This window comes from Zootoca vivipara, chromosome 6 (assembly GCF_963506605.1).
Source record: "Zootoca vivipara chromosome 6, rZooViv1.1, whole genome shotgun sequence".
Taxonomy (NCBI): Eukaryota; Metazoa; Chordata; class Lepidosauria; order Squamata; family Lacertidae; genus Zootoca; species Zootoca vivipara.
The window spans coordinates 70,346,804-70,490,982 of NC_083281.1; positions in this window are offsets into that span (position 1 = coordinate 70,346,804).

A 144,179-nucleotide genomic window follows, 5' to 3' on the forward strand; every position below is an offset into this window, starting at 1 on the left:
GTGCACTTTCCCATAGAAAGTAATGCAAAATGGATTAATCTGTTCCAGACTTTTAAAAACAACCCCTAAAACAAAAATTTAACATGAATTTTACTATCTAACAAGACCATTGATCCATAAAATGAAAGCAATAAACAATGTACTGCAGTCACACAATCAATCAATCAGTAGCTGAACTGGGTTCCACACAGTCACAAAAACAAACAAAAAGCCACAAAAACACAAAATAAAAAGCAAAAAACAGACAGACCGCAGCGTAACACTCAAAACAGAAGTTTTGCACTCAAATCAGAGCATGTTCGGCTTCCGAAAAAAGTTCGCAAACCGGAACACTTACTTTCAGGCCGGCAGTGTTTGGGTTCCAAGTTGTTTGAGTACCAAGGCATTTGAGAACCAAGGTACCACTGTAGGCCCTATTGTAACTGGTTGTGTGACGAGGCTTACTAGAAATCCCACCTTCAATAATTCACAACAGACACAATATTTTAGGTTTGGTTTTTGGCATTAATTTTGGCCACAACTTTATTTAAATACAATTTAATTCGAGTGTTGGCTTAGGCTTTTGGTTAACTATCCATCCTTCACTAAGAAGGACCATCTACATCTGTCCATTTAGGATAGGACTCAATTCATCTGTCCACTTGGGACAGGACTCCAATCATCTGTTCCATTGGGACAGGACTCACATCACCTGCCCTCTTGGGGGCAGGACTCACTTCATCTGTCCACTTGGGACAGGACTCACACAACTGTCCACTTGGACAGTACCAGCTCCGACTTCCCCAAGGGTAAAGGGAAGTCAAGTGAACACCCCTGGGAGAGGAGGTAGCTGTGGCCAGACATTCTCCCCTCTCTTCCAAGAATGTTCCCCAAGGCTCGTACTCTTATAAATTGGCCCCTCCAGCCCCACCTATGGCGGGGATGTAAGGACGAGAGCGTAAGCCCCGGGATTCCTTTAACGGAATACTTCTATGTGGAGCAACAAAAGGAGTGGGGGGGGATGCCACACCCATCTTCCAACCGATTCAATAACCAAAAGCCGAACCACCAACCTAACAAGTTGTGATGATTTGCTAAGCAGTAGGTGAAAACCAAGAGGCAAAGGCAATCAGCCAATTGGGAAAATTCCTACTGGGCCCCTGAATACAGGCGACCCCTTGAAAGGCAAAGCAATGTCAGGCTAAAACCTGTAAAAGAAAGCGGCGGGTGGGAGGGAGATTCAAACGCCAAGGCAAGAGTGACCCAAAATGAAAGGGATTTTGTTTAAATGGGGGCCCCTCCGCCAATCCCATTGCACACATTTAAATATCCACACCCCCATTACTCAGCAACTGAAGGGGCCTAGGCCCCAGCAAAACCCTTATTAGATTTCTTCCCAGCCCTTCCACAATCTGCTTTATATTTAATGATATAAAGCGCTGTTTTGTATGGAGTTGGTAGCCACATCTATATTTTCTAGGTCTGTCTTCTCATTCATCTAAGACGGCGACTGTTTCTAGAACAACTACTTTGTATTCTACGGCAACAAGATAATCCCACCCCCCATTGTTGGATATACCTAATTTATTACATATGGGGATCTGGCCTAGAATTTTATTTTGTTACCATTGTGCAGAGCCTTCATTTTGGCTTAAAGACATTAAGTCATTTCCCTCCTCCTTTTGTACATTTGCCATAGCTTTAGAAATTCAGCCGCTACGCACTTTTCATGTGCTTTGCATATGAAAGCTGGAGATGGTGATGGAATGCTGGGATATATTTATTTGTTTTTAAAAGCGGGGTTTTTTAATTAGGAACATACAGGCGAATTCAAATAACACTGTACATCACTCGTCACCTGTATCCTTCATTTTATTGCTCCTAATGATTTTTTAATACGTGTGCAGCTTTCGTGGGGGTGGGAGGGAGAAATATAGAGAGAAGTCCCAAGGCTTTTCATTTGAAAGGGGGACTTTTAGAGGGTACACAGATTGCATCAATGCAGCTTAATGCTGACATACAGCCGCACTGAAAGAGACCTCCAGGAAGATTCCCAGCATTTCAGGGAGTGCTGCTGGTAAATCAGGAGGTGACAGTCTCGGGATCAATACTGAACTATTGTCCCAATATTGTGTTAGGAGTTGACTCAACTATGTTACTGGAGACGCCAGCCTGGGATACCTGCACGCTATAAATTTCAAGTCAATTTTATCTGGGGCTTAACTCATCTCGCAGCACAAAAGTAAGAAGATGTAAACCATGCAGCCTGGCCTAAATTCCAGACTGGATAATTACAACCCGTATCAAAAGTTCCTCCTATCCTATAACTTTCAACATGTCACCAAAAATAGCTCAAGGCATGCAACCTGCAGAGTTGATGGATTTCATGGGGCAGAAAATCAGTAAACATAGTTGCTGATGGGGAGATTTGTCGTTCCTATAGGATGGCTGCTGATGGGTCAAGCAATAGCTATGGTGGCATTCATTCATTCATTCATTCATTCATTCATTCATTCATTCCTGGCTCTTGTGCCTTCAACAAACTGCTCAAGGCTGGAGTGCAGGGGCGCCGACTTGCCCCCCTCCCCATTGGGGCCAGGGGCTGTGGCACATGGAGGGTGCCTGGTGGAAGGGGATGTCAGCCCCCCTCAGTGTTGGGAGGGGCTGGTCTCCCTGCTTTAAAATATTGAGGGGGCTGAAGCCCCTTGAGCCCCATATACCCAGCGCCGCTGCTGGAGTGGGTCACCCTTTTTGCAGCCCTAGGGCCAAACAACTTTCCAGGGCCCCAAGTATACAGAGAAAAGAATGCAATGCTTAGCTTCTTCACACTCTCTCATATTCTCCATTCAGGCAAGCAAGAAGCATTCTCAGAGCTCCAGGCACATCCTAGACACACAAGGAGGATGCAAAGTAGGGCTGGCAAGTGGGGTGGCTCAAGAGTTGGGTGGCCTGGGGAGTGTCCTGAGGGCCAGAAAAATAGTACTGGAGGGCCATATTTGCCCCACTCCGGGCCTGAAGTTCCATACGCCCAACTAAAGGCCATGGGACACAAGGACAGGCTGTCATTACATGATAGTTACATTTGTTTTAAGCATCTTATTGATTTTATCTTTGTTTGTAATGATGATTTGATGTCTCTTCCTTTTGAATATTGATGTATTTTAGCCATGTCATCTGTACAATTGAACTCATTACTTGCATAAAGTGTGCTAAGTTCTAACCCAGATCTGCCAGTGGAGTCAAAGGGTTAACCTTCCACTAAAAACCCAAGTTCCTGCCTACCTTAAAAAAGGAAAAGAAAGGTTTACTTTCAAGCAATAGGGGGCTGGCCTTCCTTGCTTGAGAAGGGGCTCCGTAGCCAGAAATCTATTTACCCTGTCATGGTCAGCTGTGCAGCCCACTAATCAAGTCTTGACTTGGTAGCATCCTGACACAGAGACAGCTGCCTCTGTTCTGCATCCTGCCCTCTTACAAAGGATCACTGCCAAGCACTGGAGGTGTGTTGGGCAGCGGTTAGGGGAGAGAATACTTAGCTGGAAAGGGGGGGATTGGGTGCACTTTTGCCTAATGCACACAGTTTTGCAAGGCGTTTCCCCTAATGTAACACTGCAACCAGGCCAAAACAAGAAAGGAATCACTACTCAGGTTTGGAGCACACTCTTTTCGTTAGCTGGAGGAAAGTAATTTCATCACATATAGCTTTAGAAACTGTAGCCATCCAGTAAAAAGTACTGCAGTAAAAACTTTCTAAGCCAGAACGAGAACTTAGAAGGTAACAACCTTCCACATCCCACCAACCCCAGCCCAGTATGGCCAATGTTCAGGGATGATGGGGATTGTAGTTCAACAACATCTGGAGGGTCACAGGTTCCTCAGACATCTTCTGTAAGGAAGACATCCTTCTGTAAGGAAGTGCCATTTTTTGTTTATGCTTAGATGATTGGGAATAAGCAGCTTATGGGCAGCAAGAGTTTTATTGCTGCATGTATCCTAGTATGTTCTAGACTGCTCTAAGGCACCCTACTTGGGACTGACCCTAAAAGCAGTACAGAAACTTCAACTGGAACAGAATGCAGCTGCCCATCTATTGGCAGGTAGGGTTGATCATTCTAATGCAAGGACGGGGAAGAGCTGTAGCTCAGTGGTAGAGCATCTGTTTTGCATGCAAAAGGTCCCAAGTTCAACCCCCAACAGCATCTCCAGAAAGGGTTGGAAGAGATCCCAATCTCAAACCCTAGAGGGATGCTGCCAGTCCAGGATAGGCAATGCTGAAGTAGATGGACCAATGGTCTGACTCAGCAGAAGGCAGTTTCCAGTGGCCTGATGTTTACATTTCTCCCCTACCCCACATAACATCCTACCTTATCCCAGTAATGCCCAGGAAATATGTCCCCGGATACTCCAGCCATTCCCTACACCCTCACAGCTCCTGATTACATCTTCACCCCAAGCTCTATGAATGGCTCCGCCCCCTCATGATCTTCATCCATTGTTCACTTCTTCTTTTTGGGGGAGAAAAAAAAGGAATATTGGACCTTAATCTGAAGTTCTGTACATCATTCAAATGCAGGTGCCCAGCATGACAGAGAGAACACAATGCCCTAAAGTTTAAGACTGGTTTCTGAATACAGTCCCTGGCGTCTGCTATTGATCTTTTGCTATTTTAATGCATTTTTACTGACCGACATGTCCTGTGGTAAAGAATATTGCCTAAATTAGTTATCTGATTGGTTCTTTTGATTAATGATGGGACCGTGCTTCATTACACATGACAACATGATCAGAATAATCACCGCAGCCATAGAGGCTGGGAATGGCATTTCTCCCCCCAGACCATCATTTTTAAAGTTCATTTATAAAATTATTTAATGTATACATCCCAAGTCGTAATTTATTTACATGACACTTCCTTCGATGGGAACTGTTGTAGTGTGTCACAAATGGCTAAGAAAACAAGGTAAACTAGATGTACAGATCAATGTCTTCTGGCTCAAGGGGGAAAAAAACATAATCAAGATTCAGGAGCTGACCTTGTCCAAACTCCAACTTGTCACACAACAAACAGCGAAGTGCCCAGCAAATCATTAGGATCAGCAGGGATGTGTTCAAAGGGAAATTTTTAAGATATCAATTCTTGCCTGTGGTTTTACTTAAACTTCAAAGCCTGTGCACAGTCGGAGATGCCATGCTCACTGCCAGGCTCCTCCACATGATGAGAATGCCGTGTTTTGCATAACTTTGCCTGTGGCCAAACAAATATATATATATGCTGCATCAGATAAGGGGTGGTTGTGATCCAGACATCCCTGCAGCCTTATTTGGCCATTCAGGCTCACACAGCTATAATTGTGTGAGGCGGGAAAGAAGGCCCATCCACCCTGAGCATCCTTAAGTTTCAGCTCATAGTGACAGCCAATGTTCACAGGAACTCTCCCATCAGCAGACTTGCCCCCCATGTCTGGTTAGCACTGGGGAGGGGCTCATTTGAGGTAGAAGATTCACTCAGGGTAAACATGCACGACCCTCCTCTCCTGACTCACATCACAATGGTAGCATGAGAATAAATACCCATATATTGCCTTCATCAGTCACAATGTGAGATGGCCAACTATGCCAATTTCACTCTTAAGTTCTGTTCTCCACATTCCTGCATCAGTTTACGATTCCTTTCTTTCCCTTAAAGTCCTCATGAAAATTCACAAGCATCTTAGTGCAAATTTCTCCCAGTAGAAACATTTTTAGATGCCCTTTTCCCTAACACACACAGCTTTGTGAGTTGTTTCCCCTAGTAGTTGTGTATATCGTGCCTTCCCTCAAAGAGGGCACGTGTTGCGGTGAGGCCTGGAAACCGACACCCTGAGTTGTGGGTGGGTAAGATCGGTCAGCCACAACACCCAGTTGGTAGGTCCCTCGATGTTGGGTTTAATCTGACCAATGTGGCGCAGTCCAAACGGATTGAGGGACCTATATATATCCATTCGCATGGCCCATAGCTTCCTCTTTTGGTGCATGCATTCGGAACACCCGCCCACCTATCCCTACTTTTAGGGATTTGTTGCGCTTGACCTTGCTATGCCGTGGTGTGTCATCTGTCGTTGGGACAGGAGCATGGCAGGAATTTTCCCCACTTGGCTGATTGGCTGTTGCCATTTGGGTTTTGCCTGCCATGTAGCAAATCATCACAACTTGTAAGGTTGTGGATAGGCACTGGTTCAGGTGATAGGGATGGGAGAACGCTCTCACCATCCCTATGTGAAGGGTATTCCGTTAAAGGAATCCAGGGACTCAAATGGTTTGGTCAACCCTTGTGAGGGGGTTGTGCCTGTGCCTAAGTCCAGGGGGACATCTGGGTGGTGGACATAGCCTGTTCCTGGCTTTCCGCCTATCCAGGTGTTCATCCTTGGCTGAACTATGCTGGTGCCCTGGGTCAGCGCTACCTACAAGGGTGCAGGGAGCTAGTCGAACCAGAGCCTATGCAACCACTCACTTTCTGTAATCAATAAAGTTGTGCTCTAAATTCTGCCAAAAACCAAACCAAAATTTGAGTCATGTGTGAATTTGTTTAGGGGGGGGGAGGTTTGTGGGTCTGAACACACAAATTATTTTCATCTACATTTGCATTTATATGCACACTTTACACTTGTGTACACATTTTTTCCGCACACGTTATTTGTCTGGATAGCTGCCTTGCAAAATTTGGATAAGTGTGACTTTTGAAGGACAGCTGTGTTTCAGTTTGCACCATTTTTAAGAATTCAAAATATCTCAGTTTACAGGTCACAGACAAACCAGGATTGGGCTGAGTAGCCTATACTTCAAGCTCACATGCTTTCCCCTCTTCCTGCTCCCCGGTTCTTTCATTCATTTCTCAGTTCACAGGAACTTTGCTTGCTGTTGCATCCAATGTTCACAGGAACCATGTTATGCTCATGGTTTGAACAAGGTTTCAAGTTCTGGTTGGGAAGGCATCATTTTTTTGCCGCCATTGACTACGAGGACTATCTGAAAGGTTATATTTTCCTATACAAACCTGCCCAAGGCAGTTCCTAACCCCCCGCCCTGCCCCAGGTCATAGTGTGACACTCATTACTGTACCACACTGGCTCTCCAATAGACCAGCCTCCATTGGAGCCCTGTAGGCCCTCCAAACAACATAGGTATTGATCAATTACTCAACCATATTGCATGCGGCTGGACAAACATATGGCCGGACCACATGACACTTTCCAAAACAAGGATTCTCAGTGCTCTGTTTCCCCCCCTCTCTCTCCAGCCCCTGCCCCATTAACAGGGTCTTGAGATTCCTGATTGCTTTTTAGTTGGTCATTCCGGGATTGATCAGTTTGAATTTATAAGGACAAACGCGCCGTGTTATGTCGGGTTGATGAACGATTCAAAAATGCTAAATGGCAATTCCACACTTAATGTTTTGAAGAGCGCTTAAATGGTGTCATGCGCAGAATAAATGACAGCTTTCATTTTCCTTCTTCAAAATTCTCCACCAGCCTGTTTACGTGATGTTGACAGATATTTTAGCGTTTGCCAGAGAAATAATGTGAAGGGTTGGACAAGCGCCATAAAGCGGTTTCCTTTCTGTGGCAAGTGGGGAAACAAGTACATCTGTATAGTACACATAGACATTTATACTGATTCCCAAACAAATCTTGTTTGTTTGCTGCTAGAGTTTCAAGCATTTACATCTCTATCTATCTATTGATCGATCCATCCCAACCCTAACAGTCCCAGCTTAACAGCGTGGTTTTAACCATGCCTACTCAGAAATAAGCCCCATTAAATTCAATGGGGCTTCTTCTCAGGTATCAAGCCAAATCTTTATTGTTGCAGTCAATGATCAGGATGATGATGGTAATTTTTTCACTTATAAAAGGCAAATGTCAGAAGGCAAAATTTCCTGGACAACAGGATTAACACTGAGTTTGTATTCCCTACTATATTCAATACTGAAAATGTTTGCAACGTAAGTGTATTGAGTTGGGTCCAGAAGTGACCTTCTATTCTGCATGTCTTCAGGTCATTGAAGGGCTATTTCACACCTCTTGCTAAAGTGTTGCAAGTGAACTGAAATCCAACAATGTTCCTTTGCTTGCGCCAATGCTTGTACAACCTCTCCGATAAGGACTTTCATTGGAACGATTACTTGTGATGCTGTCTGAACTCCTGCACAGCCATTGCTGGGACATCACCCACTTCTGTTTCTCTGCTGCTCGTGGTTCTTTGGATCCAGTCCAACGCAGATATTTCACCAGCAGGAACCTGCCTTACACTGAGGCCATGGGCTTTCAGTGTTTCAAGGTCTCAGACAGGAATCTTTCCCAGCCCTACCTGGAGGTACCAAGGACTGACCCTGGACTTGAGGCCTGCAATGCATCTACTCTACAACTGACTTCAGGTCCTGTCCCTCACCATCTCATATTAAAAGGATCCAGAAGCAGACGACTCACTTCTACAGGTAGGGGCCGCCACCAGCCTACATGGCTTCAAAAGAGGAACAGACGGATTCAGAGAGAAGAGGGCTTTCAGTAGCTGCTACCCAATACTCTGCCTCCGCAGCTGGAAGCAGCAGTGCTTCTGAATACCAGTTGCTGGAAACCACAGGAGGGGAGAGTTGCTCTTGTACTCAAATCCTGATTTCTGGTTTCCCACAGGCATCAGGTTGGCTACTATAAGAACAAGATGCTGGACTAGATGGGCCACTAGCCTGATCCAACAGGCTATTCTTTTGTGCTGATGTTCCGATGCAGAATTTCTCAGGTTCAATCTGTAGCATCTGCAGCTATAATTGGGGATGTCCCCTGCCTGAAACCTTGGAGAGTCACTACTGGTCATTCTAAAGACCATGGGTAGGCAAACTAAGTCCTGGGGCCTGGATGCGGCCCAATCGCCTTCTAAATCCGGCCCGCGTATGGTCTGGGAATAATAATAATAATAATTATTATTTATTTATTTATACCCCACCCTCCCCAGTCAAAACCAGGCTCACACCAATAATAAAATTACAATAAGACATAAAAGAAAAGAAAACAATTAATTAAAATACAATATTAAAATTTAAAATGCAGCCTCATTTTAAGTAGTCCATAAATCCAAACCATGAGGGAGGAAAACACAGGGGTCAGACTGAATCCAACCCAAAGGCCAGGCGGAACAACTCTGTCTTGCAGGCCCTGCGGAAAGATGACAAATCCCGCAGGGCCCTGGTCTCCTGTGAAAGAGCGTTCCACTAAGTTGGGGCCAATACTGAAAAGGCCCTGGCCCTAGTTGAGGCCCTAGTTGAATCAGCGTGATTTTACATGAGTAGAATGTCTGCTTTTATTTAAAATGCATCTCAGGGTTATTTGTGGGGCATAAGAATTCATTCATTTATTCCCCCCCCCAAAAAAAATATAGTCTGGCCCCTCACAAGGTCTGAGGGATAGTTGACCGGCCCCCTGCTGAAAAAGTTTGCTGACCCCTGTTCTAGACAGTGCTGAACTAGTTGGGCTATTAGTTGACTCAGCATGAAGCAGCTTCCTGTGCCACTAAAGCAATAGATGTCAGGGATGAATTCAACTAAGCCGACCCAAGAGCGCCATGTTTTAGTGCATGGCGGAGGGTCGCTTTTAAATGCTTATTATTTTAATGATGTTAGATCAGTCCATTCTGGAGAAGTGTGTTAGATATGTAAGATAATTGACTTCATATGGATCTTTAATGTGGCTTTGAGGATCTATCTGTATAATGCATTATATATATATATATATATATATATATATATATATATATATTCCAAAGGCAGAGGCATCTGTATTAATTTATCATAGTGTGTTTTTCTTTTTTTCTGTTTCTTCAAAAATAAAATGGCGTGATTTAAGTGCATGGGGCTATTTACTTCTATTTTTAAAGTCTTGTGTAATATGATACAGTATACTGGAATGCATACTTATGTCTCCCCCTTTTCACCAAACAGCTATGCTAAAGCAAATAAAATCAAAGCCATACATCCCCATTCGGTGGCTTTTTTTTTTTCAAACTGTAAGTGATGGCAGGAAACCGTTGCAGCCACCCTCCCCCTGACAACGGCAGAAGTAGAAAAAATTAGAAAACAAATCCCCTTTTAAATAAAACGAAGTAAAAAAAAAGGCCCCACATCGCTGGGAGGAAATGCTAATTGAAACTACCTTGCTAATGCTAGCTAGTCACAGGAAGGAAACATTAAGTTATTATTTTTAATAATGTTTACAAGTATATCCAGCCATTTCCAGCCGGTGAAAAATGTTAGCCTTGGCAAAATGTGGCAGAGCTACTTTTCACTGGTGATGTTGCTCATCTTCTCTCTGATAGCAATCATTAATTTTATTTTTTAACCCAGTCTTCAAATGAAGACGGATGAGTGGGGGAGTTTTAAATGCAAGCTGCTTATGTTCAGAAAAATGGCTGCTGGGTTACAAATTGTGGCGCCTGATTGGAGTCCAGTTGCTGAGGGAGGGGGGGGGAACTGGCGAGCAAACTGACAGGCACTGGGAGGAGAGCAAGTCAAGGGAGGGTTGCAGTTACCAGTTCATGTGGTGTGTGTGTGTGTGTGTGCGTGTGTACATACATATGAAGTGGAGGGGGGGGGACTTAGAGGAGAAGCCCTTCATTCATTGTCTAATTGCTATGGAGTCTTACAGATACTATTATTGTTAATTGCACTTAATAATTTTACCCGTGCATTTTAACATTTATTTCTCATTAACACCCCTCTTAGTGTTGGCGATCAAAATGCCTGTTATACATCACTTTGCAAGCAACAGAGAACTGCACGTCTTCCCTTTGAAAAAGAAAAATCCCCATTTTCATTTCCCCCATAATGCTCTACTTGGATTGTGCGTACTCCTATGTTATTTTTGGCTGGACATATGGCAACCCTAAAATATATGCACCTTTAAGGCTTGCTTTTCCTGACTCAGGCTGCCATCTTAATCCCGCTAACATGGAAGTAAACTGCATTGAATTTGGTTTGATTATGAGCTTATTTGTCTATCTTTTGAATTCCCCTTTCTTCCAAGCAGCGCAAGGTTGGTGTGCACGGTTCTCTCCTTCCTCTCCATTTTTCTTTCCCTGTGAGGTAGGTTAGGCCAAGAGGCAGGGGCTGGCCCGACACTCTAAGCACTGGCTCTCTTACCTTTCAGCAGACATTGTTAGGACTGCGCTGACATTCAGAAAACCCATACGGGGAAGAAGAAGAGAAACCAAGGTTGTGGAGAGAAGGGATTGATCACCCTGGCCCCAAAATCCGCTTTCCACTGCATTTCATTCTGCTGCAGAGTCTGGTAGCAATGCGCTGCCTTGTGGGGACTAGATGTCCTACATTTATTTTTTTATTTTTAACAAACAAACAAACAAACGCCTGCACAGGAGCAACAAACATCTATTTAGTTACGCCGAGCTTTTAAATGATTTCAGCTTTTAAACAACGGTGTTTCCAACGAGTCACGTTTCCAAATTGTGTGACTCTTCCCCTGTTTCTCTTCCTGTTCCTTGTGCTGATTCTCTTAAGCTGCTGATGTTTGAGCACCATTTCCGTCCTTTTTCCAGTCTCAGTTCTGATTTCTCCTGTCTGGATCTAAAGGGTTGTCACGTAGAAGGTAGAGAGCAAGCATTTCCCCCCCTGCTGCTCTAGAATGGAAGACCCGTACCACTGGATTTAAATGACAAGTTAGGAGTTCCCAACCAAGCATTAGGAAGAACTGTATGGGGGTTGGGGCTGGCTCTGGAGAACATATGTTCAGGCAGAGAGAGCCCGCCCCCTGTTCGCCGCCACTGGAAGGGGGAAGTGATGACGCCTATTGGCATGGTGAAGGCTTCCCCCCAATACCCCACTCTTGTTGCCGCAAAGGGGGTGAGGTCTCCACCTCACGCGCCTCCCTCTAGGGAAATCGCCAAAGAATTCTGCCCAAGGCCTGACACCGCCAAAGTTGTGACGTATTGCTGCGGGAAAGGCGAAACCTGCCAATGCAAGAAAATTCCTTTCCGGCCCTTTGACAGCGGCCTTGACGTAGCAGCGCCTGTGAACCTGTAAAGAAAAGGCTAACCTGCAAAAGAACATGAATGAGGGGGTGGAGGGTGGGAGAAGCTCTGGAACCAACTGGTGCTTGGAGGTAAGATTCAAATTATCTTGTGTGAGCCGGACAGTCCCTCCCCTCACCTGGCCATCCCGTGGCAACACCTCCCCAGGCAGAATTGGACGCTGGGCTTGGGTAGGCGGAGACCCCTGGCATCCTACCTTGGAAGGTGATGCCAGCCCCGAACTACAAGGGAGTCACCTCTGGGATCAGGGGGCTGCGTGCGTCCATGCAAAAGTCGCCCCCCATTGATGTGTGGAGCGGTCATTCTGATGGCAAGAGCTGCTTGACAGTGGAGTGGAGTGGACTCCTTCAGAAAGTGGTGGACTTTACTTCCTTGGAGGTTTTCAAACATAGGTTGGTTGGCCGTATGTCAGGGAGCCTTTAGCTGTGCTTCCTGCATTACAGCGGGTTAGACAAGTTTACCCAGAGCAAGTTTGCCCTCTGGAACCTTAATAATCTTCTTCCTCTGAATTCCTTCCTACCTGTCAGTATTGTCCTTCAACTACATGATGTGGTGCTGGACCCAGTTCTCCAGGTGAGCCTTCCCAGCACTGAACAAAGTGATACAGCTACTTCTCAGGTTTTGCAACCCTGAAAGAAATAACCCCACAAGCTCTCTCAATGTATCATAAACTGTAGAGGTATAATGTACAGCCTCCCAGCACCGGCTCAGATCTTCAGCCTCTTGAGTGTGGTTGTTATAACCTCCCACTCCACTCCACTCCTAAATTGCTCTATGGAGATGATCTATTAAAGAATAACAATAAAGCTTAAATGTTTAAATAACCTTTGAAATTATTGACAAATTGGCCCCGGTGGAATGCTTGGGAGCCTAATGTAGAACCAGAGATCAATGGTAACGCTGTGGAGACAGGTTTCAGATGGCGGCAGGAGGAACATATGTATAATCTTTGTATTCCAGAAAGCCAGGCATTTGGCAACCTACATCGTTACAAGGCATGCAGTGCTTCAGGCGATCAAGTTGACCAGGTCCTATCCCTGTGGTTCTCTCAATATTTTTTTAAAAAAGCTTACATGAACCCAGGAGCAGAATTTTTAAAACCTGGTCCTTTCAAGTTTAATTGATGTCACGATGTTGTTATGAATTGATCTTTATCAGCTACTTTCCCTTCCATTGGTCAAGGTTATCCTCCTTTTCTATTTTAGACAGTTCTTCAATAGCTGAGTATTTGGTGGTCTCCAGCTCTTCAAAGGTGGGCCACTTGTTTTCACTTTATGTATATTAATCTGCATAGAATCTGGGAAGGTATAAAGCAGGCATCCCCAAACTGCAGCCCTCCAGATGTTTTGGCCTACAACTCCCATGATTCCTAGCTAACAGGACCAGTGGTCGGGGAAGATGGGAATTGTAGTCCAAAACATCTGGAGGGCCGAAGTTTGGGGATGCCTGGTGTAAAGTCAGCTAGATTTCTTCTAGGGGTTTCAGTGATGACTTTAAGGATTTAAGAACATAAGAAGAGCCTGCTGGATCAGGCCACAGGCCCATCTCATCCAGCCATAGCTGCCAAGTTTTCCCTTTTCTCGCGAGGAAGCCTATTCAGCATAAGGGGAAATCCCTTTAAAAGAGGGATAACTTGGCAGCTATGCATCCAGCATCCTGTTCTCAAAGTAGCCAAGCAGATGTCTGTGGGAAGCCAGCAAGCAGGATTCAGGCACAAGAGTCCTCTCCCATCTGGCTGTTTCCAGCAAGTGGTAATTCAGAAGCTTTGCTCCTTCCAACTCTGGAGGCATAGCACAGCCATCATGGTATTGATAACCCCATCCTCCATGAATTTGTCTAATCCATAGCTGCCAAGTTATCCCTTTTTTAAAGGGATTTTCCCTTATGCTGAATAGGCTTCCTCGCGAGAAAAGGGGAAACTTGGCAGCTATGGTCTAATCCAAGTTGGTGGCCATCACTGCCCCCTGTGGCAGGGCATTTTTATTCCCTAAGCATCTTCTCAAATTTGAATGGGAGCTAACAAACTTCACACAGATGAGCAACAAACGAGCTCATTTTCACCTCACTTTGCCTCAAACACAATGCATTACGTTGGAGTCAACTCACCAATTCAGCCACTTATAATCAAGGGATACTCATGGTCATGTGTGAACTTGCCCTTAAAACTCTTAGTTGGACATTTCGAATGAGAGTTGATACTTGGTTGTTCATTGACTCTGTTGCTTGATTTGTATTTAACTGTGGTAACTGTGGTATGCACAAATATTATGTATTGATTAGACCTTTGTGTAGAAGCTGTGTGTAACATGCATAGGCTTTGCTTACACCCTACAAATGCACAAGGCCTGATTAAATATGTGAATATTTAATCTACAGCTGGGATGGGGTTGGTTTATGTGTGTGTGTGGGGGGGGGGGTTAGGAACGGAGCCCCCATGCAATATGAGTGTGGCCTGTATGTACAATGTTGCAGCCTGTTCTAGATGGGTTGGGGCTCTTCTCTCTGCCTCACTTCCTCATCTGTGAAATGGGAATTGTACATCCAACCTCCAATCTGTTGTAAGAACAAATGGAATAAGGACTTTGTGGCTGTTCTTTTGCTGTGGGACTAGAGTGGAAATGATCAAAGCTCACTTATCTGTCCCATGTCTGAAATGGAAATCAATCTAGCAAATAAAACTGGTTTTCACTGTTGTTGTTGCTGATTGTGATGTTCTGCTCAGTCTGCAAACAACATGTACTTGATTGCAGTCATCCCCATTTGCATTGTTTTTTCTTTGCATTAAATGAATGGGTTGGAATAACACCATGACAAAATACCTTACACAATTTACTTAATGAATTATGTAAGTTAGGTAATTTTGCCACAGAGATGAACACAGTTTTTGACAAAATATGAACTTCAGTAGAAGGGAGAGGACACTGCAGGTGATGAAGACAAAGTGGAATAGTTCCCTTATTGCATCCCTAAAGATAGATGATTGATAGATAGATGATAGACAGATAGAGTCTAGACAAATATGTCACACACAGAGCAACATTATAGGAGAAATGTGCCTTACTTTTGTTATTTAGAGCAATAGATGGAGAGTGAAAGGCTGACAACTCATTCTTATTTAATGGCAGAACTTAGTCTCCACTAACTTACCCCGACATGCTGAGCACATCTTCAGAAAGGTCAGCTCGAGGAATGATCTGAGAATCTTTTCCACATTCCCTGCTCTGTATAAGGCTCCTGACCTTTCAGTGATCCTAATTTTTCCCCTCCTTTTCCTTCTTACAGTCATGCCTATTATTTATTGAAGCTGAATGGGTATTTTCTTCTGTTTTCTGTTCTCCTCTTCCTCTTCTCCTGCCCTTCACCCTAAGGTCCCAGGGCAGCTTATGAAATTGAAGCACAATATTAAAAACCGTTTTAAATAACTTACAATCACAAAAATAAGGTGTTAAATGAGATGCACAAATGCTCTCATATCTCCCTTTACTCTTCTCTTTTCCAGGCTCAACATACCCAATATCCTCACCCTTTCCTTATAAGGCTTGGATTCCAAACTCTTTATCATCTGGTCGCCCTCCTCTGCACATCTTCCAGCTTGTCAATATCCTTCTTAAACTGTGGTGTCCACAAGTGAACACAATATTACATGTTTGGTGTGATAGTGGTACTATTACCTCTCTTGATCTGGATACTATACTTCTGTTGATACAGCCTAGAATATTGTTAGCTTTTTTTTGCTTTTTTTTTTGAACATAATTTTTATTGATTTTACAGATTACAAAAGATGGTACATACATGAACACCTTTTCCACCTTCTTCCCACCCCCCTCCATGGGTCCTCCCCTGCCACAGAAGTATCCCACGCAGGTGGACAGTCAGAGGTGGTCCATTTTATGATTGGATTTTTGTCCTCCTCCCCCTCCCCTGCCCCCGAAGCCCCCCCCCCTGCCACCAGGAAGCTCCAGTAAACCAGGGCAGTACGCAGGAGGTCATCCATCCAACCATCTATTATCATACCAAAAAAAGAATAAAAAAGAGAAAAAGAGAAAAAAGAAAAGAAAAAAGTGACAAAAAAGAAAAAAAGACAAAAAAAAATCTTTCTTGCATTCATAATTGTTAAACCATATTTTGTGGGCTTCCCCACCCTCCCCCCTTCCCCGGTTTTCCTCCCTTATTTAACATCTTCAACAGTTTCATATTTATAAAATACACCTTTATACCTTATACCACTTTTAAACTAACTATTATCATTCTCACCTAATATCCAATCACTGAAAAATCAAACTCCCATTTTTTCTTCCCGTGCCTAATTTTTACCCCCTCTATAGGCCTCCATATTTTCACCTTTTTCCAAAATCAATTCACTTTTAAAACTATAACTATTCCCAATCTAACCTTACACCCCCGAGTACCGGCTCCACCCCACCAATCCAGTAAGTTCCGTAGTCAGCAGTCCAGTTATAATCCTATTAATCCATCCTTACAATCACCACTTCACTTTCCCTTCACCCCACCCCTTGTTTACAGTCTTTTGCCATCCAGGCCTCCATACCAGACCCCTGAGCTTCTTCTCTTCTCTGCTTAATTTTTCCCTCTTCCCTGTGGGCATTCTGGAGTTCCAGTAGATCCAATCGTGCCCTTAGGGGGGAGGCACTCCATCCGGCTTTTTGTAGAATAAAATCATCATTTTTTTCCTGGTGGGCTTCATTTAGTGTTATATTATCACAGTCCTCATCTTCCTCTTTTCCTTCCAAATCACAGTCCCCATCATTGTCATTCTCTCTCTCGTCTTCTTCAGTTTCAATAGCTTCATCCTCTATGAAATCATATTCTGCCATCACCATCCGGAATTGTTGCTGTAACTCTCGCTGTTGTGTCTCCTCTTGACATAGTTCTATTCTTACTTCCCACATTAAGGTCAAAACAGTCCGCTGGAACTCAGGCGAGTACCTTTTTGTTGACATAGTTCAATCCTGTCAAGGTCAAAACTTGTCACATGGGGTGGAATATGATCACAGTTTATTTTCTCAACTCCATTTTAACAAGCTGGCTGCATTCTTCAAGTCTTTTTTTAAAAAAATAAAGTTCGAACTCACATTTCAAAAGCATATAAACCAAAAAGGAATTTCCAAAAAATTCAGAAATAAAGATAGAAATAAAATTTGACTTATAAATCCTGATCAGCTCACTGGGTTGTCTGGGCTGCCGGCTCCCGAGGAAAAGAAAGGTCTTTCTTGGTCTTAACCCTTTTCTGCAGGGCTCTCACAACCACAGTCTCTCTCCCCATTTAGGGGAGATTCTCTTTGATGCCTTTGAGGGATCCTTTTAAGTTAAGATCTTCTGTTTACGGCTTCGGGTTTCTGTTTACTGTCTCTTATGTTACCGTGGGGGGGGTGGCTTCCTCTTTTCCCCCTTTCTCCCAGGTCCAAATTATTGCCTTAATTTAAATTCCAAACAATCCAAATTACTCACAGTCTCTTCTTTTGCTGAATATTCTTGGAAGAATTGGCCGCCTCCACTTTCCAGACACGCAGCTTCGCGCTCTCAGAGCAGCAGTGTCAGCCTGTCCGCTGCGGTTCACCTCCTCGCTCTCGGGGGCTTAAACAAAGCCGATCCGGGGAGGAGAGAGCCCGCTTTTGGCGCCGCCAGGCAAAATCCGTCCCCAAAAAGCTCGATTTGGGGCTTTTAAGGAGGTTTCGCTTCGCTGGAGCGATTCCCTCCACCTCTGAAGCGCCGAGGTCCGCTCCGCTGAACGGACCCCCGTCTGATCAAGATGGCGCGGTCAACCGGAAGCCGTTAGCTTTTTTTTGCTGCTGCTGCTGCTGCTGCTGCTGCTGCATCACACTGCTGACTCGTGTTAAGCTTGTGGTCTACTAAAACCCCTAGAATACTGGGAACTGTAGTTGTTAAGGCTGCTGGGCATTGTTCAGATAATGCTTTCCTCCTCACAGAACTAAAATTTCCAGTGCTCCCTGGCAAGATGGATTGCTTGTTAAACCACTTTGGGAATCGTAGCTCTTTGAGGGGAATGGGGGTCTGCTAACAACTCTCACCCCCCCCTTCACAAACTACAGTTCCCAAGATTCTTTGGAGAAAAGCACGGCTGTTAAAGTGGCATGATACTGGTGGTTTCATTTGGGAAATCCTTCATTGGAGGTTTTTCAGCAGAGGTTGGATGCCATCTGGATTCCTGCATCACAAGGGGTTGAGCTAGATGACCCCTTGGACCCCCTTCCAACTCTACAATTCTGTGCTTCTATGTGTGGTGTGGCTGTGGCCTGCCTTTTCCAAGAGCACCCAGTTAACCTACATCTGAGCAAATATTGAATTCAAAAAGGCTTCTGTTTGACCATTTGATGCCTATCTGTCTACAGAGATCCAAGGGTTTCCGGTTGGTGGGACTTTTAGTGTGCCCCAAGCATGCAAAAACATTGATGTCATGCTCTCTTCCTGGACTTCTCATAAGCAGAGAACTGTCCATTAATCACTGTATCATCTATGTTCTTGATGAAAATTATTTAAGACCTAGATATGGGACAAGTGCTCCAAAGGAGAGATATTTTAAAAAGGGAGATAAACAACAGAAGTGATGGCAACATAAAACCGGGTAAGGATCTGTTCTTTCAAGTAAATAACATTTTCTACAGCCTCTATTTCCTGGAGCAGCGTTTGTGACATACACATTGCTGCCATAGTAACAAGAGGGGGTACTGGCTTTGACTGGTAAAAGTGGATTCTCCCCACCCACCCTTTAGAGAGACCAGAGTTCCACTTAAGACATATTCCCAGTGAAGGGAATCTCAGCAAGCTGGTCTGGAAATGCTCTGTCCAAATCAGCTTTATCAAACAGGTTGCTCTATACATAGTTCTGGAAACCAAGCCTTATGAAGAATAAGTTGAGAGAGTTGAGTATGCTTGGCCTGGAGAGGAGGAGGGTGAGAGGTGACATGATAGCCACCTTCAAGTATCAGAAGGGCTATAACATGGATGGTGGCGCAAGCTTGTTTTCTGCTGCTCCAGAGCGGAGGACTTGAAGCAGTGGATTCAAATGACTAGAAGGGAGATACTGTCTAAACCTTAGGAAGAACTTCCTGATGGCAAGAGCTGTTCGATAGTGGAACATATGAGCTCAGAAGGTGGTGGACTCTGATTCCTTGGAGGCTTTTCAACAGAGGTTGGATCTGTCAGGGATTCCTGCATTGTAGGGGGTTGAACTAAATGAACCTTGGGGTACCTTCCAACTCTATAATTATATGATCCTTGGTAGCCCAAGATCATACGTTGCACTGACGGTGTCACCTACTATAAGGAAGTCAAGAGGATGGTTGCCTTTTTTGCTTGGGAATCTATTGTGTGAACATTCTCCCATGTGCTGTATGACAGCTCTAAAGCCATAGCAAGAACTTCCCTGTTTTTCAGGGAATTTGATAAGTATTCTTCACTAGAACAAGTTTGAGGAACCTCCAGCCCACAGGGTTTTTTTAGGAACATCAGGCCCTAAATAGCTCAAGAGACTATTTTGGCCATGCCACACCAACCAGCCCTATATCTGATGCCAGGTGTGGTGTCAGGTATGTGGAAATTAAAGACCTGGCTGAGCCCGAAGGGGGTATGCAGGCCCTGCCAATTGGCAGAACCTGAGATGCCCTTTGTACAATGCTCCACAAGACCCGAAGATCAGGGGAAAGGCAGGTCTTTTCGAGCCCCTTGCAAAGCACTCCAAAATGGTCTATCGGGGAGAATTTTGCTGTGGGTTTCAAAATACAGTTCTGCATCTGGGTTATGAATACAAAAATGAACTATATTAGGGGAAATTGCCTTCCGAAAAGGTGTCAATTAGGCAAAATTATATAGAGATATGTGCCTGTTAGGAGAAATCCACACTGAAGTGCTGATGAATTTTCAAGAGGACCTTTTAAACAACAACAACCACCACCACCACATGTGGAAATGTGGAGAATTGAACTGAAGATTGGAAAAACAAGAAACTGAGATTAACCAAAATTTGCTTGTCATAGAGCATCCTGGTCATGGCAGAAGGGGAAATGCTCACATTATGTCCTGGAAGTTTTCCCAAGTGAAACAAAACATTGTCTGTGTCTCTTGTGCATGATGTTTACTCATGACCCTCTTATTTGGGACCGAAACAAAATGGCCACTACCGCAAGCCCCCTTCCCTCAGCTGAACACCATCTTCAGCCAGAGGAGGCAGCTTTAGTCTCCCTGCTGCTCTCATCTGTCTGAACGTAAAGAGTCATGGCACAGAATTACTGTGCCGAAACCCTGGAAACAGTTAACTTGGGACCACTAGCTTTGTACTAGGCAGAAATTTAAATGTGGCTCCTTTCCCCTCTCAAGTGCCCACGCTGTCCCCTGGAGCGCCCCCTCTGAACTTTCCCCCCTGCGGGTCTCTCCCCTCCTCTGTTTGCCTCCCTCCCTTGCTTGCTCTCTTTCCCTTTTCTTTTTCTTATTGACATTCCAGCCCTTGAAGCAAGGTCTCCACTCCTTTTTCTCATTTCAAGATCTTGTTTTGGGAGAGCTGTAACACCTGTCCACTGATCGGCTGCCAGTCTGCATCTGTGCCCAGCTGACAAGGCTGTCTGCTTTGACTAATGATGTGATTGATGGACAAAATAAGGAAGAACACACAGAAAAAACATTTCTGTCTGGTCTGGTGTGTCAGCAAGCCTTCATCAAGTGGCTGCTGAAGGTATATTTTGCTGCATGCCTCATTACACAGTAATGGCATTCCCAGGCAAGGCTGTTTCTTTTCATGACACAAGACAGCAGGCAGCTTTATGGACTCTGGGCCTACCGCGCCTGGAGGAGAGAGAGCCACTAAAGAGTGGTCATTTCCAAAACCACCTCAAGTTGCTTTTTTTCGTTGTCATGAATTTAATATGAATCAACACAATGCGAAATGAGCGCGAGGAATTTTAGTGACTAGTCATTTTTTAGGGCTGCTGTCTCAACTGCCATCAAGGAGAGAGGGGAAGGGGGAGAGAAGAAAAACACAACATTTTCTTCTACCAAACCTGTTTCAAAAAGAAGTCATCTGTCAATTTTATTGCATTAAAAAAAAAAAGTACACAGGGGCATATATAGTCCAGGCAAATGACTGCTCTGCTGCTAAACATAGTGGAAGATTCCTCATACCTGAAGCAGGGGGTAGAGAAAGGAAAGGAGGAGGGGTGGAAATCTAAATATCAAGCAGACGTATTTAACAAATGGGATTCGAAGGGGCCTCCATTTTGAATGTACAGCTGCAGGTGAGTTGGGATGGATTTACTTAAAAGACGTCCTTCGAATATGAGTTTTCAATGCGTTTTCTAGGTTTTCTACAGTTGCATTTTTAAATAGTTTCAAGGTTTACATTGTAAATTGCTTTGGGTCACTTTTGTGTGCAAGGTGAGATGATGAGGAGGAGGATGATGCTGATGATGAGGATGATGATAATAATAATAATAATAATAGGCTGCAAGGTTAAAGCAGACAAAGGCAGGGCATGTGGGTAGAAGGAGATGCAGGCGGATGGAATAAAGTGGTGTCTGTATTGAGACGCGACAACTTCAAAAGTCTAAGGGGACAACCACCCAGGTGAAGGGTGGACGATCTAAAACTAACAGCAGGGCTTGTGTGGATGCAAGAAGCAAAACAACAGAAAGCAATGGAGAGAACCTGAAGAGGAGTAGCAAAAGACCCTTTGACACTTATGCAAGTTGTGTGATGCAGTTCTCTAACCAAACAGTGGAAAGTGTGCCGTACATAAAAAAGAAGATATTTGTGAATATAACATACAAAAAAAAAAGCATTAGATCTGTGGAAATTGCTTACAAAAATGTGCTTACAATGAGTAATTTGCACTAAAATGCTGGTGAATTTCATGAGAAATTTGTTTACAAAAGTTCACAATTTGCTGAACAAATGTGGAGAACAGAAATTAAGATGGGAAAAATGAGAACTAAAACTGACATATCCGTCCATCCCTAATTACCAGTTCTGTCATTAGTTCATAGACACTTAAACCTTGTCAGTTTAGGGGCAGGGCCTTCCAGAGCTGATTTGGTTGCATAAAAACAGGATTCTTGCATCCTATAGTCTTGATGTAAAATGTTTAAAACCATGGTGCCTCTCACAGAGGAAGTCTTTGCTGTATGGCCAAACAATGTTGGTACATGAAACATATACTGTATGTAGTACGGTAAGGGAACCTGGATGTAATACACTTGTCACATGATAGCAAAGTCACCCATCACTAGTCTTGACAGCAAAATGGAATGTGTTGGTTCAGAGGCCACAGCCTTTGAAGGACCAACTGGGAAAGAAACCATAGGAGGAGAGGCTGTGGCCTTCACATCATGCTTATGAAGCTTCCCAAAGCATCTGTTTAGGTAAGGTTGGAAACCTAATGATGGGCTAATGGATCTTGGTCTGGTCTAGCAAATCGACCCCTGCTTATTATAACAAACATGAGTAGGGGGCTCCTTGGGGCACTCTCTGCCCCTGCCCCCAGGGTCATCATGAGTGAAGGTCACTATATGAGCTACCCTGATCTTCCTGCATTGAGTGGGAAGATCTGAACTATCTAGATGATGCAGGGTTCCTGGTCACACTGTGGCTTCTAAATAGGTAAAGGTAAAAGTAAGGTAAAGGACCCCTGGATGGTTAAGTCCAGTCAAAGGTGACTATGGGGTTGCAGTGTTCATCTCGCTTTCATGCCGAGGGAGCCAGCGTTTGTCCACAGACAGCTTTCTGGGTCATGTGGCCAGCATGACTAAACCGCTTCTGGCACAATGGAACACTGTGACGGAAACCAGAGTGCACGGGAACAATTTTTCCCTTCCCACCGCAGCGGTACCTATTTATCTACTTGCACTGACGTGCTTTCAAACTGCTAGGTTGGCAGAAGCTGGGGCAGAGCAATGGGAGCTCACCCCATCTTGCGGATTAGAACTGCTGACCTTCTGATCAGCAAGCCCAAGAGGCTCAATGGTTTAGACCAGAGCGCCACCTGTGTCCCTTGGCTTCTAAATGCATTCAGCTAAGACAGGCATCCCCAAACTCGGCCCTCCAGACATTTGGGACTACAATTCCCATCATCCCTGTTAGCTAGGGGTGATGGGAGTTGTAGTCCCGAAACATCTGGAGGGCCGAGTTTGGGGATGCCTGAGCTAAGTGTACCCAAGGAGCACCTTTCAGAGGTACCCAATCATTGTGGGAAGATTTGAGGTGGCTGGTGAATGTGGGGACATGGGGCACAGTGGACACCACCCACATCCCCTCCTAATTTCTAATTTCTTTTTTGGTCAACTGTTTTAACTTTTTCAATGTAGGTTTCTCTATGTCACATATTTTTATATCCCTTTCCCCCTCAAAGTTTGTCTTCTCCGGGGTTCCATTATGAAATTGCTTGCACCTGGACATACTGATTTCTTATGAGACCCCCCCCCCCGCTTAAATTCCTTAACCCTCGTGGGTTCATCAGCCTACCCCACCCCCATTGCCATATTAAGCCTTTTGCCAGGGGTTATTGTGAATAATACATAATTGTAACAAGTCGTGATTAGACAAGGAACCTGCTGTATGTAATAAATACTACACAATAAATTAGAAAATGTATATGAGTTTTTTACTCCCACTTAATGCAGGAGGAATGTAAATTCTTGTTATGACAAATGTAAGAGATAATCTTTTAAAGTGCATTTCATTTGCTCTAATAGTAAGAGCCACTTTATCGATGCCTAAGAGTAAAGAGGGGGTGGGGATGAATATGGGATAATTTAAAGCAAATAAATAGCATGATTAAATTCAAGGCTGGTGCTTACTTACAGACACAACCCCTGTTCTCCCTACATGTGAGTTTAAAAAGAGTAATAACAATAATAATGGAAACACCATTTTTGATTTACGAATAAAAGGCTCCCCACGTAGATATGAATAAGTAATGGAAGTTGTTAAAGGCTGTTAACCTCCCTCCCTGACTACAGATACCTCGGGAGGACAATTCCTGAATAGAAAGGAGGGGAAGGAGTTTGAGGGTGGGTCGGGATTGGGGGGGGGGAGGAAAACTCTTGATTGAAAAGTTTAAGCGCAATAATTATTTTCTCTACCAGCTGCAGCTGGGAAGTTGCAAAACTATCTCGCACCTGTGAATTTGCTGTTATACTCTCTGCTGAGAACCCCACAAGGGTGAGTGTGGGAAGAGGGTATTTTATCAGTCACTAGTAAGTTTTGAAGCCCTGCCAACCTTGAAGTCAATCCAAGAGCCAAGGTTTCCTTTAACGTTTCTCTTTGAATTATTCAAGGATGCCATAGATTTGCTGCAAATCAGAATTCAGTTAGGTTATGGATTATTTTTAAAGGGTTATTTCTTTATTATTTAACAAAGACCAGTTATCGTGTCAGGGAGTTGTTTTTGCTCTTAGCAATTTGGACACTGAAAAGTTAAAAATAGGGCTAAAATAAAATTCAAAGGAAGAACGTGCAAAGTGAAGTTAAAATACAGTACGATGCAATACATTGTGTCCAGTATCAATTCTACTCAGAGCAGACCCACTGAAATTGATGGGCACAACTAACTGAGATGGATGCAACCCTGTAAAACGAAGATATTTTAACTCCGATTTAGCATATTAAATGTGTCCTGTGATCTGGTGGGCATGGGTTTCTGGATATTTGCAAGCAGAGGATGTCACAGACAGGGCCGGCCCTAAGGCAAGGCTGGGTGGTGCAATGCGCCAGGGGGGCGCCATGCTGCTGCGCCCACGGCAGCCCCACTGTGCGCTGTGTTCACCCGCCAACCGCACTGGGAAACGGGGGGGGGGGGCGCCGGAGGGATCTTCGCACCATGGCGCCAGAGGGCCAGATATGCTTAAGACGGCCCTGGTCACAGAGTGATTTTGTATGCTGTTACTGGTAAATGTTAAATAATTATTTATTATGCCCATTAATTTCAGTGGGTATAGAACTTAGAGTGTCAGGTTAGAATCTGGAAGACAAGTGTTGCAATTCCCACTCAGCCATGAAACTCATTGGCTGACCTTGGGCCAATCACCACCTTCCAGCCTAACCTTCCTTACAGGGTTGTTGAGAGATTAATATGGGGTGGGGGTGGGGAAAGGCATGTGCACCACCAAGAGCTCCTTGAACGAAATGTGGGTGTAAATAGCAATTTTAAAAGTTCCAATCCATATAGGACGATTTCCTATCAGTGCAAGGAATTATGAATTTCCATGATGTAAAAGACTGGGCTACGGTTTTCTAAGCCACCACAAAACTCTTAATAAAGTTTCAGATGTAAGAAAACTGTTCCTCTTTCATCACTAGTGTTGAATGAAAGTACAGTGGTTGGATGCACTTCAAATATGAGATGATCCTTAAAATAAGATTGTTGGTACTTTACAGTGATCCTGGGCATGCCTGTTCAGATGTAAATCCTGTTGAGTTCAGTGGGACTTACTCCTTGGTAAAAGTGCACACAATCTTAGAGAAATTGATTAACCATTTAACAACCACAGAAGTTCCAGACAGGAGTCTTTATAACAAGGTGGCTTCCTGATCCATGTGACTGGAGAAGTCAGAAATGGTGCTGCAAGTCAATCCCAATCTCTCATATGTATCCAAGGTAAACAATGAGGAACCTGTAACCTTCAGAAGTTGTTGGATTCCACCTCCCATCAGCCCTGGCCAGTGGGCCAGTGGTCACAGATGTTTGGGGTTGTAACCCCACAACACCTGGAGTTCTTCAGGCCTTCTATCCCTCACCTAGGTATTAATGACACAGGTGGTTTGGGAAAGACTTTGTCCTTCTGTAACGTAACAGTGGCTCTGTTCATGGATCAGCCTCTGAACCATCCACCAAATATCAGAAACTTCCGGAACCTTTCAGCACTTCTACCATGCCAACCTCTTCCAGCAGTACCAGGCTTCTTCTAATTTCAGAGAAGAGCACGGAAGTTGTTGTGAAGGAATGTAGCTTCTCCATTGTCTGCCACGGTTCCCAGAAGCCATAAGCTGTTGTGGCTGGGCTGGGAGGTCCATAGGTGCTTGTAGTGATCGGTTCTGATACCCGTTGCTACTACATTGATTCTGACTTCTAAACATCTGGTGGCTGAATCACATATATTGGAGGGCGATGGTTAGGGCCGGCTCTACATAGACCACCGGTGGCGCAGTGCGAGGGCGGGGCGGGGGGCGGAGCGATCTCCGCCCCTCAGCACCAGGGCGCACGATCTGCTCAAGACGGCCCTGGCGATGGTTCCTGTTCAGATGCCCACCTCAGGGGTTGATGGGCCACAGTGACCCCTGCCAGTGATCAGTGATGAGGTTTATGTCATAACGGGACCCCTACATAGGTCAACCCAAACTATTCATCAGTGAGTAAATGTGTTGGTTGATTGCTGGGTATGTACCCAATGCCTATGCAAAATCTGCTTCCATCTGCAATCAACAAGGTTGTGGCCTAATCTGAACCCACTGCACCTGGACCCACAACACAGACTATTGTGTGATCCAGACCAGAGTTTTGACCATCACATAAATGTGTAGAGATTACCTCCCCCCCCCCCCCCCGGCACATACTCTATTATCTATCTATTCTGCAGTTTCAATATTTCCTGCACTATGAACGCAACACTTTGGGATGCTTCCTAGTTGCTCTCCATCTTTCTGAGCCCTGCGAGGACAAAATATATTTTCTTTTCATTTTGGACCTTTAGAAATTATCATCGAACCCATCTGTTTAGAATGTACTAGACATAAAATGTGGGTGAGGGAAATTATTTGGAAAGGCCACATACTCGCTCAACTTCCTGGCAGGTTGTCTCAAGAAGAGCGACTTCAGAAGCCACTGGGAAAAGAGAGAATGTTGCTGCTAGAATATCATTTTTATCAGCTCCTTGCTTGGAGCCATGGCAAAACAGGTCTGCAGCTTTGTTGATGCTGGCACATGAACTGAAAGGGAGGTCTAACCTTAGGTTATTTTCTTTAATCTCAGAGGAATCAGCCACCCGTTAACATGCCCATCCATATATATTGCAGGATACATTCTTTTTCCTAATCAGATTTCCGAGTCTTCCTTGATTTTGATTAATTTTCCTTTTCTTCAGCCCCTTAATATTTTGCTTTCTCCGATGGCTCTTACATCCTGCCCTGGCTTCTCCTTGCAAGCTCCATATGGATTAGAGTTTGCGATTCCAATGGATATATTTGCTTGTTTTCTCTGTGTTTCTGAGAGAAATCCAACTTCTTAAGATCACAAATTGTTCACTTGGCTCTCTGATTCTATTAAAGTGACATTTTTTTAAATTAAAAAAAATGGGTTTTTTCCCCCTATTAAGACTTGCGTGGAACTTTTCTCTGAATGCTGAGTTTATACATAATACATCTGAGGAGCTAGTGGCCAGGGCTGAGATCCTAACCCCATTCACTTGGGTGCAAGCCCATTGAATTCAATAGGACTTACTCCTGAGTAGGAATTGGTTTTTGGCCTTGCATAGGGCACTGCTTAAATTTGAAAGACCAACGTCTGCCCCTGCAGAACAGGTATGTAGAATGCCTAGTAAAACTTTTTACAGTAGGTCATGCACAGCCCTGCAAAAAGAAGACTCTCTCCCCCTTCTCATCTCTAGTCTTTGTCTTCCACCAATCTGAGCAGGCGCAGCGGATTGAGACTTCTGTAGGTGTGCACACGCATTGCCTTACTGAGTTCATAATTTACAAATGGGGTAGAGTCCTTCCCACAGAAATGGATGAATGCCCCCCCTTTAACTTCAGCTGAATTATGTTCTGTACTCAAAAACACTCTGCACTATGTCTTGGACCCATCATATATCACATGCTGTAGAAAGGGAACAGGGCACATGAACAAATGCTATATAGCATATTGCAAAGCACAAGATTAAGTTCAATCTATAATAGGGCCTGGGATGCCTGTTTTTCAATAAAAGGAGAAAGATGGGATAATGGGAGTTTTTATAGCTGGTGGGAGTGCCTATGCCCTGTGACATATCTTCTATATTTCCATTTCACTTTAAATCTGCATTACTACTAAGATTGCTAATTAACATGTGCAGCATGGAGAAATTAGAGAGGGAAAGGTTGTTTTCTCCTGCTCCAGAGAAGCGGACACGGAGCAATGGATTCAAACTACAAGAAAGAAGATTCCACCTAAACATTAGGAAGAACTTCCTGACAGTAAGAGCTGTTCGGCAGTGGAATTTGCTGCCAAGGAGTGTGGTGGAGTCTCCTTCTTTGGAGGTCTTTAAGCAGAGGCTTGACAGGCATATGTCAAGAATGCGTTGATGGTATTTCCTGCTTGGCAGGGGGTTGGACTGGATGGCCCTTGTGGTCTCTTCCAACTCTATGATTCTATGAAATGTTCTTTGCTCTCTCTCATCTAACACTTGAGCTCATGGGCATCCAATGAATCTAAATTTTGGACGAGTAATGGCAGTTTTTTAAAAAAGACGTCAGTATTCACGCTGTGCATAGTTGAACTGTGGAACTCACTCTCACAAGAGACAGGGTTGGCCACGAATTTACATGGCTTAAAAAGAGGATTAGGCAGATTCATGGAGCAGAGGGGCTTTCAATTGTTACTAGTCATGATGGCTATGGTCAACCTCGACAGCTGGAGGCAGCAATGCTTCTGAATCCTAGTTGCTGGAAAGCAGAAGAAGGTTAAGTGCTCTTGTGCTTGGATCCTGCTTGCAGGTTTCCCCCATGCATCTGGTTGGCCGCTGTGAGAACAGGATGCTGGACTAGATGAGCCACTGGCCTGATCCAGCAGGGAGCAGGGTCCACAATTTCCACTGGGGGTAAGGGAGGTCGCCATTCTTTCTGAAATTGCTGGTGGTGTTGGGGAGGGAAGGACTTCAGTTTAGCTTGACTATTATCATTAAGCAAGGTCAGTTCTGCTTTTTTTTATGCTCCTGCATGTGAGTCCATCACTGGCTGCAGCTGGTGCTTGTTTTCAAACACTATCTATTTGTATGTGTATCTTTTATCACCATTTCCCCCCCCCCTTCTCTTTTTCTGACTTTCTTGGGAAAAGAATGGCTTGCAGTCACAGGTCAGCTAGGAAGGAGCCAGATACAATTTGCACTCCCCCAGGCTGCCCCGCCCTTCACCCTTCACTCTCACACAGATGAGATAGTTCATCTCGTCTTTTAGTGACTGTACTTTTGAAATATCTCATCACTCAAGTAATTCCGTGGAGGGTTCTCTTTAAAAACAAAACAAGCAGGAGGAAAAACATCTCAGCAGAAGCTAACTTCCCTGTTTCAAAGCTATAACAAATCTGTTGGCAAATGGGTTTTCCTTTTCATTAAGCAAGAGCCCAATTAGCCCAGTGCTTATCATTTTGAACCTTGGATTGTGTTTGATGAGAAAGAGTAGTTGGTTCTTGATCACAGAAGTCCATAAGGTGTGCGTGTGCATGTCTTCAAATTCTTGAATCAGTTCGTTTTATACTGTCCCTGTTGAACTGGCAGCAATTAGTTCTAGACACCCTATTCTCCATCTAAGCCCGGCTGCTTGGGTGACAAATATGTCAAATTAATACATCACCAGGTATGAAAGCACCCGTTAGAATTTGACTGAGGTACTTCCAGCCTGAGAAAGGGAACGATTTATCAATGCAAACTTAATAACATCTATTTGAATCTAACTAAAAATCAATATTTCATTACCAAATTGTTAGTGAGAATGAAGAAAAATTGCGGAAGTCGGGCGCTCTGGTGGAAGAGAAGCATCAGGAGTTCAATGCAGAGACGGGATGATTCATGAGGCCGGGCCGCGAGAAGGGTGAAGGAGGACGAATGCAGGAAACTTGGAGGGCCCCTTTCTCTTATGACCTTGGTGGCAAAGGGGGGGGGGAGAGAATGCAAGAAAATGAAAGTGACTGTCAACTCCCAACAGGGATGGATCATGCTATAAATCAAGCAAAGCCGAGAGAGAGAGAGAGAGAGAGAGAGAGAGAGAGAGAGAGAGAGAGAGAGAGAGAGAGAGAGAGAGAAGAGGAGTGTAGTAGGGTGGGGTGGGGGTCTATGTTAGGGTGCATGCATGGTGGGGGGAGTCAGCATTGAATAAGGGAGGGAAACTGTTGGTTGAATTTAACTCTTTGAACCAACGCGTATCTTTTTATTTATGCATCAGGGGGAGTTTGCAGAGCACCTCCTCCGTTTCCAGAACAGAGTTTACATTAAGGAGAGAAAAAACTGTGTCAGGGTCAGATAGATGGTGAAGCATTGCTTTCTATTGGCTGAGATTTAAAGTACAGATCCAATAAGCATTTCCTTCAGCCCCGGAAAAGAGAAAAATGAGAGAATGAAGTTTGTCTGACACATAACTAAATCAGGAGATGGGGGGGGGGCAATTCTTGAGACAGACACCCTCCCCCCCATTTCTCTCTCTATATGTGATTTGCACAAAAACCCCATATATTTAAAGACATTAATACTGCTATTATTAAAACTATATTGATCTAAACAGAAAGGCAGAGCCATTTGTTTAAGCTTTAACTACACGTGGCATTTAAATGTTTTGAGGCTGTTGGGGGTTTCTTTTCTTTTCTTTCTTTTTTAAAAAATTAACTTTCGCTCTTTTGCTTTGGGGTTATTATTTTTTTGTATCTGTTCCCTGACAACATGGTACTTTGCTGAATAAAAAATACAGAGCACAATGGAGAAAATTTGTAACTGTCCTTTAACAATAGATAGCGGAGAGCCAGGTCTCAGATATGAATATCACACCTCTCCACATTAAATTAAAATTTATTCTTGGGAGTAGATTGTTTGCAAAATTGTGACACAGAGCACTGGCTGCGCCTATCCATCAGGCATCTCTCTTTGCACTTGCCCTGTCTCTTCTGATTGAGTCTTTTTTATCCTTTCTAATCCATCAGCATAAAAAGAACTTGTGTTTCTTTCACGAGGCAAATGAAAGGGCATCCATTTCAATAGCCAGCCCTGGAAAGTGACCCTCATTCATTTACAACTAGAATGGATGGCTTTTTCTGGAGCGATGAGGCCTAGTGCAACTAGGTTGCCTGATGGCAGATGCTACTATTACTAATACAATCGCTGGAAACTCAGTGGGCGCAGGAAATGTGGGCCAGCTGTAGCAGTTGTTCTGAAGCGGCATCTGTCCAGTGGAGGCTGGTCCATTAGGGCAAATGGGCCACCGGGCCACCAAGCATAAGCAAGCTCTCAGCCAGCTCCCACCAGAATTGGGTCTGCCTATTACTGTCTCTGCCTCTGCCTGCCATTGACTCTGGCTTTGGCGCCACCTACTGTCCGCCTCCCTGACTTCCGCCCTACCAAATGCGATGCACACCAGCTCCCTCTGGGTCTTCCCCCATAGCTGCCAAGTTATCCCTTTTTTTTAAGGGAAATTCCCTTATGCTGAATAGGCTTCCTCATGAGAAAAGGGAAAACTTGGCAGCTATGAGTCTTCCCCTGATTAAGCAATTTCAAGAATTCCCTTTGAATTTCTCCAGAAGCAAAAGTAAATTTGGAGGACTCTGCTTTGCTGAGAGGATTTCGAGCGTCTCTAGCATTCTGGCTAAACTGCAGAAATTTCTCATGGGGGCGAAGGCAGTCTATGCATCCTAAAGTTTTGCTTAAAGTGACATTCTAAGGTTAATTTAGAGACTTGTGTTAAAGAGAGACATTTGAAGGATTTGAAAGGAAACAAATGTTTTTGATAAAAGCCAACAACATTTCTCAGTTGGATTCTATCACATGACAAACTCTTTCCTTTTGATCTTCTTTGACTCCCACTATTTCAACGGGAGAATGGTAAGAATGTCCTTAATTCTCTCATTGAAATCAGCTGATCTAAAAAGCACTTAACTTGGTGTTGTTTGTTTGTTTATCATGAGCGGTAAATATATGACCTTGCTTACTGGACAATAGCCATTTCAAGCTATCATAGATGGATGGGGAAGAATAGGCTTTTTCTTATGAAATGACTGGGCTATCAAGTGATAAACTAATTAGCACATTACCATATTGACATTAACCGATGTGGGAATTTATTTGCTAACATAATTTACCATTATTTATTTATTTCAGAAAAAATTGTTAGACCACTTGAGCATTAATCTTTTTTTAAAAAAAAAACCTCAAAGCGTTTTATAAAAAAAGATAAAACAATAAAATTATCAATAAGAAAAATTAAGAACAATAACTTAAAACTTTGGACAAGTAAAAATGAAAATAGACGAAAATTCACACCAACTTCCTAAACACCTGGGCAGACTTTTCTAAACAAAGATGTTTTTGAGAGATGCTGAAAAGGGCACAGTGAAGGAGCCTGCCTGTTGTCAATAGGCAACAGTAGCCTAGAGGGTGCATATTGGGTAAGGCAATCTCACAGGTAAACTATCAGAATATTCCTGGTGTGGGTTCAGCCCCAGCAGTCATCCCCCTGCATAGATTCCCCCCCCCAAAAAATACAATGTTTGGATGTGTTCTCCATATTAACTGCTTCCTTATGGCAAAGGGGACCTCACTTGTCTCCATTCAGTATAAGCAGCTTTCTTTAGCAAGCATGTACAGTATAAATTAAGCACGTTGCACCTTGAGGTGATAATTCATAAGCTTATAACCCAAAAATGACTAATGGTCACAGTCAACAGCATTGTGTTCTGGTATGCTTTTTTGGACATATGGCGGGGGGCCCATTTTATCAAATCTCTTGACTTTGCTCATTTGTACAGCGGTATAAGCAGTGTCTCCTACTAAAGCAAAACAAAAGCAGAAATTAATATGTAAATCATGCATAATATCTCTTAAAAAGACAGGATCGTGTTTCCAGAGTTCAGGGTTTGTGTTGAGCAGGATCTTATTGTCACCTGTGCTTTAAATGACTATGGCGACTTTCAGTCTTGTGCTATTGTACAGGTAGGATTCAATCATATGCTGCGAAATTTAGGTTGCACAATTAAAATGGGTTTGGCATTTGTTCTGGAAGCTACTGTGGGGATTCAGCCTGTGCTCTGCCTTGAAGATCTGGCCAAAGAAGGAATCTCCATGGAACTTCATGCTGGCTTTTAATGGTGCAGAGCAAATTTGCCTATAAAAGCTTCTAGGTCAGGAAGACCTACTCATGCTGGTTACAGATTAACTTTTAGTTTACTGGGTCTAGGGAGGGGGGTATTTGATTTGGTTCACATTTAAAGGTGAACCTACATAATTCACTTTCTGAAACAATACTTTCTGAAACAATACGTGAACTGACATACCACCACTGAAATTTGTACTTTTCCAACATTTGTTAGGTAATTCTCCAGCCTCTCCACCTCTCTCTCTCCACACACACACACACACACACACACCTAAATGCACATTTTAGTGAAAACAACACGCAGAAAAACATTATATTAGGGGAAATTGCTTTGCAAAAATGTGTGTACGATACAAAATTGCATACAAAATTGTGCATATAACAGGGAAATTGCAATGAAATACTGATTGGGGGGGTGAACTGAACAGACAAACAGTGGAGAACTTAACTGAAAATTAGGCAAGGGGGAATAGAGAACTGGAAGAAACTGGCATACTATCCCATCCCTAACTGGGTGTGATGGTCAGGCATAACATGGGTTGCATTTCAGTTGTATATGCCGGTGAAAGCATGCATGGAGTGATGTGATTAGGGTCACGCTAGCTGTTCTCCTTCCCGATTACCACAGGTCCAAGGATATAGGGTGGATAGTGTCTGCTCACATTACTCCTTGGAAAATGGGCATTTGTATACTGTGCTGAGTGCAGGCCATGTGCGTTTGGGAGAACATATGCAAGCCAGGCTGGCTCAGTCATTAGGCGGAGTGAGGCACTTGCATCAGGCAGATGATTTCAGGTGTCATGAAGCAAGAGAAAAGTTTTAGTTGGTTATTTATGAATATGAATACAAATAATGTTGTAACTTTTTTTCCTGCCATGGAGGAGAGGCAGTTCTGGGACTTTCTGCTTCAGATGTCAGCATAATTTGATCACTCTTGGGATTCTTTAGCTGTGATTCCTGTATGGGGGTCCCTCCCAACTCTCTTTCTACAGGGTCCCAATATCCAGATTTGTAGCGATGCAGCTGATAATGTATTCCATGGACCCAAAATGCACACTATCTCCTGTTTCTCAAGGAGTCCAACAGCAATACATGCATTTCACATGATTATTTTAAATGCAAATGAATTTTATGCCACACACACACACACACACACACACACACATGCATGGCAAGATCCTGAGAAAGGCATAGTCTAGCGGGGAGCTTCCCTCCAGTTTGTAAGCAAGACTGGGCTGATCCACTGCAAAATGTATAGCAAACAGATTCCTCCCCGTCTCAACTTTGGCCACCAAGGTCATGTTGGAACTCTAGGATTCTGAACTTATCTGGCACCTAGCTATGTCAGCTCAATCTTTCATTGAGTGAATGAAATTTTAAAGGGCCTAGCATGCAGAATTTCAGCCATAATGTTTAGATCAGGGGAGGAAACAAGTGAAGCAACTCTGTCTGTGTGTGTGTGCGTGAAAAAACCCCGAGCTGCAATCGGAGTATGTGAGAGATGGCTTTTGTCTTCTTTATCACCACTTTCTTGCCGTGCTTACTGAAGAGATATTAATGCATTGTGGAGATGGCTGCAAAAGTGTGATCCTTTTTTTAAAAAAAAAGAAGAAGATTCTTATCAAAACTCCAGATGGTCTACATGTGATCAGACCTGCTGCAGGCAAATGGGATGCATCCATATCCAGTTTCTTTGCCAAATTCATACCTTCACTCTTCTATAAGCCTGTGTTCATTCTTTAGTCATTAGATACCCTCCTTTCTTCTTCTTCTTCAATGGAGTGTGTTCCACACATGTTCATTCATTGACAATGGGGGTAATTAAAAGCATTGGCGATGTAGATCAGTGGTTCCGAAACTTTTTTGAGTGACTGTCCCCTTGGTTCCATAAATTCATCCCCAGTGCTCCCCCTAACCTTATAAAAAGCATTACAGTGGTACCTCGGTTTACAAACACAATTGGTTCCGGAAGTCTGTACTTAACCTGAAGCGTACTTAACCTGAAGTGAACTTTCCCATTGAAAGTAATGGAAAGTGGATTAATCTGTTCCAGACGGTCCATGGAGTACTCAGCCTGAAGCATACTTAACCCGAGGTATGAGTGTAAATGGTTCCGGAAGTCCGTACTTAACCTGAAGCATACTTAACCTGAAGTGAACTTTCCCATTGAAAGTAATGGAAAGTGGATTAATCCATTCCAGACAGGTCCGTGGAGTACTTAAACTAAAAATACTCAAACCGAGGCATACTTAAACCGAGGTATGACTGTATTTTGAATAAATAATAACACAATAAAATTCAGAACAGTGCCAATCAATTGCACACATATTCAGAATCCAATTCAAACTATCTAGTTTAACTAATTCAACAAAACCGATTAACTCGATCCAGGGATTCCAGCTTGGCAAAGTCTGATAGTCTTTCATACCTCCAGTGTCCCTCTGCCACCCCCTTGCCCTTTAGTGCCCTGCCTAGGGAATCCCCCTGCCCCCCCCTGCAGCAGGATGCAGAGGAGTGGTGGGAGGCACAAGCTGGGGAATCCCCAAGGGAAGAAGGCTCAGAGAAGAGGGAACAGATTGGGAGGAGGAGGAGGTGTCAGAAGCTGAAGAGATGCCTGGGTTTAGTGAGCAGGAAGAGGCTGCGGCAAAGAGCAGCCCAGAATCAGAGGCAGAAGTGGAGAGGTCAAGAGGCAGAGAGGAGGCAGGCTGCTGCTGAAGCCTGGGAATCTCCCTCTCCTGCTGTGACCAGCTCCCCTCCCCGTCGGTCTGAGAGTTGTTAGGAGACCCCACTTTCCTCCCACAGAGTGACCATTCCCAGAGTGGCTTAACAATCAATCATTCTTCCTAGGGAACTGCTCTAGGAGTTACTTGAGAGAAAAAATCAAAAGCAACAGCACTTAACTTTAGAGAAAATGTGATCAGGGTGCGAGTGTTCATGGGAAATACATGATTCTTTCTCCTTCAAAAATCTAGCATGTCGGACATGTGGCGCCTATACTTTGGTACTCCCTGCCTATTGATATCAGCACTGCCGGATTTACGTATAAACTAAACAAGCTATAGCCTAGGGCCCCAGTCTCTTGGGGGCCCCAAAAAGTTTTAAAGGGGGAAAAACTGGATGTACATTTCCAAAATATAAGATAAAAAACAAATAAAAGAAAACCTACATACAGCAACAGTGTTTTGTGTTGTGTAGGCTCCTACGATGTAAGCAATGTCCTTGCCTGCTAGCCTGCTCCCTAAAATATCACTGGTTTGCTCATTTCTATATACTGTATAGGGTGCGTACATTCTGCATGTGCAAATGGCTTTAGATACCTATTAGGTCCATAAATTACCATATAGCATATATTCAACACAAAAAACAGTGACAATTTGTTGTTGACAAAGGACAGCTGGACATATAAAGGGCCCCATTACCTTCAGTAGCTTAGGGCCTCATCAAACCTAAATCGGCCCCCGGATATCAGGCAGGCATCTCCACTGTAGTCTTTTCGGTGACTGCTAAAAATATCTTTGTTCAGACACATCTACACAGAAATTGAGAAAGCTAATGCGAGTTTTAATCTCTTTTCAGTATATTGCTTTTTTTAAAAAAACTTTTTGAAAGCCTTAAATTATTGTTGCTTAAATTCGTCTTATTGGTCAACCACTTTGAGAGTCCCCCCCCCCCTACAACCAAGAAATAAATAAATAAAACCTTGGCCTCTTGCTAGATGTGTAAATGCATCTCGCCCGCTCTGCAAGTTGGCTTCAAGTTGCATCTATGTGTGTGGATGAGCATATGCAAATTCATTGCATATATGTGTCACACACGGGCCCCACGCCCAAGTCTTTTAAGGACGTTGTGGCACCTTTGCTTAATCCAAGTCGCAAGTGAGTGCCTCTGGATAGATAGGACACAACAGCGATAGCTGCTTCAAGAGTGGCACTTCCCCCTCGTGTGTATCAGATGGGCTTTCGATGTATTGATAGCGCAGAGCTTTGAGAAGCAGAAGCCGGGCTTCTTTGATTCTGTGTGCGAGGAACTGTGAAACATTGCTCATGGAAATCCACTCAGCCAAGGCCTTGTGGAGCCGCTACTTCACTGTGAAGCCTTTAAATGTATTCTGATAGAGGCTGTTTTCATATTCCCCTCAAAACCCCAGCAAACTTCAAATTATGCTGGGGTCGGGCGGAGGGGGGAGCACTGTTCTGAGATTATATATATATATATATATATATATATATATATATATATATATATATCCCTCTTAATCACAACATGCTTAAAGGATTTCCAAAAGCTATCTGATAGTCACATTTTACAGTCCTGGATAATTTACTAATTTTCTTTCAAATCACTTCTCATCTTAATAACATGATCTGTTTAATAAAATCCCTTCCATTTCTGTAACGTGTTGAGGGTGGGGTGGGGTGGGTGGAGAGATATGAAGGTGGGTGAAGATGGGTCGTCTTCTCCATTTTTCATTCTGTGTGGGTTTTGGATAGCCCAGTCAGTACAGCATATATATATTACAGTCGTACCTCGGGTTACGACCACCTCGGTTTGCGAACATAAGCCGCGCGATCGCGTGATTTGCGCAAAGCGCGAAAATCGCGAAAATCGCGCTTTGCGCATGCGCAAAATGGCGGCGCCCATCGCGCTCGGTTTGCGAACTATTCGGGTTATGAACTGCAATCCGGAACGGATCGCGTTCGTAACCCGAGGTATTACTGTATATATAGTCATAAAGCGCTACAGCACTCTAAACTGCACCACAGAAAAGGAACAGACACTCCAGTGTCTGAGGTACTCTGTGCCATATACAGTACTCCCATAACAGAAACAGATGGTAAACATGCCTTGGAAGTAAGAAAGTACTGTATGGGAAGCTGTACCCTCACATATGAAGATATTCAAGCCTGAAACTAAAAAGATACGTTTGGCTTTGTGCCAGCCGCGTTGCATAATTCAGCGGTTGGTATTGGTGATAGGCAAAGGTATGATTTACAGCGATGGCCTTCCTGGCTTCAGAAGCTTCTGGAACAATTGAAATTCTTGCTTGTTTTTAGCCTTGAATGGCAGAAATAGTTAATTTGATGCGTGTGGGGTGGCGTGGGGTGGTTTGTCACTTGCTGGCAATAAATTTTACGTGACGGTGGTGAGTGGGGGGGAAATATCACCCACAGCCTTAAGTCTGTGGGGTGTAAAATGTCAGGTAACTAGATGCCTCGGGAAATGTCTTCCAATGCCTGAGTGCTCAGAAATTTGGCTCTTTGAGTTCAATAGGACTTTCTCTCATAAAATGTAATGGTGGCCTGGATGATTTAAAAGAGAATTAGATAACTTCATGAAGGATATGGTTGTCTGTGCCTACTAGTCATTACATTCTACCTCCACAGTCAGAGTCAGTGGATGCCTCTGAATACCACTTAATCATGTCCTCCCTCAAAGAGGGCACGTGTTGCGGTGCGACCTGACAACCCAACCCTGTGTTTGTGGGTGGGTACGAATGGATAACCACAACACCCTATTGGTAGGTCCCTTGATGCGGGGTTAATCAGGCCAATGGGACGCTAGCCAAACCGATCAAGGGACCTATATATGCCCTGGGTCAGCGCTACCTGCAACGGTGCAGGGAGCTAGTCGAACCAGGGCCTATGCAAACACTCACCTGATGTAATCAATAAAGTTGTGGCCTAAATTCTGCCAAAAACCAAACCAAAATTTTTGTCTTGTCTGAATTTATTTATAGGGGGAGGTTTAAAGATCTAAGCACGCAACAGGGAGACATATGTGAGGACAATGCTGTTGCACTAAAATCCCGCAATACCCATTATCAGTGAGGCCATTGTCACTATGCAAGAGTGCGGCCTGACCATAGAACTCTTAAGAACTAGTTCCCTGTTAGAATGAGGAGAAAATCCTCCAGATAAGGTGCAAGGAGGACTCTTCATGTAAATAAAAAATGGTGAGGGGTTGAGTAAGTGTTTTCCAGGACTATGAAGAGATGGTGAGGTGCTGGGGTGGCACAAGGTGGTTGGCTGGTCGATGTATCAGCCAAAATGACATGCATTTCCTATATGGGGTTTGTGTGCTGACTTAGTGCATTCACAGACTCTGTGGACTCTGTCCTGCAGCGCATTACTGAATAAAGTCTATAAGATTCAAGGTAGCAGCGCCATTGCACCCCAGCCTTAAGGTAGCTGTCAGCTTTGCCATCCAGTCAGTTGGGATAAGGGGGAAAAAAATAGTGGTCTTGCATGACCAAGGTTCAGAAACTCCCTCCGCCATCAGGAAAGTTAGCTAGCAAACACGGGGAAACAGCTTCTTGAAGCTTCCTTATAGCAATTATGTTAACATGTGTCATGATGAGCTAAGTGGCAAGTATCACACCTATGAGTTGAACTGGCAAAGGGATTTTTATTCATCTCCGGAAGACAGCTAAAGAAATGTCACTCGTTTCACTTCGCATTGTTTTACTAGGTGGGGTTTTTCCTCTCTCCTCTTTTTTTTTTTTTTTTGCCATGAGTGAAGGGAAATGTAATGTGAGCATTGCACTGGAGGGCCAGCTGAAGGTCACAAGTGAAATATAGCTTTCTGCTGCACTTGGTCTCCATTTGAACGTTACCTACATTATCATCAGGACTCACTGTCATGATGGGGAGACCTTGTCAGATGAAGGAGGTCACCTAGAAGCTGGAAGAAAAATTGTGGGGGGCACGTCTGTGTATGTGTGTGTGTGTGTGTGCGTGCAGTTTTGACAGCAAGAAATTGTTGGCAAAGGAGACGCTTCTTCCTTCCCTGGAACTTTGTTGGAACATGAGATATTGCTCTCACCTAGCACCTTCTGGAACTTAAACCCTTTACTTGGAACCCCAAATAAATATTGATTCTGGAATGTTTTAACGCTCTGGAACAAGATTGGGACTTCCAAGCTGGATGGCATGCAAAAGGCCATCAATAAATACTCATCTGCTGTGGCCATTCCTGTACAGTGACAAATGCTTCTGCTACCAGATGAGGTATTCCATCTATCCAGGGTGAGGGAGCTTGTGGTTACACCGCAAAATAGGATGACTTGCCGCGCAGATCCCATTCCAACAGCCAAACTACTCCAAGGTGAATTCTCTCGTGGCAAGGTATCATCAGCTGCTGTGTGCTGGAGCCCAGTGCATACTTCAAAAGCAAAAGGTTCAGTCCCTGGCACTTCCTGTTAGGGATGGACAAATCTCTTGATTTTTGTTCCATTTTTTTTTTTTGCATTTTTCCAGCTTTATGTTGACTTCCCCACATCTTTGCATCAGTTTGCATTTTTTTTTTAAAAAAAAGTCATTGTGGAAATTTGTCAGCATTTTAATACAGTATAAATTTCTCCCAATATATACATGCATGCATGCAATAATACAAACATTTTTCCAATATAATGTATTTCGATATGCTATTTTCAGCTTGAACTGCATTGCAAAATTCCGAGAAGAGTGTCTTTTGAAGAGTAGCTCTGCTTTTGTTTGCATATTGTTTCAGGGAGTGCATATATATATATTCCACCGAAAAAGAACAGAAGCAAATTTCTGTATATTTACTTCCAGGCAGGCCTTTGAAATGCTCATGCTTGAAAATCGGGAGAGCCACTTCAAGTCAGTATAAGACAATTCTGTGTTGGATAGAAAAAATATATATTAAAATACCAATTGTATAAACTGCACAGCACTATCGAAGCCCTTTTCTTTAAAAAAATATAGTCAGTTCCCAAAGACCTGTTAGAATAAAAAAGGTCTTCCCTTGCTGGCAAAAGGATAACAAGGAGGGAGCCAGTCTGGCTTCTCTAGGAAGGGAGTTGCGTGTGGAGACCCATTAACCTGGCCTTTTCAGACATGACTCAAATTTTTGGTTTGATAAGATGGGGACAAGATTTTGGGGATAGAATCATGTTGAAAAAATGGAAAAAAATGTGGGAAAGGGATTCTAAATTCACACCTAATTATGATATAAAAGAAAATTTACTAAAAATGCAATATAGGTGGCATTTAACCCCGGATTAATTGGCAAAGATGTACCCGGGAGTTAGTAATCAATGTTGGAGATGCCACAGAGAGATCGGCTCCTACATCCACATGTGGTGGCAGTGTAAAGATATCAAGGTGTTCTGGGAAGAGATATAGCAAGAACTGAAGAAAATGCTGAAATACTCATTTAAGAAAAACCCGAAGGAAGTATGCTGGGAGAAGATATTAAACTAAAAGATAGATGTCTAATGAGTTATGCCACAGCAGCAGCTAGATTATTAATAGCGAAGGATTGGAAGTCCCAAAAGATACCGAACAAGGAGGATTGGCAAACCAAATTATTAATGTATTACAATATGGCAATAAAATACGAGGAAGTTAAAGGGATAAAGAAAGAAGAAAGCAGAAAATTGTTTATAGAATATATTAAGTGCCGGGTGGAAAAGCCCAATCTCTTTCCAGAATATTAAAGGCCCAAATAAATGAGAGATAGAAAGGGGGGGGGAGAGAAAGAAAGAAAGAAAAAATGACGATTAAGGAAGAATCAAGGATGATCAAAACTACCAAAAATAAAAAAATATATAGTGTGTAGACGAAAATAGAAAATTTATTGCAAAGCATAGTGAAGGCTGAGAAGTAGAGGGGAAAACAGTATTGGGGGGGAGAGGGGAGGTAAATAAAGACTCAAATAATGAACACACAATATGTATTGAAGTTTAAATATTGTTTTGTTTTTATTTATGTAATGTCTATTTTGAAAATCAATAAAGATTAAAAAAAACAGCTCTCCACATGCTTTATCAACTACAGCTCCCATAATTCTTTTGGGGGAAGCCATGACTGTCTAAAGTGGCATCACAGTGCTGAGTGTGACCTAGATCTCCCTCCTTGTTGCTGTCCATCAGTTGGTGAGTGACAGTTTGAAGCACGGAACCTCTGCACTCCCTGAGGCTTTGCCCGCAGTTGCAACACTGGGAAATCAGAGTTCCAAAATGTGCAGGGGGCCTTCACAAAAACAGGTGGATCCCGGACTCCTGGACTCTGATGTGACAGAGATAACACACACGCCTCCTGAACACACCCTCAAAACAGCTCAGGAGAGCTGATCTGAAAGGATGTTCAAAACTTGACTCTGTTGCATTGATTGAACTACAAGCAGTGCCTATCTCAGGCACTTTTTCTGAATTTTGTCTCAACTTTTCAGTGTCTTTTCCGCGAGTGCAGCTAATATGGTTTGAAATAAAGATTAAAGTTTATCCTGGCCTTATTGCTTCTCCGACTCCCAGAGATCTAAGCAAGACCTGCAAAAGCACAAACCTTTCCCAGAACATTATATTTTATGCAGTCCAAAAATGTGACACATGGGGTCTTTAATAATTCACTGCTTGTTAACATTAAACAACTGTTAACATGCTCAAATAATTAGTTATGCTTGCTTGACATGTTTGCATCTTTAATAATTGATGCATTTATCTTAATTACTAACAGTATTATGGTCGTAATATGCATCTTTTTTCTACCTTAAAATTTTAACAAAAACTGACTTTTTGCCAAAAACGATTATCTTCTAAGTTTTAATTACTTGTTGTAATTAAATTGCAAGGCATGATATTTTATTAAAAAATATCTTGCGTGGGGAAAAAAAATTTAATGGAAATGAGGTGATTTGTTGTTTATGCATCACAGTTAGTAAATATTTCATAAGTTTTGTATTACCCTTTCGGAGTGGATATATAAAACACACACACACACACACACAGAGAGAGAGAGAGAGAGAGAGAGAGAGAGAGAGAGAGAGAGAGAGAGAGAGAGAGAGAGAGAGAACCTAGAGCATTCTTAATGCGAGAGACCATTTAAAAAACTGCTAGGGTAAGTCTTAGTTTTTCCTCTCAGAAGGATTTGCAAAAGTGTATGAATAGAGCAAGATGGTAGAAAAGGTATGCATTGTAATCGGGACCTGAGATCTGGGATGCCTCGGGTGTGCTTAATTTTCACATGAAATGAAGACGAGTCTCCAGGAGAAAAAAAAAGGGGGGAGGTGGAATCCTTATCAGGCACCTCTGTCAAAGACTCTCTTGCTTGCTGCTAATAGCTGTAGTAGTAGAGCACGGTTTGTGTGTTACGTGTGTAATCCATTATTTATTTATTAACATCCTGCTAGAGATTGGATGAGCGGACCCAGGTGGCGCTGTGGGTTAAACCACAGAGTCTAGGGCTTGCTGATCAGAAGGTCGGCGGTTCGAATCCCTGCAACGGGGTGAGCTCCCGTTGCTCGGTCCCAGCTTCTGCCCACCTAGCAGTTCGAAAGCACATCAAAGTGCAAGTAGATAAATAGGGACCGCTCCGGCGGGAAGGTAAACGGCGTTTCCGTGCGCTGCTCTGGTTCGCCAGAAGCAGCTTTGTCATGCTGGCCACTTGACCCGGAAGCTGTCTGCGGACAAACGCCGGCTCCCTCGGCCTATAGAGTGAGATGAGCGCCGCAACCCCAGAGTCGGACACGACTGGACCTGATGGTCAGGGGCCCCTTTACCTTTACCTTTTAGAGATTGGATGAAGCTTAATTTAACAATGTTGGCCAATTTGCCAGGAGACCATTTGTGTGTGTATATATATATATATTTGGTTTCTTTTTCTTTTTCAAGAGAGGGGTGTTGGTGCAGGAAACGAAGCTCCTGCTAGTCCTATATTAAGGACCTCTTAACAGATAGATGGAAATCGTCTTGGACTCTTGTGCGGTCAGGAAATAGCTGGCTTCCTCTCCATCCATGATAGCTGGAACATTAAATGACCAAGAGGGGTTTTTTAAATGAATTATTTACTAAAAAATATGTATAGACCACTTTTTCATTTTTAAAAAATTCATACCAGTTTACAACATATATACACACAAGCATGAAGTACAGACTTTATAGAGAGAGAGAGAGAGAGAGAGAGAGAGAGAGAGTAAAAAGCAGGTATCAATACACCATAGAGGAAGGATGTATTCTGCTGGCCCAGAAGGTGCCTGCTGAATCTCTAGTGGCAGACATAGCTGCCAAGTTATCCCTTTTTAAAAGGGATTTTCCCTTATGCTGAATAGGCTTCCTCACGAGAAAAGGGAAAACTTGGCAGCTATGGTGGCAGAGCATTCCACAGGACCATTTATGTGAAATGAGCTTCACCCACAGGGAACGACTGGTGGCGCTCCTGCAGATGAACTCAGCGATTTGACTGGGATGTAAGGGTTCAGGCAATCCCTGAGGTACCCCAGACCTAAGTTATTCAGGGCTTTTGTCAATTAATACAAGGACCTTGAACCTGGCTTGGCAGTAGATGGCCAGTCAGGTACAAGGCCTGGCTGATATTAGTCAATAAGTAATGCCTTCCTCAGTTAAGCCAGTTAAGCTTTTAAAGCTGCCCCTATATTCTCCTTTTTTTAAAGGTTTCTTTATAGCAACGATAGCAAGTACAAAACATAAACACACTATATATCTATATCTATATAATGTAAGATATATTTAGGAAAAGAGAATATAAATTTACAACACAATCCTAGGCATATCTTGAATTCAAATAAATTTATTCCCTAGTAAATGGGCTGTAGCCAACTAAGCCCTACTCGGAGTGGACCCGCTGAAATTAATGCACCTGTTAGTCATGTGTATTCATTTTAATGGACCTACTCTGACTAGGTTGCCATCCATCTGTTTCGGGAGACAATGGAAGAGTACGCCTTTGGGGTGAAGTCAAACTGTTGGAGAGTCACAGAGCCTGCTGTGGCTGTAGAGACATGTTTCATTGCAGCTGGGGCAGATGAAGGCATTTGGCTGTGCTGATGCAGCTGTAGCCCCCACCCCATGTGCTTAAGATTTATTTTTAAAATGTGAAGAAATACACCGTATCATGCATTGATTAGGCTAAAGATGGGCCTGACCAGCTCAAAGATCATGGGGGTAACATGTATTTTTTAAACTCCCCATGTGCAGGACAGCGTTAAGCCCTTTAGAAGCCCTAAGCATATGCAATTCTTTAAAAAAATAAAAATAAAAAATACTACATTGTAATTTATTTATTTATTAAATCACACATATACTGAAATGCCTGTATGTCATGTGCAACACATGGAAGGATCTGACTTCCTTGAATTATTTTTATCTAGGGTGGTATGGCGCACCTAGATTTAGGTGTGGATAGGTGTGGATAATTATTTCATGGTCACCTTATACAAACAAAAACCAGAACCAGATAAAATCAGTTGAAAGTTAGGGTGGGGGACCCCCACGTTAAAAGGCCTAAGTTTGTTAATGGCTCGAGACTTGATTGGGGAGAGCATTCCACAAACGGGGATCCACCACAGCAGAGGCTAGTTCCTGTGTAGCCACCCTCTGAACCTCCTGTGGTCACACAAAGAAGGGCCCCCGATGATGATCACAGGGTCTGGGTCAGTTCATAAAAAGAGAAAAGAAGAATGAGGGAAGAATGTGGACTGGCATGCAGGGAAGCCTAACTATGTTCTGTCCCCCTCCATGATGACTCATGGCTTTGATGCTTTTCTGACCTATCAAATTCTTTCAACAATTTCTCATTTTGGAGAGGGGGAAGCATCCCCGCTTTGCTGGTGCCCTGGGCACATGCTGAGTCTGCCTATTGGCCCAGGTGCAATGCGGTGTGAGGACAGCTGAGCAGAATTGTGCTATGTGCGAACAATGAATCTGCTCAGTTCAGAGCAGGATTGGGAGCCGTCCCTGCTATTAAACTCCTGGATTCCAAAGAGATTTACACTTCTGAATCGGCACATGTAAAATTACATCCTAATTGGCTTTAAAACACGCTTTCGGTTTTGTATCCTGCTGGCAATTAGATTTTTTTCTTCTTCCTTCCTTCCTTTCTTTCTTTGTGTCTGTTCTTAAACAGAGAGAGCTGGGAAACTTCAGGCTAAAGACTTGAAGGAAGGGAGGAGGGCTGGGAGAAAGAGGGGGTAGGCTTCCCTCTCTATTACCTTGATGTCTATCCAATTCATTTCAATAAGAATGTAGGAGTATTATATCTGAGAAGTGGTTCGTTTAAATGTCTGCACATTTCTGAATGCTTCACTTGCTGATAGTGCCCTCCTAGTCATGCGTATTTATTTCTTATAGAGCCAAGTCCATGCTGCAGTGTTCAAGCATCCATCAAAAAAAATTCCCCCACCTTTCGTCTTCCCAAGGTATCTTTGATTCCATCACAACATTGGACAAGCCTGACATATTCGGAGGGGGAGAGGGATCTCCCTCATCCACACAAGGTATTTTTTAATATATAAAAATTGTTAGCATTATTTTTCATTATTTTTATTATGCTTAAGTGCACTGGAGGAAATGAGCAGCTTTTGCTCATGACCAATTAGCCAATCTTTCTGATATGTCTTCAGGCTTTGGGAAGGTGATTTCAAGGGTGTGGGCATTTCTACACATTGCACGTGCCCAGGACAAGGGGCTACAGTGAGCTCTGGATGTTCACTTAAAAACATATTCCGAACTCAGGGGCAACATCTTCTTAACAGGATTGAGGGGGTCTGCGCATGATGTCATGCAGTGCCATGATGTCATGTGTGCAAGACCTCAACAAATCAGGATGTCACACACAGGAGTCCCTGACATTGCCTGTGCAACACCATGAGGAGCGAGGAGCGGAGAATGCGCCTTGGATATTGAGGCGGCTCAGCCCCTTGAAAAAAATACACTTTGGGGGAGGAGGGGGCAAAACAGCCTTGGTTCCTATGAGTTGGCATGCCTGCAGAATTCTACAAGTAGCTCTCACAACCCTTTCTCCTAGAATTCACATACACCCCAAAATCTGCTCAGGAAGTTTGAAGGGTCATTCAAAGAGGTGGAGAGGGAATGACGAACTGATAAAAAACGCTCTCCCTCCTGTTTGCAGAAGCTTTGTTGAACATAAGCACCTTCTGGCAATGAAACGGGCCTTTGCCTTCTACAAATGGGAGATGCCTTGCATTCACAGAAGGCCATCTTTGGATCCACCTCACAATGTGTGAATCATGCCCTCCGTGGGGATGAATCATGGTGGTTGTGAACATGCATCGAGAAGACCTCTGCCCCGCTTTAATCCCCGACATCTATGGTATCAGTGTTGGAAATGCCAGCAATGGCCCATAGATCAGACAGAACAGATGTGCCATGCAGAGCCCGGCCTTCCCTAACCTGGTGCCCTCCAGTTGTTATTAGACTCCAATGCCTGACATCCCTGACCATGATGGTGATGAGTGTTGGACTATGACCTGGAAGAAAATCCCTCTGCTGCTGTTCCTTTACAGGGTTTTTCTTTAAGGTACAGTACTACTTACAAGGTGGACTGAGAGCTCCATTCTTTTCATTCTGCAACAATGTAAAGTTACCAGGAGCAGTTTCAAATTTAGTGTCTATTCAAAGTGGTTTATTCATATTTGTTTCTTTTTCTTTTTTCTTGTTGGTAATTTTACACACACACACACACACACAGAGAGAGAGAGAGAGAGAGAGAGAGAGAGAGAGAGAGAGAGAGAGAGAATACATAATGCAAGTTAGAATACATATTTTTTGTGTTTTGATGTCGGGTGATGGCCTGAAGCTGAACAGCTAATAAATACATTTATTCGTTCATTTGAGGTCCCATGTTCCTCCCTCCTGGTAAAAGTAACTGTAGTATTTATGTAGAACAAAACTTTTTTTGCTAACTGTTTAATGCTCTGGGGTTTATAAAATAAAAAATGTAAAGGAAAGAAAGCATACTTTGTATTGAAAATATTAACTCAATGTATCCAAAATGCATTAGATAAAGTAATATTGGTATGGATTTCCATCTCGCTCTTTCTCCCCATACCCTCTCTAATGTGAAATTGACTGGACCAGACAGAAGATCATAAGGTAAGAACATTATATATATAAAAAAAAGAACTCCGGTAGATCAGGCCAAAGCCCAGCACTTTCTTCTCACTGTTAGATGCCAATGAGAAGCTTGCAAAGAGAACATAAGAACCTATGACGATAAGAAGAATATGCTGGGATCAGGCCAATGGCCCATTTAGTCCAGCATCCTGTTCTCACAGCGGCCAAACCAGATGCCTCTGGGAAACCAGAGAGCAGGGCCTGGGCACAAGAGCCCTCTCCCCTCCTATGGTTTCCAGCAACTGGTATTCAGAAGCATTGCTGCCTCCAACTGTGGCTAGTAGCCATTGATCATGCTCTCCTCCATGAATTTGTCCAATCCTCTTTTGAAGCCATCTTGGTGGCCGACCATCACAGTTTCCTGTGGGAGCGAGTTCCATCATTAAACACAGTTCATGAAGGAGTCTTCACTCAGTTCTTCTCCCAGCCATAAAAAAAACCCAAACAGGCCTGTTTCCTTGCCAGGCAGTATTTGCCTTTCAGATCTCCATTCCTTAACTCTCCTCTCACTTCTGTATGGCATCTTGAACTTTGCTATGAATTGCTTTGGTAGCCATATTCGGGGCCAGGGAGAAATTTCATCCTCAACCTAACTGGGCCAATCTGGGTTTTTGCTGCCTACCTCATAGCAATCACCACAGCTTGGGTGGATATGGCAGTGGGTAAGACCCTTAGTCCTTGTTGGAGGGGGAGTTGTATGGCTCTGCCTTCCTCTCCGAGGCTGTGGGCAGGGGTGCCAAATGGAATGAAATATTGACGTGGGGTGGATAAGCACAACCTCACATATCTGATCACATGACATGGCACACACACACGGCAATTCCCAGCAACTTGGGAGAGGGGCACCCCCTCAATTATTTTATTGGGGAGGAGAAGGGACCCCAGCCCCTAGGAGTTGGCTCCTATGGCTGTAGGCTATCCCTTAAAGTGATCCTGGGGATCTGTCCATATGTTCAGGTTGGAACTGAGGACCATAGTCCTCCCCAATGTGGCAAACCTGCTGGGATCACACCTATTTGATGCATGTCATCAGCTGAACCTTCCAGACAGGCTGGATGATACCCACTTATGGTACCCAATGCCAAGCCAAAACTCACTTATATCTGTAATCAATAAAGATGTGGCCTAATTTGAACCCAAGCCTCTTGTCTGTGGTCCGTTCAGAGTTTGTTTGCATGCCATTATGCAGCCAGTGTGTCAGATTGCTTGGATGTGCAAATAATTTTATAATCACAGATGGCAGTATTTTGTTAAGTTGCATTTTACCTGCTATATGACTTAAAGGTGAGGGGATATCACATTTGCTGCCTGATTAGGGATTATGAATTGCACAGAGTCAGCCTTGGCATGATTCCCCCGTTGAGCCAATCCGGAGCTGTTTTCAGCCAAACGAATGTATTTCTCATCCTTCCCCCTTCGTTCCTTCAAATTAAATCTGAATTCCTGATTATCCAAATGTTTTAGATGTCCTTCAGGCTTTGTGGCTAAATTAGGCTGCACTGTATATCTGTTTATAACGGGATTTGTGATGGGGAATGTATTAGCATCTGTGACACAAAGTTGGGTGGGGATTTTTTGTGTATTCCATATATATATATATATATATATATATATATATATATATATATATATATATAGAACCTGGGTTGTATTCTTCCTTGCTCACTCATAGTGATAACATTTGTAAGTCTTCGCCCATGCCAAGAGTATCTGTAATGGCCCGTGTTGATTCAAGATGTCCCTTTATGCACTTAATTTAAAATAAAGCCTTCCTTTTTAATGACATTTCCATTTATTCGGGATTATTGTTTAAAATCCTAAATTAGCATGCGGCACTTGGGGCCTGACAGAGCTATTACATTTTTACGCTGAATTATTCAAGCCCATTGGCTGAGCAAAATGGCATTTTAAAGCAAATTTTGGGTTGCTCTCAAGAAGATGCTCTCCACGGCGGGTGGCATTACCAGTTGGCTACCATTTGCGGGGGGGGGGGAGTAGCATATGTAAGCACAGCATCTTACCTGCCACCTTCCCAGAAGCACCTACATGAACTTGCACAGGGCCGGCTCTAGGGGTAGGCTGGGTGGTGCGGGGCGCCAGGGCGCCGGGCCGGCAGGGGGTGCTGCGCTGCGCCCGCCTACCAGGGCGCCGGAGCGATCTCCGCACCACGGCGCCCGACATGCTTGAGATGGCCCTGAACTTGCATCAGCTTCTCTGCAACCTTCAGTGGCCTCCGTCTGATGGTCCTGTATTCAAATTCAAATTCGGTTCTTTGCGGAAGTAGCTTGACAGGTGGAGCAGAGCTGGTCTGCATGCTTCCTGGCAGGTTGGCCAAGGTTGCTCACTCAGGGGCAAAGGGGAGAGGCACTGGGGAGGTCAGTACAATGAAACCAATTGGCCGTTTGGTGCTGTATGTCCTGATGCAGGCAAAGCGGCCACAGCCAGTGCCAGATTGACGTATAAGCTAAACATATAAGCTAAACAAGCAGGGACGCGGGTGGCGCTGTGGGTTAAACTACAGAGCCTAGGGCTTGCCAATCAGAAGGTCGGTGGTTTGAATCCCCACGACGGGGTGAGCTCCCGTTGCTCGGTCCCAGCTCCTGTCAACCTAGCAGTTCAAAAGCACGTCAAAGTGCAAGTAGATAAACAGGTACCGCTACAGCGGGAAGGTAAACGGCGTTTCCGTGTGCTGCTCTGGTTCGCCAGAAGTGGCTTTGTCATGCTGGCCACATGACCTGGAAGCTGTACACCGGCTCCCTCGGCCAATAGAGCGAGATGAGTGCCGCAACCCCAGAGTCGCTCACGGCTGGACCTAATGGTCAGGGGTCCCTTTACCTTTAAACAAGCTATACCTTAGGGCCCCACTGTCCAAAAAAATTTAAAGGGGAAAAAACACCTGCATGCACATTTCCAAAATATAAGATAAACAAATAAAATAAAACCTACATACAGCAACAGTGTTTTGTGTTGTGTAGGCTCCTATTTGTTATGTGCAAATGGCTTTAGGTGCATAAATTGCCATATAGCATATATTCAACACACACAAAAAATCGACAATTTGTTGTTGACAAAGGACAGCTGGACATATATAGGGCCCCATTACCTTCAGTAGCTTAGGGCCTCATCAAACCTAAATCTGGCCCTGGGCCACAGCTACACACAGGAGAGGTATTAGCAGATGCAGGGTAAGCCCATCGTTTGCAGAAGGACAAAACAATCTTTATTTGGTGCAGTGCGGGGAGCTTGAAGCCATTGGGTCAAGTCCTACCTTGCAGAGCAGGAGGGAAAAACGCTTGCTCCATCTTCCATGTGACAGCTCTTTAGATATTTGAAATGGCTATCCTCAAATAGATGAGGAAAGGGCCTTTACAGTGGTGGCTCCCCATTTGTGCAATGCTTTCCCAAGAGAAGCATGCCTGGCTCCATTGCTGTCTACCTTTGGACCCAGGCTTAGGGTTGTTGTTGTTTTTTTAATTGGAAGAGTAATTAGATATTTTGTTGGCCTTTGTTGTCTCACATTTTATAAGGGATGGGGAACTTGCTCCTTTTAAATATATTGTTGAACGAGTCTTTTAGTTTTGTTTATGTCTTTGCTATTTTATTTTTGCTGCATGAGTCGCTTTTAGGCACTTGCATGCAAAAATGCTACTAATAAATATAAATAATACCAACAATACCAATAATACCAATAATAATATTAATAACAATTAATATCCAATCCCACTGCAAGCTCCTTTTCTGTTGCTATTTGGATTCTAGGATATTATTATTATTATTGTTTTAAGTGGGGCAACCGGAACAACAAACAGTATTCTAAATATGGCTGCAGATTTATATAATAATGTTTTTATTTTTGCAGCTCTTCACAGCTTGAAGGGACAGGGGGGGGAATGTGGCAGTATATAAAATAAACTAAAAACAGTGGTTCCTCTTCCTGCCCATGCTAGTTTATGTAGGGGAAATAAATATTTGGGAGCTGAAATTCATTCTGTCCAGTCAGTTGTCAAAGATGAGTGACAGAGTTCTGGAGGAAGTGGCATTAGTCCATGCAAATTGCATGATTTCCCCTCAAGTTAAAATACTGATCATGTATTCATGTATTTATAAGGATTGCCCTGCACTTGTAAATGTAGTACACATATGATTCCATTTAAAATATATTTGAACAGGTTCAAAATCAGGTCCATTCAAGGTTGCTGCATTGGTTGTAAATAATAATAATAATAATAATAATAATAATAATAATAATAATAATAATAATAATAGTAATAATAATTCTAAACTGGAACCAAATCTACGAGTTGAAAAATGCAAATAAACTTTGGCTGAAGGGGTTAGACTCTGCTTGAGTCTGCAAATTAACTGGTTGAATAAGGATAAGACAAGGAACTCCATCCTTTAGTAGAAAGAGAAGTGCCACCATATTGATATTACAGCTGTTGATCTTAGGCTCCATCTGCGCTACATTCAAAGCAGTGCACCACTTCAAACAGTCATGGCTTTCTCCAGATAATCCTGGGAACTGTAGTTACTTAAGGGTACTAATAGTTGTTAGGACACCTCTACTTCCCTCACAGGTGTACAGTTCTTAACTAAATACTGTTTCCACGAGTCTTTGTTGGAAACCATGACTGTTTAAGTGGCATGATGCTGCTTTAAACTAAAGCATGTATAAGAAAATAATTTTGCAAAGACAGGTGTTTTTAATATGGACATTAAAAATTCTATTTTTTCATTGTTATTGATTTAACTATTCATTTCTTTCTTTCTTTTGGACACTGCTATAACATTCTCAAATTATTTAAATTCTATAAATAAGTAAAACCTAAAAGGTGCTATTTTAAAAAGAAGGGTTGAGTCTAAGCCAGGATTTCACAAACCTCTGAGCTCAGTGACCCCTTGATGAGCTTATAAAGTATGTATCAGCTCCAATCCAAATTCTTAGGAATGTAAATGAAATCAAGTCAAGAAATACCAGTATTCAACATTGATTAATCTTCAGTCACTGTTACTAAATAAAGTAGAAAATAAAGCATACTCTTTTATTGTGAAATCATCTTAAATATGGAAGATCTTCACTGGCAAGAATGTCTTTTATTGCTGAGGCTCGTAGTTAGTAATTAAATTTTCACACTATACCTTGTAAACCTCTTTTCCATCCTAGGTCTTAATTCACCCCCTGCACAGGTCCATCAAGCCCAGAGCACCAGTATCAACCACTTTGGATCTAAACAATCACCCTTTAATCTAACTCTGTGATTCTATAATTATTCGTGCCATTTGTGATCAGCTGGGTGGAGCAAAGAAATCCACAGGGAATGACTTTAAAAAGAATTAAAAGTGGGATATTCTGTTGGATTCTTTCACCAACACTTGTTCAGAACTCTACTATTCACTGGAGCTAGCAGATCCAGCTCACGGAATCATCCGTGAACAAGTCGCATGGGTGATGCATTCCAACAAAAAAGATTTTATATTTATGACTCTGTGGCAAGATTCCAAATCCCATTCCTTGCATTCAAAATGTCATGTTAGAAATAGGCCCAAATCAGAAAAGAGAACAGAAGGATAGTAGAGAGCGCAAAAAACCCGATGCTGTTGTGGAAGGCATTTAAAAATCTGCAGAATCTGCTCCGTGCCAGGGCTTAAACTAGGTCTCACATCCAGCAAGAGACCAGCTATTATGCAAATAAAAGAAGGAGTATGTCTATCATGTACAGCAGGGACGCAGATCTTGTCGTCTTGGTTGGACTCTAGCTGCCATCAGTACCAACCGGCATGTCCATATGGAAGTAATGGCAAGAGTTCCACTCCAGCCACAACTTGTGGGCCACAGGTTCTCCACTCATGATGTACAGAACATCTTTCCTACACCACAGAATAACCATCCACAAGTGATTTCTATACACGTTAGATCGGGAGTTGAGAATTTCAGGACAAGTGCCTGAAATTGTGAATGAACAACTCTCTTTGAACCAGGCATAGGGAACCTATGGCCCTCCAGATAGATATTGTTTGACTACAATAGCTGTCATCCCTGACCATTGGGTATCCTGGTTTGTTGATGATGGGAGCTGGAATCCAACAACTTTTGGAGGGCCACAGGCTCCCTAGCTCTGCACTAAACACTTATTTGAAGCAGTGATAAATTAGAAGAAGAGTTTGGATTTGATATCACTACCCGAAGGAGTCTCAAAGTGGCTAACATTCTCCTTTCCCTTCCTCTCCCACAACAAACACTTTGTGACGTGAGTGGGGCTGAGAGACTTTAAAGAAGTGTGACTAGCCCAAGGTCACCTAACAGCTGCATGTGGAGGAGTGGGGAATCAAACCCGGTTCCCCAGATTAATTAGCCAAATAACACATGCTTCCCTTGATGTTTTTACCACTATTTATTGCTTGATGACTTGTAGGTAGATGTATGAACATTATCCATTCAGGGATACTGAGCCTGAGCTTATGTGCAGTCATAAATGCATTCTCTGTGTGTTGAGTGGCCTGTGGTGATTGTTCCATAGAAACAGCTGATCATGTAGAATAACACACCCTTTATGGAGAGCCAGGTCCATCTAGTCATTCACTGGACACTTTGGCCAGCAGTAGTTTTTTACCATGTCAGGCAGTGTTCTTTCCCACCTCAGATCCCCAAGATTCTTTTCACTGGGAAGTCCAAGGGTTGAACCAAGGACCTTCTGCACAAGCTATGATGCCCCCCCCCCCCCCGTTATTGAGTAATGGATGTCTAGCAATGAGAGTAGGACCAAAACCTATTCAGATTTCAGGAAATGAGTTTAAACACTGGGAAAAGCTTTATGGTGGTAAGAGCTGTTTGACAATGCATAGGGCTACCTCAGAAGATGGTGGTATCTCCTTCAATGGTGGTTTTAGGCAGAGGTTGGATAGCCATCTGTGAGGGATGCTTTAGCTGTGATCCCTTTGGGTCACTTCCAACTCTACAATTCTGTTATTCTGTGCTACGGGCTGCCGACATGGAGGTCAGGAAATGAAATATCGGGTCTTCATATGGGAAGGCTTATACAGCCTCCATGTATGGTCATGAAGCACAAATCAAAATTATAGTTAATATGTCCATGTCTAAGGATTAATGACATTGGAAATATGGAGAATAATGTGGGAACTAGTGATCTAGCACTTGAGATGTAAAGTAACAGATAAGCCAACTTTATATCGCCAACTGTTAAGTCACACCTCTAATGTGGTGCTGATGTGTAACAATTGTTATCTAGCAGGCTTCAGGCTGCTATAACTTCAGGTGCAATGTGTTACAAGCTATAGATCTGGTGGGGTTGGGTTTTTTTTTTTTAAGTCAGACAACTGTTATCATTTGTATGCATTGCTAATTCCCTTATCTGCTGTAACTTGAGCTGCACAGTTTGGGTTTTTTCAGATTCATCAAGTGAAACAATTGGGCTAATAGTGCCTTCATTTAATTAACTTTAATTTCAAACAGCTTTCTAGAGCTCCGAACAAATGTAACATCTTGGAGATGGTTTGAACCGGATAGATATGGCTTTGTTGTGTGCACATGCTGAAGTGGCAAGGAAGCATCATGTTAGCATGAAAGGCCCCTTAGTGTTTTTAAAGAGAATATTTTGTTTAACTACTAATGCATGCACTGATTGCCTGCCTGAGTCGGCAGTGGAAGCCTCTGAACAAATGGAACAAGGATCCTTATTCTGCCTGCGTAATTCAAACCCAAGCACTTAGCTAATAAAATGCACATGTCTCATAGGCACTGAACTTTTTAAATAGATGCAGTGCTGATAGATAGTGCAAATTCATGCATGCTCATCAAAAAGGACACACACACAAAATCAGATGGAAAGGGGGGAAACTCCAGGATGAGAATTTCTGAACTGAGACAGGTGAATGAGCACCAAGCAAAGCACTTTTCATGGGGTGGGGGAGGGGGGAGTTGCCAAATGGAGCACAATGCTTGTTGAGCAGGCTCAGGGCAAATGAATTACGGTACAGGTACATGTAATTGCTTGTATTCAACATTCTCTGCCTGCTAGCACAAGGACTCCTAAGGTGATCTTTAATGTTGCACAACAGTGGAATCCAATGTGACAGTTGTGCTAGCCAACAGTTGTTCTGCAATAGTTTGTGTGGTCGATTGTGCAGCCATGTTACTAGCAACTTGCTGGCACATTCTCTTGAACAACAAAGTTGCACTGGTGCAAAGCATTCCACCAAGGATACAAGTCTATCACTAAGTGACTTTAACGTAGGGCTACATTGGATACAACCCAGCATTTGGTTGGATCCTTTGAGTGAGGAAAAATATAGCATTTCTCAGGGATCTGTCTGCAGGGACTCAATATCACTTTTGCATGTCTTCGGAAATAAGTTCATTCCATTCCATTTCCACATTAACCTGCCAATACCTATTTTTTATAATAATAATAAAATCAACTTGAAAATTAAAGTTAAATACATGTTTTAACTATGCATGTTAGTGTGTATTTTCTCTCAAAATGCACATTTTTTAAAAAAGGATTTTGTTACTTGCTTTGAGCCAAGAAAGCACGTCAAAATGCAAGTAGATAAATAGGAACCGCTACAGCGGGAAGGTAAACAGCGTTTCCATGTGCTGCTCTGGTTTGCCAGAAGCGGCTTTGTCATGCTGGCCACGTGACCTGGATGCTATACGCCGGCTCCCTCGGCCAATAATGCGAGATGAGCGCGCAAACCCAGAGTCGGTCACGACTGGACCTAATGGTCAGGGGTCCCTTTACCTTTACCTTGAGCCAAGAACTTCTCAAGAACATTTGTGAAGTACAAAAACCAACTTGGCTCTGATCTGCACTTTAATCCAGGAGATGCTGATAGGATCAGTTCACATCAGCATTTGCATACACCAGGTTCCTCAAGCACTCCTTACACAGAATCACCATCACGTGGCTCTCTGTGTTGTTGCTTTGATCCTGCACAGATTACTTAATTTCTTTCACTAGGAAGCACAACTTTTTTTCATACGGAACTCAGCAGAACTCAGTTTCGGCACCTCTCAGGATTGCCATTACAAGAGGATAAGGGAAGTATTCATGGTGAGTTCTGGCATGTTGCATGGAAGTGTTGCTTCTCTTACATGGTTGCTTTTCTTCATCCTTCTCTATGACACCATTGTGGTATCAGATCAAGTTGTGGGAGGGGCAAAGCAAAGGCAGGCTGAACCCAGAAAATTGCTCCTAGTTGCTCAAAATCAAGAGCAAGTGTGCATGCACACGAAAGCTCATACCAAAATAAAAACTTAGTTGGTCTTTAAGGTGCTACTGAAGGAATTTTTTTATTTTAAATCCAATCAAGTCGGGGAACTTTGATGCAAATCGCACCTGGCTTGGCTCATCTCACTGGCACAAAAAGTAGAGGTGCGTGAAAATGTCTCACATTTACAGCCACTCAAGTAAATGAAGATGTTTTAGATCTTTTGGAACACTGGGTGAATTTCAGGTTTGGACGCGAAACCAAAATGGCAGCCACCAGCAGAGGGCACCTATGTGTGTGTCATGGACAGTTCCAAAGTGTAGGTCCTGCCACACTGGGGAAAAAATGAGTTCTTACAATGCAGAACTGGTTTTGTTTGGCACCTGCGGCAATCCCAGTTCCACCCATTGAAACCGTTAAGTGGGCACATATAGGGTAAGGTGATACATACAAGTGCCCATGTCATGTGTAAAAAGTACATTTGGTCTAGAATGTGGGCTTCTTTGCTCCTGAATTTCTTGGGTTGTTGGAATCGCACCCAACTCCGACTTGCGAATCAGAGCGTTTTCTTGTTTGGGGAGATCCTTGGCATGGTTAAAGCAAGAAGGAGTGGGCTTAACAGCAACATAAATCCCACTTACATCACAAAATAAATATTCATGAGTGCCTTTGAATATTCAGCTGATGCTTACGAGTAATTTTTCTAAGAGGAAGTTCACTGCTGAGGCTTTCATTTTCCCTGCCGGAGAAGTAGTGGGCTGAGTCTGAGCTCCTATGGCTGTGTGTGTGTGTGTGTGTGTGTGTGTGTGTGTGTGTATATATATATATATATATATATATATATATATATATATATATATATATGCTTACATCTATCTGCCTCCAAAGAGCCTGAGTGGCACCAAAGACTGTCGTGTTGAGTTTTAAAATGCCACAAATAAGAGATTTATAGATTTTTCTAAATACATTATTTTAGCTTGACAGCATTAATCATTCATGCTTCCTTCTTTCATTTTTCTACCTGCAATGGGTTATTGAAACAGAAAATAAGAACGGGAAAGGCTACGAGCAGTATCAAAATGTCAAGTTTGTACTTACAGTTGTATGCGCGTCGACGGGGTCAAGAGCCTCAATTATTTGTATATGTACACAGTGGTACTACATGAAAGGTTATGTCACCTGCAGCTATTTTCTTGCAGATTTAAATAGGACTGATATTCAACTCTACAGTCAGCCACTGACATGGAACATAGACTTGTAAAATACTATGAACTCTCGTGGCAGGACCTAAAATATGAACTGGGTGATTGCAAGGTGTAGCTCTGGGCAATCCCACGTACCGCTGCGTTAGTCCTTTAAATTACTTTGTGTTATCCCTGACCTGTTATTTTCATTTAAACATAAGCCAGAGACAGGATCAGAGCTCACCCCCCGCCTTTCTCTTTCGCTACAGGGAAAACAAAAATGCATGGCTTTAAAGCAAGGGAAATATTTCCAAGCAATCCCTTTAAAATACCAATGGGTGGCATTCAGCTTAGCTTTACTTAGAGTAAGCCCGTTGAAATGAATGGACCTGGGTTGCACATGCTCATTCAGTTCAAGCGGTATACTCTGAGTAAAGCTCAGTGGACTGAGACCCAGCAAGATGACATGTTCACACCATTACTATTAATGCAAATATTTAAAATAGTAAGCAATAGTAATGAGGTGAAGATGCCATTTTGCTGCATGGCAGTCACCTAGGCTTTATTCAGGATATGTAGGTACATGGTAAAATACATGCACTCTAGTAGTCTTTAAAAAAACAGATGGATGGAAAGAAGGAAGGAAGGAAGGAAGGAAGGAAGGAAGGAAGGAAGGAAGGAAGGAAGGAAGGAAGGTGGAGTTTCATATTATTTGTTGCATTTCTATCCCACCCTTTTCTCGAAGGCGTTCAAGGTAGTGTACAGGTCTCCCTGCTCCTCAGTCCCAACAACAACCCTGTGAGGCAGGTTAGGCTGAGTGGCAGTGACTGACTCAAGGTCACCCAGAGAAGAAGAAGAAGAAGAAGAAGAAGAAGAAGAAGAAGAAGAAGAAGAAGAAGAAGAAGAAGAAGAAGAAGAAGAAGAAGAGTTTGGATTTGATATCCCACTTTATCACTACCCGAAGGAGTCTCAAAGCGGCTAACATTGTGGGATTCATCACCTACCCACCCAGACCTTCCCAAAGCTGCAGGTCAGTGTGAGGACCTTGCTTGGTATATTTGCTCACTGTATTCGGGGCCAGGGAGGAATTTTTCCTGCAGACAAATTGGCCCTTCTACAGGTTTTCACCTACTTCATAGCAAAAGATCACAGCTTTTGCTGGAAAAGGTGCTGGGTTGAATCCTTAGCTGATCAGATACCCCATAAAAGAGGTCCAGCAAGGGGTGTCTCTGTCCAGGAGCCAGGAGCCAATGGGCCACAGCAGCCTTCCCAATGGCAGCCCAGGTGGATTGTAGGACCTGACACATGTCAGTGGGTGACCTCTAAGCTCAGGGCTGACCCCACCCTATTTATAAACCAGCAATTGGGCTGTTTGATACTGTATACATACCCAATGCCTTGCCCAAAAGCTACTTACACTGGCAATCAATAAATGTTGTGGCCTATTTCAACCCGTTGCACATGTCTTTGTCTTATTCCTATGGTTGGCCCCATAGAATGTGCCTGGCCATGCAAGCATGTCCATTAGCTTCAGTGACTCTCCTCTGAATAGGACTAGCACTGAATACCAACTTAAGGTTATACCTAATCAATGGGACTTACAGTGGTACCTCTACTTACAAATTTAATGCATTCCAAACACACATTCGTAAGTCGGAAAAATTTGTAAGTCAAATCCCATAGGAATGCATTGGGAGAAAAAATTCGTAAGTCGAAGCAACCCTATGTAAAAATTCATAAGTAGAAAAAAATCCTATCTAAACAGCATCCAAGATGGTGGATGGAGCTCCATTCGTAAGTAGAAACATTTGTAAGTCAAGTCATTTCCATGTAGGACTGGGGAAAACCTCTGTCTGAAAACCCTGGAGAGCTGCTGCCAGTCTGTGTAGGGAATGCTGAGCTAGGCAGACCAAGGTTTTAATTGTCATAATTCAGCTTCCTGTGTTCCAGGAAGTATTTTTAAAAAGTATTTTAAAAAAATTTAAAAGCTGCACTTGCTCATAGAATATATTCCAAATGATCCTCATATGAACAACTGTGTCTCAGCACTTGATCAAAACACCTTGTTTATACATGGCAATGACTTATAAATGTTGGTTCAGCATCATTCTCCTGGGAGATAATTTACCCAAACCGACAGTTGAAGTTTGTTGGGCATTAATAACCGTGGAGTTTATTTCCAGTGTGTTTCATCAGAAGCATTAGCTCCACATCATCCATATCCTAACCACTGACTATAAAAAATATTATAAGAAGCATTCGCAATCAGCACAAAGGAGATAGATGTTGGCTGCCTTTGAGCCCTTGTATTTTCATCAAAATAACTACCAGACATTGCAGTTCCTTCAAGAAAAAATGCATCTCATGATAACCAATATACAGAGACACACTGATAAACAAGATACATTCACAATTCTTTCATTACTGCATTCTTTGACAAGATAAACCACATTTTGCTGAATATTATAACAGAGTTACAACAAAGCTAAGCTGCTGCCCAAGAATACTAAAAGATTTGTACAGAAATGCACTTAGTTTCCAAATGGCTTATGGTCCTCCTTGTTTGACCAGCTATAGACTTTGTTATGAAGAGTTCCATAGTTTCATATCAGCTTCTCTGAAGAAATGATACACCTGTCCAGTTACTGCAAAGCAATCTACCAAGCGTTTTGTGATGTCTTGCCAAGGCTGTTTAGATTTTGGGGTGCTGGGTTCAAATCCACATGTCTCTGTGAAGCAAACTGGGAATCCTTGACCAACTTGCCATATTTGGCTGAATTACTTGTGAGTTGGATGGGATACAATTTGGGTCTCCTTTCATCACATGAGGCCAACCTGAATGTCTACCCCACCATCTGAAATTAGGTATGTGGTGACTGGAGAGAAGACCTTTGTCCAATGCTTAGAGATGTTGGGAGGAACATCTGGAGGACCACTGTCTTCCTGTCTCTGTTGTAGACTCGCCACCATGAAAGAAACATTTTTGGGTCCTCCACTGGCATCTGTTTCTCTCCGTACGACATCTCCTGAGAATAATCTTTACTGAGCTAACATGAGCTACAAGATGGATCCTGATCTAGAGTTTTGAAATCGCCTTGGCAGCTGTTCACCTGTTGAAGAGGTCTGTGACTTTCTCGGGGATTCTTCCCTCGATCCTGTCAAGATGGAAAGAAAGGAATTTGAAATATACAAAAAGTCATCTCTGCTTTTCCCCTCTGTGATAATCTCCCTTCACAAGGAGCTCATTTATGAAGCCTGACTTTACTGATGGGAAGAGACAGCTATAGCTTTGGCCTTAAGAATTTCTCTGCTTTGGTTGGAGTGGTGGACTCTTATTTGGGGTCAAGACCATGATTTTCTTAGTTCTGCTTTTGTTCAGCTTGGTCTCAGTGCTTTCCATTTCCTTTTTTTTTTTTAGTGTTCCTTCTGTGCCACGACTATGTTAGAACTTCACAAAAGCAAAAACAACACTGTGTGCATCATATCAAGTGGGAATGGATGAATTATTCAGCATCGCTTCCTCATTTTTCCAGTCTTCCATTCAGTTTCCCCTATTTCCACAATTTGCAACATTTTTAATTGCACACACACACACACGGTTGTCTCCAAAGATAGTCCTACTCTGAGTAGCCCCATTTCTGTTAGTGAACCTGGATAATTTAGGTTCCTTAATCCCAATGGATCTACTCTGACCAGGACTACCATTGGATAGAACCCCAGAATTGCTATATACATTTCTGTACACAATTTTACCTATTATATAAGCAACTTCCCTTTAGAAAATGGATTTTAATACATTTTTTTCACTAATAAATATACACACTTCTTGTGCACATTCCCCCAAAATTACACATTTCTTTATTTTGGTTGGAGGACTGTGTCTCAAGATTTCGAGAAGTGAAAATTTGCTTATTGGTTTGTGATGTGTGAATTAAGAACATCGGAAGAATCTGCTGGATCAGGTCAATGGCCCATCTAGTCCAGGATCCTGTTCTTACAGTGGACAACTAGATGTGCCAATGGAAAGCCCACAAGCAGGATAGACAGACGTTTTTTCAACTCTCTTTAATAATACTAGAACCTGAGGCCATCCAATGCAGCCAAATGTTTGAAGATTCAGTTCAGATGAAAGCGAATACTTCTTTACACAGTGCATAGTGGAATTCACTCCCCAACACACAAGGTGCAGTTATAGCCACCAGCTTGGATGGCTTTAACGGGAGATGGGACAAATTCATGGAGGAGTCACAATGGCCTTCTACCTCCACTGTTGGGAGGCAGTATGTTTCTGAATACCAGTAGCTGGGAATCACAGGCAGGAAGAGTGATGTTGGGATCAGGTCCTGCTTGTGCATTTCCTAGAGGCATCTAGTTTGGCCACTTTGAGAAGAGTATGGGCCATTAGTCTGACCCAGCAAGGCTCCTCTTACAATGCCCAAGAGGGTATCTGGTTTCCATCTGGTCTCCATCCCCATCGTTCTGCCCGGACACTGAGGTCCAGTACCGAGGGCCTTCTGGCGGTTCCCTCGTTGCAAGAAGCCAAGTTGCAGGGAACCAGGCAGAGGGCCTTCTCGGTGGTGGTGCCCGCCCTGTGGAACGCCCTCCCATCAGATGTCAAAAAGAAAAATAGCTGCCAGATTTTTAGAAGACATCTGAAGGCAGCCCTGTTTAGGGAGGCTTTTAATGTTTAATCAATTATTTTATTTCATTTTTCTGTTGGAAGCCACCCAGAGTGCCTGGGGAAACTATTAATAAATTATTATTATTATTATTATTATTATTATTATTATTATTATTATCAATATCCCCCATCTGGCCACTGGTTTGATAACAACATCACCTATGCCTGCTCTGTTTTACATTGCTCATTCTGCCTCAGTGGCTAGAGTTTACGTTATTGGCTGTCATATCTGTAGCAAGTATTGTGAAAATTAATTACTCAAGTAAAAAAAGAATATATTCCCCACCCTTCCTGCTGATACATATGTTGCACCATTTTGTGTTGTCCCTGCAACCCATAATTCAGGTTCTGTCCTGAAGAGGTTGGGAGCAGGAGTTTGCAGATGGGCGTCAATGTAAGGAAAATAACATTAGCCCACCTTGTTGTGGACAGACAGACAGATAACACGAGGAGCTCTGGAGACTCAAAAGTGCTATATAAATACCAGGTTGTTGTTGTTGTCATTACAGAAAAATAGGCAATGCCATATAAACATCTGCCAATATGCTCAGTTTGTACATTATAAGTGCCCTACGGAATTCAGCTCTTTATGTGGCATAGCATCTGGAGTGTCCAAGCACAGTCTTTGTAGAGAAGTCTTGTAATATCAAAATAAAATATTATTTATTTCAACGAGGCTTGCTTCTAGGTCAGTGTGTATAATATGGAAGCATGAAATGCACACAATTCTTGCCACACCTAGATCTGCACATACCTGTGCTTGTGCTATAAAATTACACTGTTTGATATTTGGACTCAGAGGGTTTTTAAAAAAAAACATTTTTTACACTATTATCAAGATGTGTAGACTACTGACTGATTCCCCCCATCCACCTCCCCCCCCCTAAAACCCAAGTACTGTAATATTAACACAATGTTCTTTCCCATCTTTTCCCCAGGTCTCCCCCAAGATCTACAGTTTTCTTTTCTGAAATAGTTGCCATTAAATATGCTGTATGTCAATGCAGCAGTGAGGTGGTTAATTTTGACTGAATATTATGCTATATAACCACTTGGCATTTAACTTGAAAAATGACTTTCTGCTTCACCTGTCAGCAGCCCAGTTCTCATCAAATAAGTGAGTGAGAAAAATTTTCAAATTTCAATTTCCTGATGCTATTAGACACTACTTCTCCCATACTTAAACAGTTTAGCGGCGCATGTACATGTTTTTGGTATTCATGCTGCGCATCACACTACATGCTATTACAATAGCTTTTTTGTTTAAAGGGTAAAGAGATGCGTGGATCTTTATCTTGGGGTTAGAAAAAATGTATTGCAGGAACATGGCCAATCAGGTTCCTGAATAACTTTGGAACATAGGACCATAACCCTGATGTAGTGCTAGGAATTTAAACGACTCTCAGTGCCTCTTGACTCCTGGAAAAGCAGCTGGAATGAAGTGTGCATGAGCCAGGCTTGTATTATATAAAGGGCTATTGATATCCTGTGCCATAGCAAACCAAGATTCAGAACCAAGGAAGCCCCAAACTAGCAAGTTCTGTGTTGTGAGGTGCAAATAGTAGTGGGGGGGGGTGTTGCTTCGGTTGCATTTGCAGGTTTTGTTTTGGCTCCATTAATGAAATGGAATTTTGGCCAAGCAATAATGTGAAGGTCAGGAAGGGTGATGTAACCCTGAGTATTCGTGCAAGGTGTTTCAAATATCCAGGCAGCAATGTGTCATGCTTTGACAATGAAGCCCTGAGTATGCCTTCTCAGCATTCAGTGGGACTTCCCTGGGCATTCAGTGGGACTTCTTATAATATTTATAAGAATGTTTTTTTTAAAAAACAAAACAAAACATCACCACAAAAACAAAACATCAAATTGTTCCTTCAGTAGCACCTTAAAGACCAACTAAGTTTTTATTTTGGTATGAGCTTTCGTGTGCATGCACACTTCTTCAGATACCATGCACACGAAAGCTCATACCAAAATAAAAACTTAGTTGGTCTTTAAGGTGCTACTGAAGGAATTTTTTTATTTTACTTCGATCCAGACCAACACGGCTACCTACCTGTAATCAAATTGTTATTTATTTAGAATTCCCGATGTATGGTGTTGTAGGGCTGATTATAATATTGCTGCATGACAAGAAGTCTAACTCCCAGGGCAAGGGAGCACAACAGTTTTAAAAAGAGCACATTGCATGGAGGGCACAGTTGGGAACAAGGCAACCAAAGGATACCATGCAGGACCCTGGATAGCTCCAAGCGAGCAACTTGCTCCGATGAAGCCTGAGAGTACTGTACACTGAAGCTTTGTAGCAGGGGTCAGCAACCTTTTTCAGCTGTGGGCCGGTCCACCGTCCCTTAGACCATGTAGTGGGCCGGACTATATTTTGAAAAAATAATAATGAATGAATTCCTATGCCCCACAATTAACCCAGAGATGCATTTTAAATGAAAGCACACATTCTACTCATGTAAAAACACCAGCGAGGCCCCACAAATAACCCAGAGATACATTTTAAATAAAAGGACACATTCTACTCATGTAAAAATATGCTGATTCCCAGACCATCCGCGGGCCGGATTGAGAAGGCGACTGGGCCGCATCCGGCCCCCGGGCCTCAGGTTGCCTACCCCTGATTTGTAGCTTTGTAAGCTCCCCCTCTCAGACCACCACTCTCAGGCTCAACCCCCTAGTGACTAAGTCTCAATTCTTAAAGGGCCAACTCTCTGGCCTGAAGATGGTTGCTCCTCCATTCCCTTGTGTCCAGCCTATGCCATTGGCTATTGCCTATGCCAGGCATCCCCAAACTGCGGCCTTCCAGATGTTTTGGCCTACAACTCCCATGATCCCTAGCTAAGAGGACCAGTGGTCAGGGATGATGGGAATTGTAGTCCAAAACATCTGGAGGGCCGAAGTTTGGGGATGCATGGCCTATGCCATTGGCCTGAAGATGTCCTGAAAAAGCATTTGGTTCCTCAGGGGAAGGGGAAGGGGAAGGGTCCAGGCTCTGGTCCTGTATATCTAAGGGGGGCTCACGGTCCTCACCCTCAGGTCATGACACCTGGGAACCTGCTGAAAAATTGCCAACAGTACTTCTGGCCCATAATCTGGTCTGCAAAGCATGCCTGCTACCTCAAGTTCCACCATGAGAGGGTAGTTGCCCTCGTATAGTGGTGGAGAACATGCTTTGCGCATACATAAGCTTCAGGGTTCAATCTCTGGCATCTCCAGTTGTTAGAAGGACCAGGTTCTGCAAAAGGCATGGTATAAATGAACTGAGTAAATAAAAGAAACAGGGAGATGGTCCACAGGAAATCCTAGAATTGCAGAGTTGTAAGGAACCCTGATGGTCATCTGGTCCAACCCCCCGTGATGCAAGAATCTCAACTAAAGCATCCATTACAGATGGCCACCCAACTCTGCTTGAAAGCCTCCTATGAATCGTGCAGATGTCCATATCCTCTCAAATGCAATTCCCAGATCTAATGATTCTTCTTTGTTTGCAAAAAAGAAAGACAGTTCAGATTCTGAGAAGTTAATCTGAATATATATCGGTCTGTGTTTCAAACTATACTAGGTGTGTGAACCCTTTGGCCCTCGAGATGTTGCTGAACTGCAGCACCTATCATACCTGGCCATTGGCCATGCTTTCTGGGGCTGATGGGAATTGTAGTTCAGTCACTTCTGTACGTGTCAAGGTTCCCTGTGTCTACTTGAGTCTATGTACCAATTTCTGAGCATGCAGAGTGATGGGAGGGAAATTAACAACCGTGATTTAATTTTAGTTGGAAGTAGAGATACTCAGTATGAAGCCATTTCAACTTTCCATTCATTTCAGTGGAAGAGCCAAGCGAATGCTTAAATCTCGCTCACTGAAATAATAAAAAAGAGCATAAAAATTGTTTAACTTTGGCTGGATCGTGCCCTCAATGTTTTATGTAACATTTTACTTAAATTTATTTATTGTTATGGCCCAAACAAGGAGCCAGGGCTCATTATCTAGATAGCTTTTTGATTATAAATGTATTTATGTCCCCTTACCTGAGCGAAAAGATGCCGATTATTCTTATTTATTTAGAATTCCTGATTTATGGTGTTGTAGGGTTGATTACAATATTGCTGCATGACAAGAAATCTAACTCCCAGGGCAAGGGCAAGTCAGAGAAGCAACCTGGACTAATTAGATTATCTTTTATTTTTTACTTCATTTCTTTTTGTATTGATAAGCGTTTGAACACTTTTTTTCCTTCTCAGCAGGGGGAAAAACAGACCCGGTGCACAATATTTCTTCTCCCCCCCTCTCCACACCCCAGACATTAGCTTTTATTACACTCTATATTGTGCTCAAATCCTGGATTTTATAGTTGTAAACATCAAGCATCATTTGAAATAAGAGCTTATGGTAAATCTCCACTGCTTTCAGCAGTTATTATTTATTCATTTATTTGTGTACTGATCATGGTGCATTCCAATCCAATACGTACCTACAAATTTAAAAGCACATCTGTCCCAAGAAAGGAGTCCTAGAATCCTAGAATTTGTAGAGTCGGAAGGGCCTCCCAAAGGCCATCTTGTTCAACCCCCTGCAATTCAGAAATCACAACTAGAAAAATCCTAACAGATAGCCATTATGGCCTCTAACTGATGGAAAAGCTGAAAAGTATTGCTCGGAATAATGCATCATGGGGGTCTTTTTTAAAAAAAAGGCCCACAGGCATGTTTGGGTTTGTGAGTGTGTTCCATGGGTTCAACCCGCTCTGGTCTCTTCTCATCAGCCATCCTGGCTAGCAGCCATTCATGAATGTGTCTAATCCTCTTTCAAAGTTGGTGGCTGCCACTGCCTCTTGTGGGAAGGAGTTCCATGGTTTAACGATGCACTGCATGAAGAAAGACATCCTTTTGCCTAAGTTGAACTGGAATAGAGGCATTATGGAGTTTTGGGCTGCTCATGGCAAAACAATAATGGGATGGAATGAACCCACTGAACCCACTGAACCCAAGACTACTTTCATATGTGTGACAGTCTACATAAAGGGGGTAACTAACCTGCGGGTTAGCTACCCAATGGTGCTCAACTCCCATCAAAAAGTCCACCGCTTGCTCTGATCTCTGTCTAATGCTGAGCCATCCATTTGCCTTTGTGCTGTGCCAAGTGTTCTGAAACCCACACTTGCAATGCTATGGTCACCACAGCTTGTATGCAACTCCCGAGAAATTAACTTGGTGCAGAACAAATACTTTTTTTAACCTGGCTCCATTGTCATTCAGCTCCACTATAGCCCATATGTTTGGTTTAATTACCTCGGGGGTAGATGTAGATATTAGAATTTCCCTGCCACCACTTCCTTTCCATATTGGATTTTTTGAAGAAGAGTTTTATAATCGAGCAAATAGCAGTTTAGATGAATTTTTTTTTCCTGGGAATTATTCGGCAAATGGCGCCTTTTGCAAGATAACCGTTAGGAAATTGCCTCCCTGCTGCTTGACTAATGTAGCCGTCCTACATTTTATATTTACTGTGAACCCAATTTGTTTTTTAAGAAATTAACAAAACAAATACTTAAGTACTGTGCTGCACATTCCATAAACTTTTTCAAAATTCATTTTCGTGGGGAAGCAGGAGCTGGGAGGGAGGGACACAAGACATTAGAGCCCATATGAAAGAGCTTATGAAAACCATTCTAATGAGTCTGAATTCCTACCAAAAGACTTATTTGTATTAATACAGATATGGTGCAGCATCTCACTATTTACCTTAGGACTGGAGAACCTCGGCCTGGGGGCTGAATGTGGCCCTCCAGACTGTTTCATTTGGCCCTTGAGACTCTCCCCAGGTCACATTCTTCATCAGCCCTGCTCAGCAGGACTCTTGCCTGGCTAGAATGTGCCACTGAATTGTGATAATGCCTCTTGCTTGCCTATGGAAAGGATTGTAGCTCAGTGATAGAGCATCTGCCCTGCAGGCAGAAGGCCTCGGGTTCAATCCTCAGCATCTCCAGGTAGAGATGGGACCTTCTGACTGTTATCTCTTGCGTGCAGGAATGCTCTGCCACTGGGCCACAGCCATTCCTTAAAGATGGCTTACAACAGGTTGAAATCACACACATGTGTAACACAAACCCAGCCAGCCCAGAAGCCCTTAATTCCTTGGCTGATCATTGGAGACCAGAAGATGCTTCCCTTTAGCTGTGTAGTCCCAGGGCAACAGGGAACTAGAGGGAAGCTCAAAGGCAGGACCCAAGCAAAATAGCCCTTTCCCCTCTGGCGGTTTCCATAAGAACCTAAAGAACCTAAGAAGACTCCTGCTGGATTAGGCCAGTGGCCGATCAAGTCTACCATCTTGTTCTCACAGTGCCTAACCAGATGCCCATTATGATAGTAAAAATAAATAAATAAATAAAATCCTAACCTTCTTCCACAAACATTTTGTAAAGCGGTGATAAGTACTGGCCCAGCTTCAGCCCCTAGCACATAAGAGCCCGCTGGATCAGGCCAATGGCCCATTTAGTCCAGCATCCTGTTCTCTCAGTGGCCAACCAGACACCTATGTGAAACCCACAAGTGGGATCTGAGCACAAAAACACTCTTCCCTCCTGGAGTTCCCCAAACTGGTATTCAGAAACATCACTGCCTCCACTGTTAAAACATTAACTAGTACGTTTCCGAGCATAATTCAAAGTGTTGGTGCTGACCTTTAAAGCCCTAAATGGCCTCGGTCCAGTATACCTGAAGGAGCATCTCTACCTCCATCATTCTTCCACTGAAGTCCAGTGCCAAGGGCCTTCTAGCAGTTCCCTCGTTGCGAGAAGCCAAGTTGCAGGGAACCAGGCAGAGGGCCTTCTCGGTGGTGGCGCCTGCCCTGTGGAACGCCCTCCCATCAGAAAAACAACTACCAGACTTTTAGAAGACATCTGAAGGCAGCCCTGTTTAGGGAAGCTTTTAATGTTTGACGGACTATTGTATTTTAATATTTTGTTGGAAGCCGCCCAGAGTGGCTGGGGAAACCCAGCCAGATGGGCGGGGTATAAATATTATTATTATTATTATTATTATTATTATTATTATTATTATTATTAATCCGTGCCTGCCTGGATGTGCTCATCATTGAGCTTAGGACCTTCTGCATGCAAGCCACATGCTTTACCGCTCTGCTCCAGCCTCCCCCCATCTGTTCTGAAGTCCCAGGGCTACTTTACAAACCCTGTAGGCTTAGGCACTGCTTGCACAACCTGCTTTTGTACTACCAGAACCTCTACATGTCCCATTCGTACATGTGCAGGCTTATTCAGAGGCAGTCATGAGCTTGCCTACGTAGAGGCGGGCTGCAGGAAGTGGGTCTCTCTCTCTCCCTCCCTCTCCCTCCAACCGCCCCCTCTCACACCCCCTGGCCTATGCATAGCCCTATTCTTTAGTCTGAATGCAAAAGGAAAAGTTAGTTGTAAGAAAAGAGCCAGATGGGAAAAGTAGAAGCTATTGCTATGTTGCAACTTTATGCAAATATGAATCATATAAAAGAAACTTTTGTGCAAATGGAGCAGGTCGCAGCTCAGAGTAGAGTGGGGGCTGTTGTGTGTGGGGGTCTGCTCCTACTGAAAATGTGGAGTCCTTAGTAGTTTGCTGCTTAAAAGTTAGCAGAGCTGTTACTTTCCGCCAAAGTCTGCTTTCAGCCAAAAAATGATTAGATTTAAAAGCTACGTTTTGTGTCAGTCACTAACAGCGGGAAGCTTTCTCTTATTATAAGATTTAAATTAACAGATTTTATTTACCACAATAGTTATCTCGAGACATATCACACTTCTGGCTAAAAGAGTTTTAAATTAGCAGCTTTTATTTATCACAATAGTATGCTCCTGGGCTACTACACTTCTCCTGAACGCTACTTACTTCGTTGCTCAGGCCATCATGACACACACACACAAGAAGAAGAAGAAAAAACCCAACCCAGATGGTGACAACTGACTCAAAAACTGAATCTCAAAAGTTCCAACAATGGAACGGCTCTTTGAAAACCTAGATTGTCAAATGTGGGCATTGAGAAAGTTGTCTTTGGAACTGAGGCAGATTCAGCAGGCTGTTGAGTCAAACAGTTAATTGGATGACAATAAACATGGACGGGATAAGTAAGAGAGAGAGAGGGGGGGGACTTGTGGAAATTGATGGCTTTAAGGGACCGATTCAAAATGTGCAGGTAGAGGCTCCCCAGTCTGGGAGACTATTGGTCTGAAAACAGCAGTGTGCCAAAAACATGTCCAATGTTATTTATTTTTATTTATTGCATTTATATCCCACCTTTTCCCCCCAAGGAGCATACATGGTTCCTCCGGCCCCTTTAATCCTCACAAGAACCAATTAGGTCAGGCTGAGAGGCTGTGTTTGGCCCTGTGAGATTCATGTCTGAATGAACAGATTTGAAACATGGTCTCTCCAAGTTGCTAGTCCGACACTCTAACCACTGCACCACACTGGCACAGCAAAAGGAATCTAAACCCTTCCTATAGCCTTGCCTTCTCCCAGACACATAGTTTTCCATGAGAAAGGAGATCATAATCTGAGTATCCCCCCCCCCGAAAAATAAATTCTGTCCCTTAGTCCCATCACATTAGCCTCTTCTGCCTTTCTGCTTGAATCGCCTCTAAGAAGAAGTAGGCTAGACATTCCATAGGGATAATTAAGGGCTATCCCCTAAGAATATCTATTTCCTTAATAGTGAAAATTCACAAAAAACCACATGTTATTCCTTACATTTTCATGAAAATATGCACTTTAATGGCTGATCCAAATGGGCAGCCGTAAGCACAGTAAAAAACCTCTCCCCTGATGCATATTCTGGGAAAACTTCAACTGGTGAGATAATTTCAATAAGACACCTACCCTTTTCCCAGGAACAGTCCCCGTTTCCCAGGGACAGTCCCCAGATTTACAAATCAGCCCCCTGACAAAATCCATCTACCATATATACTCGAGTATAAGCCGACCCAAATATAAGCCGAGGCACCTATTTTTACCTAAAAAAAAAAAAAAAGATGGGAAAACTTATTGACTTGAGTATAAGCCGAGGGTGGGAAATGCAGCAGCTACTGGTAAATTTCGAAAATAAAAATATGCCTTTCCCATCTGTCGGCGGCGGGATGGGGGGGGGGGAGAAGCGGCGAGGAAGGATCCCTTCCTCGCCGCTTCTCCCTCCCTGCCGCCTCACACAGCGCAGGCATAGGATGGGGGTTTGGAGAATCACAGCGCAGCACTTCTCCGAACCCCCGGTGCTGTGCCTTTCTCCACCACCGCCTGCCTCACTCAAATATAAGCTGAGGGCGGCTTTTTCAGCACATTTTTGGTGCTGAAAAAGTAGGCTTAAACTCGAGTATATATGGTATTTAGTAGGAAGTTGAAAAGTGTCCCTGGATTCATTGAAAAAAATCTGGTAACCTTACCCTACCCATGTGCGTACAAGAGGTGATCTGCTTCTGGGAGAGATGGCCTATGTGCCCTACGGATGGTTCCGATTCACTCTAAAGCTCTACAAGGGCCGCTGTGTCCAGAGACAGATTTTGAGACCTCCACAATCCTGCCTATATTTTAATGATTGTCAGTTATTATTTTACAGATGGTTTATAGATAGATGATAGATAGATAGATAGATAGATAGATAGATAGATAGATAGATAGATGATAGATAGATAGATAGATAGATAGATAGATAGATAGATGATAGACAGACAGTAATGAAAGCATCAAACAGCACTACAGTCAGTTCTGGTTACTGGTAGGATGCAGTTAGTCAATAAAACTATACATTTATTGCAGGGACCAACAAAACAGACATTTTAATTTCTTATAGCAAAGCATTTCAGCTTCTGCCTTCATCAGTTGCTCTGATAAAAATGATACACTGTGTGTGTGTGTGTGTGTACGTACGTACGTACACACACACACACACACACACACAACCATCTGACTGCAAGAGGGAGCAAGTCATCCTAGAAAGTGCTTCCTTTTTTGGTCGCTTAGTTCACATGGAACAAAAACCACATTGTACCAATCAGATATTTAATGAGCCTGTAACTCCATTTCCACCTTATCCCAAAGGTACGGCAAATAGTGCTGCTTTTTTAAAATATCAAGAAAACATCATTTGCTCTAAAATGCCCCTAAAAGAGGTCTAAATTGCCAATAAAGGCTAGGTAATTGTATCAGCATGGATCAGAAAGCATTTCTCAGAACTGATGAAACAGTTTGCAGTATTACACAACCCGGATAAGGCTGCCTGTGGATTATTCTGGAAGCAGTAGAAACTGGTCTTGATTTCATTTGCTCGCTCTGCATTTGAAGTCACCAGAAATATTTTGTTGTTGCTGCCTCATAGAAGTTTCTTCTTTGTGGGGATGGGTGCATCCATCAGTTTTGGGTTCTCTCCGTTTCTCATAGTTCCAATCTTAAATTGAGTTCTCTATAATCCTACATCAGTTTGAATTATTATTTTTTTAATAATAATAAAAATACCTTGGAAGATCATCAGCATTTTAGTCCACATTTTTTTCCAAATATGCACATTTCTGTATGCTTCCTTTCCCAATATACACGTTTCTGCAAAGTAGCTTTCCTTAATACAATGCATTGTTGCATATTATTCTCTCTCTCTCTCTCTCTCTCTCTCTCTCTCTCTCTCTCTCTCTCTCTCACACACACACACACACACACACACACACACTCACACACACACACATACACACATGAATTTTTATGAACACTTCAGTTGAATGTCACCTGACTGCATTGCAAAATTTGCAGAAGTGAAATCTTCAGTTTGGAAATTAGGTAGGCTTTTCTTTAAACGTAAAATGAATCAATTTCATCCCTCTTACCTAGTTCTGTGTGCTCCTAAAAATGCCATTTTTGTGTGTGGAGGGATTTATCTTGTCTGTGCTTACTTTATTTACATTAGTTAAAAAGTATTTTAAAACCACTTTTCAGGACAATCCCAACCAGAGTGGCTTACAATGCATTAAAAAAAAACACCCTTCACATTTAAGGTATTTATACCCTGCCCTTTCAGGATAACTCATTGCAGGTTGCCTTTCCTGAATTTAAATCTCTCTCTTCTCTCTCTCTCTCTCTCTCTCTCTCTCTCTCTCTCTATATATATATATATATATATATATATATATATATATCATTCAGTCTGACCTGCTGTACACTTCTTGGACAAATGTTCTAATCAGTGTTAAGTTTATCTACCAGCTTCTGTGCATCTCAGATGTGCCAATGCCGTCCTTGGCAAAACGTAATAATAATTTAAAAATCCACATATTTACATAATATTTAAATCCAAATGTCTGTGCAAATCACAATGAACGAATGAATAAATAAATAAATGGATGTGGAAATGTGCCAAGGCAGATTTATGGATTAACATATGGAACAGTGTACAATGCAGTGAAATAGGAGGAAATCCAACAGTGCCCATCCAACTGCAGAACACAATTGGCAGAATGGGGATCTCCCCTCTCCTTACAGTTTCCTGTACAGCAGCGGCTGGTGAGGCAGCATGAGTGGGGCACCACTGCCCTCCCAGCCCTTAACACAGTGGGTCACTAGTTCTTACAGAGAGCGCAATGTTATAGCAGGCCAATGGGATCCTAATGAAACCTCCTGCCAGCAAAGCTATTTCTCCATAGAAGTACCTGGGGATAACTCTGACAATGATCTGGTTCAACTGACTCCACCTCCATTACCAAGGATGCAGAGCAAGCCCAGCACGACCCAGTGTTTGCCATCCCAGCAATGGTGTCAACAGGTGTCAGGAATGAGCCAGCTCCAAGCAAAGGTTTGCAGCCAACTGCAGAAAGCAGCCAGGAACAGAGAGGCTTAGATGTTAGTCAGGCAGGGGAGTGATTGCACTTACTGTACACACAATCAAAACAAAGCTTGCCATCTAAACAAACAAACAAAAAAGCCCACATGACACACAAGGGAAATGGGACAGGGAGGGAAAAGGAAAATCAAAACTCAGGCACCAATTTCTAAACAGCTGTTCCTCTAATGTTCAGCTGGCATACATTGGGGCAGGAGATCTATGGGTATAGGGCGGTATATAAATACAATAAATGAAAAAAATCAATTTAAAGTGTCTGATGGAACTGGCATCCACCAAAGCTGATGGAATGAGCTCTGCTGTCCATCTCTCCCACTGAGGCAACCTGAGGGAATGAATGGCTGCCCTCAGATGAACATTGCCTCTGATGAAGCTGGCCTGTCATAGCAGAGTCAATGGAGTAAGCGCTGCTTCCCAGCTCTCACACCGCTGGTTGAAATGTAGCCTATTGTGAGATAGTTGCCTCCATTTCTCCACCCAATTTTGCCTCTGGTCCTGCTCACCACTACAATTTGGCCCTCGGAAGGTGCCTACAAAGAGCTGCTGCATTTGGACTGAAAGATTCCCCATGCCTATTGCAAACTATCACGAAATCACAGAAAGTTGTACATCGATGGCTACGCTGCTGTAAGTGTTCTACCACTGTGATTCTACAAACATTTGACGACCAAACACATATACGGCATAAATATTTAAGAAAAAGTAAATTCCATTAAGCCACCATGTGATAGATGCAGAAGTAGGTACTTATCTTTGAAATATTAAACTCTAGACATTTATACCCATACAAAAAAAAGAGTTTCCTTCCATTTGATGAGAATTATGTGCCTCACACTAATAAAATATTAAACACCAATTTAAAAGATAAGTATCTTTTCCACTTTTTTTTTTAAAAAAATAAGAATAAAATACTTGATGGTGTACATGAGCGCTAATGTGCATTAGAATTTCCATACAATACGGTATTTACAAACTTTTTACGAAAAGTTCTCTGAATGCATTTGTTAGTTGCTGGCTCTGTGAGTGCTTATTATTCCTCATAATGACTTCTTGTGTTTTCAATAATGCAAGATGGAAGGTGTATAAACAGGCTTTATTTCTGTAGCTCCTTCTTCTTTTGATACAGGCTGGTGCTGCCAGTTAATTAAGCATAGATCGCCACTAAAACGGCATTATCACTTTCTGTCCCTATTATATAAATTAATGTCAAGCCGATGCAATGTTTCATGGATAAAATATTAGATAAAGACGTTAAAGAAATTCTACCCTGCATTTTTCTGTAGTTTGACAATGCATTATCTTCAGCTTAAAGCATCCTTTCCTAACCTTCCACAAACATTTTGTAATATAAGTACTGGCCTAGATTCAGCCCCTGACACATAAGAACATAAGAGCCTGCTGGATCAGGCCAATGGCCCATCTAGTTCAGCATCCTGTTCTCACAGTGGCCAAACAGATGCCTCTTCTGAGAGGCCATCAAGCAGGACCTGAGTACAACAGCAACTCTCTTAAAAACCACCTCTTGGATCAGACCAACAGCCCTTCCAGTTTTTTTGGGTGGTTTCCTATTATGTGAAACTTGCAAGCAGGATTTGATCACAAGAGCAGCCTCCCCTCCTGTGATTTCTAGCAACTGGTATTCAGATGCATTGCTGCTTGTAGCCATCAATAGTCCTCTCCACCTTTGGGCAAATTCCAGGTCTCCAACAGTCTCCACTAGGACTCTTCTCAAAGATAATTTTCTCGTATTTTTTTCCAAGTTCCCTTTGAACTGTGGTAGAATTCCTGACTCCCCCTTCTGTCAACGTAAGCCTTCACATCAGCTGAGTGACACTACTGGATACAACTCATTCTTGTTAACTATTATTTTAATAATTTTGAAAGAAGCAGTGGGGTTGTCCCCTACTCCTTCCAGTCCTCATTTCTTAGCATACAGACTACACCAACAGGAACTAATGGTAAAGGACTCAGGCTCCAAATACATTAGTGGTTCCTCTGCCCCTCAAAAGAAGCTGTGGATTTGCCACCTGACAGAAATGTGACCGCCCCCTGGTTGCTATTCCAGAGCATTGGCAGTTGTGTAAGCCCTGAGGCTGGGTAGGGGACTGATGTAGAGAGAATGCTACAAAGGGAGTTTGGGGTCACTTGATATTTTGCCTGAGATGTGAGGTTATAACATTTTAGAATAGGTGAGTAAGAGGATAGAAATGTATAAAATTGTGCATGTTGTGGTGAAATGGGATGGGGAAAAGGTCTCTCTCTCTCTCTCTCTCTCTCTCTCAAAATATTAGAACTTGTGGGCATGCAATGAAGCTGAATGTTGAAAGATCTAAAAGAAAGTACTTTTTAACACAGCACATACATAAACTAAGGAACTCGCTCTTGCAGTAGGCAGTGGTGGCTGCCAACTTGGACGGCTTTAAAAGAGGGTTGAACAAATTCATGGAGGAAAAAGCTACCAATGGCTAATAGCCATGGAATCATAGAATTATAGAACTGGAAGGGATCCTGATTCAGGAATTCAGGAATATGAAATTCAGGAATATGCAGCTGCCCCATATGGGGATCAGCCTGCGGACTTGGGTGTTATCAGCATCAACAACGGAGCTATCCAGGTGCTGGATGATACGGTAGCTATGTTTTATTTCCAGTAGGAAATATGCCTCTGAATGCCAGTTGCTGAGAATGACAAAAATGAAGAGCGCTGCTGCCATCAAGTCCTGCTTTTAGACTTACCATGGGCATCTTGTTGGCCAATGTAAGAAGAGGATGCTGGACTAGATGGGCCATTGGTCAGATCCAGCAGGCTCTTCTTACTTTCTTCACCTTGGAGATGGTCCCTTATCAGCATTAAGTGCTAGGGAGCCAGTCACTGCAATCGGCCAAGTCAAGTCGTAACATTTCCCCTGGGATTTTATCACTCCAGGCTGCTGGGTGGTGTGACTGCTGGGGGAGTGTGATCACATGTTTTGGCTCTAATTCAAACAGATTCTGTATCTAGGGTTTCCAGGGATAGACATCCTAGGGGTTACTTGCTGTAAGGTGAAGTTCAGTTTATTACCGTATTACAGCATTTATTCCAAAGACCCTTTGCTGTCAGCAATACTTTCTTTCCTTATAGAATGCAGATAAGAGGCATTTCAATCAGATCACATAGTGCTATCTCCTTCCAAAACGATTCAGTTCCTGCTTTCCTTTCCTAGCTTGCTTGCTTTAAGCCAGCTCAAAAGTGAGCATTTCTATAGAAGCCTGTACATCCAGCTCTTACAAACTATTATAGGAAAGGGAGAAGAGAAAAGAACAAATGTTTCATTGTATCAGTCGTCACTGGGTGCTTTATATGGCCATCGACCATCGAAACATTTTCTCTGAGGTTCCTTATCCCAGGATCCAACGGGGTAGTGGAAGGATTTTCTCTTGCACCAATTGGACTTCATCCCCCCCCCCAATCTGTTCTGGTGTTTTCTCCAACCCTGTAGAGCAGTTTTCTCTTTTTTGGGGGGTGGGGGCAAGGAGGACAGAGGGACACTGCCCCACCAGCCTTTGTCTGCCCTCAATCAGTTCCCAGCTGTCTGACCTCTTAGTTACAGCCACTCCAGAGGTGCCCCTGGCTGTTGAGGTTGAAAGTCTGCAAAAATCCATGATCAGAGAGGCCAGCTTCACATATGCAAGGGTAAATCCTGACCACAACACTGGCAAGGACTGGCTATGTGGGAGCCTAACACTGACTGAAGAACAACTCCAGACATGGTGCAAGGGGGACTCTGCACATATAGTAAAAATGAATAGAGTGAAGTTGCATTTCAAGGACGATGGTCGGATGAAGAGATGGTGAGGTGCTGGGGTGGTGGAAGGTGACAGAAAGTGGTTGACTAGAGAATGGACCAGCCAAGATGACATATATTTCATATGTAGGGTGTGTACTAATGGAAATGCTGTCACAGACTCTTTTTGGACTCCGTCCGGTAATGCAATACTGAATTAAAGTCTGACTAATTGGGAATTTGCTCTGAGCCTTTGCAATTGAACCCCCACAAGGAGTTTTCTCTCGCACTGTCAGCCTCCTTTGTGCTGCCTTTATGAAACTGTTTCATAAGAGGGTGAGGGACGGAGACTGAGAATTAGTTGGTCATTGGCTCTGCCTCTGCCTCCTGTTGGTCTTTCTGTCTTCTGCCCTACCAGTCCCAATGACTTTATGTTCCCCTCATCATAAATTGCTGAAATTATGGGATTAGGCTCCCCACAAAGTTGCTACTGATATACCATAAATCTCTTACGTTGTCATTTCTGTCACCAAAAGGAAAGTATGATTCTTGGAAACTATCAAGAGAGTCCCTTCTTTCCCTTGTTGCAGCAGGAATAAAACGAAACTGCTTTATTCCATATTTTACCCCAAGTTAGTCTGTAATGCTGGTATTTCAGTGCTAGGGGGTTGGGTTTTTTTAGTGGTGAGCATGAGAGAAATTGATGAGAAAAGGAAGAATCTTTGTGAATGCCTTTAGATATAGTTTTGATTTATAATACTTTTTCTCCCCACCCTGGTCTTACTACATCTCCCAGGCAATCCTCTTGGTACAGTGTTTTCCCTTTTATATTGAGAGCTGATTTGAGGAAATAAAATTCAATTTGATGCACACATCAAAATCTAATCAGGGCACGGGAGACACAAGTTTGGTTACTGATTGCCCGCAATATCACATCTTATTTTGGTGGCCTTGCATTTCTGACTTTTAAGAGGTCTCCGGTAAGCTAAGAGGAAGTCCAAAGCTTTGAGAAGACTGTCAAAATGGTGCAACAAATTAAGAAAATGTTCATATGCTGCAGAATTACGTTAACTAGTGCTGAGCCAAAGTGTTTGCTAGGGATTGGGAAGAGGTGTGTGTGAGTGTGCTTGTGTGTGTGAATTCTCTGGTACGTGTTTATTTCACTGCGTAAATAGTCAGGTCTCGATATTCATGATGGAAAATCAAATTATTCAACTCATCCCCTCCTGCTTTCAATCTGTGATTCAGCCTATCAAGTCCCCCCACCTTCTCTCCAACAGACATCATTACTGCCTCTCATTTTCCTCCTTTGAAGGCATTTTAGATGGCTCAATTTCTCTAATCGCAAAGCATTCCTTCTGTCTTTTGGAAGGGAATTTGTAATTGTTGAGTTATTCTTGGCCATCCTTCATTTGGAATTTATGTTGTAATTTCAGCAAAGCCAGACCTTGTACTGCCGTTTTCATCTCCTCCTCTCCTTCCTCCCCCCCCCTTCCCTCTCCTTCTCCTCCTCACCACCAAGGCTGCTTCTATTTCTTGACATCCTGGAAGCTTTCCAATTACTCCTTCTGCTCTCTTTGGATGTGAATTGTAAAGAGATCATCGGCGAGTCGCAGTTCAACATTGTTAAGCTTATCAATATAAATATAATGTTAAACCCTTTTTAGATAATTGGGGCTATGTGTGAAAATGCGACCAATTTGCGCATAAATTGATGTGGTGCTTTCCTCTCTTCTCCTTCTCCAGACAGCAGCTAGAGACCCTGTGTGGGTTTTTCAGGCTGTTCTATCTCAGGAATTGTTCAGCACCTTTTAACTATTGATTAGGATGTTACGTTACACCACGGTACCTGTCTTAACGTGATGCTAGTCAGCTATGCAAACAAAAATTCATTAAAGCAAACCTGCTTGTCATTTGGGGTCTTTGTTAAGCCCGTGAAAGATTTGTACTTTGTGCAGAAAGGGAGAGGGAGGGGAAGAAAGATAGCAGCATTGGAAAGGATGTTCTTCACCTGTGCATCTACAAAAGGAGATAGGCATGGAATACTTGCATCTCTCGCTAAGAACATTAAAAGAGTTTGGCTGCTGGATCAGGCCAAAGGGGGCCTATCTATCTAAGGGGGCCAAGACCAATGAACTGGTGGTGGACTACAGGAAGAAAAAGGCAGACGTTCAGCCCTTGTATATTGGCGGGGACCGGGTGGAGAGGGTGGCTGTATATAAGTTATTGGGTGTTACCATTGAGCAGGGTATGACCTGGAGTGCAAATACCACTGCTCTGGTAAAGAAGGCCCAGCAGAGAATATATTTCCTCAGGCTTTTAAAAAAGAACAAGCTGAGTGAGAGACTGCTGGTGTCCTTCTACCGAGGCTCCATAGAGAGCATTTCTCACATACTGTATCTGTGCTTGGTTTTCCAGCTGCACAGTCATGGATAGGAAAGTGCTCCAGAAGGTCATAACCACAGCCCAAAAGATCATCGGTCATCCTCTCCCATCTCTGGAAGAGCTATACAATTCCCATTGCCTTAAAAAAAGCAGATAATATTTTACAAGATTCATCTCATCCTGGATATAGTCTTTTTGCACCGTTGCCTTCGGGCAAGAGATACAGAACAATTAAATCAAGAACGACTAGATTAAAAAACAGTTTCTGTCCAAGAGCTATAACTATCTTAAATGCTGTAACTAAATGATATGATCTTGGGGAGTTGTGATGGGTGTCTATGTATGTGTGTGTGTGTGTAATTGTGTTTTTGTTTTGTTTTTTTATGGGGTGGCATTCAATTTCATTGTACTATGTACAATGACAATAAAGTATCTATCTATCTATCTATCTATCTATCAATCATCTATCGATCGATCGATCGATCGATCGACCTATCTATCTAGTCCAGCATCCGGAATACACAACAGCCAACCAGATGCCCCAATGGGAAGCCTGCAATCAGGACCTGAGCAGATCATTCCCCTCCACCAGTGTTTCCCAGCAGCCAGTATTCAAAGGATGGCTTTCAAATAGGATTGCTGACAAACTCATGGAGTACAATGGTATCAATGGCTACTAACTCTGGTAGCTATGTTCTACCTCCATTGTCAGAGGTGAAATCACCTGAATACCAGTTGCTGGAAACTGCAGGATGGGAGAGTACTGTGGTGTTCAGGTCCTTCTTGCATGCTTCCAACACAGGCATCTGATTGGTCACTGTGAGAATAGGATGCTGGACTAGATGGGCCATTGGCCTGATCCAGCAGGTTTGCCTTATGTTCTTGGAGGCGTACTCTTCTCAACAGTGGAGGTAGAGGCTTGCCATTGTAATAGCCTTGCATTCCATGAATTTGTCTGCCTTTATTTGCTCCCCTCTCACAAATAACCTCCATTTCCAGAGCCTGCTGCCCCCAGTCGAAGGGTTGAGCCCTGAAATTCCAGGATCAAGGATTCTCCTGACCTAGCAACCCTAGCTGCAACTCAATGGTAGAGCACCCATTTTGCATGCATAAAGCCCTAGTTTCAATTTCTGGCTGGGAATGTCCCTGTCTGAAACCATGGTTGCCAGTCAGTTATACTACACCAAATAGACCAATGGTCTGACTCAGTCTGAGGCAGCTTCCTATGTCTCTAAGGGTGAAACTGGGGTGGGGTGGGGAGGACAAGTGCTTAACAGGACATTGATTGCTGTATTTCTTGCAAAGTTAAGGAAGCTCAAGTGGATCTGAGATAAGTAGATGGGAGATTGAGCACCGCATCCTTCTTCCTGTTCTTCAAAAACTGCTGTGGAAATTTAATGGCAAAACCCTGACTTCTGTCTCTTATCTGAACGACAACACTTTGAGCTCCATGGTGCCTGAGAGATAACAGCATATAAGATAATTTGTTCAGGGCTCTTCCCAGGACAAGGTGATATCTATCTACCACATCCCTAATGATGCCTGCAGCTGGCCTGCTGCTCAGAGTTCAGGTATTGACCATTTCAGATACTGCCTTTGTTTGTGGTAGGTGATAAGATCGGAGTTCAAGAAGGCAAGGATGTAAGACATAAAACATGGGATTTGTGGGACACAGGTTGCTATGAGTCATGGATATGCATTTTATGAACTCGCCTGTCCAACCTTGAACAGTTGCTAGGATGTTTCCTTGACTTGCACCAAGAAGGCATTAAGAGAACTGCTACTTGATGACCTAGACCAGCATTTCTCAACCACTGTTCCGCGGCACACTAGTGTGCCGCGAGACGCTGGCTGGTGTGCCGCGACGTGCGGCGACGAGAAGGGCGATTTGCATTGTCACGTGCCTGGCGGCCGCCAATACTACACACTGATCCGCCGGAAAGCAATATTTCTCCTCCTCTTTCCCAAAGCTCAGTGCAAACGAGCCTGGCGGCCGCCAATACACAACACTAACCCGCCGGAAAGCAATATTTGGCAAGTGTTTCTTACAGTCATAATTATAATATAGGGCGGCACAGTTAAATTTTTAAACTTTTTTAATGGTGGTGTGCCTCGTGATTTTTTTCACGGAACAAGTGTGCCGTGGCCCAAAAAAGGTTGAGAAACACTGACCTAGACAAATGTCAAAAATAAAAAGCCCACCTATTTACATAGAGCCAGTGTTTCCTCCCACCCTACCCAAATCATTGATATTTTTCATGCCCCGAAAAGGATCACCTTGTCTATCTTGCTTAACTTTCTTGACATCCATATATAGCATTAGCTCTCATAAATGGTAGTGATTACTAGCCATGATGGCTCTGTTCTTCTGTGCATCTGGAGCCAGTGATGCTTCCAAATGCCAATTTCTGGAAGCCACAAGAGAGGAGAGTCCTCTTGTGCTCAGGTCTTGCTTGTTCCCATTAGTGAATCTCATCAACCTCTGTGGGAACAGGATGCTGGACTAGATGGGCCCCACTGCTGTTAGATGGACCAATATTCTGACTCTAATTCAGATTTGTATATTCTAACCTGCTGTGACCGCTCTTTACTGGACCATCCTTAACCTGTTTTGCTCTTTCTGAGTGTACAATGACAAGGTACCTCCAGCAAATCTGAAAAGTGTTACACGTGTCGCCAAAAAATACTGTTACAATTGAATTTCGATCATTCTGAAGACTATGCATCTCATACTCAATTAAAGCAACCTCGTGCTCCAGCTCATAATATGGAATGCTACATTTTCGTAATAAGTTAAGTGGTTTGGTTTCACCCCCTGTTAAATTGCATCTGTTGGTTGTCAGTCTCTCTCTCTCTCTCTCTCTCTCTCTCTCTCTCTCTCTCTCTCTCTCTCTCTCTCTCTCTCTGAAAGTGTAGAAACCTCAGCTTTAAAGGCAGGAGTGTTTCATACAATTGACATTGCCTTTCAGAATGCCATTGCTTGGGAGCCTGAAGAGTGAGACAGGCCTCCCCAGGGAGATTCAACGACTGGCAAGAGGAGGTGTGAGCTTTCCCTGATGTCTCCCTCAATGAATGTCTTGGTTAGCCCAAGAAACGTATTCCTCACATCCCTCTCCCAGTCATTCTAAACAGGGCAACGTAGACTTCCATGACCCCCACACCTCCAAAAAAAGAAAAAGAAAAGAAAAAACCATGATTACCAGAGTTAAAATATAAATAGTTTTTAATGAGCATTTAAAATGTATTAGGTTCCTTCAGATGAAAGTTTTGATACAGGAGCTAATGCACCCCTACTCATATGCTCATGGCTATGTTGAAGTGGTGTACTTGTTCTTTGGGGCGAAATGTTTTGCACAAGGGGAATGTCATTGTGCAAGAGAATTTGGAAGCCGTTTGCTGGTAACTCTGTTGTGCAATCTGTTGCACAATGAGATTCCACTAGTGCAACTGTTGCTCTGAAGATTTTAGTTTAGACTAAACTAAAGGAGTTTAGACTAAAACTAAAGGAGAGTAAGAGGCTACATGATAGCAGTTTATAAAACTATGTATCATGTGGAGAAAGTGGGTAAAGAAAAGATTTTTTTCTGCTTCTCTTGTAACACCAGAATTCATGGGCATCCAGTGAAGCTGAATGTTGGAAGATTCAGGATAAGCAAAAGAAAGAACTTCTTCACACAGTGCATAGTTAAACTATGGAGCTCACTCCCACAGAAGGCAGTGATGGCCAGCAACTTGCATGGCTTGAAAAGAGGGCAACACAGAATAATGGAAGTGGCAACTGCAATTTTAATTCCAGTTGTTGGAAACCACAGGGGTAGTAGTGGTGTTTTGTGCTTGGGTTCTCCTTGGAGGTGTTTAACATTATATTTATGTTGAGGTTGGCTGCTGTGAGAACAGGATGCTGAACTAGATGGGCCATTGGTCTGATCTGGCAGACTATTCTTATATGCTTATGCATGTTCTTATTAAAACTTACCTGTCCTCTGGCATATGATCTCCTGTGTTTCTAAATTTGCATCTATACACATACATTTACATGTGCAACATTACTGCAAACATGGGCACTCTTTTTCAGTGACGTCTTTCTTCTTTTTCGGTAGTGGCGCACAATGAGCTGCCCTACCGCTACCCCCTAAATGTTTGCATTGTCAGACTGCAGCTCCTCTCCACCCAACTCAGAAGAATGTGGCCAGGCTATGCTGCTTAGAATACACTTTAGACTTCATTTTCTATAATGCTGCTCCAAAATTGCCACCCAGAAACCACTTATAACAGCATCCTTAATTTGCACACCCCTGTTCTCCTTGAATGAAATTCATTGGGGAAAGGGCTGTATAAAGTGAATGGATGTTGGCCAATACACCGTGTGCTATGAATTTATGGCATATAGGATGCTCTGAAATTTTAATCAGCTCCATATTTATTAGAGTGAAGAGTTACAAATTACACCACAAAAGCTTATGGCATAACATTATTCTTAATTAATAGGTAAGTGCAAGGGGTTTTCTTATTTATATGGGAGAAAACCCAGTTGCTAATTTGGTTGCAAATGCATCTGTAAAAATGAAATACAAAAATGCATATCTATTCGCTTTGCTAATTTAATACTTGAAGGCACTCTCTTTTCAGAAGTGTGGACATGCATACTTGAGGACTTTCCTGGACTGCTGACTGAAATATGCTCAGCTGCTCTTGTATATTTCACGTGTCTTATAATTATTGTTCATAGGAATTGCAGCTTGTAGGAAACGAAAATGCTACAGAGGTTCCCCCCAACTCCCAACTCAGTGTATGTGCATGTTTAATGCAGAGTCTTGGTAACACACACTACAGTATGAAAGTCTAAGGAGGTCTCTTGCTTTTGCCTATACCTCAATGACCAAATGTGCTTGTGGGCTTCTGATTTACTTTTAACAGAGGTTAAAGGCTCTCTGTGAAGAATGGGGCGGGGGGCTTTCAATGATGGGATAAAAAAAAAAATCTAACTCAGGATATGAATTTGACCTGGTTCTAATGTGTGTCTGTGTCCCAAACTGAGTGCTATCCCTTCTGCTTATTTCCAGAGTCCTGATATAAAGCTGTGTACCTCTTTCCCTGGCACCTGAGATACTGCAATGGTAGTGTCCCTGTTGGTGGGTTTCATCGGAAATATACTTTTCCTAATGGACATCAGGTGCCCCAGAGAAGGAATTGGGAGAAAGGGCATTCTCTGCAATGGCGATCCACAGATTGTCACGTAAGTAATCTTGAGTTGGTGATTAGAGAGTGACCACAGGAGACAGAACTCTGGCTTAAATTTATATGCAGATATACAAGTGGATTGAAATATGGGAAGGATGAAATGGCAGAACCAGGTTGTTCCATGCTTCCATATCATAAGTATAAGGCATTGGGAGAGCATTAATAATGTGAGGCATGGTCAGAGAGGCTCTGATACCCGACATGGTGCCCTTCAGTTTTTTGGATTACATTAACTACCATCCCTGAGCACTGGCAATGGGGCCGTTGTGAGTCGGAGTCCAAAAAAATCTGGACGGCTGCAGGTTCTCATAGCCTAGTGATTCCCGAACTTTCCTGGGGCACTGCCACCTTGGCTCCATAAACTCATCCCCAAACTTGTTGTCTTGATCCAGTGATAATAGCGTTTCAAAGACTGATAGACATTTACACCACTTCCAGGTCCGTGCCCCCCCCCCCACTGATGCCTCCTTGCCCCTAAGTAACCACACTGGCTTCCAGTGGGCAGTACCACCCACTTTGGGAACTGCTGTCCTGGTCTCACTTTTGCCATCAAAACATCAAGAGTTGAATGTTGAATCCTGACAAGACAGAAGTACTGTTTTGGGGAGACAGGAGGCAGACAGGTGTGGAGGCTCCCTGGTCCTGAATGGGGTAACTGTGCCCCTGAAGGACCAGGTGCTCGGAAACATACTGGCATAATGTAGGTAAGACCTACATTGGCTGCCAGTATGCTTCTGAGCACAATTCAAAGTGTTGGTGCTGACCTTTAAAGCCCTAAACAGCCTTGGTCCAGTATACCTGAAGGAGCGTCTCCACCCCCATTGTTCTGCCCAGACACTGAGGTCCAGCACAGAGGGCCTTCTGGCAGTTCCCTCACTGCGAGAAGCCAAGTTACAGGGCACCAGGCAGAGGGCCTTCTCGGTAGTGGCACCCACCCTGTGGAATGCCCTCCCACCAGATGTCAAAGAGAAAAACAACTACCAAACTTTTAGAAGACATCTGAAGGCAGCCCTGTTTAGGGAAGTTTTTAATGTTTGACCGACTACTGTATTTAAATATTTTGTTGGAAGCTGCACAGAGTGGCTGGGGAAACCCAGCAAGATGGGCGGGGTATAAATACTAGTAGTAGTAGTAGTAGTAAGAATCTATGTGATGCGGAAAGCAGGTGTTATAAGCTGAGGGCCTCAAATCCCCCATTGCCTTTGTCTAGGTACCATTCCATGGCTGCCATGCCATTTTCCTCTACTTTCTCATGCACAATCATAGGCTTTGATGTTGTCCTCAAAGTATGGGCAGTTGCAAATGTATTTTGTAATGCCAGAAGCATCTCAAGAATCTGTTTCCCCTTATCTCACGTCTATCTGATTCATTTAATCAAAGATAGATTTGTCCTCATCAGTGATGCTAGATATGGAACAAAGCCCCCTAAATGGTTTGAAAACAATGGAAAGATCCGGGAGACAAGATTAATGAAGCAAGGGGGCTAAACTCTTTAGTGGGGGGGAAAAACCAACAGAGTTTTGGAATAAAGGATGTTTGGGATAAAAATTAATTTCATGGGAAAAAGTTTTTGAAAGTAGGAAAAGTGGATTTGGTTATTTATCAAATGTCTTTGCCCTCCACTCATATTGAGAACTATCCTTAAGTAACTATTTGAGACTTGTCCTATATACATAAATGAATTATTCTGGCTCATGTTTTTTAGAGGTTATTTTTTTTAAAAAAAATAATTTTGTAAAATGCAAGACTACAAATCATAAACAGCAAACACATGAGGGAAATCCCCAGAAGCACAACAAAGGTAAGTAATAATAATAATAAACAGACCTTTGTTGCTTAGGAGTGCTGTCCTTATTTTAATCCATAGGACATGTCTTTGGGACATTAGTTATTAACAGGTGTGCAGTAACTAGGGCTGGGTTAATTGCTATGCTATACTAGACTGAGACTTTGATTGTAACTTGGTAATATGGAACTGCAAATGACTCATTCCCTACAAGTGGACCCTTGACAATGCTTGGCATGGCACTTCCTGCAGTGCCAGGTTAGCAAGGAAAAAAAGCCACAACCAATTCAAAGAACAGACAGGTCAGCCTGCAAGTAAATATCACCTCTGCTTCTATGAAAACCTCAGTTCTGGCACCAGTGTTGGACATTGCTGTGTGCCTTCCTTCATGTGGGGGTCTAGTGGTAACCAACAAAGCTCCCTGGTCCTGCTGCTACTGCTGCCCAAGCTATTCCCATTTCTGCTTTCTCCTTCTTGCCCAGTGGCAGGGACCCAGGGAGACAGGGGGGATTGAAAAGGAATAGCAAGCACTGCTGCCCTTCCCCTCGCTTGCCCTTTGGGGCCAGATAGTTGTGGTAATGGGGCACAGAAGATGCAGAAAGTGGAAAAGTCAGGGAAGAAAGGAGAGGCACTGAAGGCATCTTAGGACCAGGAGTCCCCAAGACATGGATCTGGGACTGATGAATTATAGAGGCATTGAACTGTAGAGTTCAAAGGGACCCTGGGATCACCAAGTCCAATGCCCTCAGCCACTTCTCCTAAGGCTTGGTTTCCAGACCCTTGGCCATCTTACTCCCTTGCTAAGTCAAGGCTGTTGAGTCTTCATTCTTTGAGTATTCCCTGTCAACCAAGTGAAATATTCCTCTGCTGAACTCTCATTTGTTTCCTCTGAATCTGTTATGATGGGTACTGCGAGTCTGGCATTGCAGAGGAACCAAGACTGTCTCATCAGTACCATATGGCGAATGTAGGGTAATAAACAGTTTTAAAATAAAACACTCTGTATATTTCATGATGTAGGTATGATTTCTGACAATCTTAGGGAAAATATTGTTGGCAGTGGACCCAGACTTCTTGCTGTAGGGTTTCCAAGATTTTCTGTTTGGTGTGAGTGAAGTTTCTTTAAAGATTGAAAAATAATACTCTCTTCCAAGATATGAGCATGCTGCAGCCTTTCTGCTAAAACAGTGCTAGATTGATCGTCAGTCTCATTTGTATAAAGACATAGTTGGCACTTGCTCCACAGAGTATTTTACTTTGACCATGCTAGATTGCATCTTCACTGGATTGTGTGACTTTGGTGTCTAGCTGAACTCTGAGGCTTGCAGCCAACCAAGTCCTACTTAGAAGAGACCCATTGGAATTGATAGGCTAGTGATGCCCATTAACTTTGATGGATCTACTCTGAGTAAGACTAGCATGGGATGATGCCCAGAGTATCAGAAGAGGTATTTAGCCCCTTTTCAGACAGTGTGGTGCCACTTGGACCCAACTTTGGATTTTACTGCTGCTGTAGACTTAGATTGTATTGAATGAATCGTGTGATTTCAGACATAGGCATTGCATGTGAATGTTGTGGCGAATAATGCCTTCCAAGCAGATACCTTAATGTCAACAAGAAGCACAGGTTCAGGCAGCTTTATTAATTGACAGGATTCGCATGAAGCTCAATGTCATGACAAATAAGAGCAATGCCATCTAACCATATCACAGCACATGGTACTTCCTGCAGATGAACATGAGCAAGCTTAATCATTGTGGTGTGATGATATTGAGAAAATGCCTATGTGAATCTATGAAATGGGATGAACCACTGGTATATAATGTGAGCAGGTCATCTTTACAGAGCAGTTGTTCATGCTCCGTTATGGCCAAGGGATCAACTTCATATGGATGAAGATATCTATGAAAAGATCTATGAACAAGGATACTACCGGTAATAAAAATGCATGAACAATGAGCGTAAGAACATAAGAGCCTTGCTGGTCCATCTAGTCCAGCATCCTGTTCTTACCATGTCCAGCCAGATGCCACAATGGGAATCCCACAAGCAGGACCCAAGCACAACAACCCTCTCCCCAACAGTGGTTTCCACTTACTGGTATTCAGAGACATTACCACCTTCAACCATGGAGGCAGATCATAGTCATTTTGACTAGTAGCCATCAAATAGCCTTCTCTTTCATGATTTTTTTCCAAACCTCTTTTAAGGCCATCCAAGTTGGTAGCCATCAATGTCTCCTGTGGGAGCGAGTTCCATAGTTTAACTATGTGCTGTGTGAGGAAGGATTTTCTTTTTTCTGTCCTGAAACTTCCAACCCTCAGCTTCACTGGATGTCTATGAGTTCTACGGTAGTGTTATAGGGGGGGACGGGACTTTTCTTTATCCACTTTCTCTACGCCATGCATAATTTTATATACTTTTATCATGAAAATGCATTGACTGTGCAAATTCATCCTGTGTCGAGTAATTCATTCATTAGTATAGAGATGTGGTGATCCTCCAGCTGAAATATCATTTTTCTTTTCTGGTTGAACCTTCTTTGGGTTTCTACAAATGTTTCACTTGACAAATAGTTTCCCCCACCTTACAATTTGATTTGAATTCTGCTTTTAAAAAAGTGTGGTGAAGGCTCTGCTTACAATTATTTTCCCACTCCTGAAACATGCCACCAAACTAATCTAACCACCAGCCAAAATTTCACCAGACTAAAAAATTCTTTTTTTTCCCCTTTCCCCCTCCCTTAGAGGAATGGGTCTCTTATGCCGTGCCAGACAAGTTGTGATGGTTGTGTTCCTGCTTCTGCAGCTTCCATAAGAGCAGATCAAAATGTGGAGGCATTGCATTGCTCCATGGAATTCTCTGGGGCTTTGCCACATTGATGGAGCTTTGAGCTGCGTCCGCCAGTCGGGAGATAACAAAAGAGGCGATAATTGAAACTTGATGTGGCCTAATTCGAAAAGGGGGTGCGTCCCCATAAGCCCTGCACTTTTGTAGTTCAAGATAGTACACAGCTCTTCCCTTTAGCTCCCGATGTATGTGTCTTGCCTACTGCTTGGAAGTGACTGTGTACAGGCAGAACATAATTGGCAGCCTGTGACATCCCTGTCTGCAAGTGTCTCTCTAAATGGAGCATATTTCAGCCTTTATCTGGTGATGGCTGTTACCTGAGAGGAGCCCAGGGCCATCTCAAAGGGCTTGTAGCGGCTAATGGTGCCTATTAGGACTGGCAATTAGCTGGGGAAACTCTCGGCTAGGCAGCTCAGACACCCACTAGCTTTCAGCTCTTTTCACTTGCTTTCAGTTAACTAGCTGAGCCTAATAGAAGAGACAAGGGGACAGGTAAGGCGACTGTGCCGCTGCACAGAGGAAAAAAGGTGTGTGTGCGGGGGAGAGAGGTACGCACAAAAGCATCAAGGAGAAAATAACGGAGAAGAAAATAATAGAGTTGTATGAATGCACAGGAGAGGAGAGGAGAAGGGTGTTCTTGCAGCTACAGACGCAGGAACACCAGTGAGGGCTTTGCCTCACCGGTCGCCAATGGAAGCTACAGCATGACAGTTCACCCCTCTTTGGGTGGTAGTTTTGAAAGAACAATGCAATCTAATTAGGTGGTGTGGGTCATAAAAAGAGACCCCCCTACATATGGTGGCAGCTGGTTACCATGGTGCGAACAATGGTTTCGATAGAAACGTGGGACAGAACATCAGAGAATTAAGATAATAAATTAGTTTCATTGAATAATAAAGGCTTGCACTTACCTATTAATTAAGGGTAATCGTATGCCATAAGCTTTTGTGAGCTATAAGTAATTTGTTACACTTCGCCATAAATATATGGAGGTTTGAAAAATTCAATACACCTAACAGGAAGCAAATTCTTTCAAAATATGTTACAAAAGACGTATGTCTCATATTCTTCTTAAGTCTTTTTCTTGTTATAATGAGAGGAAGGAGCTCACATCAATTATCTAGTGGGGTGTGTGTGTGTATAAATACACATACTGTTCCTGTGCATCTCAACTACTGTTTCCGATCATTATGGAGACGGCAAAACATTATTGAAATCATTTCCCAGCTTAGTCTCTTCAAATATATAATAGGTTTGGCTCCTCAATAGTCAATGTACAATGAAATATAAAAATTGCAGAGTGCTCCAATGTCCCTTTATTGGTCCTTTCAGATGTTGATTCCTAAGGTGCTTTAAAACTTATAACAAACGTACTTTCAAAAACACACACATATGTGCGCTGCTGAGATTTATATGCAATTGAGAACAAATGTATTAAGATTAACCTTGCAGGCAGAAATAGCACCTGGCTTTCGTTTGGCCCAAGGGAGAGCTGCAGGGTATCAGGAGGAAGGGTTCTGAACACAACGCTTGTGTCCAAAGGTAGACATTACTAGGTTGCAGGGAGTCTTTGGTGGAATAATTATCCATTCTCAAACCTATTTAGTCTTTTTTTAAATTAAAAAACAACATTATAAGCTTTTCACATACGATTACCCCCCTCCACCCAGCATTTCTGAGAAAAGCATGCTGGACTAGATGGGCCATTGGCCTGATCCAACATGTGATGTTCTACCTACACCAGTTGCGACACAGCCAACCAATCGGAGAGACAACCACCAGCTTCTCAGCTGCTTGACTGTACAACCTGGAGCTGAGCTGAAATTTATCAGAAGGTGCTTTTCATTCTCTTGCCCTCCACAAGAAAGAAAGAAAGAAAGAAAGAAAGAAAGAAAGAAAGAAAGAAAGAAAGAAAGAAAGAAGAAAGAAAGATTGGGAAACACAATGGAGAGATGGAGCTTCTCAACACAGCCTGTCCCCTGCAACTGCTTGACATGCAAACAGAATACCTGAAAAGGATGAAAGCAGTCAGAGGGCAACATTCCCTTCTATAAAACCTTCCAGGGGCCACATTCCAGTGATGGCTGGGGAAGTGGATGTGATTCTTAGCTTGGGACAGTAGGCCGGCGTCCAAGCACACAAGCGCTTTCCCAAGAGGCATGATTACTGTTCAAGGACACATTTCATCCAGGTAAAGAAACTGGAAGAAGGTGTGGGGTTGAGCCAGTGAGGGGTGTCGTCTAAGGGGAGGGGCATGGCCTGGGGAAAGAATCCCAAGGGCCAAATAGAGAGGCCAGGTATTTGGTCTCAAGATCTGAGATTCTCCTAAGCCAAAAATAATTCAGCGCCCAACATCCTTCTCTCTCTCTCTCTCTCTCTCTCTCTCTCTCTCTCTCTCTCTCTCTCTCTCTCTCTCTCTCTCTCACACACACACACACACACAGAGAGAGAGAGAGAGAGAGGGAGAGTTACACTGCCTCAGAATAACACAATGGCCGCATTTGCATCGGACATTTAAAGCACTCTGGAAACCATAGTTTGTTGGTCTGTGATGTGCAATGATTTAGTTGGATACTGAGAACCAGGCTCTTAATGGTTTGGCTCCCTTCTAGGTAAGTGGGTCTAGGATCACAGCCTATACTGCATATCATAAATCAAGAGCCATACAATCTGAGCCTCCAAAAAAAAGAAAAAAGGTTACCTTACTAGCATTTGAGGTCTGGATTCGCAGTTTGAACACCAATGAAGAAAGGAGAGGAGAAATTTGGTGGCTTAAGCTCACTGTATCTCTGCATAAAACTGTCATATATAATTCAAGAGATTTTTGAGTATTTACTGTAAGAGCCTTTGTTTGGAAGAAACCTAGTGGGGTTTGGATGCAGCCTGAATTTTCTCCTGGTCTCTGACAAAAGTGCCTCCTTCTCCATGCTGTGACTGCATGAGACGACTGTCCTCCTTGCTGCATTCACAGACACAACTGACAAGAGGGTGGCAAACTTTTTAACCCTTGTTGACCCCACAATGTATGAAGCTGAAACTTACAGTGCTCTGTGCTGAAATGTTAGAAAACACATCAATCAGATGTAAAAGCTAATGAACGGCTAAGAAAGGAATTGGGGGGAGAAAAAAACAAGAGCCAAGCCAACCGTTTTCCAACAGAAACAGACCCAATCTCTCTCTCACACACACATCCGCTGCCTTCTTCTTCTCCACCAAAAAAAAAACACCCCTCTAATGTTAAACATGACCTTTGGATTTAAGAACCACAAATGTTCCTAGGAAGTTGAAAAACACGCTGGATGGGAGAACTAAAGAACAGCAGGAACAGATGCCATGATTTGGCATGCATTTGGGAGAGAAGAGCAGAAAATGGCATTCGACGGAGAAGACATTTCCCTTTCCCTCTCTTTATTTTCTCTTAGGGAGATAAGGGTTGGCATTTGCTCAGAAGTATCTCCTTCCTTTGGAAAGCCCAAATGACATGGGCTGGGGAAGTGAAACTAATAATAATAATAATTAATAATAATAATAATAATACCTGGTCATAAAAAATGTTATGGCAAAGGCTACCAGGAAAGATCAGGCCAATTCTATGTTAAATACTTGCTGAGAGATAGCTCTCTCATAGGCATCATTGATAACCACCAAATTCCAATGGATGGCAGTAAGAATAAGGAGGCAATTAACTACTTGGAACTGGAAGGATTATTTCCAGAGACTTGTCTAGGGTTATTTGTTATCTTGCATATAACTGAGCAGTTGTTGCTATGTTGTTGCTCCTTCCTTCCTTCCTTCCTTCCTTCCTTCCTTCCTTCCTTCCTTCCTTCCTTCCTTCCTTCCTTCCTTCCTTCCTAGTGAATCCAAGTGAATGATGTCAACCAGATCACCTGAATCAGTGTGCAAAATGCCTGTGCATGGTAGCCTGAAGCCTCAGAAGATATCTAGTATTGTCTGTGACAATACTAGAAAACTTTAAAGAAAGTTCCTTTTAAGAAAACATTCCTCCATGGTCTTTGATCAAGTAGACTTTGCAGGTTTTTTTACCACAAGAATCCACAAAGCCTGTTCAAACAGACAGATTTTATTATTTTTAACAAAAAAATGGTTAGTGCTACAAGTAATGAATCTTTATTATGTTGCCTTCAAGTTGTCGGGGGGGGGGGCACACATAACGCCCCCACCTGCTTTTGTCTGTACCTAGTTTTATAAAAAAGAGAGGACCTTACGTGCCAAAGCCTTAGCCATCAATGAAAAGTGCCTGAGTCCCATTTCTTTATCCAGGTGATTGCATGAGTTCATCGAGACCTTCATAACCTGCTCAATGTATTTGTTCCACCACTGAGACAGTTTAGTAGTCAAAACTGTAGGAAATTGAATATACACGTACTGTATAAAAATGATATGCTTGGTTAGGGGTAGTTTAGTAGAAATAAGTACATCAATCATAGGATAGCAGCTTGTCGGCGAGTTCTGTGTCAGGGAAACATGGAAAAAACACACACACATATATAGTTGGGCAAAATTTACAAAAGTCCCATGACAAGGATGATGTACAATAAGGCTCTCTTTTTTCCTACAAGGGGAAAAAATATTCTAAAGCAATGTTCAATAAAGACCCTGCAAAATATCATGCTCTCTATTCTGACATGTGTGTAATTACAAATTCATCCTCATTGTAAGTTTTCTGTCTGGATGGAAAGAGGCATACCCTTAATGCCGTTCTGCCATTCACAGAGAGAAGGCTAATTTTCAGCACTGCTTAACACATGCAGGCTGAGGAGTATTGAGAGACGGGGTGCAGGAACCAAGCCCAGCCGAGGAGGGGAGCTTGTGCACCGCCGGGACTGCGGGATGGGATGTTCAGGCTGGAAGAAGGCAAAGAGATGCAGGTGGGAAATGGCAGCTCAGCAACTCCTCCAACCCCACAGCTGATCATACCTAGGGAGGCAAAAGGGGGGGGAGCAGTGGGAAGTCTCCCATTGTGGTCGCATCATACATCTCTGATTGCTACAAGGTCATATGCACATCACACATTCAAAGCAGAGGTTCTCAAAATGGGTCGTATTGCCCCTGGGGACCGGTGGGATTACCTGGGGCAAGGGGTTGCAGGGAGAGCTGAAGGTGTCAATGGCTATACAGCTTTGAAAAGCAGGTATCACAGGATCACGTCATCCGTTTTGTGGAATTAATTAAAATAAATAGTTTTCATTGGGTTTTGAATAAATGAGCAAAGAATTGTTACAGTTTTGAATGTTATTGTGCTATTACTTCCTTAGTGGATCATGCAAACCACTATTCTGAAGAATTCTTTTTATACTGCAGGATGGGGGGCATTGAGGCGAGTTTATGGCACCAAGGGGGAGGATGACCCCCCCCAAATGTTTGGTAACCACTGATTTAAAGTGTAAGAAGATAACAAGAGCTCTCTGCATCAGGCCAATGGCCCATCTAGCCCAACATTCTGTTCTCCCAGTGGCCAACCAGATTTCCCAATTGGGGAACCCTCAAGCAGGACCCAAGCAAAACAGCACTCTCCCTCCCTGTGGTTTCCAGCAACTGGTATTCAGAAGCATTGCTACCTCCAACTGTGGAGGCAGAGCAGAGCCATCATGGCTAGGAGCCATTGATAGCCTTCTCCTCCATGAATTTGTCCAAAGCCATCTAGGTTGGTGGCCATCATTGCCTCTTGTGGGAATGAGTTCCAGGGTTTCCTTTGCCCTGTCTGAAGAAGGACTTATACAAGGAAGTATTAAATGTGTGGCGGACAGGGACCAGATGTTTATGGGAAGCCTACAAGCATGACCTGAGTCTTCCCATCTGTGGCTTCCAGCCAGTGGAATTCAGAAACATTACTGTGTCCCACAGTGGAGGTAGAACCTATCAGGGATGGTAGCCATTGGTAGCTCAGCTCACATTTCCTGTGGTTTCCAGCACCTGGCAGGCCCAGGATGTCAAAATAAAGTTGTGACCTTCAACCCAATGCCTGCCTCATGTCTTCATCCAGACTGTGGGTGGCTAGCAATTTCCTATAACTCCTCTCCTGCCTTCTTTTTTTCTACTCCATCTCTTATTTATCCAGGTTTCTATGTAGATAGATCCCTTCGCTGCATGCATTTCAGCTCTCCACACATGGCTCTGCTTAGTCTGACAATAGCTTTCACTTCCTGGCTGGGGATCCATTGTTTGAGGGGGGAAGCATATACTGTAATAAAATACAAGGGTGGGGGAGAGAGGGAAAGATGACAGACATCCTTTCATTTCAAACATCAGAAGCATCTTTTGAACTGTACCTAAGATTTATTTGGAATAAACGTGTATCTGACCTAAACCTGAAACCACTGCAATTCATTTTTATATTGCATTGAAAAAAGAAAGAAAGCTGCTGTTCCTTGATGATTTCATTTCTAACCCATCAACAAAACCTAAAACCTAAACTTCGTTTGACCCATCTATGAAATCTTAAGTTTTATCTGTACGATAAAAGCCCAAAGCAGGGTCTGTTTGGGGGTGCTATGAATGTGTAGCTGATGGAGAATCTATTAATTCACAATCTTTAGTTCCACAATGAACCAAAGGACTATAAGCTCACACAATGACCTCCCAGTGGAAGAAATATTATTTATATAGCAAGACTTAAATCCTTCAAATTGTTGAGGGGGACAGTTAAAACAATTCCACCCTTATAATAACCCTGTAAGGTAGAGCAAGCTGAGGTATTTAATTAGTACAGATAGCAATTAGTCCAAGGTTACTCACTGAGTGTGGGTTAGTTAAGAGCATCCATGACATATTTTATTTAACAACATTTATACACTGCTTGATCATAAATAGAAACTCTAAGCGGCTTACAGAAATGAAACAGATCCCAAGATTGTCAATTAAACACAGCGATTTCTCAAAATTCACAATTCTCCATCCAAATAATGCCTATAGCTTGCATAGAAATATGTGTATGTGAAAATGCATTCTCTTAAAGGAAATTGCTTTGCAAAAATGTGTACATTAGGAAAGTTACATACAACGATCTGTATTTTAGGAGAGATTGGTAATAAAATGACGGTGAACTTTCATGCAGACTTGAAAAACACACACCAACTGATATGAAAATGTAAGCTCTGCACTTAAGACTGGAAGAATGGGAAATGAAGAGAACATGAAACTTCAGTGTAGTCCTAGCTGTCTGGGGCCATCAATCACTTAAACCTCTAGTATGTCTTCTTATGCAATCTGTGGTTCCCTAGGAACTACATGAACTCCCCATTGGTAGTCATTTGTTGGGGTGGGACAGGGACTAGCAACTCATACCAAAAGCTGTTGTTGCTATTCTTTGCCATGTTTTATTTTATTTTATTTTTTGCCTACAGAAATCTACTACTGTCCAGACTCCGGAACAGCTTCCATCTGAGTGATAATAATAATATTGGCAATTCAGTGGTGGTTTCAAGTGGCAAATCAGGAAGCTGGGGGGGGGAGGGAGAGAGAGAAGGAAGAAGAGAACGGCAACTGTGTGAGGTGGACACAGCGCTGGGACAGATATTGACGACACAACTTACTTCGTTGGTAGACAGGCTCTAGAATGGGAATAAGGATCTGTCTGTCATTATCACATCACCCGTCAGTTTCCTTTTGCTTTAGGCAATGTGAGTGCTCCTCCTCCTGATTTTAGTTTCCTCTGTTGTCATTTGACTCAGTTCATTGTGTAGTGAATAAAGAACAGGATGGGAATATGTTCTTGGGTGGTGGGGAGGCTTAGATGTGCAAATGCAGTCCTTCTGCAGTTGCTTCCAAAATGTCTGTCTTCGGGACCAAATAAATAGTCTGCAATTACTCTTAAGGGACAGAGAAGAGTCCCACATTTTCATACTATAAAACCATATAAGCCTGTCAAGGCCAGTCCAAAACATTTAGTAGCCTGGGGTGAAGGGCAATATGGTAAGAATACATAAAGAAGTTGCTGGATTGGGCAGAAAGGCCCATCTAGTCCAGTATCCTCTTTTTGCGGTTGCCAACCATATGCCTGTGGGAAACCAGCAAGCAGGATTCGAGCACTAGAGCTTCATTTGATGTCCATGAGTTCCAGTGTTAGGAGAGAGGGAGAACAACCTTTTCTCAATCCACTTTCCCCTTTCCATGCATAAATTTATACACCTGTATCATGTTGCCTCTTGCTCACTTTGGTATATTTCCTGATCCACACAGAAATTGAAACTAACTGAGCTGGCAATTGTACCTTTGTTTCAATGACAGCAGTCAGTGTCCTCAACCACGCATGAGGGCAGGGGGCTAGATTAGGGGGCTAAGGGCAGGCCATGTTTTACCCACAGCTTTGTCCTCCAACAGAGGAGAATAGGGAAAGGACTCAGAGGGAACAGCTGTAGGTCTGCTGCTATTGCTCTGTTACGCCCCCCCCCCAGCATCTGCTACTTGACTCTGCCTAATGGTAGGGCTGGCCCATTCAATTGTTCAGCAATATTTGCAGTATAATCCACTTGTGCAGCTGTGCTAGAGGGTCAGTTTTGCTTTTGTTTCTATTGCAATCTCTTCTGCTTCTCTGGTGTATCCTTGAGCATTGTCTGCTTTTGCTCAATTCCTGGATATTAATCAAAGCTCAGGCTGTTCCCAGAAATGCTGGTTTTTCAGGCTCTGGGAAGCTCAATAACAAGGCTTTGGGCCAGCTTAGGGACTGTCCATTACCCCGGAGTCTTCAAAACCAGCCTATATGCAGAGCTTTTTGTACAGCTCTGTCTGAGTTTATGATTAGTATCTTGGATGAAACCCAGAGAAACATATTTGGTTTTGTGAGTGTGTGTGCAAATATCCTGTATTTCCTCCTACATCACGCATGCAAATTTTGACATGAGATTGAAAACTGAAACACAGGAGACTTTGGCTTAGCTCTACTCAGTATCACCTCAGAAGGCCCATGGAATCCATCCTCACGCAAAGATACATCAAGAAATCTCTCTACACGTTGAAAAGCTACTACATTCGGAAGAAAGCTCCTTGCTTCTGCCCAGTATTGGTTCCTGATTTTATTTGGGGGGGGGGTTATAATTGGACAAAATGTCAGTGCATACTCCTTCTGGAGAGGGCTCAAGTCCTTGACACATGCTTGGAGAGGGGAACTAAGCAGGCAGTAGCTGTGCAAGGAGATCCAGAGATCAAAAGTAGCAGAGCTACTGAATACCAGTTGCTGGAAACTACAGGAAGGGAGAGTGATCATGTGCTCGGGTCCTGCTTGTGGGCTTCCCACAGGCATCTGGTTGGCCACTGTGGGAACAGGATGCTGGACTAGATGGGCCATTGGCCAGTGGCTATTCTTATGTTATTAATAAATGCAAATGGGACTTTGGACATGTGACTACCACTCTGAATATCGGCTGCTGCTTAAACCCCATAGGAATCAATGGAATTTAAGCAGTTATGTGTGCAGGGTTGCTGCTTAGGGTTCTGAGAAAAAACCCCAAAGCAATCCAAATTTCTCAAAGCTTACATATGTGGTCCTCAACCAGTACTTGAACACTAATCTATCACAGGGGACTATGCAATTAATTGCATGGAGATTAGCACTTAACAAAAGCTCATCGCCAAGGAAGGTAGTCTTGCTCTGCACACGTACGTGCATTTAATAAACTCCAGAATGGCTGAAAGAAGCTTCTCCCAACTGCTGGTAGCCAGCAAGGCTCAATAGCTATTTCTTTTGTGTACTGTGCAACAATGAAGCCCACATGAAGTGCTATACTGTGCCAGGACTGAGACATTCATCATCTGTTGAGACAGAAATCCTTTCTGGTGTAATTACCGTATATTAAAATAGATGCAATTTTGATATGGGAGTATAGAATACTGTACATTGTGTTAGCCAAAGAACAGAGTGTTCATCCTTGCTTTAATTTGTAGACTTTATAACTTTGTTTGCATACTCTATAAGATAACCAAGCCACCCTCAAGAAAAAAAATGACATCTCCTGTGAAAAGATGTGACAAATGTCGCAGTGTTGATAATTCCCCCACAGATCACCGAGGACAGTTCTCTGTGTGGTTAAACTTACACCGACTCTTATCACTTCCAATGAGACTGTAAGGCTGGCCAGAACTTTCTCTATATGCATACATACTTCATTGTATCTAATCTGATGAGTTAGGCTACAAACCTCAGGCCACGTGAATTAGCAAATATTTAACTGATTGGGGATGGGCAGGCATGGACCTGTGCAATGCTGTAGGTTGCAAAGCTGTATTCACTTCTCAGGGAGCAATCCCCATAGGAGCACACACAGAGAAAATTGTGCTTGGGTGCCTCTAAAACCTAAAGCAGGCATCCCCAAACTGCGGCCCTCCAAATGTTTTGGCCTACAACTCCCATGATCCCTAGCTAACAGGACCAGTGGTTGGGGAAGATGGGAATTGTAGTCCAAAACATCTGGAGGGCCGAAGTTTGGGGGTGCCTGACCTAAACCTTCTTGGAGAATGACGTAAGAGTAGAATAAGAGAACTTTTCAGATCTCGCTCTGAACATACAATAGGGAGAGTCCCTCTCTGTGCATATTCAGCACAATGTTTGAAACAGGGATGGGAAACTGTGGCCCTCCAGCTGTTGTGGGGCTCAACACCCACCAGCCCCAGCCAATGTAGCCAATGGTAAAGGAAGAATGGGAGCTGGAGCCCAGCAACCTCTGGAGGGCCACTGGTTAGGGTTAGGAAAAGGTTCAGAAAAGAACAACCAAAAATATCAAGGGAATGGACTGACTCCCCTATAAAGAAAGCTTGCAGAGTTGGGGAGTTTAGATAAAAAGTGAGTAAGAGGCAACATGATAGAAGTTTATAAAACTATACACAGTATGGAGTGTTGCTGGTATTAATATTGCACAGTTTGAAATGACTGGAAGCACAAGAACTGACTCTTTTGGGAAATGAATCAGGTCCAGGTCCATAAACATATTCAAACTTTTACAGGCAGAACCCTTTAAAAACAGAACAAAAGCATCAAAGATACAACCAAAATATCCATACAATGTCTTGTGCTGTCTAGTATAGGCATCTTACAAAATATGAAATAATCCAAACAGACCTACAGTATAAGCAAAAGTCTCTCTCCCTCTCTCCACAGCCTGCATTCCAGCCTTTAAGAGAGCTTCATTTACATCCTCACTCCATGGAGTTTGGGAGACAAAGACTAAAGGCGACTCCCTTTCAAAAGGGAGATTTGCAACCCAATGCCTTTGTCACCTGATCTGAGGCTAGAAAGAGCTTAGAGTAACAGAAAACAGCCAACAGTTATTCATTAATGCATTAAGCAGCTCAGAGTCCAGTAGGAAACAACATTGGAAAACCCCCAATGTTACCAACTCTTCAGCAATACACATTTAGCCATTTTCCATTTTAACCTTCATTAATACATAATGTATTTTTTACCATTTCTGTGTGAATTAAATCAGTTATACTTAACATGGATAAAGTGGATAGAGAAAAGTTATTCTCCCTTTCTCGTAACACTAGAAATGGACACCCCACGAAGCTGAATGTTGGAAGATTCAGGACAGATAAAAGAAAGGATTTTGTGCAGTGCATAGTTAAACTATGGGACTCGCCCCCATGGGAGGTGGTGATGGCCACCAAGTTGGATGGCTATAAAAGAGGATTAGACAAATTCATGGAGGAGAAGGCTATTGACGGCTATGGATGGCCACAAGGATTTGCTGTTTAAGGACTTACTAATCTGGAGAAGAGCCTGGAGAAGAGAAGGTTAAGGGGTGATATGATAGCCATGTTCAAATATATAAAAGGATGTCATATAGAGGAGGGAGAAAGATTGTTTTCTGCTGCTCCAGAGAAGCGGACACGGAGCAATGGATTCAAACTACAAGAAAGAAGATTCCACCTAAACATTGGGAGGAACTTCCTGACAGTAAGAGCTGTTCGGCAGTGGAATTTGCTACCAAGGAGTGTGGTGGAGTCTCCTTCTTTGGAGGTCTTTAAGCAGAGGCTTGACAGGCATATGTCAGGAATGCTTTGATGGTGTTTCCTGCTTGGCAGGGGGTTGGACTGGATGGCCCTTGTGGTCTCTTCCAACTCTATGATTCTATGTTTTTTTTTCCATGTCTGCAACTAGAAATATAACAGCACAATATTGGAAAGCAGCTGCAAACTCAACTCTAGAGGCATGGTGGGATACATGACAAAATATAGCCCTTATGGAAACTAAGAGAGCATCTCGGAGCACTCAGAAACACAAATAACAAACAGGATTTTGAAACTGTATGGTACATGCTTACGCACTGCTCTGAAAGGGACAATATTGCCCCCTCACTACCAGCAACCCAGGTTCACATTGGGGCAATCTATTAAGAATGATAGAATCATAGACTTGCAGAGTTGGACAGGACCTTGGTGGTCATCAAGTCCAATGCAAAGCAATGGAGGAGTCACAGCTCTAGAATCTGTGATAGATGGCTTAAAAACCTCCCATGAAAGAGAGTCCACCACCTTCCATGGGAATCCATTTCACTATCAGACATCTCTTGCAGTCAAAAAGATCTTCCTAAGGTTTACTTGGAATCACCTTTCTTGCCATTTGAATCCATTGCTTTGAGTCCTGCCCCCTAAAGCAGCAGAAAACAAGCTTGCTTGTAAGATGGAAAGCAGACATCTAACTGATGTCATCAACTCTAAACTATTGACAAATTTGCTTAATGTTTGACTGTATTATTTACGTTGGGTATGCATGAGATCTTTCTTTGGGGGGTTGTGATATATGAGGATTGCTTTCTATGTTGATAAGAAGAAGAAAGGAACAAGGAACTGAATTAACGTTTCCTATGCCCAAGTGAAATCCATTGGCTAAGAGCTTATTTCATTACCAGTGACAGACACCCCGGCAAAGGGAAGGCCGGCCAGCCACCCAAATGCTAACACGTCCCCTGGATGCGTGCTCAGCACTGCTCGCTCGCTCCTTTCCCTGCTGCAGAAATGGACTGATTGCTTTAGCCAAGTTTCACAGATAGTGTCAGGAAGTGAAAGCCTGGGCCGCAAAGCCTAAATTAAAATTGGCTTAAGGAAGAATCGGGCTGTTTGGAAGGAATGAGTGATTAAACAACACTTTAGCACTCTCCACTTGGAAAAGGAGGGGGGAAGGAACCCTGAACTGCCAGCTTCCAAATGAGAGGGGTGAGCATTGTGGCTGGAACCCTCCCTGCTTTGTAAATAAGCCAGCTTGTAGAACCTAATTGATTTGCTGAAACAGATCACCTTTTGTGATTATCCTGGTGGGAACATACAGGCAATGAGAGATCATTCATTTAATTTTAGACTGACCAGTTTGTTCATTAGGCTTGGGTTATTTGTATTGCCAAAAGATGACTGCCAAAGGAAAGTAGGTTCCCCCCGCCTTCAATCTGGCACTCATGTATGCCAGCTCCTCACACAGTGTTTCTCCCAAAGGACAGAAATGGTTTTAGGTACTCTCTGTCTACATTTTTCAAAATTAGACTGGACTGCAAATTTCTGATCTAATTATTCACATTCCCTGAAATATGGGCTCATCAACTACATGGTACTTGTTTGACTTCGTGAAGATGTACTGGTACTCTTGGTTCCTTCCTCTGGAAAGACACCCCCCCCCCATTTTTTTTATTGGAGGATTTATAAATGGACTGAGAGGGATTTTAATTTCTGAAATGTGGGAGAGCCACTGCCAATCAGTGTAGACAATACTGAGCTAGATCGACCAATGGCCTGACTCAATATAGGTCAGCTTCCTGTGCACTTATATTACCTTCCCATGATAGCTTAAAACATATAAAAACAACAAAAGACGATTTAATGTATTTCCATCATTTTGGGGAAGTTTTAAGATGTTTCAGACATACCTTCTGCCAATCTGAAGAAGTGTGCATGCACACGAAAGCTCCTACCTATGACAAACTTAGTTGGTCTCTAAGGTGCTACTGGAAGGATTTTTTTATTTGTATTTTGACTGTGTCAGACCAACACGGTTACCTACCTGTAACTTCTGCCAGTGCAATTTTTCTGGAAAAAAGAGGTGCCAGAACTCACCATGAACACCTCCCTTGGGTTCTGCATATGGCATGGGGAAGGGCACCATCTTGTCCTTCGCCTCAGGTGGCCAATGTCAGTTAAAAGCCTAAATTCCAGCAGCGGGAGGCGGGGCTTTTTTTCCCACCCAGAAGACACCGGAACTCAGTTCCAGCGTCTCTCAGGTGGGCGCCATTGTCATTATTCTAGAATGGCAGTTGCATCTTCCTTTAATGTTATCCACATGATTGTGTCCTCCTTCATACCTAGGAGCAGAAGGCCAGCTTATGAATGTCAGAGGAGATTCTGCCTCCCATCATCTGCTGCCTGAAATGGATACCTAACTTCACTCAATAATAGGGATGTCCCTGCTGTTTTGGAACGATGCCAGCTGTCCTAATGATATTATTATTATTATTATTATTATTAAATCATGGCCAACAGACAGAGGTGGTGGGCTCTGGAGTTCCCCTCAGGTTTCCCAGTCTGTGTTTTAAACTGTTTTTCTTTTATTTCAGGGTGGTATATTTAAATTCCATTTGGGTTAAGCAACAGCAGAGAAAATAATACTGCATAACACGGCACATGCCTGGACTTCATTGTTTATTTATTTATTATTTGGGTTTCATTTTTATTTTTATTTTCCCCCATGGCCCAGGTCACTGTTGCTTGAACCTCTTGTCTCTCAGAAGCCGACACTTAAAGCGCAACTGAAGCTAATGACAAGAGACAATATTTTAATGTTAATTAGACATTTCATGTGTCTTAGTTCATCAGAGCAATATTGCTCTTTTATGTATTACATGAAAGAGGAGACTTTCGCTTGGAGGAAAAATGGGGAGCACAGCCAGTCATCAAGCAAAAGGTCTCAGGTTCCCCCCCCTCCTTTTTTAATTATTAAAATTATTGTTAGATTCAAGGAGATCTAGGGAAACTCTGAAGGAAAGATCCTTCCAAACAAGAAAGCTGTGAGTGCTCAATGGGGAAGATGCCAAGGCGTTCATTGCAGGTTCTGCTTTCCCTGCCCTTTGCATTTTGATGAAGGTGTAGATAGCAACTAAACAAAAAAAATTTAAGGTTTCCTGAAGATTAGCAGGAGATCATATGTGGCGCAACTTGGGACCACTCACCTGAGCACATCTCAGCAGCTATCTATGGCAGAGCATACTCGTTGCGTGGACAGGCGGAATCCGCCAAACCCCAGGCAACCCGCTGAGCGGAATAAAGACACATAACAACGTGCTATGAGATTCAAATTGGCCACAACTTTATTAAGATTCATATGTAGGGAGACCTTGGCTCAGGCATTGGGCGTTATCCTTCCCAGTCCCCAGCCGGGGTTCTGGGAGACGCCGGGGTTATCCACATGTATGGGGGTTGGGGCTGGCTCTGGAGAACATATGTTCAGGCAGAGAGAGCCTGCCCCCTGTTCACCGCCATTGGAAGGGAAAAGCGATGACACCTATTGGCATGGTCAAGGCTTCCCCCAATACCCCCTCTTGTTGCCGCAAAGGGGGTGAGGTCTCCGCCTCACGCCCCTCCCTCTAGGAAAATCGCCAAAGAATTCCGCCCAAGGCATGACACCGCCAAAGTTGTGACGTATTGCTATGGGAAAGGCGAAACCTGCCAATAAAGGAACATTTCTTTGTGACCCTTCAACAGCAGCCTTGACGTAGCAGAGAAAAGATTAACCTGCAAAAGAACATGAATGAGGGTGTGGAGGGTGGGAGAAGCTCTGGAACCAACTGGTGCCTGGAGGTAAGATTCAAATTCTCTTGTGTAAGCCAGACAGTCCCTTCCCTTACCTGGCCATCCCCTGGCAACACCTCCCCAGGCAGGATTGGACGCTGGGCTTGGATAGGCGGAGACCCCTGGCATCCTACCTGGGAAGGCGATGCCAGGCCTGAACTACCAGGGAGTTGCCTCTGGGATCAGGGGGCTGCGTGCGTCCACGCAAAAGTCCCCCCCCATTGATGTGTGGAGCGGTCATTCCAACAGGAGGAAGTGATGGCCACCAACTTAGATGGCTTTAAAAGAGGATTAGACAAATTCATGGAGGAGAGGGCTATTGATGGCTGCTACCCAGGATTCCTATGCGCTGCACAGTTGGAGGCAGTATATGCTTCTGAATATCACTTGCTGGAAACTGCAGGAGGGGAGAAGGTTCTTGTTCTTAGTTCCTAAGTTGCAAGTTTTCTTTTGAGACCTTTTGTTGGCCATTGTGTGAACAAGATGCTGGACTAGATGGGTCATTGGCCTGATCCAGCATGCTTAGGGATGTGGCTCAGAAGAACTAGAAGACTGAAAGCTTAGGGAAATGGTGGAAATCAGAGGAGGGGAACCTGCAGGGATTGGATAAAAAGACACATGCACACATATTTGAATAGGTTGGTGAGTGAGTCTTTTTGGGTTTTTTCCACCAAAAGCATTGGAAATTTGGGAATAACATAGCCCAAAAATTCAGGCCACACCTGCACGCTAACATTAAAGCACTATCATGTCTCTTTAACAGCCCCGAGTCCCCCCCAAAGCATCCTGGGAATTGCAGGTAAACATGCTAACAGTTGTTACCTCTTTCCCTCACAGAACTACCATTTTAAAAAGCTACAGTTTTGAGAAGCTGTTTTCAACTGATTTTTATTGATAATTTTATGGTTTTTTTCTTTTTGCAAACTTCCCCCCCCCCTTACAATCAAGCGGCATATAAGTTTTATGAAATGAATAAATTTCCCAATGTTCCCTGGGAAGAGGGATGGACTCTGAGTCCCATTAACCCTAATGGACCAGCGGCTACTGCATCTCTTTAAATTCCCATTTCTCCAGAATCATTAAGGGTGCGGAAAGCCAGTTTCTTTTGCCTTTGTGGCCATCCTATCTGGCCATGAAGGTGACCTTGGGCCAGTTATTATCTACGTGTCTTACCTCGCAGGGCTGCTGTGAGGATCTGACGGGTGAGAGTGGAGACATTTATGGCACCCTGTTTTTCTTTAACGAGCGGTTGAATAAATGATAAAGAAATGCTTTTAAAAGGGCTTAATCATAACAACAGCCTATCTGGTTATCTGGAGGATCCTTTGGTGTGTTTATATCTCTGGATTTAGCCAGCTGTGCTTTCTTCCTTTCATATCCTCCTCCCTCTCTCCTTTTTTGTTTTGTTTTTTTTTTGTTTGTGTGTGTCCTCTGAGAAGAGGTAAACTGCAACCAGGATCCAAAATGAGGACTGCTAGCATAAAAACAAAAAACTTTTGCAATTTGAAAAAAAAGGAAAGAAAATCACCTTGGATCTATCTGGCATAGTTTCCATTGCAAGTTATTTAGGAATGAAACATGGGCTAGCTGGTTCATTAATATACATTATCCAATTGCAAACACTCTGACTGAGAAGGAAAGCTGTTTGCTTTTCTGGGGGATGCTGGTCGCTTTTTAAAACCCTGGGATTTTTTTTTTTTGCTCTTCTGCTGCACAACAGTGGACAAACCCAGTACGGTGGCAGAAGGTTATAGGTACTGTAAGTTATATTTAGCTAAAAATAAGCCCACAGATCCAAGGCGCTTCTTCTGCTCTGCTATAAAAAGACTGCATATGTTTGGTGCAGGTTTTCTTAAGGTAAGGGACAAAGCTTTGGATGCTCCAAGGCAGATAGATTTGCCCATATGGGAAGGCGGTCTTTCGCTGATGATTTTGCAGACAGAAATTGCCCATCTGCACTGTTTGCAGGTGTTTTGAATGATTATATTATTAGCTCTGTCTGTTCAACTTTGCTTTTTTATGGTGGCTTTAGTATTGCAGTAAATAAAAAAAAGAGAGAAATATATAAGCAGCCATCTGCTTCCCAGTTTTTGACTCGCGTTCTTTGTCAAGAAAGAAAAAAGAATTTGCCGATTTTTATCTCTTAGTTCTGAAATGCTGGCAAATGGGAAAACACACGCAAATACACGAGAGAGAGAGAGAGAGAGAGAGAGAGAGAGAGAGAGAAAGAAAGAAAGAGAAAGAGAGCATAGCTGCCAAGTTTTCACTTTTCTCGCGAGGAAGCCCATTCAGCATAAGGGAAAATCCCTGTAAAAAAGGGATAACTTGGCAGCTATGGAAGAGAGAGAGAAACCAAAATCTTTCATTGCTCCCCCCTCCCCAAATTCTGACTTGCATGTTAAACGGAAAGAGAATTTTTTGTCTTATTTATTATTTATGTGCCTGTGATTGATCTATTTAAATATACAATCAACCGCATTCTGCAGTCATTTAGACGATGCCAGTATGTCGAAGCACTGTAGCACATTCATAGCATGTTGTCCAAGATCCGGCTCTCGTTCCCGGCAAATTAGGGAGAATGTGTAGAGAGGGGAGTTGAGCCTTGTTAAGGCTTTCCCACCACTTCTTTTTTCCCAATTGGTAAAATGAAAGCCCCGCAGAGATGAAAATTTTCATTTTGTTCTGCATCTGCTCTAAATTTTTTGTTGCAATGCCCAATCTAAAAATTTCAGGCGGCTAGCAAGCCTTTTAGCTCTTGGGAAATGAAACCACCAGATTCCACTTTGCATTTTGTTCAAACAAACAAACAAACAGCCCTGTATTTCCCTTTGGCTAAGATCTTATTGTAAATCTTACATGTATGCCCTGTCCAGTCAAAACCCCCTGCACTGTGGATTAGTAGTTTAGTTAGTGAGGCTGTTCTCCCAAGTGCTGTTGGACTTAGAATGATACCATGTAAAGTTGGTGTTGCTGTTCAGTCCTAAGTAGGCCTTTAACTGTCCTTGATTTCTTGACTCCTTACTTGACTCTCTATGCTATCGTAGTGATCAGGCTAACCACTGACAGACCCAGCAACCTCAAGGCAAGACTGGATACCCATGTCTGCTGTTCAGCCAAGACGCCTCGCTGAATCCTAAGGGAGAGCCATCCCTAAGCATTAGGTTGGAAAGCCATGTTCTCAATGGGTGGATGCTTTGTGGGGGCCAGATGATCTGAGAAAAATCCATCACCCATGGTGGGTGGTGCCCCCTTAAAAACAGCGGTTGCACACACATTGTTTTGTAAAGAAATAAAAGTAGTATTTACTTACATAATCTAATCTTCTAACCTCCACATGTTTAGGCACAATTTTCCTAATATACACGGTTTTTTTTTACGCATATACACACATAATATACACATTTTGGAAATCCAATTTTCCCTAATACAGTGGTACCTTGCATGGGCGTAGGCAGGGGGGCAGGAGGGGGAAGCTGCCCCCCCCAGAAGCAAAAAAATAATGTATTTTACAGACCATAACCAGCACTTTTCCCCTGCAAAAACTGAAGTGGAAAGGGCTTTGCTTTAGCGAGAGCAGCTCAGTCTCCGCTTGCTGGGGGCGGGAACACAGCTGTAACAAAAACACATCAAATAAATAAAGCAAAGTGGCTACCGGTAGTTAAGCAGTTAAGACAATGGAGCAGCTATCCCCAGGCAAGATTAGATAGCTCACCACTTCACCCTATTGTTCTTCAGTGGGAGTTGTTAATGAGCATTCAGGGATCGCATTAAGAGTTCTATTGGTGATTTAATGAGGGTGCAGAGGATTCAATTTGACCAAGGTGGCTCTGCAAGGCTATAAAAGGAAGTGAATAAGAAAAGGGGGGGTGTAGCTTTGATAGACACAGTGATGTTTATAAAAAGCAGTGGTGTTCCAGTCTGCCCCTCCTCCTGCATCTGTATACTGTAAACCAGGGGTGGCCACCTCTCAATAGACTCTGATCTACTCACAAAGTTAAAAACCGGGAGTGATCTAGCCCCTTTGGGGGGGGGGGTTAGGTCAAAGCTGTTGAGTTTTTTTTTTTTAAGGAAGGGAAGCCCTGTTTTTTGGGGTTTAGGTCAAACTTGTTGAACTTCTTTTAGGAGGGAGGGAGGCCCATTTTTGTTTAGGGCTTCAGGTCATAGTTCAGCATTTTTTAGGGAGGAGGAAAATTTTGGGTGAGCTTTTTTTTAGGGGTGCCAGTGATCTAGCAGTGATCTACCACAGACATCCAGTGATCTACTGGTAGATCACAATCTACCTGTTGGACATGCCTGCTGTAAATCAAGCAGAGAGAAAGCTGCTTACAAGGCTCCTGTATCTTCCTCTTGCTGCAGAGTTCCAGCATCACAGCGTCACCCAGAGGCACCCACAAATATGAGTTATCCCTCTCTCTATTTCTTCCTTCCTTCCCTCCCTCTTCCATCCTTGATAAAATACTGGGGGGGGGCAGATAAGCTCCACATAGAAAGCCCATCAACATAGGGGGATGACTCTTTCAAATATGGTATTTACCAGTAATTTGGGGGGGGGAGAGGCACCTAGGCCTCTAGGAGTTGGCTGCTATGCCTAGGAGTAGGGCAATTCAAGAAAGCAGAATGATGCATATGCCATGGTAATATATCAATAGAATCATGGATTTGTAGTCGGAAGGGACCACGAGGGTCATCTAGTCCAACCCCCTGCAATGCAGGAATTTTTCCTAAGGTGGGGCTTGAACCCATGACATGGTTGAAATATTATGCTGATATGCAGCAATGCCTCGGAGCTGTTGTGACTGCGGCCGTGCCTTGCCTCGCCCTTGCCCGCCCTGCCACTCCCTCTCACCTGCCCGACCCTCCCGTCCTCTTGCTGCAGAGTTCCAGCATCACAGCATCACCCAGAGACACCCACAAATATGAGTTATCCCTCTCTCTATTTCTTCCTTCCTTCCCTCCCTCTTCCATCCTTAATAAAATACAGGGGGGGGGCAGATAAGCCCCACATAGAAAGCCCATCAACATGGGGGGGGTGTGACTCTTTCAAATACGGTATTTACCAGTAATTTTTTTTGGGGGGGGAGAGGCACCTAGGCCTTTAGGAGTTGGCTGCTATGCCGTCGTGGCTGCGGCTGTGCCTTGCCTCGCCCTCGTCCACCCTGCCACCCTCTCTCGCCTGCCCGACCCTCCCGTCCTCTCCTGCCAAGCAGGGTAGCCACCAATGCTGCCAGTCCCAGAAGCACAAGGTGGCCGCTGCCGCCACGATGTCACTGGGCCCGCTGGCCCTGTAGCCCCGCCCACGTTCCCACTTCATGGCCCCTCCCCTCCCGTGCCTTGGCCCCGCCCCTGAATGACCATGGCTCCCTCCCCCCAGTTTTGATCCTGGCTACGCCCCTGGTACCTCGACTTATGAACGACCCGACAACCGAATTTTTTGACTTACGAATGGGGCAAATGGCCCTACGCTTATGAATTTCTCGACATCCAAACGGAAACCGCGGCGGTTTTAGATAGGGTTTTTTCGACTTAAATTTTTAGATGAGGTTGCTTTGCCTTATGAATTTTTCCGTTTCCAATGCATTCCTATGGGAAATCGCGTTTCCAATGGCGCTTCTCGACTCACGGATTTTTCGACCTACGAAGGTGCCTTCGGAACGGATTAAATTCGTAAGTCGAGGCACCACTGTATAATGCATTTTTAAAGGCAAACTGAATTGAGTTTCTCTTCCATCCTCAGAATGGAGCAGCAGGTAGTGGCAGTGCCATGGATTGGCGCAGCTGAGAAATGAATTTGGCATGACTTGGCATTGATTGGAAAGTCAGCTACCAGATAAATATTGGGGAAAGGGAGGGGGCAGGCAAGGCATTAACCAGGGGCTTTGCCAGGTTGCAATGGCCCTCAGAACTGTCCTGGGATTCTGCCTCCTGATGCTGGACCACAGAATGGCTACCATGCTCCATCCTGGCCTGCCAAACTGAATTCATGTAACAGAGATGCGTATTGGGATGTTTTGTGCCTGCTCTCCCTTCCTCATCTGTTAGCTGCACACCATAAATTGAAAGGGGAGGGGGAAACCGCAAGCCAAAGAAATAGATTTTATTTTTAAACTGCTGCAAATAATCGTGTTAGTCATAATTGTTATTACTTTTCCTTTGGGGAATCAATTGTTATCAACGCTCAACTCTTTTGTTTCTCTTCAGGATCTCCGGGCTACGTAGCAATTTATAAAAACACCAGACCATGGGCTAAGTCCGTGTCCTTAGGGTTATGAGATGTTGCTAAGTATCAAAACAAAAATCCCAGTGTTCCAGTTCTTTAACTTCACTAAGTTTAATTAGCCATTCCAATTAACCTTCCTTTTGTGTTCCCTTATGTTTAAAGGGCTATAGCAAAAGTAATGTAGAATTAAAGTCATTTGGAGAAAAGTAGAAAAGGGGGGAAACGGTGGCGCTATTATCCTAGGTTTTACAAAAGTACATGAAAACTCAGGCTTACTAATTAATTTTGGGTGGACAGGAGATTGGACACTTGAGACATCGGCTTGTACAAAATAATGTTGCATTTTATTATTATTATTATTATCATTATTATTATTATTATTTATTGTTATGATTTGTAGCAGTAGTAGTAGCAGCTTTGTAGCTTGCTTTCTCCCAAGGTGAGACACAAAGTGGCTTCCAACACTTAAAAAAAAATTCATTATTAAATTTGTTGGCATCCGTCTGTCTTGGAAGACAGTGGAAGAGTGTGGGGGTGAAGTCAAATGATTGGAGAGTTAAAGCACTTGCTGTGGCTGTAGAGACCGATATGGGAAAGATATGGTTTGTTGCAGCTGGGGCAGATACATCAAGGCATTTCTTCTCTCTGCTCCTCCTCCTAGTGGTCCTCCTCTGGTCACTGCTGTGGACCTGATTGTCTGTCTCCAGGCACTGTAGTCATCTGCAAGGAATTCCCACATGGAGGTGTTAATGTTTCCAGCCTTCATGTCATGTTTGCAGACATCTTTGGAACTCCCTGCCTCTTGATATCAGACAGCTGTCTTCACTGTACTCTTTCTAGTGCCTGCTTAAAAAAAAAACATTGTTTAGGAAACCTTACACAGATATTTATAATGTTGATGTGAGTTTTAACCTGTTTTTAGTCTATTATTTTATTTTTATTTTTGAACAGCCTAAATTATTGTTGTTAATTTACTTATCGTTTGATTTTATTGGGTTTCTTTTAAAAGCACGTGGAGGTATTTTAACAATCAAGCGACGTACACATTTTATGAAATTGAAAGCAAGCAAGCAAACAAACAAATAGCACAAGGGTCTCGAAGGCAGCCATCTCACAAGGCTAACCCTAAAAATGTGTGCATGTGTAACACAGGGTTGCAATTTCTCCTTCCCATCTCTCCCACATGTCTGTGATGTGCCCACATGCTCTAGCTTCCCTGCTGCCCCAGATACGGGCCATATCCACAGCATACATTCAAAGCACATGGCTTCCTCCCAAAGAATCCTGATAACTGTAGTCTGTTAGGGTTGATGGGAAATGTAGCTCTTTGAGGGGTAAACTATAGATCCCAGGATTCTTTAATGAAAGGCAATGTGCTTTAAATGGGCCTTAACTGTATGGTGTGAAAGCATACCCTCCAACATTTTTCCAATGAAAATAGGGCCATCCTATTCCAAACCCTCCAAGATTCCTCCAGTGAAAAAAGAAATGTCCCTTCCAACATTCCTCTGAACGTCCGGTGCTATTTTTCTAGAAAAAGAGGTGCCAGAACTCACCATAAACTCCTCCCATGCTCTCTTATAATGGCAATAGTGCCCACCTGAGTGGTGCCGGAACTGAATCCCAGCAAACTCTGGCTGAAAAAAAAGCCCATGGGACATCCTATCCCATACCCTCCAACATTTCTCTGATGCAAATAGAGAGGTCCTAAGGAAGAGCAGGACATTCCAGGATCAAATCAGAAACCAGGATGACTTCTGTAAATCTGGGACTGTCCCTGGAAAATAGGGACACTTGGAGTTTGTTAAAGGTGCTGAGAGTTGTTAGAAGACCCCCTGCTATTCCCCTCAGAGTGCTACAATTCCCAGAGTTTCCTGGGAAGAAGGATTGACTATTAAGCCCCAGACACAAAATAGATGATGATGATTCATCTGAGAATCACAGGGCAGTTTACAGTATAACATTTAAAGCACAATGATTCCAATTCAAACAGTTGTGGCTTCCTACAAAGAATTCTGAGAGCTGCAGTTTTTTGTGGGTGCTGAGAGCTGTTAGGAGATCTCTATTTCCCCATCACAAAGCTACAACTCCCAGAGTTCCTTGGAAAGAGAGAGTGATTCTTAAAGCACCCTTTCCTCTCTCGTGCCATCAATACAGTCCCATCAAGTGATATAAGAGCCACTGTAGTCCTCTTGATCTGAGAGTCAATCATTCTTGAAGAGCAACTTCAAAATTGGGAACCTAGGATCATTCGACAATGTGACTTTGAAGATCCAGTATCAGGCCATCTTGGTAAAAGAGAGAACTTTTTGCAGAGAGAGAGAGAGAGAGAGAGAGAGAGAGAGAGAGAGAGAGAGAGAGAGAGAGAGAGAAGAAAAAGAAAAAGGAGTGAATAATCCTTTGCTCCAGGCCTTGGCAATACACTGGATTAAGCTCATTACTAATTAGACACAATTGTGAAGCACAATTATTTATGAACCTTCAATGGGCTGAATTCATGAAAGGAATAATGAGTACATATTTTCCTTTTGTAGAATATTAATGAAGAAATGGCACTGCTATTCATTATTAATCTACTTTCAAACCGTAATGAATACTTCCAGTGGCAAATCCCAAATTTCTATATTTACAGAAACAGTGGTGTGTATGTTGATGACGGCACAGCCTCGCCCAATCTGCAAATGAGGGAACGCTGCAATTATCAGCAGAGAGATTTCCTGAAGTCGGTGAGCAGTGCTAGACTATAATATTAACCGGGGGGGGGGGGGGGAGAGCGGGCTTCTGATTCATTAACATGCTCACAAGTGAAAAACAACAGTGATTCCAAGATTAGCATTCATAAATCTGACACTGTGCTTTTAAAATAAATAAATAAGAAAAAGTTGAATTGGGATGCCAGGCTGTTTACACAAACATAGCTGAGGGAGGGGGAGTTCCAGATCACTGAGGCCCAGCAAGGTATTCTGCAAAAAGTCTTAGGGGCACTTTATATAAGCCCAGATTGTGATGTCCATCTTAACACATAAAACCCTAACAGAGTTGGACCCCAAATATGAGGAAATGTCTCCTCCCATGCGTACTGGCCTGGGTGGTAAGATCAGCAGAGAGGCCCTGTTAACAGTGCCATCACCCTCTGAGGTCCAAGGAGCAATGGCATATGGCAGGGCCTTCTCTGTGCTGGCCCCAGGCCATGCAACTCCCACTTCTCTGAGCTGCACCAGCCCCCCATCATTGTATGTTTTTCCCTTGGCAGGTCAATATGCATCTCTTTGCCTAGGTCTTTGGGGGCCAATGAGCAATAGAAAACCTTGCTGTTCCTCGCTTATGATCTTAATGGTAGTTTTAATTGTTATTTAAATTGTTTAAATGAAATCACTGGACTCTTGTGGCCTTGAGGTAAAAGGATAAGTTATAAATCCTATTATTATTAAGATTGAAGATTATTAAGATTGAAGCCAGGCTCAGGTATGGGAAGAACTATAGCCCAGTTGCAAAGCACAAGTTAAACAGGCTGTTGGATTAGATGGCCCTTTGGGTCCCTTCCAGCTCTACAATTCTAATATTCTAAGTTTTACATGCAAGAGGCGCCAGGTTCAAACCAGCTGTGGAAGGCCCTTGCCTAAACCCCTGCATAGCTGCTGCATAACAGCGTAAGTCAGGCATCTTCAAGCTTTTCAGACCCATGGCCCACTTTTTACTTTTTACTTAAATGCGCATTTGGAGACACAATGGGAAACCTGGAAGTAGGGGTGGACAAACCTGATAATTTTGTTTCTCTCAGTTCCTCATTTCCCCCCAATCTTAAATTCAGTTCCCCGCATTTCTGCAGCCATTTGCTTAAAGAGAGAGATCCTTGTGAGAAGTAGTCCGTATTTCAGTGCATGGAAACGGTGCTGCATGTGACCAGTGAAGAGTGGAACAGGAACAAAAAGCCTCTTTACATCCCTCTGAGCACCAATGAAGCCCAGCAGCCTTGACTCTGGGAAACCGGGCCTCGGTCCCACCTCTGCAACTGTCTCATTACAAAACCTTGGGACTCAGCTACATTAGTAAAGTAAAGCGCTTTACTGTAAATGAGTTATAACACTTTGACACCAGATGGCGCCGTGGAGACCCATCCTCCAGCAACGGAATTTCCCTTTAAACGGGTTCTCCAGTTATGGAGAGCATGCATTGCGGGAGGGGAATCAGGATGACCCTGCTGTTGCTAGGCAGATTAGGCAAAATGGCCACTGACATGACTGGACATTTTGGTGCTGTTGCTGGGTAGAAAAGCTTGTTGCAGATTGGAGTAAGGGTCGGCCCCTAGCCTATAAAACCCTCTGCGTGACTATATTGGTTTCACTTTTGCCAAGCACTTCGGATTTCCTGCCCGCCCACCTCCTTTTTTAAGGATGCTTTGCATATTAACATTGCTGTGCCTGCCTTGGGGCAGGGGCCCGGTAGGAATTTTGCCATCTGGCTGATTGGCTGTTGCCATTTGGTTTTTGCCTACTGCATAGCAAATCGTCACAACTTATAAGGTTAGCGGTTAGTAATTGGTTAAAATTGGCTGGTAAGAGATTGGCTGGAAAGAGGAGTATGGAAAGGCTGGAAAGTTACGCTAAATTGCTGCTGCTTATAGAGGTATTCCATTAAAGGAATCCTGGGGCTTGAACGGCTCTCCTCAGTACCCCGTTAGGGGAATTGGGCCTAACACAGAGCAAATTGAGCCTTGGGGAACATTCGAGGGAGGACAAGAAGGGCCTGGTACCCAGCTCAGTCCTCCCTCTGAGAATGTTTATCTACTGACTTCCACAAAATGCCTAGAGGAAGTCAGTGCAGAATCTGTCCCAGGGTGGGGGACAGATGGGTTAACCAACGCCTCAGCAACCACTCACATTTGATTGTATTTTAATAAAGTTGTGGCCGAAATAATGCCAAAAACCTTAAACTTAATTAATGTGTGTGTGTGAATTTATTGGGAGGAATCCGGTGACCTCAACACGCAATGAAGTTTACAATGTGTTTAACTGAATCGCTTTTTTGATGTGTCTAGATCCAGCCTTGGTCGGCCAAGTCATTCTCAGCTTCAATTGCCCAGAAATAAAATGAGGATGATGGAAATATGCCTACAGCAGGGATGGAGGAACCTCAATATATTGTTCTACAAAAAAAAAAACTCCTGTCATCACTAACCATTGGCCATGTTGGCTGGGTCTGATGGGAGTTGTAGTCTCACGGCATCCATCTGTGACTTGCAGTGTTGCTTAGAAAGAGGACTGCAATCAAGTTTGCAGAGCGGTTTTTCAACTTCCACATCCTATAGAGATGATAAAACAGGCCTTGCATTTGTCACCCATAGCACAGCCTAATATCTGTCCACAGTTGCAAGAATGAAACCGGGGAGAACCATCCGTCTGGCTTAATTAATCTGGAATAAAAGCCTGCACTCTTCAGCCTGCGCCTTTGGTCTATCATTGGGCTTCCATTTGTCAGAAACAAACTTCTTTATTAAACACAATAGTGCTGTGCTTAGCTGCTTTCCGAATCCTTAGGGAGTAAAGGACAATAAAGACAAGTCACACACAGAAGGTTTAATTGTATATTTGAGGGTCAGCGGAAATTCCTGGTTATATCAATCACATGTAATATTTGGAACTCACTCAGCTCCAACTTTTAGGCATGATTGGAATGAGTCGCGTTCCCAAAGGGCTTCAACTTCATCTGTGTGTGTGTGTGTGTCTGTACTGTCGCACAACAATAGATCTCTTATTGAATTTTTATATCCCAGTGATATATCTGATCATTAGCTTGGAATACTGGCTCCTGTTCCAACCAAGAATCAGAAGCCCAGATAAATCTTGCTGCATTTTAGGTTTAAGACAGAGGAAACTTGTTAGTCGTGGCTTCTTTTATTAGCGCCCTGCAGTTTGATTTAGTCTTGGACATAAAGAAAAATGGGGAGGGAGGTGAGTGAAATCAATGTACCCCTATTTTAGGATTCCGGCACAATTCATTCACTGGGGAGGTGCATGAAGAGATCAGGGATGGAGAGGCAGCAAACCGGGTATATGACAGTAGCAGGTGGTGGTTTGAGGAGGTGGTGCTCCTCTGACCTCCTGGCAGCATAGCCCCTGCTTGCTTACCGGGAAGGAGAGGGGCAGGGTGGCAGGGAGGTCAGTGCGGTATAAGCAGACATCAGAGACAACACAGCATTCCTGCTGATGTGCACTGACCTTCCCACTGCCTTGTGCCAGTGATCAAAGAATCATAGAGTTGGAAGGGGCCATGAGGGTCATCCAGTCCAACCCTCTGCAATGCAGGAATACCTTCCCAATGTGGGGCTCGAACCCACAACCTTGAGCTATCCCAGGCAGCAGCAAATCTGTGGCTTGGGAGGTCAGGAAAGTGCCATTGTGCTTTTCCAGCATCTGTTACTTGTAAATAAGTTCCAGGACCTCGTCAAAAGAACATATTTTTATTATTATTAATATCATTATTATTATTTGATGATGCGCCCTTCATCCTAAGGTCCCAGGGAGAGTTGCAGAATTAAAACAACTGAAAACAAATTATGAGCTGCCCAAGGGAGGAGGCTGGCGGCAGCAGCAGCGCTGGCAGGAAAAATAGGGACATACCAGGATCAAATCAGAAGGTATGATAGATGTGTTAAGATATCTATATTGCACAGGTTTGATATTTATTCCTTCTCCACCATGAACTTTAAAAACTGTAGTTCGAGGGAGGAGGCAGTGCACAATGACCGTTCCCCACATAAAAGGGGAGGCACATTTTTGCACAGTCGCGCGCAGCCCCCTGGGATCCCTGAGGCAGCCCTGGAAGTTTGGAGGCTGGCGCTGCCTTCCCGGGCTGGATACTGGTGGTCTCCGCCCATGCAGTTACCTGTCCAATCCAGCTCGGGGAGGCGTTGCCGGGGGGGGGGGGGTGGGGATTGGCCAGGCAGGAGGAGGTAACCTTACCGTGCTGAAGCTGAAGCAGAGTCATTCCTGGGAAGCAGTCAACAGGCTCCAGAGCTTTCCCACCCTCCACTCCCCAAAAATTAATGATTGCATTACAGGTTATTTTCTTCCACATGTCTACATGCACGCAGGCGCTGCTACGACAAGGCTGCTGTTGAAGGGCTGGAAAGGAATTTCCCGTAACAATTCATCACAACTTTGGCGGGTGCAGGCCTTGGGCGGAATCCTTTAGTCATCTACATAAATGGGGGGCGGGGCGGGGGGCAGTGACACCCCACCCCCATTGTGGCAGCAATAACAGGGTTCCTGTAAATGGGGCTAAGGGGGAGGCATTGACCATATGCAATAGGCTGTCATTGCCCTCCCCCTCCAGCGGCTATCTGCCCACCCCCCCCCCCCACATGCTGGATAACCCTGAAATTACCCAGATCCCCGGCTGGGGGCTGGGAAGGATATACGCCCAATGCCTGAGCCAAGGTCTCCCTACATCCGAACTCTTAATAAAGTTGAGGCCAATTTTAATCCCATAGAACGTGGTCTTGTGTCATCATCTGCTCGGGGGCTGCCTGGGGCTTTGGGGGACTCCGCCTGACCACGCAAATGGTTTGCTCCCTCTCCGGCCATCAGTTCTCATGAGTCTTTGGGGATAAGTCAAGAGATATGGAAATAGGTCTTTTGCTATAAAGTAGCATCAACAAGCTGAACAGTGATGGTGCACAAGCGGACTGTTTGGGGGGCAGTAGAGAGAGCACAGCCCTGCTCACATGTTCCATTCAAAGAGAGAGCTACATGGAGAGTGAACTAGGGCTATTGCACACCGAGCTGGTCCCACCACAGATGCCTCTGCAATTCACATTTGAAGATTTCAGTGTTCAACAAGCAGCCTTTGTGAGCCAGGTCGGGAGTTTTGGCTCCATTTTGCCTTCCATGCATGGAAGATATGTGGTAAGAAAAAAGCTTGGTAAGATAAATCTCTGCATGTGCTTCTCAGGCTTTCCTGATATCCACTGAAAACCACACCCTCGCAGATAATACTTTTTTTTAAAAAAATAATAATCTCAGGGTGCCCTGCCTGCGTCACCCCTCTGCCCATTTTATCCTCATAACAACCAGGTGAGGTGGGCTAGAGTGTGACCCAAAGTCTCCTGGCTTGCTTCATGCCTGTGAGTGGATTTGAACCCTGGTCTCCCTTACCGTAGCTCAATGCACACTATAGCACACCAGCACGAGTGAGAAACATCACCAAAATCAGGATTCCGAAATGTAACATGGAACTGCGGAAAAACAGAGGTGATGGGGTGTGTGAGTGTGGGTGTTTAAGCAGTGATTTAGTGTGCCATATCTTTCATGCAAGTCAGTCGAAAGTCTGTCCACTCGACTCTTTCGGAGCAAGTCTGAGCAAGAGCCCAGTTCAATGTCAAGCTGGTGGTTTGTGCCTGTTATTTTTAGGGGAGCGGGCACTAACCTGATACCAGCATAAAAGCCAGTTGCCAGAGCTTAGAACGTGGAACCACATGCCCTAAATCTGCCTCTCCCTCCATCCCCCAAACAGTCTTGTAGCATGTCTTTAACAAGGCAGAGCTCTATGCACATGCGGACATAAAAATCGGGAGGTTTCGCACATCACTTTCCTTATAGCTTATTAAGTCCTGATGGGAGCCTCCTTAATCCCCATCATCCTGACAGCATCGCCAGCCAGCTGCTCTGGTCGTCTCCTCTGCCGTCGCATCCAGCTGTTCTAAAACAGCACACGTGTGTGCACCAGAGCAACGCGGAGGAGGGAGACGTCCCTGCCATCTGCCGCTGCAGGAAGAGTGCCATCCCCTGTTAATGTGCTGACCTAGACAGCCACTTAGGGCTCAAGGCAGGCCCTGGCTGGACCACCAATGCCCTGCAATGATGGGATCCTGATTGCTGAGACATGTTTCCTTGCTGGGTTTCATCTCCACCTTTCCCCTCCCGCTGCTTTTGCCTGAGAGGGATGCCGTTTCTCAAGCTGATTTCTCGGAGTTTGTTTTCCTGCATGTAACATTTCAGAGGTGATCTCGAAAACCAATTTTACACTTAATAAAGTTTAACTATATCTTCATTTCAAAACCAAGCAACAGGCACTGAAGAGAATGTTTGTCTTTCTTTCCTCCCCCGTCCACCCCAAAAAGAAGTCTTTGAAAAAGCCAAATGGCATCTTGCGGTGGGATATTTAGTTCACTTGCCCGTGTAAAACCACGTTGAGTGATGTTTGTTCACATTGAAAAGATTGTGGAGCTTTTTTCCCTGCTGCCTACGGAAAGCAACACCTGTTCCTCCAGGGATTTCTCACTTACCCCTCTTGGTTTACATCCATTGCAATCTCTGTTTCTGTAAACTAGCTGAGCTAAGCTTCCTGACATGATTACACCGTGTGTGGGAGACTGGTGGCGAGTGTTATTGTTTTACAAGCTGGAATTTGGGGGCTGAACCCCAAGAGAGAGACTGAAACACCAGCCCTTGGCACCTAGATATTCAATCCAAAGAGTTAAATAATTCCCAACCTGGAGACGCCTGTAAAACTGAAGCACCACCACTGAGCTGTGGCCCTTTCCTTGAATTACAGAAGCCAGAATAGATACCACATTCCATCTCAGCCATGCCCAACAAGAACTGGACAGCCCTGCTGGATAAAACCAAAGAACGTCCTAGGCCAGTATCCTCTGCCCCACAGTGACCAACTAGGAAGACCACAAGCAAACCATAATTGGGTTGACCTCCTTGTGCTGCCCTCATTTGCAGCCTGAGAGCCAGAGGCCTACATTTCCCCACAATCTACTATTTATTTTTGAAAGTTGCTTGTTCACTATGATTTGGAACCTATTCAGGTGTCTTAACCAGATTTTACATAGTGGTTCCTGAGGTCAAAGAACAGCTATTCATCTGTGTTCAAATACTGTTGGACACCATTTTGAATCAAGATGGCGGGCTGAACCATATAAAATTGCAGTGATTTTTAGTGAAATTTTGCATTATAGTTTCTGAGATCAAAGAGCAGGCTTTCCTCTGATCTAGAAAGGGGGTGGAGCTTGGGCAAAAAGTTTACATATTTTTTTTTGTCTAGACCTTTGTAAAAAAAATTGCAGCCTCTCTATGTGCAGATTTATTTATTTTTGCAACCTCTTGAAATGGCAGCTTATTTCCCCCCTTTTTTCTAGGGGGAGGGAGGAGGGGGGAAAATAGTTCAAAAGCAGTAATTGTGGAAAGAAAAAGACATTTTCACCAAGTGGTTCTCAATTATCGCATCAACAGCCATCCTCTTGTGTGTAAATTGTCTTTTTTCTTATATTAAAAAATGCCCTCGAGTGTAAGAACTCTCTTCGGGATTGTTCCAAATGAAATATCTTATTTTCTCGAAAGAATGATGGTCTCTTGGGAAGAGAATTGCCAAGAGTTGTAAGAAAAGCAAGGTGTTGCAATGTAATGTAACATTATGATTTAAAAGTGTTAAAGTGTCTGATTATCATTTTTTCCCCTTAAGTATTGTACAAGCCATATTCCTCCATCCTATCCATTGCCTGAGATAAACCACAGGATAATTCCACAAATGGGAGACATGATGTTTCTGTATTAATGTGATAGCCTTGGGCATGTTCATAAATTTGTCTGCAAGCATAATTGTAAATATATCTTTTACATTTGGGTCACTTACACTATTCCCCCTGTTACGCATATATATCAAATTATGGAATGGATCCAGCCTTTGCAGATGTGAGAGAATCAGCCTACAATAATTCTAGGTTGATGGTGTAACTTGCACCATTCGGAAGGCCACACAAATTACCGGTACAAGAAGTCCTACTGTAAGAACATAAGAACCATCTGGATCAGGCCAGTGGCCCATCTAGTCCAGCATCCTATTCTCACAATGGCTGACCAGGTTCTGCAAAGGGAAACTTGCAAGCAGGATTCAACCACAGGAGCAATATCCCTTCTGGTGGTTTCCAGCAACTAGGATTCAGAAGCATTTCTGCCTCCGGCTGTGGAGGCAAAGCATAGCCATCATGGCCACAACCCCCTCCTCCCTGTATGGTCTCAAATTGTGCCTGCAATTTGTATATGTGCTCACAAACAGGAACACTGTTCAAAGCTGCACAGACGTCAACTTTGCTGTAATAGGTATTGTCAGACTCACTTAGTAATATAACTGTTTCTTTTAATATGAAGCACAGTTTAGGCCTAGAGCCACTAACTAAAACCAGCCTTCTTAACAACCACTGGGGCTGCTTCTTCCTAGGCTGCATTGGGGAGGCATAGTGGGGCCATGGCCTCGGGCACACAATTTTGAGGGGGCGCAAACCAGGTACCCCCTTGCAGGAGCCCCGCAGGCATCAGGGCGATTCACCTGCCAAGGGCTGTGTTGGCTGGCCAGGCTACCCCTTGTATGGGTGGGAAGGCAGTGGAGGATGGTTCTGCTTGGCTCCAGTGGGGGGGGGGTCGCTCCGTCAACATCAGAGGCATGGGCTGGGCTGGTGCTGCAGGCTTCGTTCACCCCCTGCATCCCGACTCATGAACCCCTGGCGTGTGCCTGCCCCGCCTTGGGCACCAGCAACCCATGCTACGACGACCAAGGCAGAATAGAGCAGTGCTATTACTTCCCTTGGGATGCGGTTGGCGCTGTGGTCTAAACCACTGAGCCTCTTGGGCTTGCCAATCAGAAGATCGGTGGTTCGAATCCCCGCGACAGGGTGAGCTCACTTTGCTCGGTCCCAGCTCCTGCCCACCTAGCAGCTCGAAAGCACGCCAGGGCAAGTAGATAAATAGGTACCGCTCCGGCGGGAAGGTAAACAGTGTTTTTGTGCACTGCTCTGGTTTCGGTGTTCCGTTGCACCAGAAGCGGCTTAGTCATGCTGGCCATATGACCCGGAAAAACGCCGTCTCCCTCGGCCTGGAAAGCAAGTTGAGTGCCGCAACCCCAGAGTCATCTGCAACTAGACTTAACTGTGAGGGGTCCTTTACCTTTTGATTACTTCCCTTGATCTGGACCTACATTACCAGGGCTCTTAGCAATTTCCCATTGGGAGGGACACCTGCACCTTTCAGCACTAGTGATGCCAAGGAGGTTAAAAGGAGCCACATTGCTTTTTCCAGGCCTCCATCCTGGCAGTAATGTGAGCCTGTTACCTTGCAGACTCCTCCAATGCAAGCTCGCATTTCTCTCTGGCAGAAGCCACAGAGAAGAGCCTCTCTTGGGCTTTCTGGAGCCCAAGGGAATTGCTTGCTCCACTCCCTCTGGGCATCTCTCAAGCTTGGAAATGTACCATCACCCCAGGGGCTCCAAAGATATCGCAGGGGCCTCTGGGGCCATCACCCATTTCCCAGCTTGAGAGAGGCACCAAGAGAGAGAACTGAGCAGCCCTCCTCCCAAAAGGAAGGAGACCTTCACCCCAGAGGCTCCTGAGATGGTTGCAGGAGCTCCTGGGATCATCTCAAATGTCTCAATGGGAGTGAGCTTGCAGGAGTCAGCAAAGCCTGATTTCCCTCATGCTCTAGCTTCATCTTTACTGCCACAAGGCACTGAGAAATGAAAAACTAGCTTAGATCAGCAATGGGCCCTCTCCTAGCTTGTGGGACTTTGGCTGGTGCCCCATCATGCTGACTCTTGGCACTGCGCCTGCCCCATTCATCGTCTGCACTATGTCATTTACCCGTATGGGGGAATCGCTCAAATTCTCAAAGTGGTTTAACAACCAAACCTTCTTCCCACGAAGCTCTGGGAATTGTAGTTCTGTGAGGGGAATCAGGGCCTCCTAACATTTCTCAGCACCCCAAAGCAAATCTTGGGATGTTTTGGGTAGAAAACACAACTGCTTAGAGTGGTACAATACTGCTTGAGATGTGTAGTGTACATGGGACCTAAGTGTTTGTGTGTGTTTTCAAGACTCTACAGTCATACCTCGGTTTAAGTACACTTTGGTTTGAGTACTTTCAGTTTAAGTACTCCACGGACCTGTCTGGAACGGATTGATCCACTTTCCATTATTTTCAGTGGAATGTTCGCTTCAGGTTAAGTACGCTTCAGGTTAAGTACGGTCTTCCAGAACCAATGACACCCATACTTCGGGTTAAGTACGCTTCAGGTTGAGTACTCTGCGGACCCGTCTGGAATGGATTAATCCACTTTCCATTACTTTCAATGGGAAAGTTCGCTTCAGGTTAAGTACAGACTTCTGGAACCAATTGTGTACTTAAACTGAGGTACTGTACCACTGTACTTGTAACTTCTTTCCTTTTTCCTTTGACAATTTAAAGATATACAGTATATGAGTAGGTTGTTGACCTCCTGAATCCTGAATCTTTTCGGCCTCGCATATATCTTTAAGTGGCACCCCCTGTCTTTGCTGTCATGGCCCCTCAGAAACTCAGGTGAGGCTTTTGGCCAAGGCAATATGTAATTATCCAACTGAGAACATTTTATTAGGGATTAGCAGCTGTCCCCCTATTTTAAACAAACATATTCCTTTCACAGTGTGTTAAAAATAATTTTCTCTCCCCACACAGTGTGTTTATCTTTTCTCAGTAATATTTCACAGCTAAAGTTCTCCTCTTGGAAAGCTCCAGAAACACTACCAGGTTGTTGTTTTTGTCCTGTTAAGCAATAGCAGCAGAAGAAGTAAGGGCACCCACCCTTTCACATCAATGGACAAAAATTGTCCCTCCTGCATTTTGTGTGTGTGTTTCGAATGCTATCTGCATCTGTATCTTTAGAAATAAAACAAATATAAATTATGCATTTTCCAACTTAATTTAAAATGCATTATGCGCTGCAATGTTCTCTGGAATTAATATTATTAGGAGGACAGAGCTGTATGGATTAATTTTGAGTCGGCTTATTCACTCCTTTGTTATTCAATGGCAGGAAACGTGTCCCCAGGTGTCAAATTAATATATTTTTTTAACTTTAAAAAATACATACATCTTTTTCTTTTGTGCTTGATTATTTTGTTACATGGTTTGTTTACAGAATATAAAGTGAAAAATAAAAAGTCAACAACAAAAATAAAACTTTTTAAAGCTGTCGGGGGAAAAGGCCTCTGATTGTACCCATGTAGTACATCACTTCTTATCTATTTTCACCAGTATTTACTATTTCAATGATATTTCACACTGTGCCATGTGATTCTAACATCCTATAACGTGAAGCCAGATATTATATATATATATGGTTTCACATTATAGGATGTGTAAGAGTTGCCTATTTTGGACAGGTTTTATTCTCTTATAAGGAAAAACAAAACACATATTCAATAGCCATGTCAACTTATTGTTTTAGGGAAACCATTCTTTGAGCTTAGCTGTTTTAAATCTCGCCCCCTCCCTCCTTTCCCTTAAACTGGGCAAGAAAATAGAGTCTGCATTCTTAATTAGTCTTCCTTAAACAAAATATCCTTTCATATGCACTAATAAAGACAGAGGATCATTTCTCTCTGGTTTAAATAACTGCTAGCTGTTGTATAAAATTGCAAGAGACATGATGCAGATCAAGATGCCGGCTTGAAGTGGGGAAGAAGGAACAAGCAGCACCATAATAAGCAGATTTTAATGATTTACTATAAATCAGCATTTTTGCCCTGTCAGGGAGATTGAAGAGGCAGACAGCTCCTCACATGTCTGCCTTAGCAAATGCCTTCCTGATGAATCATGTGCTTTGAATCACTGATCACAACATTCAAACAGCACATCCAAATAATGAGGAAAACATTTCCTCCGCATCCTTACGGCTGGCCTAAAATGCCAGGAATATGTGTTTTTAGTGGCATGGTCGTTAAACTCTCACGCTGACGCCGTGTCTGTCTGAAGGAGGGGTAATCACAGCTACCTCTTCCAGGTTAGCACAGACACTGACATCCCCACAGGGCCACTTACTCTGAGGCAGATCTGGTGACTTGATTAGGGCTACGATGGAGGAAAGAGAGGATGGCTTGAGCTGAAGGAAATTCAAAGCAGATGCAAATCTGGTTGTGTTTGCATGCGTGCGGTGCTCCCACACAGCACTAGAATCGAAGAATTGCAGAGCTGAAAGCAGACCCCCGGGGGTCATCTAGTCCAACCCCCTGCAAACGCAGGAATCACTGCTAAGGAATCCCCGAAAGATCTCTTTCAAAACCTTCAACAAGGGAGAGTCGGCCACCTTCCGAGGGAAGTCAGCTTCACTTCTTGATTTGTTTCTGGGCTTCATTCAAAGTAGTGATGCTCAGCATTAAAACCTTTGGTGCCACCATCTACCAGGTTAGTGGCATACCTGCCAAGTTGCTGTCAGAGAAATAAGGGACCGGGCCGGAAATAGCAGACCGGAAGTAGCGCTGCCGCCATTTTGGAACTGGGCGGAGCATGCTCAGAAGTGACTTTTGAGCATGCTCCGCCCAGTTCCAAAATGGCCGCCACACCAGAATAAACCGTGAAAAAAACAAAAAATCCATTTTTTCAGCTAGAAACAGCTGGAAAAACGGGGATTTCCCGGGGAAAACGGGAGACTTGGCAGCTATGGTAGTGGCCACCTCTCAGCAGTCTTTGTCTTAGGTGGCCCTCAAGAGATCCAGAGTTTTCTCCTCAGGCAAGCATTTTATAACTCAAGCTGCAATTCTGTACCAACTTCCTTGAGCACAAGCCCCATTGAGCTCATTGAGGCTTAGAATAAGTGAAGGGTGGGGACACCCTCCTTACGACTGAGTCACTTCCACTTACCAGAGGAAGGGTAATGCAGTGGGGAGGCCGGCATGGAGCAAACACACAAACTCCACCTCCCCATCGTCCCTCTCTGTGTCCTGCTGGAAAGCAGCTATGCATATGTGCTATTGGACGTACTTTCGAGGTGCAATGTACCCTATTGCACTGCAATATGCTCTTTTAAATCTTGTAATCTTTCTCAATTTATATCTACTACTGCAATTTACTGGTCATTTATCTTAGTTCATTTGCAACCCACTTTGAGGACAATTGCTGAAAAGTGGGCTGTAAATTTGTCCAGTAAAAATAAACATTATAAAAACAACAATAAAAAAGTCCCGCAATCACTGTCCCGCAATTGCACTGTGGTCTGGAATACCAGACCAGTTAAAGCAGCTTCTGCAGAATATGGAATGCTAATTTCTGGGAATCACATTATGGGGAAGTGTCGCTGCGCTCATATCCAGCTTGCAGGTTGTGGTTGAGGCAAAATTCCGTTCAGTTTGCATTTCAAGTGGAACTTGACTAACTCCCTAACAATCTGGAAACAGACTCAGCCATCCTTCAAAAGTCATACTTCTCTGAATTTTGCAACGCAGTTCTCCAAACAATGTGCAGAAAAATACAAATATTAGTGAAAAGAGCATACAAAAATGTGTTGCGTTAAGGATAGCCGCTTGCAAAAAAAAAGGCCCATATTTGTCAAAACGTCATATAAAAAAGTGTTTATTTGGAGAATAGTGCACTAAAATATTGGCTTATTTTTAGGAGGATTCCCCCCCTTTTTTTTTTGCTGCAACAATATGGTGAAGCGGATATAAGATTGGAAAAATGAGAAACAGAGAGAAGTAAAAATTATCAAGTTTGTCCATCCCATCTTCCAGCCTTCCCATTGGAGCATCTGGCTGCCCATTGTGAGAATGGGATCCAGGGCCTTTGGTCCTCTCTCTCTCTTTCTCTCTCTCTCTCTCTCTCTCTCTCTCTCTCTCTCTCTCTCTCTCTCTCTCTCTCTCTCTCTGTTCTTGTAACTGAGAACCCAAATCACAAGGAACTGAGTGAGCATAAGGCCACAGGGAAAACCCAAGCAATGAAAAAAAGTTTTCTACATGATGGAAATGCTCATGATGAATTGGCATGGTTGTAGTGACTTGAAAAGGCAGACTCTGGCCTACTGAGGCCAGTTGTGAGGATAAAGCAGAACATCCCACCATTTTATAAAATGGGATAGGAACATAGGAAGCTGCTTTATGGCAAGTGAGAACTTTGGTTCATCTAGCTCAGCATTATCTATACCTACTAGAAGCGGCTGTCCAAGATTTGAGGCTGGGGTTCTCCAAGCCCTGCCTGGAGATATCAAGGATTGAACTTCTGCATGCAAAGTAGATACTCTACCACTGAGCCATGGCCCTTTCCCAAATTCCATCCTGGATGTCTCTAAAGTATGAGCCACTGCAACGCTTGGAGTCTCCTCTTCTCCTATTTTGCAGCCATTAGAAGGGGAAATGTTTGGTTTTAAATCAACCATAGTTCCCCCCTGATAGCTGAACACCAGAAGCTATTGTTTGTTTAAACCATTGATAGTGGTAACAAGTAAGGGATCGAATTATAGTCCAAACAATCCATGTTTTCTGAGCTCTGGATATCATAGGGAGATGAAGGCAGTTTTATTTTGCCAGGCCTTTAGGAACTGTTTTTGAAGGAAAGGGATTTAAGTGCTGTGCTGTTTTATTTTATTATTGCTATCTGTTTTTTTAAATAGATTTGGTTTCCATATTCCTCTAATTCTACTAGAATTTAATTACTTTTTACCATGTATCTTTTATATGTTTCCAACTTTTTTTTATTTCATCTGTGTTGTTTTAATTTGTGTTAAGACCCCTTGAGTCCTGGTCTGGGGAAAAGGTGAGATTTAAATAAAAAAATAAAGAGGAGGAAGAGAAGAAGGGGAGAAAGAGGATTGGGGGGGGGAGGTTCGCTTTTAAATGTCAACTGAGTGAAATTTCTTCTGCATCTTAGGCCTTCAAAATCCACAGCCAGTGTTGCTTTGGGGGGGGGAGCAAGGAGACAACTCTGCAACCCAGCTCACACTTGCAAGCCAATTGGTGGGAAAGACCAGCAGGAGTCAGCCTGCTTGCAAATTTGCTTGCAAATGCGAAGACATTCATGTGTTGTAGAAGCAAAACCTTGAACCTGGAATGCAAGGTTCTGCTTCCTCCTCCCCCTTCAAGCCCCTTTCTGCCTAGAGAAGACTAGGTCATTTGCAAGTCAATAACACTGAGGAGAATTACACAAAAATGGGCAGCTCCAGTTTGTCAGAGATGCACTGGCGGCAGTTGTGGCATTAAAACCAAGGCAGTTCCAGGTCAAAGGGTGAGGCCATTTTCAGGTCAGGGTAGAGGAACTCATTTTGCAATAAGCTGAACTTCAGTGTTTAGAGATAAAATGGGGAGTTTATCTTCCAGGACTCTTTGTCCTTTAACCTTTTATTAGCTCCAGCATTCATTCAGAAAATAAACTGCCTTGTGTATAAGCTGGCACCCTCTCTTGAAGGGGCAGGGACTGTAGTGCGGCTGCTGCTGCTGGAGGAGAAGAAGAGACAGTCACTTGTAATTTCCAGTCTCATCCTGTAGCTACTCCCCCCTTTTTTCCATTTTGCATTTGCAGCTAATTTTTCTACATTGCTCTCGATCCAACAGTGCATATATTTTGCTTAGAATTAGTCGACCTCGTTCATGCGTATTATGCCAGCCAGTCAATTCATTGTTATAAAGGGAAAAGAAGAGGGGGAAGTGGGATGCCATGAAGGAACCAAGAAGAGAAAAAGAGACAGACATCTAGGTTCCCTTTTTGGAAATGTCTGTTCTGCAGAGCCAGAGCTCAACTCCATTCCCCGCCCCCCCCCCCGCCCCAAGACGCTGACACTCAAAATGGGTAGAAATCAGGCACTCTACAATTAAACTAGTTGTTTTTTCTTGGAAGAGGGAGAGAAAATAATGTTTTCCCCCCCTTTCTCTTCCCGAGCCCCCCCCCCAAGCAGTGACAATATATTTAAAACATAACAGTGTCCAATCCAAAGATGTGTTTTCCAAAGCAGATCCATTTGTTTAATTTTAATAGGAACATACTTAATTTCATGGTCATTTGGTTAAAGCCGTTATATTTATTAATGTGTTATTGAGTTGAGAGCACTGGTCACTTTGCAAAGGGATAACTCACCGGCTTGAATGGAGTGGGGGAAGGAATCAGAACACCTCGTACAAACTAGCATCTCTCTGGCATTTAATTTCACCAGAACGTAGGCGATCCTTGAGATTTTGTTCTTTTTCTTTTTAAAAATAAATGAAAAACAAAATAAACTCATATTGCGGATTTCTTCAGAGGGAGAAAAAAGAAAACACCCAGAAAATGAACTGTTGTATTAGCAGGAATGTACAAAAGTCTTTAGAACCTCTCTCTTCCAAAGCATAATTAGGTATTTATTTCAGACATACTAACATCTTTGCAGTAGCTAATAAGATGCAGCCCATTTGAATATTAATATAATAAATGATTAAATTAAACAGCAAGATTCAGACTCAGAAATAGCCTTTATGTGTCCCAGGGGGTCACTAAAACTGTGTTCCATTTCTTCCTACAGTTAACATAGTGCAAGAGACACGAAGGCGTAAAGCAATATTTGTCTTATGAAACATGGAGTTTTATATTGCGCTATTCAGTTTTATGGCTCCGCAGTTTGAAGCGGAGGCCTGGGATGGAGTCGCCATGCTGGGGCCCGGCAGCCGTGCTTCCTGTTTTCAGTGGGTTCGAGGGGCATCAAAGTGATGCATTGCCGCTTTGGCAAAGAGGCAGGCTCTGTGGCAAGCTGCACCGAAACAGGTTAACAACGTTGGCACATGATAAACTAATAACGGAGGAAGTCGCCGTAAAGCAAATGGCCTCGGAATCTGCCGTTTGGATATTACAATATATTTATTATTAATAATATGTACCAAATGATGTGCGGAATTAATATCTACGATGCAATCGGTTGGACTTATTTCCTTTGCTTTCCCCCTCTCCCCCCGCCGCCACCGTTGCCAGATGAAAGAAAAACAGACGAAGCCGGCGATTATAATTGGCTATTATTCCAGGAAAGGTGTTTCCCTTCTCAAATCAGTCCACAAAAACTGCACACAAGCCAAATACCCTGAACCTAAGAGGTGTTAATAAACATCTGCTTGTAGGCTTCCCACCCCCCAATCCTCCTTAATTAGCATTCTTTCATTTTGGACCAGTCAGTTGATGTAAAGCACAACACACACACACACACACACACAAAGTTAGAAAGGCTTTTGTTCCTTTTATAGGGTTTCCCCCCCTCCCTGCTCCGCTGGAAAGGGAAGCTACAATCCTGTTCACTGTTAGAGTCCATAGAATGCCAGAGGACTCGAGGGATGGAGAAGAAATTCATTTGATCCATGTTTTTAAGCCAACCATCTGAAGTATCTGCACTTATTTGCAGATCAAATCGCAGCTATCAATCGGATTGTGCTCTGCTCCAGATTTTGCAATGCACCTTTGTTGTCAGAAAATATGCAAAGAAATCTTTATTTTTCTGGAGTACAGAAAAAAGATTATTTTGAAGAAAAATGCATCAAAAAGCATGGGGGGGATGTATATTTTAGGGGGAGACTGCATATAAAATGTATACAAAATGCATGCAAGTTGCATGCAGTTTAAATGCGAATTTTCCATGCTTTTTTAAAAACCAAAAATATGTATAAAAGCAGACAATACGAAAGCTGGAACCGACCTTAGATTGAGCATAGGAAAAACTGGCATGTTGCAGATATAGACTGATCTATCCCTATTGGAGTCAAGCAGAATTACCATATTTTCCCATGTATAAGACGATGCTTTTTTTTTTTATTCTAAAAAAACATTTAAAATTGGGGGTCGTCTTATACACGGATATTGCAGAGGGGTGACGGGCAATTGGTGGCATCTGCGAGCAGAAGATTGTCAGCGGCGATTGGGCGGGTGACTGGTGGTTGCAGCAAGGCCTGATGATGATTGGCTGCTGCTGTGGCAATTGGGTGGGCGATTGGCGGCTGCTGGCGGCCAGCGGGCAGATGATTGGTGGCTTTGGTGAGGTGTGCCATTGGCAGCGGCAGCCAGGTGGGTGAGAGAATGTCGGCAATCCTCCCCCCAAAAGCTCAATATCTCTGGGAAACCCGCCTCAAAAAAAAGCTCAACAACTCTGGGAAATCTCCCCCCATTTTCTTAATTTGGGGTCCTGAAAAATAGGGGTTGTCTAATTCCATGTTATACACGGGAAAATATGGTAAGAAAATGTGGGAGAGAAGAAAATATGGGAGAGAAATTATATACATTCGTCCTTTGGCTTGCCCTACTTGTTGGAAGACTGTTTTACTTTCCTGTCTTTATCCTTTGTCAACAAAACAATATAAAAAGTAACCCATTTCCCTCGCTGGCTCCATTGCAATTTGCAAAACCCTTTCCGCTTTAATTGCAGTCGCCTCAAACAATTGAAATAGCCCACGAAGGTGTTGGGACGGCAGGGCAGATCCAATAAGGTTTAGTCTCCGGCAGGTCACAGGGGGCTGGGAAGGGTGGAATCTTTCGAATGTCCGCAGACTACTTTATTATTCCTAGCAACCAAAATCTTGCACTCCAATCTCTCCAAGGAACAACGTTGGCAGGAAAGTAATGGATAAACATGCAACGGGGTTTGCAAGACTATACTGTCTAAATTCGATAAAAGAAAAGTAAGGTGAAAACTCAAAGATAAGTGGTACAAAGTAAATCAAAACAAATCATCTTACCAAACTTTATTCACATCTGATACCATTTTTAGAAATTAAGGTCAGTTTTGTGGAACTAATAGGGAGTTATACCTATATATCTTGGACACCAGGACAATGCTTGAGAGGAAGATTTATACACTATGGTTGCAGATGCAGAGGGAAGATATGAGAGATCAAATGGAAGTCCATGATAACAAATGAAAAATGGTCCCAGCAGCCCATAAATTAATTGAGAAAAGAAGGTTGTCATTATTTGAACATGCTTTAAAATAAGGTATGGGGTCCAGATGGCAGAGAATAGATAGGCCAACAAAGTTTGAGTAATTGATGACTTAAAAATAAAACAAGATCTTAAAGAAATGAATCACGTTGGGAGAAATGAATCACGTTGGAAGAGTTAGAGAAGGAATATTAGATGGGAGGGGGGGAAGGGGCAAAAAACTTTACTGCAAAATCAAAGTAGAGGGAAGCGAGCACTTTTAACACTTATAGGATCTAAATAAATATCAGCAATAAACTATCTCAGCTGGCAATTTTATCTCCATTAGGGCTGTGTTTCGATTGTAATTTCATTAACCTCTTCAGCGTTGACTTTACAATTTTTGGCAGTCCAAGAATTGTAAAGACGGTACTGAGAGAAATTAGCAAAGAGCTCCACCATAAAAATCACAATTAGTGTTTTGTTAACCTTTCAGGCCATTCTGAGGGGCCCTAATCTCGGAATCATCTATAAAGGCTTCTTGTTTTATTGTCTGCAGTGATGGTGTCATATTTATTTCCAGGAAAACATCTTATTGTCTAACAAAAGTGCCTCCTTTACTACATTTGCTGTTAGAAGATCAGGTGGGTTGCTAAAAGTATGGGGGGGGATCTCTGGGAGGAGACAAACTGGTTCAAAATACAGAATCATTTAGCTGTTAGTGGGTATGATCCGCCTCAGGTTAAGCGTCTTTTCACCCCTTTTATGTACAATCATCTCCCAAGAAAACTCATCAGCTATGCAGTGGAATTCTGTGCCTCTTTACTCAGAAGTAAGTCCTATTGTGTTCAATGGGATTACTCCCCTGTGCAGCTGTCCCCAATTTGGTGCTCTCCAAATGTTAGGCCCATTATTAGTGAGACCTGAGTTACACACACAAGAATGGAATCAGACTAGTAAGAACCCATTAAAGGAGCTGATCATTAAAACAACTCCATATAAGATACAAGAAAGGTTCTTGTTTTTTTTTTTAAAAAAAGGTTGAGTAAGTTACATATCACGGACTGTGGTTGGCTGAGAGATGGTGAAGTGTAGGGGTGGCAGAAGGTGATTGAGTAGGGGGATGAACAGCTCAGATGATGTACATTTGTTTATATTGTGTCTCCTAATGGAAATGCTATCATAGATTCTGTCTGGTAATGCATTACTGAATAAAGTCTAGCCAGTTCGGAGTTTGGTGTGAGCCAGTGTACCAAGGGAAAGTGACCCTATGACATGCAGGCCCCACACTACTAGAGCAGAAGTTGGGGATATGTCTGTAGGGGCTGGTCCATTAGGATGAGTAAGGCATTGCCCCACCAATCTCAGTCTGCTTTCAGCCAGCTCCTACCTCCCTGCCTTCCTACTCACAACTAATTCAATGGGTGGAGCTTCCTATCAGCTGCTGCCTCCTCTCTGGTTGCCTTCTATTGCCCTTGTAGAACTCAGCAGGGAGGAGGAGGAGGATGGGAACAAAACTACAATGAATTGGCTCTGCCTCTCATTGGTTCTGGCGCCACCTACTGTTGGTCTCCCTGCCTTCCATCCTACCAGTCCCAAAGGGCACCAGCCGCCACTGGAACTTGTCTCTTTCCAGATGTTCTCACACCACAACTGCTGTCATTCCTGACCATTGGCCACACCAGCTGGGAGCTCATGGAGTTGGGAGTACAGTTCTGGTTTGCTTGTCCTATATATCACTTTATGTCATTCAGACCTCAAACTGGTTTCATTTTTTAAAAAACAACAGCAAACTTCAATTACAACGAAGTCAACAACTTATCATAAAATATAAAAAATACAGAATAATAATTTAAATCCATTTAACAATACAGAAAAGAGGGGATGGGGTGGAAGAGAAAGAAATTGGAGGAAATCAAACTCAACCTCCAAAGGTGGCAGATCCCGGCCCAAAGAGAACAGAGTTCTCTTAGTTACAGAGTTATCCACTCTTGACAGCCATATTGGTTGTCAGACTGGACACTAAACCATGGCCTCTGGATCAAAATAAAGTGAATAGTTTCTACAAGGTGCTGCTGGGTCGACACAATTACTGTATGTCATCAAGCATGGCTTTCATGGCTGCAAGAAAAGCATCTTAAGCATGGGCAGATTGCTGGGTCTCAGTAGATCTGCATTGTTTGTTGGTTTGAAAGAATGTAAAACAGTGTTCTTCTGCACCATGATGTTTTTCTGGGATAGCATAAGCCGTCAGAGGCTCAAGCAAGCACTCTCCCCCACTTAAACCACTATTCCCACTTTTTCTTTCCAGTTGACATTCATCCTTCCAAGGCTCCTGGCACCCACTGAGAATCCTCGTGTCTGCATGGTATGAATATTTATTTCCCTTTTTGGAGCATGTCCTCCTTCATTTGAGGTGTGGGAAGATTTGGACTTCCGCATAGCTAGGGATTCACCTGGCTATACTGATGCTTCACTCTTCTTTGCTGGTGGCCCCAATTTGGCTCCGGTCGTGTTAGCACAAGGGGCACCAAGTTCAGAATTAGAGGGAATGATCAATGTACCATCAATGTCCATGGTGCACCAAAGCATACAAGAGGACACTAGCCTGATGTCACATTCTGGTCCAATGCCAGATCCAATGGAGAAAATGTCAGGGCAAAAGCTGGCCCTAAGTTACAGGACCACAGACAGCTCCAAGGGAGCCCTTTGGGGGTTGCCCTTTCCTGAACCTTCTCTATCTCTGCAATATCCTTTCTGAGATGAGGTAAAGGATGTTAGATATAGACCAGCTCAAACATTTAATGAGTGGTGGCATAATAATAATAATAATAATAATAATAATAATAATAATAATAATAATGCACAGACATATCCTTCATGTAACTAAAGTGAACTAAACTAAAGAGCATCTGCTTTGCATGAAGAAGGGCCCAAATTCAATCTCTAGCACCTCCTAGCATGGCTGGGAATGTCCATAGTCCTAAATCCTGGAGAGTCAAAGCAGCCAGTGCAGATAATATGGAGGTAGATGGATCCAAGGGTCTGGCCCCACAGAAGGCAGATTCCTACGTTTCTACCATTAACTAAGAACGACGCAATTTCACACATGAGGACCATCAAGAGAATGGTCGAGAAATGTTCTGAAAAGGGCAGCCAAAATGATCAAGAGGATGGAGCGACACCCCTATGTGGAAAGGTTCCAGTGTTTGGGAGTTTTTAGTTTAGAGAAAAACGAGTAAGAGGCAACACAAACGTGTTCAATTATGCATGGAGAAAGTGGATAGAGAAATGTGTTTCTTTCTGTCTCAGAACACTTGAACTTATGGGCATCCAATGAAGCTTTCAGGACAGATAAAAGAAAACACTTCTTTACACAGCAGATAGTTGAAACTATGGAACTCGCTCCTACAGCAGGCATTGGTGGCTGTCAGCCTAGATGGCTTTAAAAGAGGAGTAGACAAGAGGAAAAGCTGTTGATGGTTATGCTCTGCCTTCGCAGTTGGATGCAGCCATGCTTCTGAATACCAGCTGCTGGAAACCACAGGAGGGGATAACGTTCTTGGGCTTGCATCCTGCTTGTGGGTTTCCCACTGGCCTCTGGTTGCTCCCTGTGAGAACAGGATGCTTGATTAGATGGGCCATTGGCCTCATCCAATAGGGCTCTTCTACCTTCTTATGGAATCTCCCGGTCCAGAGGCACTCTATCTAGATTTCTAGGTTCTTAGGGATATCTGGTCACTGTGTTAACAGGACACTGGACTAGATGGGTCATTGATCTGATCCAGCAAGCTCTTCTTAGCTTCTTGTGTTCCTAAGGTAGCTTCCCATGTTCCTGTACTAAGTCAGAATGAGGCAATTCCACTGACAGTGAGGGGGACCACCACAGGAATGCTAAGCAGTTCTTAGCTGATTCAAATGTGTAGCTTGATTTTTGTTCTGAGCTAAAAACAGCACTTCTCGGTTCCAGCAGCACGCATTGCAAGAAAATGATGGAGACAAATATTTATTGATGCACCTCATCACATGGGAATTTTCCCTTGAAACTGAGAGCTAAAAATCATGACTCTCTCTTTTCTTTTCTTTTGCTCCTATAAATTTAGTCGTTTTCACATGACCCAGGCCATCCCACAACCTCATTAAGGAATACTTTTACATTATTTATTCAGAGTAGGGTCCACTTTTAGCGGTAGTTCAGTCTCCTATTTGTTATTTAACATGTGTTTAATGTTTTCTGTCCTGCTGTGCACAGCTGTGATCTGCTATTTTTTGGCACTTTTTGTGTCTATGGGCTGATTTGTGCCTGAGCATGTCACCTTTCTGTTCTATGGCCTGCTGCTTTGATTCCTTCTCCCCAGCACACTTTTAAAAAAAAGTAAAAAAAAAGTTATCCTTCTTGATGATGACCTTTGTTCAACTTCGCCAGAGAAAATGTGCCGTCTTTAAGGTTTGAACAAGCCACAGCAGCCACTTTCAGAAAGCCACAAGCATGCTGCTGATTTAAGCTGCCAAATGTAGACCCAAAGATCAGATACGTTGAGCTGTTTCTCTTACAGAGCAAGACACTCACACTGCAGTGTTAGGTAAGAGTCCAAAATTCAGGAAAATGCTTCACTTTCCAAGTACAAATATGATCTCAAGTCTGCCTGCCATGTTGGAAAACGTCCTTTGTTCTTTCCTTTTTTAAAAAAGTCACTCCAGTTAATCATAAACAACACGTTGAAGCCATTTTGTTTCTGTCGAAAGCCTTGTAAGAAAGGGTTGAGGTAATCGGGCATGTTTAGACTGGATAAGAGAAGACTGAGAGCTGTTATGATAGCCATCTTCAGATATTTAAAGGGCTGTCACATCAAAGATGGAGAAAGCTCTGACCCCTTTGAAAAGCTTTGACAAAAAATGTGAAAAGTATTCTCTCTCTCTCTCTCTCTCTATATATATATATACACAAAATTAATTTATATCCATGCTGGCGAGCCATTAGATGGTAACCAATGGATAAAAAATCCACCATTTGTTTTTGTGACATTGGTGCACGGACCATAATGGCAAGTGAATGCAGCACAAATCCCACCAATGCTGGAGACAGTCAACACCAGGTGTTCCCTAAGTGAGTGGCAACACCCCTGGGGGCGTTGATGGGATTACCTAGGATGGGTCTAAGAGGCAAAGGGGCAGCAGGGGGGCGCTGGAGGAACAAATGCCTATCAGACTTTGAAAAGCTGGTATCACTGGCCCAAGTTCATCAGTTTTGTTGAATTAATTAAACTAAATAACCAAATTTTGAATAAGTGTGCAATTAATTGGTGCTGTTTTGAATTTGATTGTGTTGTTATCTTCCTTTGTGGGTCATGCAAACCACTATTCTGAATAATGCTTTTTTTATAGGGAAGGATGGGGTCATTGGATATGAGTCTGTGGAACCAAAGGGGGGGTGCTCCCCCCCCCGAGTTTGGGAACCACCGGTCTACAGCTAAACCCTGATAGGATGGTAAATATACCAGGTAATTAATGCAGAATCATCTTCTTGGTGTGACAGCCAAGGGGTTAAAATGTAATCCAGAGAGCTGCCAGGCCCAGATGCAACTGTGCAATCACCGCCATCAAGTTTTACAGCATGCACTAATATCACAGCACGAACGTTTTCGGTATAGCAATTGGCTTTCGAAAGGCGAGACGTAGCACGGGCATTGCCTAGGGAGGTGGAGGGGGAAATCTATTAAGCTCCTTTCTGAAGAAATGGACTTTCAAACCTACCAGTAGTCTGAGGGAAGGGAAGTTTGCCATGGACCGGTTTATTTCACTTCTAATCACAATATTCATTCAGAATCGCTGCAGAAGTCATGTACCGCCGATATGACCCCATGCATATGTATGCCGGGGCTGCTGCAAGGATCCTCACCATTCGTCAACAAGCAGGAGACTGTCACAGGAAGATTATGAAGTCCAGAAGTGTGGAGGTTGAAAGAAAAATAACCTCTTGACTTCAGTGAAGAGATGGAAAACAGACGCTTCGCACACTCACACTGCGTTCTGTACCTTTGTTTGATAGGACCTTCTGAAGTGCTGATTCATAGCTAGTTTCTGCTTTTTCGTTTTGTGTATGCAAAATAATGTCTAAGGTAGTAAACCAGTGCACGAGTGGTACCCCAAATGGGTGGCCCCAGAACCCCCTTCCTGCCCTCTTGCCTTTAAGTCTCCCCTAGGTAATCCTACCACCCACTTTGGGAACCACTGGATTTAACTCACCTGTATTTTCTTCAGGCAAGAGGGATGCTGCTGTGTACATTTAAGCCCTTTCCCTAAGAATTACTACTCCTGACTTCTTCTACATAAAACTTTTATCTTTGTTAAAAGCCTTGCAGCCTACACTTAAACATGCTTCCACCTTCATGTGATCTTGAAGACCCAATTCATGATTACCTTTGGAAACGCTGGCCCACAAATCATGACTGGGATTGCATCCATTGCTCCCATTCCCAACCTCCAACAGGAGCAGGGCCGCTGGTGCCATCTCTTCCCAAGGGTAAGGACCATAGCTCAGGCCTTGCGTGCAAAAGGTCCCTGATTCCATCCAAACAGGGCTGGGAATGACTTCCACCTAAAACCATGGAGAGATTCTACCAAGCCAGTGTAGACAATACTGGGTTATATGAATCAATGCCTTGACACAGTGTAAGGCAACTTTCTATATTCCTACGGTTTCCTCCATCATTGATTATTTCTGCATTTTGGTTGTCTGCCTTGTGTAGAACTCAAATGCTCAAAGGCTTTATATAAGGTACTAATCAAAATGAAATAATGTACATAATACACTCATTCTCTTCCAGTTTTTCTAGAGAATATTTTCTTTGGCTTTCCAATTGCTCTTCTAATCCTCCTTTTGAAAGTACTTAAAAATCTATAAAGGGTGTGTGGGGGGGTGAACATAGCTTTGTAGGAGAAAGCGGCCTATCTGATTGGATCTATCTACTAAGTACCAAACTTTGTAACCTCGTTTATCTGATTTCTCCAAACATGGAAAACACATATATTTGGAATATATATATATGCATGCAAAATCTCTCAGAAAAAAGCTACATTGGAAGAGTTTAATGCAATGCATTTAACTTATCTAAAGTGCTTTCGCTGACTGCTCTTGGAAAATTGAATCTTCTCAGTGACATGAAAAATATATAATACAGTAAATGATTAATGCAGTTATAAAGTATACCTGAGATAAGATTTAAGCATTCATATTTCTATCATGTTAATACAACACGATAAACCCACAAAGCAAACTTGACCGTGGCATTTGTTATTCTGTCCGATGCTCAATTATTCTTTGTCCAAATACAATTTAGGGGTTTGGGAGAATACAGGGAGATAATCAGGAGCAGTGGTCAGCCAATTGTCAACCCCAATCCGCACACGCAGGGTTATGAAATAAAACAGAATCTAGGTTACAGCACATGTAGGTTGTTATTAATAATAATAATAATAATAATAATATAGCTGTCCAAAGGACAGCACTCATGGATGCATTTCTCTGCCTTTCTTTCGAAATACTTCACTTAATAGACTCATATCTTAAGTCATCTCAAGCAGGCTTACTAATGAGTGTTCAGAATAATCTACAAGGAGGCATTTTGTAGAGTGTGGCACATGAAGATGGGCAGGGCTTTCACAAGGCTGCTTTTAGTGTTGTGTTTCAATGTTGCAAGCAGCTGCTGGGTCTGAACAATAGCCCATCTAGTCCAGCTTCCTGTTCTCACAGTGGCCAGTCAGATGCATCTGGGAAACCAGCAAGCAGGATTTGAGCAAAGGGTGCTCTCACCTCCTGTGATTTCCAGCAGCTGGTATTCAGAAGCATTGCAGGATGGCTAGTAGTCATTGGTAGCCTTCCCCTCTATGAATTTGTCTAATCCTCTATGCTGGTGGTCATCATTGCCTCCTGTCAGAGCAATTTCAGTAATAATAATAATAATAATAATAATAATAATAATAATAATAATAATAATAATAAATATTTATACCCCACCCATCTGGCTGGGTTTTCAATGCACTGCATAAATACTTTCTGATGCAATTGAATATAAAGTTATATCAAGAGTCTCTTGTGAAGTTTTCACCAGTGTGCCTGTTAACCCTGTGAATGACTGGTGCAAGATCACCCACTGTACTTCATGACAGATTGGAGATTTGAACTTGGCTCTTCCCAGTCCGAGTCTGACACTCTAATCCTGAGATTGCCAATGTGGTAGCTTCTAGATGTTTGTGGACTACAAGTCTCATCATCCCTGATCATTGTCCAATACTCATTGGAAGTGATGGGAGCTGTAGTCCATCAACCCCTGGAGGGCATCCTGCCCAATCTAAAGCAATTCCCGCAGTCTTTGCCCAAGGAGCAATGGTGGCACCAGTCCTCTAGTGTGGAGCAGCTCATTTTGTGGTGGGTTTCCTTCTGGGGGTAGCTTCCAGAAAGCCCCAACATGGAGTGTTCTGGGAGGAGCTGCACTGGCTCCGGTTCTACTGAAGCCCAAACTGGACTCACTGCCATCATTAAGTGTACCATAGATCAGTTACACCTGCCCCCAGGCTGGAGGAGTTATTGCCATGGTTGAAGATGTGGCAGTGGCTACAACACTCTGTCAAGCATTAGTGATATCTAGACCAGGGGTCCCCAAACTTACCCGGCTTTGGGCCGGTTCCTCTGGCGCCAATCGTGCGGCAGGCCAGAGAGCGGGAGAACACGCTCCCATACGCGCACACACTCACTTTTTCTGGTCATTTCCGGTGCACGTCCGGGTCGGTGCAGCACCAGAAATAGCTTGTGTGTTTCCCCGTCCACCAGCCCACGCGTGCGCACAAGCTATTTCTAGCACCGCGCTGACCCAAAGATGGGCAACCGCACCACGGTACGCAGATAAGAGTGGGTGGCGGGGGTCGTCAGGGGCCACACAATTGGCTCGCGTGGGCCGCATCTGGCCCCCGGGCCTTAGTTCGGAAACCCCTGGTCTAGACAATGTTAGGACAGCATGAACTTATAGACTAATAAGTTAAAGTGTCACATATCTGCAAGCAGTCTACAAATAAAGTCAATGGAACAACAAGGAGTTATATATGCAGTTATTTAAAGGTAAAGGGTAAAGGGGCCCCTGACCATCAGGTCCAGTCGTGTCCGACTCTGGGGTTGCGGCGCTCATCTCACTCAAATTTACTAAATGGTGGAATGGGTCTCTAAGATGGTAATCCTGAGGCTTTACAAGGGAGTAAGCATCGCTGAACACTGTGGAGCTTTCCCTGGAGTAAACATGTATAGGATTGCTCTGGCTCTGTTCTAGGATGCTTCTGAAATTCTGATGACCTGCCTAGAGCTACCGAATTCTGAAAATAATAATAATAATCAAGGAGCAATTGATTTCCTTGCGTGGGTTGCTTTTAAAGAGTTGTTTTGGGTGTTTTTTTTTTTTAAAAAAATAGTGATTGACAACATTCATATGATCGTTATGACACCTGGTGCTAATGAGGAATCTCTAGGTACAGAAATA